Here is a 118,609-nt window from a genome sequence, read left to right as displayed (position 1 = left end):
TCACCAGTTCTGTTGCCCTTGTTTGGACTATTTTCATAGAATTATAGAGTCATTAAAGTTAAAAAAAGACCTCCAAGGTTATCAAGTCCGACCTTTGACTGAATACCACCATAGCCACTAAACTACATTACATTGTGTCAACAGTCAGGGGAATTCCACAGAGAAACTTTGTAGGTGTCATAATACATTCTGTTTTGTGGTGAAGAACAATAACACATGGCAACAAAGACCAGCCCTTGGTCTTTATCTAGCTACATTTTTAATTTTTCATATATTTGCATGCAAGCTTGCAGAAAATATGCATGGATTTATCTGCTCGTTTATCTAAATTCCAATCAAATACTACTGCTACACTTCATTAAAAACAAGGCACTTGGAAATGCACTGTTTACAAATCGGAAATAACATAAATAAACCAGACTGAATAAGGGCTAGACCTTTAGACAAAGAGAAAGCTCTCATGGGAATTAAATTCCTGATGAGAAACTCTGGAGACTATGGGTTTTTTTCAAAGTATTTTTTTGGATCTCTGGGATTAAACTATTCTGACCCTAAAATTCACTTTCCATTTCTTTACTTTCATGTTTACGCTTACATTTATTTTGTAGTAATGCAATGGATATGCTACATTGCCATGTATTAAAACTTCTGTCTTCAAAGACCTTGGTACTTAATAGATCACACTGTGCTTTGAGTTGGAAGGCATATTGGGGCATTTCTAAACATGACAGTCTCACACTTAGTCTGGAGATGTCATGTTTCAATCCTGAGTGGTACAGATGAGTATAGCCTAAACATCTCTGCAGAACTGGGCTGTAAATTACTCTGGTGTAAAGCAGAAAATAATTTAGTTTTCTGTTTCCTAATTTCTCATTAATGAGATAGAACTGGATGTGGCACCTGTGCAGAGACCTTTTTTACTGCCTCACTTCTTGTAATCATGATATTATGAATCACCTTTCATTAACCTACAGATATATTCACAGACTCTAATGGGAACTATGCTATGTACCATCATCATCATCATTATTATTATCATCATCAGGTTTTTATTGTGCCTGGTTGATGATTTGGGAATGCTTTCATGTGGAAATAATGATGTTACCTTTTTTAACAAGGTATTGTCTCAGGAACAATGAGAAAACATTTGCAGTCTTTCAGGACATAAAGGGAGCTTACAAGAAAGATGAAGAAAGACTTTTAAGCAAGTCTTGTAGTGACAGGACAAGAGGCAATGACTTAGAAGTGAGAGAGAGTGGATTTACATTGTATATAAGGAAGACATTTTTTATGTTGAGGGCAGTGAGGTACTGAAACAGGTTGCTCAAAGAAGCTGTGGATGCCCTATCCCTGAAAATGTTCAAGGCCAGGTTGAACAGAGCTTTGAGCAACCTGGTCTAGTGCAAAGTGTCCCTGCCCATGGCAGGAGGTTTGGAACTAGATGATCTTTAATGGTCATTTCAGCTCAAACCATTCTATATGTCTAAGAATCTGCTGCCCTTATTCAACTGCTTAGACAAATGAATGTGAAAGAATTCTGCAGCCAGATAAGTACACTTATTCTACAGATTTAGAAGAAGCAGCATCTGCATTTCAATGTATTAGAGGAAGGATTTTAACAATTTGGATGTTAGATGCCAGGAAAAATATGATTTTTTGTGTCACTAGGAGTGACACTGAAACAGAGCTTTCCCAGTGGGTGAATGAAATTTACATAAAGGAATTGATGTGTGAAAAGAAGGAAACCATTCTAATGTAAAACCAAACCAAACCAACCAAACAAAAAAACCCAAACCAAAGCAACAGACAAAAAAGCACTATATGCATTGGACTCAAACTCCTTAAGTTCTTTTTTCTTGCTGCCCCTCTGGATTACTTATAAATTATATAAAACCTTTTTTTCTGCTGGAAGAAGGGGAATCCTTAGAACAACGTGTAGTACAAGGTTTTATACTTATTCCTTCAGACTTTAGAGTGGCCCCATGTAACAGAAAAGACTGGTACATATCCCTATCTTTTAAACATGGAAATATTTAAGTATACTTCTAGGAAAATACTAACTTTTTTTTCTTTTTTCAGATAAAATTTCCTTGCTTTTCTATGAAATCATTAAATTTCTGTCTGGCAGTGTGGCAATAACCATTTCATCTCTGTAGATCATGATGGAAGTACCAAAAAATTGCAGAAAATTGAATGTCTGAAGATCTACTGGAGAAAATATCTAAAAATCTCTGGCAACAAGTAAAAGAAAGAAGCTGAAAAATTCACCTAGCTAATGTATTTTTTACTCTGTTCTTGGTTGATTCTAGTAAAATTTTGCTGTCTTTTGACTAGCTGCTGACATAACTTGTTTCTTCTTCCAGTTAGTGGAGGTCATGATAGTTGTTCTATCACCCTCAGCTTTAAAGACTGGGTAATTGCAAAGAGATTTAATACCAAACTTAAGATCAGCTGTGGGTTTATGTGCTGGTAGCTGTTTCATATTGTATTTCTAAAAAATGTGTATAAGTGGAATGCTTGTGAGAGTAACTGCAGATTAGTGGGTTTATCCATCCTTGAGGTACGTCTTCAAAGACAGTTTCTTGTCAGGGAACAGAAATTACTTACAGCAAAATTTTCTTTCCTATTTTCTTGTTAGTCAAAGTCAGTAATGCAGTATTTTTATATATGTAAGCTGTCCTTAACCAACAGTGCACAATATTCTGTAGGAAGTGTGTAGACCGTTATGTTACTCTACAAAATTAGAACAGTGAACTTTTCAATAGTAAGAATTCCCAATAGTTTTAATATGTGAAACTTTTTTTTCTTTTTTTTCTTTTTTTCCTCAGTCTTTGAATCTGAAGGTTGAAGTCAGCCTCCAGAGTGACTCGTGGATTTGCTGTTTTGGGTTCTTTTCCTTATCTGAAAGGAATTTTTATGAGTGTCACCTGTTCTGCCTGTACTCTCTTTGCAGGTGTATGTTTACTTTTATAACACAATCAGTTAAATCTTGTAAGGTGAACTGAAATCATTTAAGATCTGAAGAGAAAACCAAAGTAAATTAAAAAGTCCAGAATAAGGGTGACAATGACAACCTTGAATCAATAAGCATCAAACCTGGACTGAGCTAGCTAAGGCATAAAACCTGTTTACCTCCCGGAATCTTGTTCCTGGCCTGCAGAGCTCCTCCTTCCTCCTACAGAGCTGGGTAAGGAGCTCCTGACAGCTTATCTCCTGTACAAACATAAGGAGATTTAGGTTCTCAGAAGCAGAGTTCCCCAAGACCTGCTGTCTGAGCTCAGGACTGCCTACAGTAGTTTGTCCTAAGAGGAGCCTCAAATCCTCCATAGATGCCAAACTTGTGTGTACAGTTTGGCATCTACGGATACCTATACTTCCCAGACACTACTGAGTGCGTCATTATCACAGAACTACGTGATAGATGATGTGGGAAGGGACATCTGGAAATCCTCCAGTCCAATCCCAAAGTAACTTTCTCTGTGTCAGATAACTGAGTATTCAGGGAGAAGCTTTGTACTTGCTCAGATATGTGGTTTCAAGACAGTGACAAGATGAAGATTTATGAAATCGGGGAAGTGAAGACCTGCTCTTTTCCTGGTGTGCCCTTCTAGGTCCTGTCAGCCAGCACATTTGGGAGACATGGACTTGATTTTCTTCTCTATCTGAAGAGTCTTAAATCCATGTTTTCCAAAAGTGTTCTCATTAAAGTATGCTGAGGGAGGAAAGCAAATTATTTCTCTCTTCTTTTTATGCTGATCTTTGCATAGAGTTGAACATTTGGGTGAGTATTTTCATGATACGTTTAATTTCCCTTAATTTTCATTCCATTAAAATTTGGGTCCACCTGACTTTCAGTTCCTGCTTCCAAAACCTATTTTCATTTCTTTTATTCAAATTATTGTTTAATACTACCAGTTCTGTTTTACCTCCAAAATTACTGAAGAGAAATTATTTTTAAGGGAATTTATGTGGGACAAGCAGTGTAAGAGTTAAAAAATCACTAAGTGCTATTTGCAAAAGTGATTTAAGGAGAATAAGCACAGGGTCACCAAGATGGCTATCTCAATTTATGTGGTTATCTGTCCCTTTAACAGCCAACACTCTCAGATCCTCCACAATCAATACCCTTGGAGATGTCTAAAAACTGTAACCACTAACATTTTAAAATTCTTATCAACCTAACTTTATTTTGAACTGTGTTCCTTATTAATAATGCTGAAATGCTTGGCACCAACTTCACACCTGCTTGCCATTGGCATTTTTGTGTGAGATGATCTCCAGCTCGACTTTCTTGCTGATAGGCATTTCCAAAACATGCCAAATATACTAGGCAATACAAGCCCAGGAATTTCTGAATATGCTGAGTCTCTTAGGAGGGTTCTTACTGCTCAGGCAAGAAGGGCTTTCTCAAACAAATTGTCAGTGACATTCCCGTAAGTAGGGAACACTGGGAGAAGAAAGATTTGAGCTCCCTCCTTTATGTAGCAAAGATCTCACTCTAGTGTTGTGAGCAGTCACAGGCAGAAGGACCCCTGGCCTTCAGCCTCTCAGGAGAAAGCCCAAATACCTAAGCTAGAGGTTTTCTTTCCCTCTGGGTGACCCTTTCACTACAAGCTGGGACCAAATATTTGCATTGTCAACAGATGAATGACATTTTTGCTCTCTTGTTTTTCAATTAAGAGAGGAGGAGATGGAACAAAGGAGAGAAATAAAAGCTGGTGAAAAATTCTGAATATGTCATCTCAAAAATAAGCTCATTCCTACCATGTTGGCTTTTATGAAATTGTCCTGCATCCAGCATATGCAGCTGACTGTCTTGGCTGGGTGGGATAAGATCAGCATTGCTTTATTATTAAGAAAACCCTAAACAAACAGGTAATTTACAAGTAAATTCAATTTTGGAATGGCAAAAAACATTTTATGTCTACATCAGAAAATTCAAATCCCCTTGATTTTTCACATCAAAATTGTATTGACTTGAAATTTCATCTAAATATATTCAAATACCAGAGAAAAACTAAGTGAAACAAACATACCTGAAGTAAAAAAAAATATAGGTATTAGTTCAAATGTAGGCCCTTTCACAACTATGTTTTAATTTCTTATATCCTTTTTCTAGGATAAACAGCAGAGGTGCACTGAACTTGCACAACATGGACTATTGACTGAAACCCTTTTCGTAAAACAAATTGCTGTCAGACTGCCCAGGATGTCCTTGACAGTCCAGGGAGGAGGTTGAAGGCACTGCCATGCCCCAGCATCTCAGTTTTCCACCAGAAGTGATCCAACAAGGTTATTTGCATCAGGGGAAATTCAACTTTCAAGGAACATCAGGAGGCACATTACAACATTGTGACCTGATAAAGAAAAACAGGATTTGTCCTTCCCATCCTGCAGCTCAGCTGACATCCTCTAGAGGACAAACCCAATGAACTTGAAAATTGAGTTAGTTTGTTTCTCAGGAATTAATGTGAACTGTTGGCTTCTATCCAAATTCCATTTCACTGTTGATGTATTTTTAATTTTTATCTTTGTTTATTTTTTATAACATACCACGAATCAAACAAATGGATATTTGTCTTCCCATTCTTTAATTTTCATATTTAATATATAGGTCCCAATAAATAGAAGAATTTTTTAAAGGTACTTGAAATTAAGTAATGAAATACCTGCTTCTTTTGGTTCTTTCCCCACTGTTTAAACTTCCTTAAAAGAAATTTAGTAAATCAGAATCACTGGGTTTAACGCTATGGTTCTATTGATCAAGAAAGGTGGCAATCTTAACCAATATTTAATCTTCTTAATGCAAATGATGGGATTTTATTTGAATGTTGCTGACTTCTTCAAAAAGGACAATTTCCATTGTGTCAGGGTAAGTCCTGTCTCAGTGGGGGGGAGTTACCCTACTCCTCTGAATAACGGTGAGAATATCCAAATTATTCCTTTCTTCCCTTAGCTATTGTGCATGCCTGGCAGAGGATTTTGCTATCTGTTCTATGTTGGTTTGGAAACAGCACAATTAACACCAGTTTAAAATAGAAAGTAATGAAAAATGTCTTTCTCCTTTAACAGTATCTGACTGAATGGGCTTCAGAGAAAAGATATTCCTGTTGGAACCTAAGCTATTATCTTCTCCATGAGAAACAACAGCTAGCACAAAGAAGTTCAGCCAAAATGTTGGTCTTTGTTTCATGTACAGTGTAGTCTCTCTTTGCTGGACCAAGCAACTGAGAGCTGCAAAAATTCTTTCTGCACAAAAGCCGTAACCTGTCCAGGTCTAGAGGCTGCAAAGACAGGAGGAGCAGGTGGTCCATTTACAGGTGTCCCCTGCTGTGAGGGTACACTCTGTTGGTCTCATACTGAAGTCCCCCAGCTTCTCTTGTACATTTTGAATTGTGGGTCCTTTCAACACTTTGACAAAAATTTATTAGGCATAAATTTACAGGAAGCCACCTGAAGAATTAGTGCTGAGGTCTTGACAGGGCCATCCTCCAAACCCCACCAATTCTGGTGCTTCTCAAATTCCAAGTGGAAGAAGTAACCATTTTGGCATGGCAACAGGTAACTTTGGGGCTCACAGTGATACTAAGAGGACCTCTTTGTCTCCCACAAGATCCTCCAGAGTCTCTTACTGTTCCCCTGTGGCTCTCACAGTGGCTTTGGGATTGTTAGGTGCTGTTTACTGTCTTTGCACAGTCCACTAGAGGCAGCTTTCAGGAGATGATGGTACTTCAAGAAATTCCCCTGACTCTTATGCTTGAATCTACCTGCCAGGAAATACTCCTATGCTGACAAATGTGAAAGTCTAGCGTTATGTCCATGATATGCCACTAAATTTGAAACAAGGAACACTTTGTACTATACAGTTATTTCTATTGCATTTAAGTGCCAAAGAAAAAGGATATTTGCAAACAGTTGAAGTAAATTCTGTAATACTAGGTTAGGCTGAGGTATCTCAGTAAGACTGCTGTGTACTTCTCATCACTAGTAGTAATTATGAGATATAGGTCTTGAAAACAAACAAAACCAATAAACCCACTTTCTTTTGAAAATACGCTGTGACATAAAATCTGTTTAGTTGACTTGAAAGTACACCTCTTTTTATGGTGTTTTTATAAATAACATGAAATTATGCACCAATTATATGTGATGTTTATTTTGTCAACTTCCACTTTCCGAAATGACCAAGTAAGGATTTTTTATTTGTAGGTAAAATCCTCTTCTATAGAAATCAATAGGTTTTTAAAGACTGGCCAGAGTAAAGTTCCTTTTCTGCTTCTAATCATAAATTGAAGTTTCAAATGATCGGTACTGTATTTCAATTGAGTCCTTATTACAACACTTAGTGTTAAACCCTTAGAAGTTACATTTTATACTAATATTTCTCATGACTTGCTTAAGGAAATGTCTAGCTCCAGTCTTATGCTTTAGTTACATCTAAATATACACAAGTTTTATATACAGAATTACATACAAGGTAAAGGAAACACTAGAGTGTGTGGAACCAGGTTTCAGGGTGCATTGCATGGCTGGCAAGGAATGAGTACATGAATATTTGCAGGCCAGCATCTGACTACAGTTAATGCTGTTATAAGTCAAGAGGAAAACCTTTGGAATAGTTGGAATTTTTGTGAGTCAGTGCAGAAGCTGAATAAACTGGTATCAACATCTGCCCATAAATATATGTGGTCAGATACATTAAAGAAAAGACAGGATGATGTTTACTACTTGCACTGACCCAGCAGTGAGAATGTCACATGGAACGAAAGAAGGCAGATGAAAGAAACACAAGCTGTTATATTATAATAAAGAAGACAAATGTTTACTTAACTAGGGATTAACATTTGCACTTGCAAGTATTTTGTCTGTTGCATTTGCATTTACAAGAAATATCTTGGTTTAAATGGATACTCCTACTACAAAGAGACTATTGAGAAAACAAGCAAAATATAATAATTTGAATAATTCATATGGTATGCATTATGCTTATCAGAAAGAATACATAACAGATATCCCATTTCTTATTTTGTTTGCCAGTAAATAAACTTTGGTTCAAATTTTCTATGTAAAACCTAGATTTTATACAATCACAGACAATAAGTATTATGACTGAACCTGTTCTTTTGGGAGTGTTTTGACATACTGCCAAAAGAAGCAAAATCTGAAAAAGCCATCGTAAGAAAACAGAGAAATAAACCAATGTTGGAAACAGAGCAGGGTTATTGTCAGATCTGTGTCCCTGACATGAATTGGTATTGTTTACTAGTATAAGTTGTGTTTCTGTCCTAAGGATTTGATGTTTAAGGTTCGGGTTTACAAAAGCTGAGAGTCCAGCTTCTGCTTCTCTTTTCCCCCAGTTCCTTTCTGGCACAGTATCTGATTCCTGTGAATCTGATGGGAGCAGTGGCGGTGAGAACAGCCACTTCCCATTCCTCCCACAGCACGGGAGCTGCTGTTTGTGTGCTGGTGTCCTCAGTCAGCAGGGGAAGAAAGCAAAAACTAGGACTAATGTTATTGTTTCCCACTGTTCTGTGTTTATCTCATTAACCAGCAGCAGACTTGGCCTGGTTCATAAATACAGAACCTGATCCAAAGCCCACTGAAGTCCTGAGGACATGTGCCTCAGAACCATGAATATTAACTTATCCAAACAATTTTTATACAAAGATTTTAAAACATATAGAAAAGGGTTGAGAGAAAAGCAGTCTTTTGGTAGTTTGGGGCTGGGATTTTTGAACCAGAGTCTGATATAAAGGACACTGTGACAAGGGGTCTTTTATATTTTAGCATTCTTCAGACCAGACTCTTAAAACATTGTCACAGCAGCATCGCTATTACCATATTACATAATTGCTTCTTTGCACCCTGCACTCAGTTGTAAGGTATTCAAAACAAGCCAAAATTTATACCAAAATATTTGCCACATGTTTCAGATAAGATATCATAAACTTTGAACACAGCATAAGAGATTTAATGTCCAGCATTTCCTTTTAAACTCATTTATGTTTCTCCTTCCCTCTTCACTCTCACACCCCTGCACCCTCACGTTTTATGTGGCAGCACTGCTTTAGTACCTTCAATAAAATAGCCTTGGCCAGTGAGGCAAATACAAGCACCTTAGAGGTGTGACCAACTTTTGAGTGCAGCCTTTGTCCTTCACTGCTCTTTACAGATGACACAGAAGCCCGTGTTGGTGCTGCAGCTTGATTGACTCAAAGCTGGGAGTGAGTGAGGAAAACAGAAACATGGCATTTGTTATCTTTTTGATCCCCTGCTTTGTGATCAGCACCGACATCGCTTTCTCCTGCCAGAATGCTGACGATTTCGTGGGTGCCAGTGCTCCGGGGGACATCATTATTGGAGGTTTGTTTGCAGTTCATAGCGAAATGCTGCATCCAGAAGAAGATCCCATCAAGCCAGTGATTCAGAATTGTGCTGGGTGAGTAATCACACATATGGCAAAGAAGAGAGTGCTGACATTGGGCATGTAGCTCTTCTATTAAGGTCAACAAGTTCTGGTTCTCTTGCTTTGCTTACTCTTAAAAAATTCTTTGGACATCAGATACATTTCATGTAAATTAATACAAAGTATGGCAAAGTTACAATTAAAAATAGTGTGGCTGACTGAGGAAGGGAATGAGCATTTTATCCTATTTCAATCTTCACAGATAATCAAATAGCCTTGGAGGTTTCTGCTATCATCTGATTACCATGGAAATGCTAATTTGCTATAGGTCTGAAGGACTCTGCTGAGCAGCTATTCATTATTTGTTATGAAACTGAACCTACATGATTTGAACACAGGCTAACTATTCCATTTTACCTAAGCCTATTACAGTGCGGATACTGCAACACGTGTATCAGACAAGGAGGCCCGTGGAAAAGAAATATATATGGACTGATTCTTGATAGATGTTTCAGAGAGATGTTTATTTCTCCAGCCACATGGCCGGGATCTGCTGAGGAACTGCCACAATCATGGGACCCGAGGGTCCTTGCCCACACAGGGGAACACAAACCAACCAATGGGGAACGAGGCTGACCAGGGGCTAGGGAAATCCTGTGCCTCCCACCCAGGGCCACTCTCCCAGGACCACATGGTGGGGGGGAAGGGACCCTGACCTTTCACCCGTTTATTTTTAACAAAAAGAGATTTAAAACTTAACATTGAAAACAATTGGATAAACATGAGATAACAAGGAAAGTTTCAAAACAAAACAAGCCACCCTCCTGAGTCTTTAAATGTCCAAACAGATTCTCTGGAACATCTTAAGGCTGACAGAAGGGAGACAGGACTCTCCGGACATGCTTTGTGGGGAAACTGAGGCAGGAGAGGGTTTCTTCCATTTGTATCTGTTGCAACTCTAAACACCAATAGTTAATTTCTTCCCTCCTCCTCTTCATCCCCCACTCAGCATTGGAAAGGGATTTCTGGGGAAACAATTGGCAAAGGCATGGTTTTGTGAGGGAGACCATGGGTGAAAAAACAGATTGGGAATACACTGGGGGTAATAGGATATAGGATAAAAAGGAAAGTGGGATTAGGAAAGGGAGACTGTAGGGGGCTTATAATGGAGATATTGTCTAACATGACTACGATTTTTAGCATATATACTGCCTTTTACAGGAACACCATCAGGCCCAGTGACCTCTGCGATGCTTGTAACCCTTTTCTACCTTGCACAATTTTGAATTCCACCACCTTTCCATCTCCCAAGCTTGGGATGCATTTTTCAGGGTTATTCTTTTTAATTGCAGTTCTATGAACGAATATGTCTTCTTGGTTGTCATATCTTGTTATAAAACCATAAGTTTGTTTAACATTATACCATTTTACTATTCCTAAAACCTTAGCTATGGTGATTTTTTCCTTTTTCCGAGTGGCTGCTGTTTTCTGTCTCGTTGTGTTTTTGCTTTCTCTTTCACTTTCGCTTGCTCCCATGTTGGAGCTGCCAGGGTTGTCAGTGCTGCTGGGGCCGCCGGGGCTGCTCGTGCCTGTGTGCTCTTCCCGGGGTCACATTCGGGGCCATACGGGCTGGGCTGGGCTGTGCCGCACCGCTCAGCTCCCTGAGTGCTGCCGCCTCTGCTCTCAGCTGTGCTGCCGCTGCCTGGCGCTGCACCCACGTCTCAGCCAGACCCCTGAGCAGCGGCCCCCCACGCCCTGCTCCAGCGCGCATTTTGGTTCGGCACGGCTCCGCTCCACTGCCACTGCCGCCACCCGTGCACCGCCCCTCTCGGTCGGGCGTTCACGGGGCTCGCTCCACCACGCGCTGCACAGGGCCGGGCGGGCACCGCTCCCACCGCGCCTCGCTCCGCTGCCAACACTGCAGCTCGCGTCACTCCGCCCGCGCGTGGGAACTGCCTCGCTGCTGCTCACAGAGGGCTCGATGCGTGTGGCCTGGGTCACACAGTCCCTGAAGCAGTTTTAACTTCGCAAGGACACAGCTGACATTGTTCAACAGTCTTGGTAATTAAATAATATTCACAAAAATATTCTTCCATCGGCATATATTTTGACTCAGAAATGAACTGTGTCCAAACGGTCTTCCAAAAGCCGTTGGTAAGAATCAGATCCCAAGAAACGTAGAAAAAGCTCTTAAACAACCATGAAAGGAAATGTTTCAGTTCCTTTTGAGCTTGAATTAAGCTAAAATTTACAAATCGTTGTTCAAGAATCTTTTCAAGTTTAAGATAAATGTCCATATGCAGCTCTGAGAGCCAAGAGTCTTTCCTCGGTTCCTCCATAGTTTAGAGATGGAACAGCAAAACAAAAACAAGAAGAGAAATCCAGAGTTTACTCTCAAATCAGTTGCTGTCTTTAGGGATCAGGGATCGTTCTGCCCACAGTTCTCTACCATTTGTTACAGTGGGGAAACTGCAACTTAAGCCCATACTGAAGTCTGCCTCCCATCTCTCAGGCAGCTCAGCTATAGTCTATGATAGTACCGTGCTAATGACACTGTAGTTCTTTTTCAAATTATTATTACACTTGGAATTATAATTGTGGCTTTATGTTATAGGATAGCCTACATATAAACACCTCATCTTGCATGCATTCTGTGCATCAGAATATTTATTCTGTTGGCTCCAAATCCTACTGTGCTTGAAACATCCATTTTTCTGGAATGCATAAAAAGGAAACCTGGTGAAGAATTTAATTTTGAGCACATAATAAACCTTTCCTAAGACCAGGAATTCCAAACATGCATTTTTAAAAATTGAAATACTTGTCCGAATCCACAAATTTTATTTGAATTTTACAACTTGATCCCACATCTGAATCTAATAATCAGCTAGGCATGCAGGTATCCATCTGGATTTATATCAAAATGTTAATTAAGTTGATAATTTTGTCTATCTCCCATTATTTTTCTATGGAGACATAAATTATCTTAGGTCTATCTGAAATTTAATTTAGTCCACAAGATTTTTAATCTTTAGAGAAGCTTGCCTGAGAGGACAGTTGGTTACATTGCAGACATTTCATGCTAGCACAGTTCTGATTAATCATCTGTTATAACAATCACTGGAGATGAGGGGAAATAGCTGGGCTAACTTTATCAGGTCTGAAGAGTATTTTAGAAACACCAATGCAACCACTGGAGACCTGGATCTCTGAAATATTTTCTTCTATTCTGAAATACTTAGTACTTCCTTTTCTTTGCTTCATGCTTTTAGTGAAAGTAAATACATTTTTTTAAAAGATTTTGCTTCACCCTTGCTTCCAACAAAGTTTTTCTAAAAAATACCGCCTATGTTTCCTGACAGCTTTGAAATTCAAGTTTTTCTTCAGACGCTTGCAATGATACACGCTATTGAAACCATCAACAACTCAACACTGTTATCCGGAGTTACTCTGGGCTATGAAATCTATGACACATGTGCAGAAGTTACAAAGGCCATGGCATCTGCTCTGAGATTTCTGTCTAAATTCAATTCTTCTGAGGATGCTGTGGAGTTCAAGTGTAACTACTCAGACTACATCCCGAGAGTCAAGGCAGTCACTGGAGCCAGCTACTCGGAGGTGTCGATGGCAGTGTCAAGGCTGTTGGCTTTGCAATTAATCCCACAGGTAGGTCTGAGGGAATTATTTTATTTTGGACAGAGGTTCAGATTTACCATGCTTAGAATAAAGGTTCTGATCACAGGAATTGCAAAAGCCACCTATTTACTACGGGCAGGATTTGGTTTAGCCTAAGGACAGCAGGACAGGTGAGCTTCAGCTCCAAGTGGAGGGCTTGATTCACTTGCCCAAACAAAGGCAGTAAGGGATATTTTATATACCTGAGGCACATTTATCCAAGTGCTCTTTCAGAGTGATGCTGGGCTCTTGTCAGCCTGGCAGTGCCTTTTGTCAGTCCTGGTTACTCCAATGTACCTCAGATGACATTCAAGGACTTTATTCAGGCAGCGAAATTACAGCTGCTGTGTCCAGTCTGCCTGGTGGAGAATATGAAAATACTCAAGCTAAAAAAAAAAAAGAGACCAGGTCAGATCTGGCCAGAAATTCAGAAATTCTCTCCTGCCCAAGAGAAATTAAATGTTGGAGTCAGTTAAAACTCTGGAAAGGGAAGTGAGGAAGATTGCTCTAAACCAAAGATTTACTCCTAATAGTCTTCAAACAATTGTAGACGTGAAAGAATACAACAGTTTAGATCCACATTGGTCCTTCCCAAAACATCCTTCTCTATTTCTGACCTCTCTAGGACTAGTACAGTCCCACACTTGTGCTTAGGCCCTTGCTTACGTTCCTACTTTCACCTTTGTAAAAGAGTTGGGGTCAAGGCAAGGACTAACAAGGAACAAGCAGATCCACTTCCACACACCATCTTGTCTTGCACTTTGGTTTTGACAATAGGTATAAATTAACCAAATACATGGAAAAGACATAAAATTTGAACTAAATATAACTGCTAACTGAATCTTCTCCTCTGCAATGGTAGGAAGTAATTCCGACCTCCAACGCCACCCCAGGAGCTGTAGTAAGTATGAAAACTAAAATGCTACACTTGAACATAATCAAAAGGCAAGTGACTAAAAAAATCTGCATTAGGTAATAGATGGAAAATGGGACCCAATAGATTTTTCTTACCAATAGCATCTGCAATGTTCTGACACAGTAAGATTTTGGTATCCTCTCCAGACAGGTGACTCTCATTTCAGAAAACTTAAATTTATTTTTTAAGAAATGTCAACGATATAGGGGAAAAAAGTTCCAAAAAAAAAAAAAAAAAAAAAGGATTAAAACTGGAGAGATTTAAATATCAAAGTTCTACTATTTTTTTTAGCTACATTCACAAGAAAAATATAATAAATCTTTTGTATAAAAGAATTATATCATTCTGTATTATTGTTTACTGTTCGTTTTTCTGTGAGGTTCTCCCAACAGATTTAATGATCCTTTTGAAATATAATAATTAAGTCTTGGAAAGAAAAAAAAAAAAATATATATATATATGGATGAACCATACTAACACACTCAGTGATAGGAAAATAGTGCAAAATGTAAGAGCACTAGCAATTTGAATAGAGACTCAAAAAATAGCCAATGTTTTAAATATTGCTTTGAAAAGCATGCTGATGGTATTTGCACAGACTAAACCAAAATCTTTATACCATCATTACTGTCATATCCATTTTGAAAAGTTTTGTTCTCGACCTTCACTGAATTATGCAGAAGAGAGTGAAAGAAAAGGTGTGACTGGTACTGGGCAAGAGTCTGCATCCCAAGAGCAGGGAGAAAGAACCTGCCCCCTTTGGCTGCAGCTTGTTGATGCTCACTTGCAGGAGGAGGGAGCCCAGGTCAGATGGGAAGAAAGAACAATCATGGCAGTTTTGGATCTCTTGGCATCCTTTGGAGGACACCACATCTGTAACTGAATTGTTCACTCTTCCTAGGTCAGTCCTGCATCATCAGCTGAAATCCTCAGTGACAAAATCAGGTTTCCTTCTTTCTTCAGGACTATCCCTAGTGATTTTCATCAGACAAGAGCAATGACCCGCTTGATCTATGAATCTGGGTGGAACTGGATTGGAGTAATAGCCACTGATGATGACAATGGCCGGTTTGCTCTGGAGAGCTTTGGGGTCCAGGCCATGGCAAACAACGTTTGCATAGCTTTTAAAGAGATGCTGCCAGCCTACCTCTCTGACAGCACCTTTCACACCAAAGTTGATCATGCAATTGAGAAGATTGTCAAGGAAACAAGAGTAAATGTTATTGTTGTCTTTATGAGACAGTTCCATGTGCTTAAACTATTCAAAAAGGCAATTGAGAGGAATGTTAAAAAAGTCTGGATTGCAAGTGATAACTGGTCAGCTGCTTTCAAGATCAGTACTATTCCCAATATCAGACAGCTGGGAACCGTTGTGGGATTTGGATTTAAAAGTGGAGACATCTCCTCATTCCAAGAGTTTCTGAGAAACCTTCATGAAAAGCCCACTGAAAACAACAAGTTTTTACATGAATATATTATGCTTTTGTCAGTTTGTGCATACCTGGAATATCATGATTTTCAAACGTGCATTGCAAACCAGTCCCAGGATGATCTACTGGAAAATGCTGGCAGTAAACCTCAGATCTGGAGAGATGATTTTTTGAATGCTAACATTGAACAGGGATTTATCCATAGTACTATACTTGCAGTATATGCTATAGCCCATGCCATTAAAGGGCGATGCAAAGACAGAGACTGCAAGGATCCCTCTGCCTTCACTCCCTGGGAGGTATGATGCTAATTCCTTCAGGTCTCATTCTCTCTGCCTAACTTTCATCTCATTTTAGCTCCCATATTCCTGGAGATAAAAGCTTGGTCCTTTTAATAAATGACTTTTTACCAGCTATTTGACTACTAGTGGTTGGTCGCATTGCTGTAAACCACTGTGATACACATAATGAGTGCTCTTGAGAGATGGGGATACTGCAGGATAGGAGCATTCATCAAAGTTTCAGTTTTCCTCTCTCTCTTTTTCTGACCATTGTATCTGTTTTGTCTTAATTCAAGTATTTTCCTCTATAATGAGTCTCTACTTGAAAATGAAAATGCAATACATTGTTCCTCTGTGTGATCTTGACTTATATGTAAAGACATAATCTTTAAGATGGGTGAGGTACTCGTTATCACACTCTACTGGGTGGGAAGAGACGACGAAAAATCAGACAAGTAAACCTGACCTGACCTTTTACCCAAGAACCTGCTCAGGACTATTCACTTTTACACACTTTTACTCAGAGGATTAAACAAATGTTCATTTAAAAGTCAAACAACCTCTGAAGCACCCTGATTTGCACTGACCTCTTATCGTAGGTCAGGGCAGGTCAAACCAAGATACAGGATTTGAAAAAAAACCAACCAACCAATAACCCAGTCACAATCAGACTCTTACATGAATTAGTAAACACTAATGGGACAAATTCAGGACTGCTTTATAGGAATGCAGCTTTGTGGAGCTACATTTACATCATTACTGAACTAAATCCCATACAATCCAAATTAAAACTCCTTTTATGTTCTTAAGCACTCATGAAGAGAACTGAAAGAGATAATTAATTTCCCTGTGATGTTTTCATAACATGTTTCTTCTACATGAAAATTCAACCCTCTAGGAAGTGAGATATATATGTACAGAAAAACCTCAAGATCCAAATAATCTGTATCACACATGTCCGTATACAGGGAAACAATAGAATGATTGGTGTTACAGACTTTGCAAAAATAATAAACAGTTACACCAAAATGTTGCTAAATATTGGCCCCTTCTGTCTGAAGCTCAAGATGTATTCAAAAAGCTCTGGTGTTCTCATATTGTTAGAAGAATTGGAAAAGTGGAGAAGAGAAAAATTAAATGAATAGTCTGAGTATATACAATTAAAAAATCCTGTTCAGTTCCACACAACTATGCAGCATCCAAATCAAATTGGTTAGAAACACACTGGTTCTTCATAAGTTATATAAACACTGAAAAAATTACATTATATATGAAAAAATGGCATATTATATATACCAGATGTGTTACATGAATTTGACAAAGCCTATTGAGGTAGTATACCTGTCAGCACATTTGTTAAATGCTGTGAATATCACAAATGGACTCATGTAACAGCATGCTTTTCAAATGCAGTTGAACTCAGCCTTTCACCAAACATCGACTTTTTTTCTTGTCGGTTAACTACTGTTGCTAAAAATCACTAGGCCTACAAAATAATAAAGCTTTTGCTTCAATTAAGAACCATGGTAGTTAATGGGAGTCCTCCTATGATCTCCCCATGAACTGGGAGTGGGTGATATGTGCCTTAACCCATCCTTTTCTAGATTCACACAGATCTTTTTGATCTGTCTGTTTGGAATGAGGGAAGCAGAAATTTTTCCCCTGTTGAACAGAAGGAATTGCAATATGAAGCTGGGCAGTTGCCTTACCAAAGCATCCTTGGTTTGGTATTTCCTGTGACCTGTCGAATACGGCCTTCCTGTTCATTGCCATTGTGCCATTGATCTCCCCATCTGAACAAATTGGCATATGTTGCTCATTGATTATTAAAAGTTCTGAGTCTCACCTTGCCATACACAATTTCAGTCAGAGTCACAGTTGGGAACAGTGCTAGATACTCCCAGATGTGCTGGGGGAATTCACTCTGGAAGCAAATGTTGCCCAGATTGACTCTGCTGACAGTAAAGTAACAACAGGAGCACCACCCAACCCTGTTCTTTACAAGAAGGGGTGTGCCAAAAGACTCTTAGTTTTTGCAAGCAAAAATATTTTCTCTCCAAACATCATACCAAAATTTTCAAGGCTGGAAAAAAATACTATGAATATGATTTTATGAAATTATAATTTTTTTAATAATAGATTTTTAAGGCCAACAGAATTGTCTGTATAATGTAATTCTGTAAACAAAATGAATTTGAATTTTAATATTTCCCTTAGTCCTAAAAGCATTTCTTTTAAATTCGGTATTATCATAAATATGTTAAACTACTCAGTTCGTCACTATGTTATCATTCCTTACGTTTATGTGCAGCTCCTAGAAGAACTTAAAAAAGTTGTAGTCATTGATGATGATAAGGAAGTAAAGTTTGACCCCAATGGAGATATGAGCACCAGTTATGATGTCCTTCTTTGGAAAGAAATTGATGGCCATGTGGAAATCACCACTATGGCAGAATATGATGCAGAGAAAGGTGGCTTTATCTTTGAGGATGAAGAGAAAAAAAAAGATTTTCTGGCTTTAAAGGTAACTTTTAATTTGTTGACATAGCATGTGAAATTCATTCCATATGATTTCTCCTTCCTGCAGGACTTGTGACTGAAGCATGTGTCAGCTAGAAATCTCTTGTGTGGTTTCATGTTCTCCTCTAAGAGCAAAAACTCCTGTCTGAGTTTATTCAACCCCTTTTATGCACCCCAAGATGCATGTTAGCCTGTGAGCAGGCTCAGTGATTTAAAATTTATTTATTTAGCCAGAATGCCCCTAGAAGGTTATGTCTGTCCTAAGGATGCTATTCCAGAATCTTACAAAGGGATTTTAAAATAAAAAATTATATTGTATAAAAAGCCCTCACTTATATACCACCTCCTTTTTTTTTTTTTTACATGAAGATTCATGTGTATTGACTTTATTGTTTGAAAAAAAAAAGAAAGTTTTGTTGTTTATTTGCTCCTGTTAAAGCTGGGGTCAGCAACATGAGTAGATAGTGCGACCTGGAGCCCCAGCACAGGTGTAGACAGGACTAGTGGGTGGCCCTGGCCAGTTCCAGCTGGACAATCTGTCCTCTGTGCATGGGTGAAGGTCTGAGTTCATGGTGCAGCTCTGTGCTGCAAGGCATTCCCCACTCATGGGACAGGGAGAGGCTGCTTACTAGGTGGACGTGAGGTGCACAGAATTCTAGTCTCCCCCTGTGAACTCAACTGAAGACAGAAGGAAATCTCAAACCTTGTCCCTCTATGGCACAAAGAAATGTCTCCACCTCCTTGTTAGCACCATCTTGGAAAAAGAGGAGATTGCAGTGTGCTTCAGGACAGATCGTTTGACAAAAAATTGTCTTTGGAAGGAGGACCTGAGGTGAGACCTCAAGAGAAGGCCCCGATCACACAGACAGGAGTGGAGCTTCATGACTCAGGGATAAGCTGGCAAGGGTCAGGAATGTCAGTGCTGCAGTACAGAGCACCCTCCAAAGTGTCTCCCTCAGGCCAAGGCATCCTTCCTGGGCTCAGAGTGGCTGAGCAGGGTTTCAGGATCTCTTTTGTGAAGCAGTTCTCTCAAATTCCCCATCACATGCTTCTGTGTGTTCTTTGAAAATCGTCCTCTGCAGTCTAAATACAGGTTCAAAGCTGAATGAAAGACTTTGATCTAGATTTTAAAGGCACCTACAAATCCAGTGACTGGCACTCAGGTCCCAAAAATAAAATTATGAGGTAAATAATGCCCCATTCTAATACTCCTTGACTGTGTGGAGGAAATACAAGAAATATGGACCTTAGAATGTCTCTTTTTCAACATCATTTTCAGATTTCCTTAAAATATGTATGATATAAAAAAAAAAATACAAATTGCAAAAATTCTGGAGGTTTATATTAATGTTCCTTTGTAATTAGCTGTGCCTGAGATGATGATCCTTTTTTTTTTTTCTCCCTCTGCACACTGCAGAAGGTTCAGTCAACATGCTCCCAGCACTGCAGGCCAGGCCAGGTGAAAAAGGTTACAGAAAGTCCACACACATGCTGCTATGAGTGTATTTACTGCCCAGAAAACCATTACAGCAACCAAACAGGTAAAGAATTGTGATCCAAATAGAGGTTCATTTATACATCAATGCAATTGTTTTGCTTGGATATAATTTGCCTTGACAACCTTGGGTTAAATTTTGGAATAATTTAAATATTTAAATATGCTCAGTTTCCCATAAAACTTGGTATAAATGCTTCTTAAAAGGCCAAATTTAAAGCAGTTAGATTGTCCAGCCAACCAGCATTACCCTTTGCCAGGATGGAAATTCTGGCTGATTTATCGCTGAGATTGATTCTCATTTAATAGAGCCTTTCCTCCCTGTCTTTCCATAGTATACCCAGTCCAGTAAGGAGCAATTTCTTGACTTTGAGGGTGGTGAGGCACTGGGACAGGTTGCCCAGAGAAGTTGTTGTGGATGCCCTGTTCTTAGAAGTGTTCAAGGCCAGGTTGGATGGAGCTTTGAGCAACCTGGTGTAGAGGAACGTGTCTCTGCCCCTGGCAGGCGAGTTGGAACTAGATGATCTTTGAAAGCCCCTCCCAACCCAAACCATTATACAAGCCTATGAACCTATGAAGTTCAAGGGTTATGTATTTTGCTTAGCAGCACGTTTTGTGTCTTACCACAGAGTACTGTGTATTTTGATATAACTGTACAGTAATATTTTCTAGTATCAAATCTGATGTATACTTTACTGCTGGTTCATTTATATATATTCATATATATATATTCATTCATATATATTCAATATATATTCATTTTATATTTAAGCAAAAATTTTTAAGGGGAAAATTATATATGGAGGAGAGAGATGGAATTGAGAAAATTAAGGTAGCATGTACTTTTAATATCCTAAGAGCAGAAAGAAAGTAAATTTTATCTTCTCAATCAATTAATTGTGATATTTCTCCATATCAGAGGATAAGAATTGCAAAGCAAAAGTACCTTTCAAATCATAATCTAAAGCAATGTCTGTTCTTGCTGTTGTATTTTAAAAGCTATCTGTAAAGAGAATGTTAGGATGTTTTCTTCTTAAAATAGACAAAAGAAAGAAAAGTAGTTCAAATTTTTGAAAGAGAATTGTTTACTCTCGAGTCATTGTGCAGGTTTCAATTAAAGTTTGCCTGTCCAGAGCTCCAGCCAGCTCACCTTTCACTGGTCAATGATGAGCAAGACAGTTTTAGAACCCTGGTCATTTTGCCTCCTTGCCCCTGGCTGCAGGCAAGGCTCGCTCCCAGCTGGCAGGGAGCTCCAGGCACTTGTCCTTTGCTCGTTGTGCCACTGCCACCGCAGCCACCGCAGCCCTGCAGCTCCTCCGCCTGGACAGCGACAGCAGGAGTCAGAAGCAGTCAGACCCATCTTTTCTCTTTAGCATCCCTTCCCACATTGCTCCTGTATCTCAAATCCCTACAATCCACTTTGCAGTTTCTTAACTTTGGGTTTCTAAGATATCTTCCCTTTTTTTTCTGCTTCCAGATATGGATTACTGCTACCGATGTAACAACAAAACCTACTGGGCTCCCGTCAACAGCACCACATGCTACAGAAAGACAATCTATTTCCTTGCCTGGACTGATTGGTTTGCCATCTTCCTCCTCCTCCTCTCTGCTTTCGGGGTTGTGGTGGTTTTGTCAATTTGTATAATATTTACCAAAAACTTAGACACACCAGTTGTAAAGGCATCTGGTGGTCTGATTGTCTGCTATATTATTCTCTTCAGCCACTTCTTAATTTTTTTAAGCACTGTCTTCTTCATAGATGTACCTACAGATTTCAAATGTAAAACTAGGCAAGCACTCTTTGGCATAAGTTTTACGCTCTGCATTTCATGTATTTTAATAAAGTCACTAAAAATTTTACTAGCTTTCAGCTTTGATCCCAAGCTTCAAAATTTCCTGAAATGCATGTATAAACCTATTCCCGCTGTGGTCACCTGCACTGGAATTCAAGTTATCATTTGCACCTTCTGGCTAATATTTAGGACACCCTTTGTAAATCAAAATTTCTCAATCCCAAAAGCAATAATTCTGGAATGCAATGAAGGGTCTATTGTAGCTTTTGGGATTATGTTGGGCTACATTGCTGCCTTAGCCTTTATATGCTTCATATTTGCTTTTAAAGGTAGGAAGTTGCCAGAGAATTACAATGAAGCTAAATTCATCACTTTTGGCATGCTAATTTACTTTATAGCATGGATTGTATTTATCCCTGTCTATGCAACTACATTTGGCAAATACTTGCCAGCAGTGGAAATCATTGTTGTTTTAATATCTAATTATGGAATCCTCTGCTGCACTTTTCTTCCAAAATGCTATATCATCATTTACAAGCAAGAAACAAACACAAAATCTGCATTTCTCAAAATGGTTTACACTTACTCTTCTAAGAGTGCAGGCAGTGTTGCTGTTAGTCAGGCTTCTTTAGATTCAAAATCATCCAGCCTCCGAGCTACTGTCACAGACTCATGTAAAACTGAGAATGACTCTGTGAATGGAAACTGCCATTTCCAAGTGCCTGGGCAGCCACTAATAAAAGGCAAAGTTCTTCCTAAAAATGCTGCAAGGACTATGATCAGGAAAAGAGTCTCCAGTATATGACTGGCCAGTGTTAAAGTACTGGAAGTTAAAAAGCCATTTTAGGGAGCCATTTCTCTTTCAGATCTCTTTCCTTCTGGTATCCTCAAGGAGGGCAGGCCATGTGAAACACCTTTTCCTGTACTTAGACAGTTATCCATTACCAGATCTGAAAGGCTTTCCTGAGTCAGAGAGTCCATCCCTTGCTCCTGCAAGCTCCCTAATGTGCAGTCCCTTTCAACAGCTCCCTTCCTTCCCCATCCGGCCCACACAGGCTTGTGGGAACCTATTCTGCAACCTCCCTTCCTCAAGTGAGGCAGAAGCAACACAAAATTATTTCTCACAGTCATGTAAGTGGGACCACATGAGTTTACCCACTTCTTTTGCCTCTTTGATGCCCAGTTATTTACGGAGCTCTTCTTCTCATCTGGCCTCATTTTATGGATCAAAGAGAACCTTGTCCCAGCCTTTGTTTGCTAAGATAAACAAGTCCAGTCCTTTAGTCTCCACTTTTAAGATAGGCTTTCCATTTTCCTGAACTTCCAAAAGTAACTCTTTTCATTTGGTATCAGCGAGTCTCTTTTTTTCCTCCCCCAAATTGCACACCTTATTCCAGATGAGTGCTGTAGTAACATTTAAGGTTCCTTGTGTTTATCAGCATGGTAATGAACTAGAGACAGATCTATAAAAAACTTAGAGAATTATTCTGGAGCTCTGTAGCTATACATATGTTCATCTGCCTCTTTTCCCCATACTCAGAAGAAACACACTGATTCCACTCATGCACCTTTTCTGATGCAAGAGGAAAGTGAGCCCCAGGTGTCCTCTTATTTGAGAGTGTAAAGTCAATGTGTAATGTCAAAACTTAGAATCACTAACTGATTCCTCTCATTAGCATAAATGATGTAATGACCAGTATCAGCACGACTGCATCCTAGAAAATTCAAGGGGTTTGATACATGCTTAAAAATTCTGTTTTTCAATAAGAATATGACAATGCATCATTACAGTATACAGAAATAGCACAAGGATGACCTGGCATGATCTGCACTGAATGACTCTGCTCTGTAGAGAGTGTGTGCTCCATGAGCACAGTTGCGCTGTGCCTTCTGTATGAGAGGCAAAGGGCACATTCAGAGAAGGAGGAATGGTAGTGGTACTACGGAGCTTTCTCAGACAGACCTCAGGCAGCAGAGCTACATTGTCAATACAGGAACAGGAAAATACTTTTCCATATTCCTAAAGCCCAGAACATAGAAACTTTGCTATTTTAAGTTCTGCGCCATATTACTGTAAAATAATACTAAAATCCTGGATATTGTGTATCTATGAAGATATTTTAAAGTCATTTGGAAGGCAAGAGTGCAATTCACATACAGATTTGTGTAATTACATATATTCTGATGCTAATTGGAGGAATGAAGGGTTATGTGTATATGTTTATATGTTGAATGCTGTTTATATGTTGAATGGTGTTTATACGTCCATTGTTGCAAATACTTTTTTGCATATGAGGTTATGTATTATAAGGGTAAAATGCCTGCAATTTGACTGCCAGTGCAGCAAGAAGTCTTCCCCTAAAAGAGAGAAGCAAAACTTACATTGCATGACTGTCAGCAATCAGCTAGTTAGAAAAGTTAATTTGACTGGAATGTTGTACCTGTATTTGTTGTTTTCAAAAGTGTTGAGTGTAGCACACCTTGAAGCTACACAGAAGGGAATGATTAAAGCCATATTGTTATTTAAAATTGAGTTTGCTTACTTAATTTCCTTACCTCTCCCCATGAGCTTCTGTTAGACCTTGAACAACAGCGATACATGCACCTGTAAAGTGTTTCTACTGTAGAGCTCAGCCTGCTTCTTAGAAACATCCTTTAGATTGAAAGCTGTGTGTGCTGGGGGATTTATCCTGCAGGACACTGAGGAGAGTGTCTTGATGAACAGGGCCTGGTGACAGCAGTGAAGGTCTCTACCGAGGTATCTCTGAGGAAAGACATCACATATGGCAGAATTTCAAAGGAGTCCTACATGCTACATCTAATTCTCCAGCTACTCAGGTCTTCTGTGCAAAGCACAGTCAACAGTGGCGCAGAGAGGATGTAACAGGTTTGTGAGCCTGACTTGGCAGCAAAAAAGAGACATTATACCAAGATGCATTACATGTTTTTCAATGCCTTGTCTGCAAGAAGCAAGTGATCATATGTGAGTAGAACACAAAGGGATTGTGCTACCCTATACAAAGGATATGAAAAACCTTAAAATAGGAGTTCATTATGCTAAAGGAGTATTTGTGCACATTCCCCTGCCCAGTGCAGTAAGTATTCCAGCAATGTAACTACTCCTCTTACTAGACACGAGGACATTAAATGAGCCTGAAACAGATTTTCATCCCCAGAGCACAGAAAAGGAATCACCTTCCAGAGCCATTGCAAAGTCTTTTCCTGGTTCTCCTAGAGCCATGGCCCATAGGTCAGGCTATGTGAGGCCAAAGGGACCAGCTCTTTTTTTCTGGCTCAGAGCACACTCTGCTTGCTTACTTTGGAAAGATCCTGAAACCACTTCCCAAAACACTAACATCCCACAGGCATGTTTTCCATCTCTGAGAGCAGTAGAGAGAACAAATGTCTCAAAATACAGCGCTGTTCACAGAGAAATCAAATGTGAAAATGCTGTTTGTTGAGGTCAGCAGGAGGCTGCTCTGGATGTAAACATTATTATCCTTGTCAGGGCTTATGTCATTCATTACTATTAATGCTAAATGATGCATTCTGAAGATACTATCCTACAATGTACAGTATCTTCAGAGACAATGAAGACTATGAAGGCCACCAAGTGTTTGAAGTCCTCCAGGGCATAATTCCCTCAAGATTTCAGTAGCTCTGGCTGTGTAGATGCCTTCCAGCTGCCCACAATCTTTAGAGCAGTTCTTTGGCAAGTGCTGGAAACTACGTGAGCTCCAAGCTACCTCCCAGCAGCTCTGCTGATGACCATTGGAACTACAGCGACTCTGAATGTGTGGGTGACCATCATGAGTGGCAACTAACAGCAGTGTCTGGGATGCTGCTCATAATGTATGACGTTGAGCCCAGCCCAGATGTGCTGACTCTGTTTTCAGGGACAAGGAGCCCTGCTTGACATGATGCCACTGTCTTGGAGCAAAGGGAAAGTATCATCCCCTAGGTCATTTCTGTTGATATGTCTTCATCTCCTTGACAACATTCTGAAAGAGGGCACAGGTGCTTAAGGAGAGTGTGTGTGTGTGTGTGTGTGTGTGTGTGTGTGTGTGTGTGTGCAAAGAGATGCATCTCTTCCCTTTTGTTATATGCTCTGCTCCTGAAAAAGATAGCCAGTGGTTTTGGCTACAAACAATTCCAAACCCCTCTTTAGTGCTGTCACACTGAGCACAGGACTTAAGCTGTTGCCAGACAGCAGACAGTGATCCATCCCTGGGGAGCAGGACTTCCTCTGTTCATCTGCAGCCATTCTGGCTTTGGCTGATGCATGTAAAATCTTCCACTACTTGGTGCATCAGACACAGTTCTGTTGAGACAGTCTTACAATGTCACGAACATCATGCTGACACAGGCTGTTACTTAGTAAATGTCTACTCTGTGCAGACTTCTCTGAATATTTTTTTAGGGGATTTTTTTGTTTAGTTTTGTTTTTTAAATAAAGTCTTACTCTATGCAGGATTTGAAAGGGAAAAAAAAAGTTGTTCAGTTGAAGTAGATAGTGTACCATGAGAATCAATATGTTTGAGCCTTCTGAAAGCAGTAAAATGATAGAAACACAAATGTGGGCAGGTCTGTGTCACAGAACTTATACTCTACATAGATCCATAGAATGGTTTGGGTTGGAAGGGACCTTAAAGATCACCTAATTGCCATGGGCAGAAACACCTTCCACTAGACCAGGTTGCTCAAAGCCCCATTCAGCCTTCCAGGGATCAGCCATCCACAGCTTCTCTGAGCAATCTGTGCCAGTGTCTCACCAACCTCACAGGAAAGAATTTCTTCCTAATCTAAACCCACCCTGATTCAGTTAAAAGCCATTACTCCTTGTAATAGGGGTATAGGAATCACTACATGCCCTTGTAAAAAGCCCTTCTCCATCTTTCTTGTGGGCCCGCTTTAGGCACTGGAAGGTGCTGTAAGGTCTCCCTGGAACCTTCTCTCCTTCAGGCTGAACAACCCCAGCTCTCTGTTCGTCTTCACGGAAGAGGTGCTCCTGGCCTCTGGTCGTTTTTGTGGCCCTCCTCAGGACTCACTTCAGCAGCTGCACGTCCTAACATGAAGCTGAACTACCGCGTCTGTTTCTTTAACCGAGTTTTGTCTTGGACGCTGACCTTTCCACACTAGAGTTGCAATCCGTGACCGCGGTAGGTGAGCAGGATGCCTCCTCCGGAGGACCGATCCCCGCCGGGTGTCGGCAGCCGTCCCGCCTCGTCTCGCCTCTCCTCCGGGCGCGGCTGGAAGGGTTCGCGGGCGGGATGGGATGGGGTGGGGTGGGGTGGGGCGGGGCGGGGCCGGGCCCGGGCCGGGGCCGGGGCCGGGGCCGCTCCCGCTGCGGCAGAGGGTCCGGCCGAGGCAGAGAGGCCGGCCGGAGCAGACGGTCCTGCCGCTCCTCGCCATCCTCGCCATGCTGTCGACGCGCCTCCGCCCGGGGCGGCTGCTGTCCGCCACGCCGCTCCGCCCGCCCGCACCGCGGGGAGCCGCGGCCGGCGGGGATCCCGCCCGGAGCCCGGGCACCACCCGCGGTAAGGGGCTGCCCGCCGCGGCGGGGGGAAGCGGAGCGGCCGGGACCGGCCCCGCGGCAGCGTCCCGGGGCTGACGGGGAGATGCGCGAGCGGGCGGCTCGGGACCGGGCGGAACCGGGCTGGGCTGCCCGGTGGGGAGGCCCGCCGGTGGCACCGCAGCTCGGGTGGTCCCGAGCTTCTCCTGCTGGCTTGGGTACCCACACCCGCGGGCGGCGGGGAGGTCGAACCAGACCCGCAGGAACACTCGCTGCATGCGGGGATGTTCCAGAGATTGCGCGGAGGTGACTGCGTAGCCGAGACCTGAAGGTCTGATCCCTAAATTACTCTTCCAAATACCTGGATGGGCAGGGTTTTTCCCTTCCACCCGTTACTACCAGTTGTAGTTCTCTCGTAGGGCACGGTTTACAAAGTGGGTTTTTTTCCTACTCTTTAAGCTGAGCAGGCTCACAAGGTGGTTGCAAGTTACAAACCTTCGAAGTTTGACAAAAAAATCCTCCTCTGGACTGGACGTTTCAAGACAGAAGAAGAGATTCCTCTGAGGATCCCGTAAGTGCGCTGGCCTTGTCCAAGGGTAACATGGAGCTGAAGGGAAAGCAGTGGTGTGATCCCGATCCTGTGGAAAAATTAAAGCTTTTCCACAGAGTTTAAAACAGTCAGTTTTACAACACTGAGACTTGGAAAAAAATTGGAGGGCAAGAGAATTTCCTGTCCTGGTTAGAGGTTAAGATGAGAAAATGTTCCTTGCTGGAGTCCCTAGAGCCTGGGATTAAGAACTGGCTCCATTTGAATAGACAGCCTTGGTTACATTTATGTACTGGCTTGTTTGTTTTGCTTATTCCTAACGTGCAATCAGAGAAGGATGCTATTGGTAAACAATATTTTCTGTTTATAGCTTGCATAAACTATTCTAAGGGAGCTGTCACTGAATGATTACATACAAAAAATTATTTTTTATTATAGAATTTGAGGAAAAATAGGGAAGGAGGTAATGACAGGAGCATCCCTCATCAAGGAAAACTGAGTACTTGACATAGCCTCAGTCTCCCATTCTTGCTGATGCACTGGTCTAGATGATCTTTGAAGGTCCATTCCCTCCAAAACCACATGGATTTTACAGTTCTCTGACTTGCTGAAAATTAGCAACCCCTAAGGGAGTCAGTCACTAAATACCTGAAACCCCTCTAATGCTTAAGGCTCCCTTTTCTTACGATGTTAGATAGCATGTTAGACATCTCTCCAGGACACTACTTTTTATCATAACAGTATGTCCCTGCCTTGGGTGACACGTTGAGAATAAGCAGTGTGCAGAGCTGTGTAAAGCAACAGGTACATCCTCTGCCTGTTTTTGTTGGTTCCTGACAGTTTCACTGGAGTTTGCTGAGCTGGACAGTGGCTTTCTGGACAGTCTAACCTCTCTTGCGCTTAGTTTCACCATCTTCCTCTAGATGAAGGTTCAGATGTCTCAGAAGCTGTAAACGCTATTCAAGTCGTTGGGAGTTGTTTATAAAGACACATTGCATTTGCCAGTCATACACATGCACAAAAATCACTCCTTTCTGGCCTGGCAAGTGCGTGTCACCACTTCGTGCTTTCTGGATGAGCAAAGTATTTTTAGAACTCTAAGACCATAAATAGTAATATACTAGAAGTAGTTAATTGTGAGATATTGAAGCTGAACTGTGGCACTGTTTTAATTCATGTTAAAAAAAGAATTGCAAGGTGGTGTTACCTGTGAACACAATCTAACCACTGAAGATTGTACTATGAAACAAATCTACAGTCTTTATTCAAGGTTGTTGTGGTTTGTTTTTTAAAAAAACCTCAGCTGTTGCTGACTTCAGCAGAGGTTTACCTGGAGTCTTGATTAAGGATTGAATAGCAAAGCCCCTAATATGCAATTAGAGAAGAACGCTGTGAGGTCTGTTTTCCTTAAAGCAGATGCAGAAAGCAGGGAGAAAGTGAAAATCTGCCTCAGAGGAGTTTCAATTAGTGTGCTGTGAAATATAATTAGGCTAATACATCAGACTAATAACATTTATGGTTTTGCTTTTGTTGCCACAAATGGATTATTGGATTAATGATCCTACGTGCCAGTCTGATGTACAGTTTGTTTTGAAGATGATTTTTATCACTGTACAAACCAGAAACAGGTCCTTAGAACTGCAGGCATTGTTAGTCAGCTCAAGAAACACAGCGTGCACAACGTGCTCCAGTGTGTGCTGGCAAGGAAGGGATGGCACAGCACTGCCACTCATGGGACCTGTCCTCTTCCACCACACTGAACCTTACAGAGAAGCACTGCAGCCCTCAGCCTTGGTGCAGGCTTTCACGGGCACCGTAAAATCCCCAGCTCTGCCCCATCCCACCACGCTACTCTAAAGTAAAGCTAAAGGTGCTTTGGAGGAAAGAGAGCATTACACCATCTTTACTTAGAACACAACATCAATTCCTTATGCAACTATTCTTTTTACACGTATAGTTGTGGGTTTATACATACGTATAAAACAGGTACTTATATCTCACAAATATATATTTATCTATATATATATATAAAGCATTCCCATGATGAATTATGAAAGGAAAATGGTGCACAGCCAATACTATTATGAACATCTTAAAAACTGTACTCCCAAGTATAATGTCTGACTTGGAAAAAGACTTAGCTGAACGTTTTGGGACAATTTGCACGATTTCCTGTACTGCTGGTTCTCAGGGCCACGCCGCCAGCTCGGAAGAGAGGAGGGTGGAAATGGGAGCTGTACCAAGGCAGATTGCCGGGCTGTAAAACGCCTCCTCTGCACCAACTACTGCCAAACAGAGGGCAGTTTGCACTACTTTCGCCTTTGATGACCAGCAAAAATAATCCTGTAGATTGTTCTTGTTTATTTGTGCGTTCCTGAAATAGTGAGGTGGCTGATATCAGCTGCCCACTTTCTGTCGGGCTGCTGCTTTAATAAAGAACTAAAACCTCTAACTCATAGCAGTACAAACTCTGCTTTAATCAAGAATCCAAGGATGTAAAGACCTTAGCCTACAGAACACCACCTGAACAGGTTAGATATAGCAGTAACTGATTTCTAAAGTTAACTTTGAATAAAGGGAACTTGCTTTTACTTCATCCATCTGACACCACGTATACATCTCCATCTGTTTTAAATAGATAACCCCCCTTAATTTTCACTACATTTAAAGTATGATTTCTGGTCTATTTACCCCAAGCACTGAAATGCAAACATTTATTGCCTGAACAATTTTTCTTTTTCCAGCTTAAAAAAAACCCCAAACAGTCTAAATCCATTAAATGTTGCTTTTCCAAGAGAAATGGATTAGCATCAGAAAATGGCTGATACATAACGAACCACAGCAAGCTGAAGATGCTTGTTTCAGAAGCTAATTCTATATTTATTTTTAAACTGTGATGTTATGTCTGCAGTGCTTTGAAGAGATACTTTGCCGTTTTGTAGTGACTCAATTCAACCACTTTAATTGCAGGCCAGAGATGCTAGACAAGGCAAGAAACAAAGCTCGAGTGAAAGCCTGTTACATCATGATTGGTCTCTCAATTGTTGCCTGTTTTGCGGTGATTGCTTCAGCTAAGAAGGTGAGTACGACCTTTTTAAAGTAGCACACTTTAAAATGATGGGCTTCTGTGAAAAGCACACAAACCTAAACCAAGAGCAGGAGCTTACAACTGCTTGAGTTTTAGCTAACCTAGTCTCTGCCACCCCCCCAGCAGATAAGTGGTTGTTGCCCATTCCCAAGGTTGGGTAGCTTTCCCCAGGCGCATCCTTACTCCTATGCTGTTACTTCCTCAGGCTGCTGCACGTCACGAGTCCTTAACAAGCCTGAACTTGGCAAAGAAGGCCAAGTGGCGGAAGGAGGCTGCACTGGCTGCGGAGGCTGCGCTGGCCGCGGAGACGAAGACAAAGTAACTTCCTCTGAAATGCTGAATGTCCTCGGAAGAGCAAAATGAACAGCTGCTGAGAGCAATTAGTGAGTTTCACCCCTAAATGGACAACTGAAGTATGCACACTCTGGAGCCAATATGGGCAGCTACAGCAACACAAAAAAAAAGGGAGGGTCTCTTTCATTAGGGAGATATTTAGGGTACTTGTTGCATGTAATTAAAATTACTTAGAATGTTTTGCATATGATTAAAAGCATTTAGTTTTAAAGGAGATGAGGTAGTTTCCTAAGAATATCAGGTATCAGATAACCACAAAACATTTAAACCCAAGAAATTTTCTGTCTGGTGACAGTGCAGTTTTTCAGTGCACAAATCTGCCAGTTTGAATCCATTAGCATCAATGCTGTATTCAAAATGGCACTTGCATTTTTTAGTTTTAAGAAGCAACACTTATTGAATCACTACATAAATACAATAAACATCTGTAAAATAGGTTTTATTGGTTTCTGTATGGTATTTGGAGATTTAACATTCCATAATATTGCATACTACTTATATGTGTTCTGTTACAGTAAAGGGCCTTTGGCCTGGATTTAAAGGTGCACTATTACTGTCTGAAGTTAATACAGGTAATTTAGCTTCCACACATTATATGAAGACATTGCGCCAGAAGTAACTGAAATTTCTCATTCCAGATTTCAGTGAAATCTTGAGGTCACAATTAAGTCCACATATCAATTTGCAGACCTATTACAAAAATTCTCAGTTGTACAATTTAATAAATTTAAACCAACTGAGAATTAACCACGGAAGAAAGACAATAGTGCATCTTTACTATTTTTTTAAAGACAGGCCCAACAATAAATAGTTTCCAGTTGCAAACTTGTTCTACAGCTAACATTTCTGTGCCAACATTATTACTATATTCTGATTGCTGCTAGCAACAGTGTATAAAGCAAATACTAGAAAATTAAAAAGCTGTATTGAACCAGTCCTCAGACAAAAGTGCAATGACAAAAGAATTAGATATGATTCAGTGTAACAAGAGTAGGGAACTAATAAAAAAAATTTTATGCTCTGCATAGTTGCATAGATTAGCTAGTTAGTATTCACATTTAAGCAGAACAAATGGTACCCTTTTAATTAAACCCAAACTCCTGTATTTTTAAACAGACTTTGTAACTGATGGGACATTTCAGATTGCATATAAAATGCCAAACTCAAAAGAGAAATTAGTATCACAGTTTTATTTTGTTTTTCTCTCCATACTGGTTTCATCTGTTTAGGTAACATCATCATAATCATGCCCCTACTTGCAAATGAGTACACCAGAGCTGACCTTATGTCATAATCTCTTGTTTTATTTTGTTAATTAATGTGCTTTTAACAAAGTATGATATAAACCCAGTGATAAAATAGGAGAGGCCATCCTGTATGTATATCCTTTAAAGAATCTTCAATTTTTAACAACTTAAGGGTAAACCAAATGTTGAGTTTAAATAAGGATTTTCATTATCCCAAGTCCATCAATTTTAGTTCCCTTTCAAACTGTTCCATTCAAACGTATCAGAGGCATGAAACAGTTTGTCTAAATGCGTAAAGTGCAGTCACTAACCGTCCACACAGATAGAATAATATATCCACACAACTGAAGACATTCTTTCAAAACAAATGTAATACTTTAATGTCCCCTCTTTTCTTCATTTTCAAGTCTTTCAATTAAGATTTTCATAGTTCAGATTTGGTTTAAATAAGAGAGGCTTATAAACGTAGTTTTACAGGGTTCTCCAAATAAAAAGCAGGCACAGCTGGTTGTTATCAAAACAAGGTTGTTAGAAACAAAGGAATACCCTGTTACCTGAATAATTTTCTTACACTAGAACACTGAAATTCAGCATTTGCTAGTAATCTTGGTAGATTTCCATGATTGTTACCCTGTTCTTTGATAGATGGGGAGTGGGGGGACCATGGGAAAGAATGAAGGTTGGTGTATGAAAACCTAAAACTATGAGAGTAAAAAGGGCATAAGTACAATCACCTAACATTATATGAAAATTTGGCAGCTGTACTCAATATTATCACACTATTCAAAACTGTTGTATGCTGTACAAATCTAGGTTTAAAGTGTCATTTGCTAAAATATCTCATTGTTCAGAGTTCATAAAGTAACAGCACTCCTATATACACTTCTTACACTTCTATCTTCCACTAAAAAGACTTCAAAGGGAGGTTGCTTCCCTCCCAGTTACATCTTAGTCAAAACTGACCATTAATTTTAGAAAATCCACTTCAAGTCCCACATTCAATTACAATATAGAATATATTGCTGTAACATCAAAGTGAAACATCTTAGAATCTTAACTTGCATGTAAAAAAAATTCTAAATATAAAATGGTACTGTAAATGATACCACCTTTAACCTGTATTTTTCAGTGCATTAAAATATTTTTTAGTGACAAGCACAGTGCCGTGGGTAAGTGATTTGAAGTTTAAATTGCAGCTTTTTATGAAGCATGAAATGCTCTCATATGTCACAGATTTCACTTAACCCAGGAGTTTGATGTTAATACATTAATTACAGGTAATAAAAAATAGCAATACTTCAGAGTTAACCCAAAGTATTAATTTCTCCAAATGAGATATACTACTAATACACCAGAAACACTACTTATATGCAAGTCAAAGCAGAGCATACATTTTTCCATACTCAAAATTGTTAACGTAAATATTAGAATTCTATTTCTTTTAGTGTTTAACAGCAAACACTGTATATTGTAGAGCCTAAATATTTAGATGACAATAACTTCTAGTTAGTTTTGGTGTCCACATACTTAATGCTATTTACAGTACAACAACCTTTTCCTTCAACTGGAGTGATTCACTATTCATTCTTCACTGCAGTATTTCTATTGTCTTACCAAAAGCAAACCGAATTCATTAACCTAAGGAACAATTCAAGTGGCAGTAGCATACTTGATCAAAAATACCTACTGTCTAAACTTTTAAGAAGCTATTGTACTAAAAGGCAAACATTGCAACGTTTCTCAAACTAAAGTGGTGTTACCACATCGTGACAGAAGACAGCTGTAAAACATCAGCTTGGTGATTTGTGTGCGTCACCCTTCTGTCATTCCTAATTGCAGCCTTCTTGTGGTAACTGCAGTGGCTGCTTCCGCTGCAAAGTACTGCAGTTGTGGCTGACTTGTAATGCCATTTAGCAGCTTTCATTACAGAGCCAACATCAAATGACCAGCAAGGTCTCTGCTGATTCCAATTTGAAAACCTCTGAAATAGTCATCTTCCCACATAATTAAGAAAGAACTTTTTCATATATTCAATATCATATTAGGTAATTAGCATTATATATGTATATCTATTATGTCTTTAAATACATTTTATAAATAAATTCCAACAGTGTGTTGTAAAGTAAGTAATGCATAAAAGTTTCACAATTTAAATAAATATTTTTCACATTCCAATTCAGCTTCTTACAAGCTCATCTTTATTTCATGCCTTAGTTCTGAAGCAATGTTTCTGCTTCAATACAAGAGGTAGATTTGATAGAGACTGGGCAAGTCAAGCCTACTGCCAAAAATTCAACTGTCAGTAACTGTATTGCTGATATGAAGTTTGAGACTACATGAAAAATTCAGAACTACTACCTAAAATCCTACCAAGTCTTACCTAAACTCTTGTTAAATCACATTTAATGCTTTTAGACATGATTACTCACAGCTGTTTTCTGTACATAAGAGATAATGAAGAACACAAATACAAAACAGAGAACAGTTGTCTCTAACACAATATATAAAAGTGCATGAGCTGCTTCTTCATCTATTTCTGCAAAACATATTCAGCTTTTCCTCTAACTTTGGCCACAAAGAAAAGACCTCTGAGAAAAAAAAACCCCAAACCGTGTAAGTGTTTAAATTTTACGCTTATATTCACTTCAGTAGTTTAGAGCTGGAACCCCTCCATTGGAGCCTCCTGCTGTTGAAACACAAACTGCTGCTGACTTTCATCCACCTGAGGTGCAATACTAGAGTCCTCTTCTTCAACACCAAAATAATGTTCTATGAGTTCAAAAGCCTTTTGGTAGATCTCCTGGTTTTCATGCCTCTGAAGAAATTCAATTTTATCAAGTCCTAAATTAAAAACAGAACATTTTTAAAAATCTAGTTGCTTAAATGAATGATGAATTCAAATGGCAACAGCTTATATTATAGCAGTACTTCTTAAGACAAAAAGATGCTATCCCAAGTCACCTCAATTAATTTCATATCACTGGTTCTTAACTTCCTAACCCATGTATTTCTAGTCTTCATTTTCTGCTGTCCAAACTCATTTTAAAACTATGCTAGAAGCATTTCAATTAAACTAATATCCCAATTTCTTTTCTTCTACTCTTCAGTCTTCCCCAACTCTAAATTCTATCTTCACTCACGAAGTTGTCACTGGGCACAGTCTGGTATCTTTTTTCAAATTTAATTGTAATATTTAAAGATACTACCTTTTGGAAAGCTTACCATTTTGCAAGTAGAAGACATAACCTCTGCTCTGTTGGCTGAATTAAGTGCTAGGCAGTCAGCCAGGTTGATACAAAACTCCTGTTTAGCTTTTTAAGATAATGTAGTTTTCACTTAAGTTGGATTAGAAAGAGCTCAAATGAACCGTTCTGGTGACTGCAGAGGCCAAAGCAATAAGGGTGATATAATCAGCTGTTTTCCTTACTTGAACTTATATTCTACAACTTCAGCACCCTATGCTTAATGCTAAAGGAAAAAAGAGAACCTAGAGAGTCAATACTTAAAATTATGAATGGACCAAAAATCTGCAACACAATAAATTCCATTAAGGTCTTCAGTACTTATTTCTCTTATGCATTTAATTGCTCAGTTCTTCAAGCATGCATTTGATTAAAGAAATTGAGCTCTGTAACAAGGAATTTAGATGTAAAGAATGCTTTACAGAAAGTTAGTACCATCTAATCAGATATAATGTGGTCAATTAGAACTGTTACTAGCAGTTTCTGAAATACAAATGTCTGCCAATTTTGGTTTGTCAGAGCTACAAAAAAGCCAACTCTCCATAAAGATTGCCAGTTTCATTATAAGCCAATTGTAACACTAATTTTGTCAAATCAAAAGCATCCAGTCATGATATTCCACAAATTAGTTTTTATAGTATGCTTTTACATAGTGGTTTAATTCAAGAACTTTTATAAAAAGCTAAACAAAATACTTGCAAAAGTAAAAACTTATTTAGTTTTATGATCTGAAGTTAATTTTGCTGTTACTGATATTTACTATATTAAAAAGTGATCCAACTTTGGGATCAATTTAAAAACCCCTGATCTTACATCCCTGTTGGTAATGAAACTGTACCAGACAGGACTATGTATTACATAAAGTATTAAAAATTTATTTAGGAATGGCTGATAAACTTATGCAAAGCATGGTCCCAGTAGACTGGGACACCTGTGTTAAACCCTTCTGAGAATGTTTCTCTAGAGGGACATTTCATAAACTGACCGCAGACAAACACCCAGACATTTTCTGTATTTAACCACTTTTCCCTACGTGTTACCTTACTTGTGATACTTTATGTCTACTTATGCTTGGAGTAATTCTTGTATTAAAACTTACCTGCAAATTTCAAAATGACTCACAATGGTTTTGTTTTTACAGCCTAGAATAAGGAAGTTCAGGTAGTTTTACAAGAAGCGTTTCCTTACCATACGCTTCCTCTATGAGGGCACAATAAGGATTAATGCCGATTCCATTTTGCTTTGACTCTTGCTCTCCAAGACGTAGAATATTTTCAAGTCCATTTAAAGCCACCTGGACTATTTTTGAATCCATCACAGTCAGGAGGTCACAAAGAGGCTTGGTACAACCTAGTGCTACCAAATACCTTTATAACATAAAAAAAAAAAAAAAAAACAGAGGAAGGGGAAAAGAACTGATAATCCAGCACATTTATTCTGACATACCCGTCTACTGCTACTGATACTTATTTTTGCTAAAAAAAGTGGCTGAAACAACAAAAATTTCTAAAACATGCAACAATACAAAGAGAAACTTAGCCCAAAATGAAAAAAATATTAAACTTATCCTAATAAAAAAAGTTAATATGTATATTCCTAATTAGAGTGTGAAATCTGTAGTCTTTTTAACTTCTTTCACCTACGATCTTCAGGTGGGTTTAACTGAATATAAGAGAAAAAAATTTTAGCAGGAAGTTATTTTCTCAGGCAGTCGAAATTTTCTAGTGGTAAAAATATCAATAAGCACATTAGATACTTGTAAGAACACTGGGTACTGCTCTGTGCTAACACAATCCACACTAGCAGTCCATGCTAAGTATTAGCATCACCTACTATAAAGAGAAGGATGTAACTGTAAATACAAAGACAAAAATACTGGGATTCTGAGTATCCCATTCCTTTTCCCAATTTTGAAAAAAATTGTGTATGAACTTTTTCAAGTTATAACCTGTGTCCTTGCTTCTAGTATGTAAGTAAAATGAAGACAACAACGTTTGCCTAAATATAGTTTAATTCAGTGGTTTAAAACTATCCCTGCAGTTAGGCAGTAATACCTTGAGGACATTAGGAGGACTAAAACTTCATGACACCAATAATATAACTATTTTTGATGAGAAGCCATTGTTGTGGTATAATATGCACATCTACTATTTGAAGATCCTGAATTAAAATTTTCTTTTAAAATTCTAGATTTTAAAATGTTACATTATATAAGCAATTAAAATAGAATTTAAATTTTAAAAACCAAGACACTTTCCTCTGTTATCCCTGTTATCTCTCTGATAACTTAGTAGTTGTAAGAAAACCAGGATTAGTTACATTATAAATAAGAATGTACTTGCAACAGATCTCCCAAATTTGCTGGGAAAGTTATCACATATCTTTCAGTTCTGGCTTCCAAATAATACAGTAATTTATAAATCAAATTATCAGCTACTGATTCAAAGTGATCATTACTCTGACAGTATTCAGAGAAACCAAAGAGTATTTTATTCTAGAAATTCAGGAAGTCCTATCTTTGCAGCATATAAATAGCTACTGACAGTAAAAGTTTAATCAAACTCAGTTCTGAGCAAGGAGTTGAGATATCTGCTTTAAAATAATACTTATAGTGAGTTTAAAATACATGAAGAAACCACTAAAGTCCCTGAAGTCTGTCCACAAATATACAACTACACTGCACAAGTTATCTAAACAACCCCCCCCCAAAGTTTTCCATTTTCAAACACTGAAACTACTGTTCATCAACTGTTCCAATTGTATTTGACTATGTAATATCAGCTCTGGAAGATAAGCTTGTGACAGCTTTAGGTGCAACACCACTGAAACAAAGCAGTATTGATTAATTTATTAAGATTTTTCTGAATTTCTACATCTAGTCTCTGTACAGAGTTTCAAGGAATTGAGGCTATGTTTAGGATTTTGTTGCTATGACTGTCAAGATTCAAATGCAGAAATCCAAATGCCCTATGTAAGATCCTTAGGCAGAGAAAATAGTAACATACACAAGCTTACCTAATCTGTTCAGGGGTTCCTCCTGATGTTGCATTAGTGATGGCCCATGCTGCCTCTTTTCTGGTGCGAAATTCAGCTTTTTGAAGAATTTCAATCAATATTGGAAAAATATTTGCATCTATAACAGCCTAAGAGATGAAATTGTAACATTTTACAACAATTAATAAAGATTTCAGAGCACTAGTAGCCTTAACCACAAGAATTAGTGATGCCTGCTGATATCAAAGCAAAGAATATTTTGTTTAGATGGTGCCATACAAACTAGAAATGCTAAACTAAAATTCAGAACTATTCCAACATTGCAGTGTAGCAGCCACCAGAATACCTGGGGGTTTTTACTTCTCTGTTTCTTGTGGGCAGAGCACAGCTTACTGGATTGGCCCATTTAAAAATCATACAACACATCAGGAGTGTTTGAACTGAAGATCAAGCCATTTTGTTGAGGTCTGAAGTCTCCATCAAGAGACTATGTCTGTAATTAGAGACTATGACATGTTTTAAATCACATCAGGAAGTAACATTTTCATCTCTGATTGAAGTAGAAGGGGGAAAAAAATCATTTTGGAGTATGTATTCTGATTCAGAATTCTCATTTTTATGGATCAGAACCTTTTTTCAGGTAGCTCCAGACACCTGGAACAATAGTCAGGATGCAGTAATTTCCAGAAGAATACAACTCAGGGTTGATGACATCATGCCGGTTTTTTATCCAAGCGAATGTTCAGCATTTTCAAACTGGTTCACTTTTCACTGGACAAATTTGTAGTACAAATTGTGACAGCTATTTCTATTCAAAATAGTATCTCAAAGTTTAGAAGAATACATTTAGGTTAAATAAAATTATAGACAGTCAGGACTAAAACAAATAATACAGTGTCAATACAGTATCTGTTTACATCTCCTTGTGAAGGAAAATCAAGTGAAGTAGCAAAATGAAAACAAAATCAACCAAGTAACAAATTCCCAGGCTTTACCTGAATTTGAGCTCTGTTTCCTGCAGTTATATTAGAAACAGTCCAGCATGCTTCTTTTCTGATAGATTCCTTGGGACTACTAAGCAAGTGCAAGAGACACGGTAATGCAGAGCAGTTTAGAATCACCTAAAATAATTTAAAAATTGAAAACTGGGTTGTACTATATATATATATATATATATATATATACATCCTTGTGCAATATACATATATATAAAAAAATACAGAAGCATTTTACAGAGGACTTCAAAAGATTTTGCAACACATTTATATTATACAAAATGTCATATCCTGCAAAATTAAAGTGTCCAATGCTGTAGTGTGTGACCAGACAATCCAGCAATTTGAAAGAATCTGCCTTCAATTAAGTTCAGACCAAAAGACTGAAAACAGCGGAACTAAGTAAGGCTGCTTAAGGCTAAAATATGAGTAAGTCAAAATAACTGACAAGTGGACATCTAATTTGTACAGTTATTTGTTAACTTTTTAAGAGAAAAGGTTTTCCATTTACTTCCTTAGCAAAATCCTCTCTTCTAGAGCTCATAAATTATGCAATTAACATTTTTCCTTATGTTCTCTTTACACTACTGCTGTCAGCCTTTTAGACAGAATTCTTTTTAAAGTAGGACCTGTCCTGCTGTTTCCTGCATTGCTTCAAAATCAATTCCATTGCCTAAAATTAATAAAATAGATCTTTAGAATAAATTACATCAGTAAGACTATCACATACAAATTCACAGTAAAATCAAGTATAAGTTGAGCTTAGAAGTGAGAACCTTGACTGCCTTTAAGACTGAAAAAAGGGGAACCATAATAAATAATTGAATTTTTTTCCCCTGTAAGGAGGGGGAAAAAAAAACCAAACAAAAAAGACAAGCAACAGTCAAAGTACCATACAGAAACGAAGCAATCCACTACACACAATGCTGTAAAAAACCAAAAGTTCATTCTTGCATTAACTTAATGCTTAAAATAGAAGCCTAAACTATCAAATCAACAACAGAGATTTCTAGAAAGCCTCTTTCAGCAATGTACACAGATACCTGTACTGGCCATGTATTTTGTCAAAGTTTTTACAAAATTCTGTCTTGCCAAATAATTTTCTTAAATCAACTAGTCTTACCTGTGTTTGGACATCATCCCCAGTAACAATATTTCCAACTGCTCTTAATGCAGGGGATACCACCTTGTAATCATTATGCCTGGAGACAAATATTATATTGCTTGATATTACCAAGTGTTAAAAGATTAATTTTGCATTTTCAGCAAACGGTTTACTTCCAGTGCTAAATATTTAGTTACCAAAAACACTGTATTACTTACTGCACTCTCCCCCTGTTTAGCCAAATTTGACTACTGCAACCCTACAACAGAATTGCTGATTCAAAGACTGAGCACCTCTATGGGAAAACACAACTTAGAGCAATCTGTCCAGCAGATCCATTTCGCCCAGCTCAAGTATTATTAAATATGATACTAGAATGTGTGTCATTCAACAGTCACAAAAACAGAGGGGGTGTTATGAGGTGTATACTAAAGCTTAGTAGTTTTAGTAAGTAAAATTCCCCCTTTTTTGAGTCTGTAATCCTAGAAGCCAGCGCATGAAATCCATATTAAGCTGCCTGATGTGCCGGGGAAGGAAATTACTCAGTTGTCCTAGAGCTTCTATGGAAAAGAAAGCAATCTTACCCTCTCCTGACAGCTATAAAAATGAGCTTTTCACAGGGAAGCATGCAAAGCTGTCCATGCTGGGAACTACTGTCCCTGACCTACTCTGCAGTTCCATGTGAACACAGGCATTTAGTCTCCCTTTCCAGGAAAATAATGAGCCATAACCCAAATATATTGCAACAGTTCAAAAGTGGCTCTAGCCTGCCTCTGCACTTCGCTGAGTCCAAGAACTGCCTGTATAGCAATTATATGTCCTACAAAGGAAAGTACAACAGTGAAATTAAAAAAAAAAAAAATTAATTTACAATTCAAGATTGGTCTTCGCCCTTCTGTTCCTTTATGTATATGAAATCCTGCATTAAATTTTAAAGAATAAAAAGGAATACTTTGGAGAAAACTTTTTTCACTGTCAATGTCAGGAATAATTCCAGGAGCTGAGCAACCTAGCAAGCAGCTTAAAAGATTTCAGACTGAATTCACGTTCATCAGTTTTCACAAAAATAAATTAAGACTTCACATGAGAAAACACAGCTCAATTTTAACATTAACAGTACTATAAGACACTTATTTGGTGAAAAGAAGACTTACATAAGCAGCTCTACCAATCTTCGACACACTCCAGAATCAATAACAGCTTGAATTTTATCATTGGGACCATCTGAAAGGTAAGAGAGGGCCCAGCAAGCATCTGCTAATACATCCGGGTCACTGCTAAACAACAGTCTTGATAAAACATTTAAGCAAGGAGCAACCTAGGTTAAAGAAAAATATTGCATAAAATTAGGTGTTCTAAAATTAGGTGTACTTTCCAAGTTTCAGAGAATACTCTGCAATGGCTTAAATGTGCAAAACTATTTACTGCTCAAGTACACAAGGTCATTAATGAATGAGGACCCAGGTGGAAAACTTTCTGATTAAACCAGATATCCAATTCAAACCAGCAAATTGGATAAATTCTGATTCACAGCATATTTATTGAGAGATACTCTATTAAGTAGGTAATTGTTCAGCTTAAATAAAAAACATCTGCTTTTACAGGTAACCAGATGATCAGGAATTACTGATGCTTTTCTTAATCATTCAGGGAACAGAATCTCTAAGTATTAAAGGGGATTTTTTATTGCTGGCTTTGTAGGAGTACTGGCAGTTATTTGTAATAACCAACTCAGAGTAACTCACAGAGCACCCAACATTCACTGAACCGGTGAAACAAGCAAAGTCTCATTTCAGGTCTCACTGCTGCTGTACCCTCTGGCCTTAATCTCCGTAACTTCCACACAGAGCCAAATGAACTAGACCAACTTGACACAATTTGGAACCTGACAGGTTTCTGCTGTATAGCCTGGGAATGTCATATTCTTTGTAGAACTTATTTCTTTACCTTACATGGGTTATGCAAATTCAGCCTCTGTTATGTGTCCAACTGCTGCTGTTGCAAAGGGCAAAAAGCAGAGGACCTATTCTTATTAGCAGCTGCCTATAGGGCATCCTTTTCCTGTGAGGTTTTGTATTCAAGCAGCAACAAATCTTGTTTTTTCACTACCAGAACAAAACACTAGTAAAGGATATAGCTTAGGCAGAGTCATTGTGAGGTGATCAATTAACTGACATCAGAAATCCCCCCTTTTTGTTAATATTTCTTCAATAAGTAGCAGTAACAGTAATTACTAACTCATGCAGTAAACTCTCTCCAGACTAACTTTAGTTAGTTTAACTTTAGTTAAACTTTAGTCGTTTAACCTCAGTCTCTTCTACCAGAATATCCAATGTCCAGCGCTCTTAAAGTCATTGACCGTACCAGAAATTAATTTCATACTGAAAACAAGAAGCTAAAACTCCTACTAGTCTCTAGTCTTTATAGCCACATACTAGAGAGAAGAAGAAAAAAAAAGGGGAGAGCATATAGGCTTTCTCTGTCATCATAGTCTGATCTAACTGCATCTGACAGAGCAGGAAACTCAGAATTTTATTCATGCAGCATGCACTCACAATAATAGAACAAAAAAAAATTTGAGGAAGCTTCAACTATAACTCACATTCTCTACTACAGTTCTGGAGAAAACACAGCCCCACATAGTTTAGTGCTGAATGTATAATTTGTCCATCACTTCACACCAGTGTATGACTATTTGCATCAGACTACAGTCTCAAGTTTTTAAGTGATGTGATTTTACTGCTGATAGGTGCCAAAGTAGATGATTCACAGATACAACAGATGGGCAAGACTGTGTGATGACATTAAAAACATAAAATCTATGTCTATATCCAGATTCAAAGAATCTGTTTGTTATAAAATATTACAAACGTTAAGTATGCTTTAGCTTTCTGATTTCTCAAAATTACTACTTTACTATACCTTACTGAAGTCTGGAGGTGGGTTCTTTCCTCTACAAAGATTGGAGAGAGCCCAAACTGCATTTCTAGTTGTTGTAAGACGATTCGAATTTGTTAACAATCTGTGAGAGACAACAATAACAAAAAGAAAGTAATTTCTTATTAAAATTAAGTAACTTTATGTCTGTTGTTACCAACAGAACATCAAATCAAGAAGAGAAATTCTATTATTGGTCACTAGTTTAAATTTATTTCTCTTCATAGCTTATATGCTGCAACTATTTTCTTAAAATCAACTGAATCTAAGCAGATTATTTTGCATGGATGTCTCATTCCCAAATAATGTACATGCATAAAAGTAAGCAATTGCTTATTTGAAAAATCATTCAACTAAACTTTTCTGATCATCTTTAGAAGGGGCTAGGAGATGCAACCCTCCTTTGAATGAACTTTGATGTTTTCATTCAGAGAATGCAACTAATAATAATAAAAATAGTTCCATAAAAAAGTTAAAACTTTGAAGTCCTTACAAAAAAATTAATGCATTCCTTCTGCTTTTGCCAAACAGAACATAAAAGATTCAACACCTGAAAAATCAGGTTCACTTTCAGATACATACCAAAATGTCTAAAATGTTAATTCTTTAAACCCTCGGTGAAGATAATCTGCTATTCTAAGCTATTTTACAAATGTTTTAAGTCATTTTATTACTTCAAGAGGTAATAAACTGAACAACATTTGTGTTGCACAGATTTTTCCCTGTGGTGAAGATACTATGGGAAGCACATAGTAAATGCTGGAATGATATTCCTAGTGAAATCTTCTAGTGGAACACAGCTCATGTGACAACTACTCTGTCAACTCATGTCAACAAGCAAATGGATAAACAGAAGACTAGAGCTTGGAGCTACTGGACAAAGGTGGAAAAAACAGCCTGTTGTGCAGGCAGATGGAATCATATAAATAAAAGTGGGAATTAAACCATTTCTCCTACCCTATACATTCAGAAATCTGGCAACACAGAATTTGCACAATACAGAAATCTCATACCTGTGAAATAACACTTCTCTCCTTTTGCAAACATCGAAAAGCTTCCATCATGGACTAATTAATTAAAGATATGCATGAAGCTCGTGTAATCCAAAATATTAAATTGCTTCTTATTATATCATTATGATTCTCAATTTAGAAAAAAACTTATATTCTTCTCAAGTAAATTCTAAGTTGAAGTTTTCATTTATCTATACATGTGCAATATATTATAGTATTAGTTTACTATACTTACTCCAAGAGAGGTGGCAATATTCCACAGTTCAAAACAAAGTCTCTGCATTCTGCATTATCACCAGCAATGTTCCCAAGAGCCCACACTGCCTTAAAAAGAAAATCATCCAAGTGAATTTATACATGCTTGCAAATCAACTTTCACAGATAATCTATATTTTTTACAGCAAATGTTACAGAATAGAAAAAGAAATCCATGATGGAAAAAATACCGTGACAGTAAATTTTTATCTTCCTGAAGGCAGATCAACTAGCTAGTAGGCAAACAGGGCTCAAAGCCTCTCTAAACAGCCCCCAAAAAAGACATTCATTACCGAATTTTAAGTAGTTATAAAGCCCCTCAAGAAGATAGTTACCTGCTCCTGTACATCTTCATGTTCTGAACTAAGCAACTTAATAAAAATGGGAACAGCTCCAGTTTCAATTACAACTTTGGTGTGTAAGAAAGTTCCAGACGCTATGTTTGTCAAAGCCCAAGCTGCTTCAAACTGTTGAGGAACACAAAGACAAAACCATGTTAAACAACTCAGCAGTAAAACTTAAAATCGTGACATGAAGTTTGACATAAGAGTTTCAGAGGTTAATTTTCCAACTTTTTTTCCTTTCCACTGAAATGCAATTACTACTGTAGTACTCTATATAATAAAATACCTCGTGTTGACAAAATCTCTATTTAGTAAGAACGTTCAGTAACTACATTATTTTTAGGTTTTGGCTTACAGGACTAAGAAAGATTTCAAATCACTATTAACTAGTACAAATACCCTTTGTTTACCCAATATTAAGTTAATTCTTCTAGTACAAATGTCCACAAGGACTAACTGCTATTCCCATGGGGGAGCAGACAGAACTAGTTACTCCTATCATTAATTAGATATTTCTCAAAAATTTTCTAAAAGGGTTTCAAACAAGCCTTTCAGTTTCCCACAATTTTTTTTCCTAAGATTTCAGCTGAAAAGTACTACAATATATTCAACATTAACGACACAGATTCTGCTCACACATCATTGCTGATGATCTTAATATACCACTCTGTTCATCCTCTTGGAACACCTTCTGCTTTCAACACCCAAGTTTTTGTCCAGATGAATACATGACCCTAAAGACTACTATGAAATTCACAAAGCTAAGCCACATTTTTAGCAGCAATAATGAAAACATATGGCTTCAGTGGTGACAAATAATTATATTTGGTTACTAAAAACCCCCACCAAACAAAACAACATGTGCCTTCCAAAGCTCTTTTGGAAGGTTTCTAATCCCATTCCAAACCCCCAATCAGTACCAGCCAAACTCACTTGCAGAGTGTAATTTTCACTCCTCTCTAGAAATTTCACAAATCTCTGTACTACTCCTGGTTTTTGAATGACTTCATCTATAGGTGGATTAGGCTCTAGGGAATAAAAACAAACATATCCGTGTAAAAAGACCAAATAAATTACTTTTTCAGTATGACAAAAACCATGAATATGATTTGTAGGTCTTATCATAATTTCATTCAATCATTTCCAAAAGAAGGCGTTACAAACTTTTCACTTGAGAAGACTGCAGGATCTTTATGACGAGATACAATTTAGTAAATACCCTATTACATATAACAACAGTAACACATACTAGTATCCATTGGCACCTTAGTAGCACATCACAAAACACTGTTCCTTCAAACAATAACTCAGGTTGGTGGAAGAGCAGTTATGACTGGATATTATTTTAAAAAGACCAAGCACACCTTTACCTATCATGCTATACACATACCAGCACCAACTTAAGATTGGATGTTCTACAGCTCCAACAGAAACAAGTTACAACTCTTCTTTGCCAGCCATGTAATTTTTTCCACTTGAGAACAGAATGGGAATGAGAAGCTGAATCACTGCAATAATTACTCTAAGTATGTTAACGTGCAGTTAGTTACTGCCCTGGACACCTCAATCAAAACATCCTTGTTTTTTACTTTGTCTGAAAGGCTTAACATTGAAATAATGAAGATTTCTGTATTTAGCCATTAGTTCAGAAGGGATTTGGCACAGTTTCTTTATAAACAGAACTACAAGTTTCTGCAAGCTCTATTTTAAAATAAAACGTAACTAAAGGTTAACTGACTCTAAGTATAATTCATAATAACATAGAAGGAAGCAAATAGAAAAACCAGGCAATGTTTACCTACCTTTAGAGAGCAATTTTCTGAATTTCTGAGTTGCTGTGAGTTGTTGATCAGGATCATCCGAAAAAATCATCTGTACCATATCTACCGTAATAACTTCTTCCTAAAAATGAAAGGAGGATTTCTTATGTGTAGTACTATGCACACTAATAGGTAACATTCTAAACACACTCTAAAGTACTTACCTCTGGAATAGGTACAGTAGAGCTGACGTCAGGATCCTGAATTGGGCTTTCTACCATAGATTCTTCATTTCCCGGAAGAGAAACATTTCGGCGTTTAAACAGCTGAACAAAGGGGAAATGTTTGGGAGACGTTAGAATTTACCAAAGCATGGGTACTGATGGCATACACTTGAAGAAATGCTTTCACCAATACCAGTCAAAGAACTTTAACTACTCACCTTCCTATTCACCCATGCAAGGTGAATTCTACACAAAAGTTTAGAAAACATAAAGGAGAACAACACTATCATGTATATTGATAAACTGTAAAGCAACACTTCAGATAGACATTTATAACTAAATTCTTACTAGTTATAAAGATCCATAATTTCTTCCACATGAAAAAGAAGCTACAGATCTTTTTGCTTTTAGTCTTTTATCCCTTATAATTAGCATTCATTTTAAGCAAGGAATGGTATTCTACAAGTTACTTTCCCCTTTCTTAGTTTATAGGCTAAAGTCACCAACACATAGGCAGTGTTTGTGCTTCAGCACATTGCATTCCTCCCTTCTACAGAAGACTACTAAGCAGCACCTGTATTTTATACCCAGCTGAAAAAAGATTAAACCAGAAACATAATTTTCATATAGAAGAGACAGAAATTGTGTAGCTTCAAGGTGAACTTTCAAACTATGTAATATTAAACATTCTCTATGTCCAAAAATTGCTTTACAATTGGCTGCACACACTGCCTATGCTCAGAATACATACCAGCACTGTAGTATTTAATAAACTATGTTCAATGAGTGCCTCTTCATTTTCTGGCATACAAGCAAAACATTCACATTGCCCTGTTTCCTTCTAGAAACCTGTGGGGTATGCCCAGCCTCTGCCCTGGAGGGAGGCCTGCTGAGATAAGGAGAGTGCCTAACCTCCCAGCAGAACTCCCCTGGAAAGGCAACCACTTTTCAGTTATGGTAAGAAGAAGACAGACCCAGAATCCTCTTGGAGACCCTATGCAGATCCTTTGTAACCCAGTGGCCTTTACCCTCTGACACCCACTCCCTGTATCCCTATAAGATCTAGCCCTCTGCCTCTGTGAGAGCAGAGAGAGCTCGTCCTTGGCCTCCCCTTCGCGGGGTGCAGACTAATAAAGCTGCCCCATGCGGAACTGCTATACGAGTCTCCTCGTCTCTCTCCTCCTGGTCTGGCCTGGAGATTGCCCCGCAGAGCAAGAGCTGAAATCACGAGCTGAGAAGCACTAAAGAGCTGACAGCCTCTCTGCACAGGCACTCTGGCTATGGCTGAGGGAAGACACCGGGCCCCGGGAAGACGGTTCCTCACAGGACCATCTCTCTGGACTGGTCACAGCTTCCTGGGTCTGAGCTACAGACCCCACACCAGCCACCTCAGAAACCAAATCTAAATTTTTATCTTTATTCCAGTTCTACACTTACAACTACTGTAACCAACAATTCTAAGAATATTACATTTGTACCTTTGGAAAGAAATTATAGACTCTTGGTCCATTGACTAAGATTTCAGCTGTAAGCATAATAATGAAACCACCTACTAAATCCTGGCTATTTTGCCCCTCTAGATCTCTACAGACCTACGTTTCTGCTGTTGTACATGTCCAAAACGGCAGAACAACTCCATGTTTACATCCAGCTCTATTTCAACAGGAACCTAAACCAAGGCATTCTCTCCCTTGTTCTTATGGATTGGGCATAATTCTGGACACAAAAAACCTACAGAATCCTGAATGCAGATGAGGCTTAATTCCATTTAAATCCACAAAAGAAGAAGAAATAACATTCCACTTTTGGAAGACCAGCCATTCTTTCTAGCACTCAACAAGGACCCAGAAGCTCTTGGTTGAAAAGAATAAACTTGTTTGGTCTATCTACCAGTTACAGTTTCTTCTGGAGCACAAGCAGTCTCATCTCCCTGCATAAATTCCTCCTCCCCAGTTCAGGAAGAGCTGAAAAACACCAGTCCAACAAATTAAGATCAAGCAGAGCGTAACATTGCTACAACAGCCAGCATGGGAGAGGAAACACCCATTATTTTCATAATTTATCTAGGGAGCATTTACTACAAATTATGTAAACAAAACTTTCAGCAGGAACTGCAATGCACTTACCCATTTACAGATAAGTGCTCCAGTACCATACCACTTCTGACTCTTACCCCTCTGGCCCAAATAATTGAAATTCTTTTTCCGTGCACCACTTTCCCAGTAGCAGGGTAAGCGTTCCCACCTCAGAGCAGACTGTAGATCAGAGCCTGGGACACTCTAGGTTGTGGGAGACAAACTCATCCACTTTAGACCAACCACAAAACCAAACTACATGCCTTACCTTCCGGGCAAGAAACTACTAAACATTTTGCCAACTGGAACTATGACAAACAAATTATACAATATTCCATGTATTCTGATCACTAAAAATTCAATGAGAACAACTGCAAATGTTTATGTAATAGTTCAGGGACACTAACTGGTAGCTACTTTATTAAGTTAGTGTAGAAAAGCTCTTGGGCAATTTGAAGCATGGTATCAAAGATGAAAATAATCCTCTCCCTTCATACAGAAAATCTCTGATCCCAGCTCTAGCAGAGAATGCAAGGTTTCAAATTCTTACTGGAAATGTGAGTGTTCTTTCAGTCTAGTCTCACATGTTTAAACTTAGACTATGAATTAAAGTTAAAAGTCATGGCTCTCTCCTCTGTAGGCCCTAGTAACTTAAAAGGGCTTCTGTTCATTTTTTTATGATCCTATTGAGACATGCCTGATGCTTCCCACACTTGCAAAGAAAACAGACATCCAACCTGGCACTCCTGGACTCTACTCCAGAAGGTAAGTCTGCTCAGGTCCTTTCAGGCCCCTGAATATAGCTCCACAAGCACTGAGCAGTGAACAGCTCACCAAGATGCTTACCTGCTCCTCTCTTTTCTGTTTCCGAAGCTGGATTCCTTCCTCCTCTCTTCTCCTGCGCATTTCTTGGGGATTAAGCGCATTATTCTTGTAGCTTTTCATTCTGAAGTTATCTTTACCCGGGCTTGCCATGTTGTCTATTGAAAAAATACAAAATTACTCCAAAAGACCAAACCTGCCATCTCTTGTATTATGAAAATATCTACAGCAGCCGCTATATATTCCTGCATCTATTTGCAATACCCAGTTCACCAACAAAAATCTTTAACGCAGAAATCACAGAAAACCTGTGCCTAGATAGGCATTTCCAAACTGCAGATTGAACTACAGTTCATCTCAAGGATCAGATACATCATTAAAGCACATAAGCTACTGTAAAAAGAAACCATGCATCTTACAAGCAAACTGAAAAACAAAAAGCAAAGATATTACATTGTTAAATTTTGATTCTGTCAGGAAGCAAACAAATTTTCTTCCTCCTCTCATAAAGATGACATTAAATGTATTATAAATAAGGACAAACCCGAGAAGAAAACCTGTCACAGTGACACACCACATCACCACAAAAACCTGCAGTAATTACTGCTTCATTTAATACCTTATGGCATTGTTTATTTACTTTCACTATCTCACAAACATAACAGAACCTAAGAGCTATGCTTTTCCTTCTAAACTGTGTGCAGGAAAATAATTTAAGGGTCAGTAGCACCCAGACAGGCATACTCTTTTTCATTTTAAACTAACAAAATTATTGTCTCGCTCCAACTACCAGTTCTTTTAATGGACTTACAAGTTTAGAATCTGACTGTCACTTCAGGTATTTCAGTTGTGGGAAGATAAAAGTGATAGTTCATGATTCTGTCACCAGAATGATCAAGCTGAGTGGAAAAGGTTGTTAATAGCGTGGTGCCTTTTTTTAAAGCTAGAACTGAAGCCTTCATCTGAGAAACAACTGTCAAAAACACGATTCAAAACTCTACACAAACTAGCACTTGTCTGGAATTCTTCTATAACGAGAAAACATGTAAACTACAGCTCCGGAGCTGTAGATCTGGGGTTTTTGTTTGTTTTGTTGGTTTTTTTTTTTTAATCAGCAGTACCAAGGACCACTAAGCATCAAGATGACTCCCCAAGGACTCAGCAGCCTGCTTCACAAGAACCTGAGTAAACTACTGACATCTCTGCATAACAACGCTAAGTGTGCCACTGTCTAAGGCAAATTTATAACAACAGTCATGTAACTTTATTTTCCCAACAATGCTACTGGCTTACCTAGTCCTAGAACACCATCCCTTTCTTAATCGTTCATGCCTTGCTAATTTAGTTGTGCCAATGAAACTGTCAGGCCAAGAAATGAACAAGAGAAATGCACATTTAAAGTAACCCAGCCACCAGCTCTGTGAAGAGTTACAGAAGGTCACCTGGAAGGAAGGTCTAAAACTGTTTTTAAAAAGAAAAGCTTAGAAATTTATAGCTTCATTCCCTCCGCAAGGCTTTTGATATAGACACCGTAAGGGCAAGAAGACTGGAAGTCCCTGGTTTCACACCTTCTGCATCTAGATCCAAGCAAGCCTGCCCTTCTGTCCTACAAAACTACACCCGTTTTAACATCAAAGCCCTCCACCCATCATATCCTGCACTGCGCCCACTTGTTGTGCATAGTCTAAGACCTATTACACTAGTTTGTTTTTTTTTTCCTCCTTGTCTACACGAGGTTCCCTAAACACGGCGCCTCGCGGTACCTCCGCCCCCTCCCCGCCCGGCCGGACAATGCCCACAGGCTTCGCACCGGCCCAGCCCGCAAGGACTGACCAGTCCGAGACCGCCAGGACTGACTGACCTCTCAGCCCGAGAGGCCGGACAGCCACCCACCCACCTTGCCCGGCTACACACAGCGAGGAGCGACGCTCTTCACATACGTCCCCAGCAGAAGCGGTGGAAAGCTCCCTCCATCAGCAGCAGGGCAGGGAAGGCGGAGGAGGGCAGAGCCCTCTTGCCGGAGGAAGCGAACACTCCGCCCCAGCCCCCACCGAGCTGCCGTGCGGGCAATGCCCCGCCGGAGCCAGGGGCAGACCGGCCTGCGCCGGGGAGCCCGACTGCACCGGGCACCCCGCCCCACAAGCGGTGCAGCCTCTGCTGCCCCAACCCGCCGGCTCTCATCGCTTTTCCCTCCTTACCCATCGCGGCGGACATGCCCGGCGCCCGGCGCCGTCCAAGCCCGAGATCCCCGCTCCGAAGCGCTCCGCACTGGCGGCAGACACCGATGCAAGATGGCGGACGCCGCCCCGCCGCGCGCCGCACTGGCCGGGGGGCGGGGCCCGCCGTTCCCAGCAGGCTCTGCGCGGCACGCACCCGCCGCGGCCCGGGGAACGGCGCTTCCCAGCGGGAAGTGCGCGCGGGGGGCGGGGCGCGAGGCGCGCTGGGCGGGAAGGGAGCGCGGGGAAGGGAGCTCGGTGCCCGCGGTGCCCGCGGCGCCCCGATGGTGCTGTGTGACGTGTGCGGGCAGGCGCTGCCCTCCGAGGCGGCGGCCAGGCGGCACCTGCGTCGCCCGTCCCTGTGCCGCCGCCAGCCCCGCTGCCCGCTCTGCCCCGCCACCGCCGCGGGCTGCGACGAGCTCCGCCGGCACATCGAGATGGCCCACCCGGAGCCGGGCCCGCCGGGCTCTCGCCGCCCCGAGGCACCGCCCGAGTGCCCGTTCTGCGGGGAGGCGGCGGGACGGGAGCTGGAGGAGCACGTCAGGGCGCGGCACGGGCACCTGCTGGGCGCCCCGGGCGGAGGTGAGCGGCGGCGGGAGGCGGGGGGGATGCCGCCGCGGGCATCGGGGGTGGCTACGGAGAACCGGCCGGCGATAAAGTTGGAGCAAAGGAAGTAGTTATGTATTTAGATACTGTATTTTATTTTAGGCGTGAATCAGAATTTTATTTTGACTAACTGGCCGAAGTTACTGGCCGTAGTTATTTCAGGAACTTAAATGTGGCATCTCTGCTAGTGAGTAATACGCCTGGAAGACTAGCGTTTGTGATGTAGCAAGCTATGCATACGGACTAAAACGATAATTAGGATGCAAAATGTGCCAGTGCAATCAACCGCACCGCATAATCTGTGATTAAAATGTTCTTATTAGCAAATCCACAACGCACCCATCCCATCCCGAGGTCGTTGCATTGAACACTTTACTTCCATGGGTGCAAATAATATAGAGGTTGAATAATTTACTTGCCTGCAAGCCAGTTTCTACTTTAAAAGCAGTTGTTTTAAGAGTGTTTTGATTTTTTATGTATTTAGCATATTTCAGAAAACTAGCATGTTTGCAGCGTTACCTTAAATGCCGCTGGTGAATTTAGATGATTATACCACGAAGTTTTTTTCCAACCAGCCATAAACATTGAGCTGGGACAAATGCCTTCCAGAAACTGCTAACACAGGATATCAATTCTTGTGTTTTGTGAACCGAGGAAGATGCAGATAAAATCTAGGGACTCAAGAGGAGAGCAGTAAAGATGGAGTCGGGCACTTGCCTGTGGTTCCCAGTGACAGGACAACAAGCAGCAGGCACAAATCAAAACTCGAGGAGTGCCATTTAAATGCAAGAGCACTTCTTTTTCCTGTGAGAATGGTCAAACACTAGAATATGTTCTCTGGGGAGTTTGTGGAGAGTCTATACTTGGAACTGTAAAAAAAAAAAAAAATGACTGGGAAAAGTTGTGTGTAACTTACTCTATTTAATTTGGCCATTCTACCAGGGACTGGATGATCTCTAAAAATCCTTTTGAACTTTACCTATACTATGTGGTACCCTCAATAATAATACTAAAACTGCAGAAAGAGTGTTATTTGAGGAAATGCAGGAAGACCAGCAAAATAAGAATGGCAGCACTTTTTTTTCTTTCAGCCCACCAACTGCTCTGTTATTACGTGAATGTTAAATTTTTGTAAGCAAATGTTCTTCTGTTAGCAGAACTGTCTTTTTATTTATGGTTTGGTATTTCAGTCTAAGCATTTCTTGATACATACATTACCATAGCAAATTGTGATCTGTAAGCTAAATGGGGAAAAACTTAATTGAAAGAAGGAAAATATGTCTTAAAATTTTTGCTTTTTTAGATACAAATTCTTAAGTGGTTAGGAGAGTAACAGCTGTGTAGAATTTGCTGCCTTTAACTGGGGAATTTCAATGGCAACACAAACTTCATTACTGTGTATATGTCTTAGGGTGTATATCAATCAGGGGATGATTCTCACAAAAACCACAGGAATTGCATTAATCAAGAAACTGCATTTCTTTTTCAGACACAGGAAATGGTGAACAGCTATATGAATGTCCTATGTGTAGTCTTACCTGTACAAACATTCAGATTCTTGAAGAACACGTGGATTTACACTTAGAGGAACATAGCTTTTTAGAAGGTACATGAAAGGATACAGGCTTGATAATAATACTTGAAAGCTTTTGCAAATATTTGCAGGTTGTAGTATAGAATCTCACACAAAATTTAAAATAGATATTTCTGTATTTAAAAGGAACTGGACCCGTGTATAGTGAGGTTAACACAGTTAGGTCGTATCACTTGCCCAAGTGCTCAACTTAATTACTGTGCTAAAAGAAATCTTTGTCTATGTGTGGTTGTTAAGTAAATGAACTGCATGTTAGCCAAAAGAAAAACTTAGAGCAAAAAATGTTTAAAAGACAGCAGCATTACATATTTGTTTTTCTAGCTCTATAGAAGGTTTACATAGATGGAGTTTACAATGGCATGTTCCACTGTGATGAGTTGACAATTGATAGCTTATGAAACCTTAATTTTTTTTCTCAATCCTTTTCTGCAAATAATTTGCTGATTCGTTAGTCATAGCGTTAAAGTAAAAAATCAAAATTGATTTTATTTTATAATATAGCTAACAGAATCCTAGCAATTCCCTATTCAGTTTTCTGATTGTGAATTTTTGTCACTTCCTTTTGAGACTGCTGGCAATGGTCCTAGAAGCTAACAAGTGTGGTAGTAAAGGAACTGTGACTTCTTGCTAACAGTGAAGTGAAACACTGTAAACAAAAGCTGTCTTCTCAGTGCTAGAGGTACATGCAGTATTTGCTCCAGTAGCTGCATAAACTTTGTCCAAGTCAAGAGTCTGAGTCTTGGTAGAGTGAATGCAGTCAGTCCTGTTCAGTGTTCATTGCTAATAGCTCAAAATAACGTGGGGTGCATCTCCTGAAATTAATGCCCAGTCGTGTTTACATATGTCTGCTTAGAAAGGAATCTTGAAAAATTAAACAAATGATCCCTCAAAGCGTTACTAAGCTCCTGACCAAGTCCCCTCACTTTGGAATGTTACTCTGGGGTAGGCGGAAACATTAGAGATCTAGAACTGGCTCAGCGACTCCAAACTGAAGAAGATGAACGGCAGAGATCAGAAGAAGAGAAGCGAGAGAGGGAAGAATTTAAAAAGCTGCAGGTACGCTATTGTTTCTAAATGGTAAACTTGCAAACAGTTGTGCCTTTAGAAGCTGAGTATCTTGGAATTGTAATGTCCTGGAATGGCCTTACCAAATCAGACCTGTGCAAGTCACATAGTCTGTGTTGAGGTAATGGTGCAGGGGTGGGTTGGAAGCAAATTCAGTCTCATGGCAATGTTGATCCTGGCAGAGGTACTGGACATGACAGCCTTGAGCTACTTGGCTTTACTGTTTTGAGTGGTGCTGGTTCAGGATGGGGCTGGCTGCTCCCTGTGCTTGGTGTTCTGCTCTCCCAGCACACCTGCTGCCTGTGCACCACCCAGCTCTAGAGCTCTGCCTTGCAATGCAGCCTGGGGCATATTCCCTGCTAGAATGGCTGTCCTCTACCGGAATACCATCAGCTGCTCCCAGTCCTGCTTCCCTCTGTCTCCCATCTCACAGCCCTGGTAACTCACTTCCCACTCTCACTACCTCCTTGCCAGACTGCCTCTGTGCCAGTGGCTCTGCCAAAGAGGGAGGAGAGAGATGTACCTGCTCTTCCGGGTGTGGCTTTCCTAGTCCCACATTCATATTCAGGAATGAAGCTTGGTCTTCAGCTCTAAAATAATTGTAATTCTGAAGTTTTTATGTCTCACCATCTTTAAAAGGTACTGATAGTGATTTTGAGAAACTGCATGCACAAAAGACGAATTTTAAAAATGTGATTTAAATCATGCACGTTCCATCCCTAACAGAGACAGTATGGTTTGGATAATTCTGGTGGCTTCAAGCAGCAATTTCTGAGGAATATGGAAAGAGAAGTTGATAGAGGAAGGATGCAGCCCTTTGAATATCATAAGAGAAAAGCTGACATGATGGAAAGTTTGGCTTCTGGTATAGATGATGGGAAAACAAAGACCTCAGGTAAAGATGGTGAAATTATACAACTAAAACTGTACTTTCTAGACCTAGATTGTAGTGACCAAACCAGTCTTTAACAAAACACATAAATCATTGTTTAGTATTGGTTGTGTCCTAGCTCTAAACCTTATTTTCTGGCTCAATCTATATTGTAATAGTCCTAAACTAATAAGGAAATTAAGGCTTGGTATATTTTGATCTGTATTCTAACCTGAAGGCTGGTTTTTTGTTGGTATTTTTTTTAATGTAACCTTGGAACCAAGTTGTCTGGTTAAGGGCACAAGTGCAGTATGTATCAGAAGATGCAAATGTCTTATTACAAGCTGGTTGCCCTTGACTCTATGCTTGTTTACTGATTAGCACTCATTGGTTCCTAATCCAGTGTAGCTGTTCAAATTTACAGCAGCTTTTTGTCTTGTGTTTCTGTTAATTGTTAAACTGTGTAAGCTGGTTGCAAGTAAGCACAATGTTCATCTGATTACAAAGTCCAAGAGAGGACTTCAAGGAGTGGACATCTACTTGATGCATCTTCTTTTAAATGTTTTATGGTTGGTGCAAAAACACAGGGCAGGTGGATTTCTGTGTTCCTTTCAAAAAGCTCCCTTGTCTTTACTTTCCAAGACAGTTCAAAGGTCTTTTAGCCTACTGCTAGTGGTTCTGGCTTACAAAATATCCACTTGGTTCTTGACAGGTAAAATAAAATTTCTTCTGTCAAATGGATTGCATGGAAATAACTCAAAGTTTTCATTCTTGGTAATGATTTAGATTTCAGAAAGGTTCTTAGAAAATAATTTGTGGTGACTATGGAATAATTCTCTTCACAACAACATGGCAATAAAGGGGCTTTGAGGATTTACATATATGAATTGGAGAGAGCATTCCCAAGCATATTCTTTCATGTAACAAAGGAGAGCTTGGAATATCCTGCAGGAGGATTATTTTAAAATATTTACAGTAATTCTCAAATTCAATTTTCAGTAATTTACAGTTCAATTCTCAAGAAGTGCAATTCTTTTTTTCCCCCTCCCCCTTAGTTTCTCCAAGAAAAATAATATGGGGGAAATAAAAAATTTACATAGTATGCATAAGTATTGCCATGTTTTTAAGGAGTTGTTGTACTGGAGGTTGCAGGGGCGTAGGAACGCTTTATTGGTGACGTACTTTTTCTGTATCATTATAATAGTTCCTGTGACTATCACAGTTTATAATTTAGTCCAAGCTGTTTAATTTAAAATAATCGTTGTATAGCAATAGTTAAAAAATAGATTTAGTTTTGAAAGCTTCATAGTACATAAATTCATCAAAGTAAAGACCACTGAAATGAAATAGGTTCAGTTCTGTGACTTGGGTTCTAAATGTAGCATAGGGTCACATAGAAGTTTTAAAATAAATTGTATTAATCTATATCTGTTCCAAGTTGGGGAGGGACTCTTCTGGTGGATTCTATAGTTCATTTTACAGATAAACCTTTTATTTTGTCTTCCTTTAGGAGTAATTGAAGCATTGTGCAAGTACTATCAGAATGAGACCAAAGATGTGAGACACGTGTGGCTGTCAGCAGGAGTAGATCACTTCCACTCATCTTTGGGTGACAGAGGCTGGGGTTGTGGTTATAGGAATTTCCAAATGCTCCTTTCCTCACTGTTGCAAAACAGCTTCTACAACGACTGCCTGAGAGGTATTAAACAAAATGTTTGTTCCACGTACCTTGGATGACAACCTGCTGACTGATATTTTGCCTTTTCATTTACACAGCAAGTCTTACAAGGTCAATGGTACCTATTAAATGGTTGTTACACCACTGGAACTTAATGTGAAAGAGTCAGAGGTGAATACTGGCAAGACATGATACGGTTAAAGTTTTACCTTTGGTCTTTTTGGTGCATCTTTGTAACATCAACTGCCTTTTATAAAAGAAACTGAATATTTTTAGTTAATACACTATTTCAATCCCTGTAACAACAATTCAAAAGCTTTTCTGTTCCAGGTACTACGCTAATTCCTAGTATACCAAAGATTCAGTCCATGATTGAAGATGCCTGGAGAGAAGGTTTTGATCCTCATGGGGCATCTCACTTCAACAACAGATTACATGGTTCCAAAGCATGGATAGGAGCATGTGAAATTTATTCACTGTTAACCAGTCTCAGGATAAAGTAAATATTGCTTCTTGTTGTTGTTGTTATTCTCAACAGCTGATTTAACTGCTGTACCTTTAAAGTTTAGAATTCCCAACTGTGTGATGACAAAGCCACCTTAGTGACTAAATTTAACTAATATATAAACAGATCTGATTTAATGCAGCATGAAGCTGTGTAACTACTTGTAGGTACATACAACTACTTACAGGACATACGTATACTGAGTAACTGTTTAGATCATTGAGACTTGATGCTGAATTATGCCACATATGTGTAAATTAAAGCATTGATTAAAAACTTGATTTCTCTAAAAGTTTCTTCTCAAGAAGAATCTGAATTTCAGCTGTTTTCTATGGCTTTTAACTGGATTCTCTAGTGTACATGTATCACATACAAAAACATGCGACATTAATTTTTGCAAGTTTCACAAGTTCTTGTTAGATTGAATAGAATAGTATTTACTTTGTTATGTAATAAATTTTCCAGTTGGGGACAGTACACGTTATGTTGCTTTGTAATTATGTGTCCCCTCCTCCTGTATTAAAAAGTAAAAAAGTAGTAGGGACCACTTGGTGCAGGAGGAAGGGACCCAGAGGTGAAAAAATTGATTTAACAAGCAACCTGCTTGAAATTATATTGTTGTTTTCATTCTCAATGTTTTGCAGGTGCCAAATCATTGACTTTCACAAACCCACTGGCTCTATGGGTACACACCCTCGTTTGTTCGAGTGGATTTTGCATTACTATTCTACAGATAATGAAGGTGGTGCAAAGGTGGTGTGTACTTCCAAGCCACCTATCTACTTGCAACATCAAGGTCAGTGTCACAATATGCTGGTTTCTTAGTATTCTCTATCCCTCTTTATACGTACTGCAGTTCAGAGCACCATTTTTTAGTTCTTCATTGAATTGAAGGCATGACTTTATTTCCTGTAATTTTCCTATTTAGTAAGAGCAACATTAAAGTTTGTGTTTTTGTTGGATGGAAGAGCTGAATGTGATTGGGATCTCAGCTTTTTGACATGTACTCTTATAACTATCTTCTTAAAATTTGAGTAATGCCTTCCTTGATCTGAAAATCAGTCGTATGTTATAAGGAAGTAAATGGGATTTATGTGTTTTTAAAGTACTGAAACTTTGTTTTGGTATTAGGTCATAGTCGTACAGTTGTTGGAATAGAAGAGAAGAAGAACAAAAGCTTATGTTTGCTACTGTTTGACCCGGGATGTTCTTCCCAAGAAATGCAGAAACTGCTGAAACAAAACAGTGATGGAACTGGTCTCAAACTACTTCGGAAATTTGTGGGTAGCCTAAAAGAAAAGCAATACCAGATAGTGGCTGTAGATGGGGTGCTCTCTTTGGAAGAGAAAGCTGTAAGTATCTCAGAGAACAGTTTGTGTTTGTGAAAATTTAAGACCATCTGCATCTCTTCTTTGAATGCATATGCATATATGGTTGCATGGTGGATTTTTTGCATCTCTTCACTTTCCTTGTTCTCTTTCTCTCCTGCTTTCTGCTTATATAATCCCAGGATATCAAAACCAAAAACATTTTGCATATAAATGGATGCCACCTTGATACAACAGACAAAGATTCTAAGTCTTGTATGAAGCTTTCAGCTGTTTGCAGGTGTAAATTAGGCTTTTTTAAACTTTTCATTTTTTTACAAGGTATTCTCCTAAATAACTGACTGTGAGCATGTATGTTATTTACAAACACTCATAGTGCAAAATTACGTTCAGAGGTTTGAGCTGTTGAAATTTTTATAAACCTTATCCATGTGTTTGACTTGGGCATTTTACCTTTTTTAAGACCTTAGAAGTTTTCAGCTGAGTGCCAGATACGGTTTTTGTTTCTGAAGCTTTTTTCTTTCCTACACTAACAAATTGATTCTGAGGACCCATGTTCCAATTCTGTGGTGTCTTATCAGCACTGTTCAGCATGTTCAAGCTTCAGGACACACTTTTATTTAGACTATGAAATAACTGGCAACTGAATCACTAGCTCAGCTATATTTAATGTGTATGTTGAAATGAGGTATTGTATGAAGTGTTTTCTGGTCCTGAACATGTCAGAAATATCAGTGAAACATGGGCATCCTCTCCTCCTACTGGAAAAAGCCTTAAAATTCAGGAGTCAGTGTTGTTTGGGATTTCACGGGGGTGGGTGGTGTTCAATTTTTTTTTGTTTGCCACTTTATTTTTTTTCTTTTCAAAGATTTGATTTATACTTAAAAATACCAGTTGTTTAGTGTTGTCTTGGAAGCTCCCATTTAATTAAGATGAAATGTAACCCCTTATACTCGTTAAGATTGCTAAACTACTAATTTGGAAGAAGCTCTTTAAAGTGCTGGTTTCGTTAATTAAAGTACTTTTCCTCTCTCCCCACCTGTTTTTAGGCTCGCTGCCATGCTTCTCAGGTCTTAACATCAGAGAAGATACCTTAAAGGATACCTTTGTAACCTGCTTTTGGAACTTGCTGGGTGCAAAACATTAAACTGCTGGACTGTGGACCCTAACTCAACAATTTTTAGACTTACTTAAACTATGTCCCCAGAAATGCTTGGGAGCTCTGAGGAAGGACAACACTGGAGGAAACCTGTAGTTTTTGTGTTCAGTCAAAACTCTGGCATCCTGATACAACTGTAACTCTGAAGTATTGTGTTCCTTGTCTTACTAGAAAATGTGTTATTTTCTTAGTTGCTTAAATTAGCAACACCTACTGTCTTGTAGCAAGTTATGCACTGTTGTCAGTGAGCAGTGGATAAAGATACTGTGGAGCTACTTAATTGGAGTTCCTGGTCATGGTTTACCTCTGTGAGTGTGTTTGTGCTGCCACTGTGACCAGTCTTCTGTTTCTTCACAATTCAGTGTGTTCCACCAGGGATTAGTTTACTAGTGAACTTCTTGTCAGTTAGCTGGCTTCTCTAGATGTATCACTTTTAAACATGAACACGTGTGCTTAGGAGGTGGATCAGTGTTGGCATTGGCTAAGAGCTCTAAGAAAGCGGTGTCCAGAATAGAGTGTGTGTGCTTTAGGTGGTGTGCAAGACAATCCTTTGGGGTAGAGGAAGAAAATACTCCTTTTGTACCATGAATGAATAAAATTAATATATTTTTTAAAAGTGTTTATTCCATCTTCATCCTTTTTAAAAAATTTCTACTTTTTGTATGTTTTATAATGTATATCCCAAAAGGACATTCGGACTGCCTTTTGACTAGTGGCTCTGTTGTGCAGGGCTAATGCCATTTAAGAGACTGGAGCTGTCTGCTGAAATAAGTATCTTGGGCGTTTGAGGCACTTTACTGTACCTAGAACATGCTGCTCTAGTTGAATATAAGAGCCCTGCCCCTCCAGGAGGGTAGCTGGAGGCTGGGAGGGATGGTGGAGAGTGTTGCAGGTAGCACAGGCTGTCTTTGCTTTAGCAGCTGTATCATGCCAGAGCATCCAGTTATTGTAACTGGAGCTTAGATACATCCCTTTCATTTAGACTCTTCTATGCTGACACCTAAATACAAGTGTAAGAGCCTTACCAGTAACCTGTTTCTCTCATGTTTAATGTGCTCTGGCAATAAGAACTTGTCGTTTCTGGAAGTAGTGAAGCACATGGACATGTAAAGATATTACAACCCATAAATCACTGATTTATTTTTTTTTTGAAGTATGCATGAAATTAAATAGTTATGCAAATACATTCAGCAGGTATGTAGAAGCCTTTGAGCTGTGAAAGGTTTAAATACTTTAGGACACTAGAGCGGCTCAGACTGGGGTCAGAGTTCCTGGGAATTGGGGGACTATCAGCTCCCTTATTAGCCCTGGTCTGTAATGCATGTGAAATAGATGGAAGGAAAGAAAAGATGATATGCCAATAATGCAATCATAATTTGGATGTAAAATCCCAGGCTTTGCAGCATGCTTGAAATTTTACCCACAGCATCTTCATGTGGTAGGCACCATCCTCTGAATTTTAACAGAGCTCAGGCACCAACTATTCAAAACAGCCAGCATGTTCAAAACTAAATTCACTCTGGTCATGGTGCAGCGTTGCAACTCACTCTTGCCTCCCTCCGTGCCTTACAGTGCATGCATTGGACTGAGGCAGTTAAGAACAATACACCAGGAAGATTGTCAGCACCAGGATTTTAAATTACTGTAATTCTGTAAAAGTTTATGAATGGGATTTTATTCAATTATTAAGAATTAGTTTTCAGTCTAATCCAAAGTACATATGCAAATTTAAATACCCTACCTAAATTTTTTCCACCAAAAAAACCCTTCTCTCTGTTCACTTCAGCAAAGTAACACACACATAGAGCCAAGCTTACTTTCAGTCAAATTCCCTTTTATTTCACAGATGTTAACTGCTAACAAAGCTAAAACAAATCTGCAGTTCAGATTGAATCACTAAAACTTCTTCCAAATACCTGGAGGAACAGACTTTATGCAATTTTTTGTCACTTCAACCCTTATTATTTCCTCTGCTTTGAACTATAACAGCAAAAACACATTTTCATGTTTTAACTTGTTTTACATAATTTTAACATTTTTTAAGCCTTCTCTGCATGAAAACCAATAAATGTTAGTGTGAAAACAGACTAGAAAATTTCATTATTCTAGCAATAAAATTCATGAGAAACTTTCTTTTGTATGTAGATGACTTATCAGTGATCCGCTTGGAAAATTTTCTGCTTACCACATTTGCACAGACTACACAGCATTCTTGGATTCAGTCCAAATTTAAAGAGATCCAATTCACTCGTTTTATGAAAAAGCGCCAGTTTTAAACATAGCTAGAAATGGAAAGCAGCCTTAGGAATTAAATGGGGTTTTATGCAGCTAAGACATACCAGAAATAAATAAAGTTCAGTGCTGAAGAGCATTTTAAAGTATCCTAGCAATTACACAGGCAGCTGGATGTAGTAACTATGAAGCTTTCAATCCAACTCTATCTTTGGAAAAGACACTGTTTAATATCACATTAGCTCGTTACGTTTTTAATGTATTTGGTAACTGCTGGAGCACAGATCCTGCTTATTGCTTTGAAACATACAACATTAGCATTGAGACCTAGATGCTTATCTAGAGTTCTTAGTAGCCAAAATTAAAAAGATCAAAGGGAGGACAGTAGGAACAAAGGCACATGGTTAATTTATAAAAGTATTTACAGGGTACTTGAACGCTTATTTCTATCTACTAGAAATTCATTCATCTTGAATTAAAAAAAAAGAAAAAAAACAGGTTAAAGGAGTTCATCCTAAACAGATATTCTCAAGCAGCATGAGCAGAGAAACTTACACACCATTAACTTATTTCAGTAATTAAACTTCTCATTTTGAATATGGAATTTTCAAATACTAAAATTAATAAATGTGTTATTCCTCTAAGCAATGTGACACTTTAGTGCAACCCTCTTCAAAGACTGAAGCTGGCACAGTTAAGGCAGTCTACTAACAGTGTTTAAAATTCAGCACACAGTGTTTAATCATTGAGGTGCCTGTCTCTATTTGGAAAGCTGTCTCTTGACACCATCATCCTTCCAGCGCTGCAGTTTCAAACACAGCATGTTTAAACATCGCAGTTCTTGCAGTGTTTGGGCTTTTTGGAGGTGGTAAGGGAGGAGTCTAACATCTGTTAGCTCCAGAAGCAACTCTGCAGGATGGGTAACATCCCCAAGTTGATGTGTAGCTTTACTGCATTCTGTGCTAACCTTCACAGGCTGCCAACAAGATGCTTCCAAAACTACACCAGTTACATTCAAACCTATAAAGCACTCTATAAACCCTGGTGCTGTAATGTGCACTCCACTCATAGTGTTTCCACACAGTCTGCTGCCAAAAGCAAACTGATCTTCCTAGGATGGGTTTTGATTTTTCGTAGAAGTTCATTGATGCAGACATTCAAAAAAACCCAAACCCTCGCTGAACGAATCAACCGAACTTCAAGAGGACTTAACACTGGTATTTTTCCCCTACTGACTTGAACTTGCCATTTTGAAAATATTATTCATGACTATGGCAAAATATTTTACTCTAATTGTATAGAAATGGTTTCCATTAAACTTTAATAAGGCTATCCAACAAAGGTGACTAGTGCTGTCTATCTACAGCTGATAAATTGGGGCACCAGAACTGACCTGAATTATTAAAAAATTCCACAGGAGGAAGAAACAAAAATAAGTAACTGCATAGTATGTGATCCCTTTTATTCACCAAAGCTGCCCATGTTTATCCCAGGTGGAAGACAGCAGAACAGCTGCTCAGCATTCAGATGCAGGTGTGTTTAGTGCTTGCTGTAACATCTTTCCATCTTGCATGTTGCCGCATCTCTTCAAAGGACAATTACAGAAGTGGCAAGGAAAAAAATGAGAGAAAATAGAAAAGTGTTTGCAGACAGATCAACATTTCTCAAATTTTTCATTTGAAATATTAAAGTAAATTTATTTATAGTGAAAGTCATCAGAAGACCATTCTCCTGGATTTAAAATATTTTGGTTTTTTCTTTGGAAAAAAAAATTAAGAAAAAAGAAAAACAATACACATTACTAAAACCACAGATGCTGTGGCTTTCCTGCCTGCCCCTCTCTCCTTATGTATGTCCATACTGATGACAGAATCAGTTCAAGTAAGTCTAATCACTATCTAAATTAACAGGGTTGTAGTCAGGGTCATCCTCTTCATCCTCCAATTCTAAATCATCCATTTCTTGGAATAAAGATTCATCAACCTCCACATTGTTTCCAGCTGTAAGGAACAGAAAGATACTTTATTTTCATGCAACAAGGAAAACAGTAACAACAACAAAACACACAAGACTTTTTCATACTAGTTCTTCAATGTAGGTGGTTGCTAACTTACTTGGTTTTTTATATATCAGATATGGAAAAGTAAATGCCACATTTTATCTTTTCACAGCTAAAATGAAGTTTTTTTTTCCCTTGCATCAAAACCTAATCAAGAGAAATGTTGTGCAGGAATTCACCGGGAACACAAAATTAACATTGACATTTACCAGAAGCAGAGATCCTTTCTCCCCAGGACAGTCGAAGTAGGAGCTCAGGACCTCACAGCTGGAATAATTACTGCTATCCCAGTGAGATAAATGCACAGAGTTCATAAAAAATCCCTTACACGCCATATGCTGACATACACACATTTGATTTCAGATTTTAATTTTACAAGCAAGATGAAGCTTTGCCTTCTTTCTCATTTTCTTCTGAAAGATGCTGCTGACCCAAGGATAAAACTTGAGGACTCCTACTATTTTATTTTTATTTATCAACAGTGACATCTTCTGGCCACCAAATAAAGGTTCTACGATTTCACTGGATTTCAAACCACCTTTACAAGATAACGCCATTATCCTCTGAAAAACAGTAGTACATGCTACTGTAATATCAAAATAATGTTAGTAACCTGCTGCATCTATGATAGAATGCAGCCAGCAATAAGAATGGGAGTTTTTGTTCACCAGTAGCAACAGGATTACAAATTAATGTATTAATCCTGAATCATTTGGGCACAGAGCCCAGGTAGACATCTGTTCCTCCCTTGAGGCAGGCAAATGTACCATCAACAAACCATCTTCACTTTAGGTATTTTGGAGGAAGACAAGATTAAATTATTCCCTGTAAAAGAAACTAAACTTCCCCATTACTACCATTTCAAGTTCATACTCACTGACATTCATAAACTTTTTTTAAAATTGTTACTTGCAGAGAAGAATCTTGACTCTCTTTCACCTGTATTTTGTGCTACCATCATGCGGCTGCATTAAAGAACTCTCTTACCTCAAAACTCAGATATTTTAAACTAGGGTACTAAAAAGCAGTACAGCAAATTAAATAGGTATATTACTGTAAGTAGTTTTATATGCTTTATCTACAACTGGTTTTCCAAGTTTAACATTTTTCTGGCACAGGCTTACAAAATTTCCATCTGGCACCAGGTCAGTATTTTAGGTAAGGTAACAGGAACATATGCACAAACCGGGAAGAAGAACTGGGTTGCACAGAAGCAAATAGCATTTATTTTGACCTGCAAGATGTTTACTATTGGTGTTGAGGTTCAGAGAGAAGGTGACAGAACTTTAAGACCTGTGCTTGAAATCTGGGGTGAGAAGGCTGGCTATTAGAAAAAAAAGAAAAAAACAAAAATCAGGGTTGTGTTGGGGTTTTTTGTTTTGTTTTTGCTTTTCTTTTTTTGGTTTTGCTTCCAGTCCATTCATTTGAATAGAAGCAATGGAAATAAGATCAACTCAACCACAAGGCTGCTAATAAATACACTTTATCATCTTGAAAAGGTTTTGTTTTTGAGAAAAGTTAAAATCACTTCTGGTCACTCTGCAAAACAGTACTTCTTAGAAAGTTCTTCCAATGTAAAAGTGATTCTGATGTAAGATGTTAAGTCAGAAAATTTTGCTTAGGAATTTTGACCTATTTTAAGCCACTGCCTTTCATTTGTGGAATAAAATAAAAATTTACCTTCCTCCAAGAACTGGATGTCAGAGGTGTCAAGGTTGTGATCCATTTCAAACAGCTGTTTACCTAGAAATAAAATAAAAAATAATACATAAGCAAGTACAGTTCTGAAACAATGATCAACCTAAGGCAACAAGAGTCAGCACATGTATTTTAGTCTTCTCAAATTAACCAATTCTAGCAGTCTTTTTTTTTTTTTTTAACTGCTCATTTCTGTAAGCTCCCCATTCTGGTTTTTTTTTTTTTTAAATTCAGCCAGGATTCATCCAAGCCAACAAGTTTCCTCCTCTTACATGTGAAATGGGTCACTGTAATGTTATTAAGACTTTAACAATGGGGGGGTCAGAAAAATTTACACCCCACAGCCTGTATTCAGTCCTTATTGCTTTAGTCTTCATCTTGCATTCCACAAGAAATCCTCTGTGGGAACTGGGAAAAGAATTAGCTCCTTCACATTTTCCATATATTGTCCCATTCAAAAAGCAACTTGGATCTACACGCAAATCACCAGCTCCTACACACACACACAGAGAGCAGTGAAGGCAACATCACGGAAGACAAAGTGAAGCCTTTCTGACTGGGAGGGACAGGAAGAAAAGCTCAAGACTCTTTCCACATAAATCACCTGTCTTCCATCTACATTTGCATTGCTTATGTAAGCGTCCACAAACAAGACTGGTTGGAGTCCAAGGTAATCCTGGAATTACACTAATAACATCCAAGAATAAGCCTGGTTTTGGTTTTGGAAAGGGAAGCTTCTATAGACTACATCTGTATAGAGGAAAACAGACACCACATACTAACAATACTTTAAAGAACAGAAAAACCAGAAGCCTGATTTCTGTTACCTTATCATTGCAGATTCCCAAATGCATGCCCTTCAGAGAGGAATGAAGCATGTCCCCTGTCCTGTACAGCTTTTTATGAAACTTAATGCCATTAAAATTTCCATCTCTGCTAAATTTCATCAAAACTAGCCAGAAGTGAGGAGAAAACAGAACAGTGATGCACCATGACCACACTGGTTATGTTTTTTCCAGGTAATCAAGTTAAAAAGTAGATCCAGCATCACAGGAGAACCAATTCAAAGCTAAGCCATGCAGACTATGGAGCAGGATGCCAAGACCTATCATCTGTGTAAAAATTACTCGTCATTATCGTCTGGTACCACTGCAGACACTTCATGACCAGTGTTAAAACATACCACTTAGCTTATTTTTGCCTGCCTGTTCTTCTTCTTTCATCTTTTTCCGTTTTATTTCTAGGAGCTCTGCATCAAACTTGGCTTTCCAATTAAGGAAATTCTCAATGGTAACAGGAGTGCCATGAAAACGTTGCTGAAAGAACAGAAAACAAGGCTGCAAACACAACTTGCAAAGCTACAGGTGAAGATGAGCATTCTCTTAATTATTTAAATTACAACAGTCCAGAAGCACTGCTTGCTGTGAAGTATGCTGAGAAATTAATCCTAATCCTGAGAATATACAAAGAACACATTCTTAAGGTTTTTGCCATGGGACTCTCCCTTCAGGAAACTATTCTGAGGTGTAAACTCTCATGGAAGAACCCTGCGTACTCCTTTTGGACCCAAAGTGCAGTAGTTCACAGCTCCCCACTAATACAGGTTTTATCAATAAGTAGGCAGCACTTCTTATCAACCCTTAAGTGCAATCTACACTGAAATACTGCCCATTAAAATACATTAACCCTTTTACCTTGTTGAAACATGAAAAAAAGGATTATTTTTTCTCAGATTTTTTTTGCCATTTTCAGAAATACAGAACCTTCCAAGTCCCATCACCCTCCAGCTACTTCTCAGGAAGTGAGTGAAGACTCATTAGTTGGCCTTATCACAGCACAATCTACAAATGGTAAAACTATTCTACAGGAGGGCAGACCAGTCTTGAAGACTGGTCTCACTGCTTCCACCCTATCCACTCAGTCTACCAAGGAACATAGTCTTCCTCAAACCATGGAGGCCGTGTGCAGCATGACATATTCCAGCCTTTTTTGCTCCCCATTCCTTTCTGCCAACAAAAAACTGTCTACAGCAAATCTGATTTTGTGTGGGAAAAATCCCTGCCTTAGGATGTAATGCTAGAGGGGACTGTGAACATGCAGTTAGACTCTAAAAAGACTGCTTTAGAAAAAAGGAAAAAAATAACTTAAATGCATTAAACAATCTTCTTAAGTTTCAATTATATAATCTTTGGCATAGCTGTTCCTTTCCCACTGCAGCTACGAACTGCTACTTCATCAAGCCAACGCATTTTAAAGAAGCGGAGAGTCTTTTCTAGTTGAAAACATTATTTTACATACTTTCTCTTCTTCTTCTGCCTCTCTTTCTTTCTGTTTCTTCTCCTCTTCTCTTCGTGTTTTTATTTGATCCACTATTTCATTTAATTTCTCCTGTACTGCTGAGACTAGAGTGAAGATCATTACCATTCCTAAATTTTCTTCTGCCTACAACACAAAGAAGGCAACTTTAAACAAAAGAACTTCAAACCTTCAGCAACCAAATGCATAAATACGTTTAGAAAGCAGGATATTGTGCAAATGCAGAGGCACAGCTGACACACTGCACCAGTCACAAAAGCTCACTGTAAAATTCAAATTCAGCTGGCCAGTTAATCCAGTTAGTTATTCCCAAGTGGGTGTGCAGCAAAACACAAAGATGAACGTCTGTGTTCAGGTTATCAGCACATTACAGACATCTTCTGAAAGGCTTTCTCATGAATAAAACAAAACCTCCAGTAGAAACACAACTCTAAAATTTGAATATCATAAATCCTAAGAGACAAGTCACTCAGAACCTTTCTTCTCCTGAAGTAGTTTATTCCTTAATAATATTACATGCTCCTTTTAAGTGAGTTTCCCAGGAAAACCAAAAAAACATCAGCTGATGGAAGGAAGGTTATATGAAGCAAACTGAAAATGAAAAAATGCCCACTGAACATATTATGGCAATTTCAAGGCAGTGAGGACTTGTCAGGAATTCCTGAAACCAAAGAAGTGCTTCCTTCTTTCCTTCACAATGCACTCTCATTGATGCCAAAGGCTGATGAGATCCACCCCACCCCCCAAACAGTTATGTTATTAAAAAGAATCAATGTGACATTTTTTAATATTTCCAAACAAAACTGATGTGGCTTATTTTCATAAATATATATGAAATATATATACAGTGAAACAAATTCACCTTAAGCTAGAAGTGGAAAAGAGGGGAAGCCCTAGTGCACTTCCATTTCATTATTCTATGTTACTGCATACACTGAATTAGCCCTATATCTTACCTCATTAACATAATCTACCACACTAATGTCATTCACCAAACTCAAACCTCAAAGTCAGTCCCTATGGTACGGAACAGGTTTCAGGTCAGTAGCAGACACCTCAGAGAACAACTGATTTGAGAGAGAAATTCCAGCCAAAGCGCAAAGTGGTATCAAGCTGTACGAAGATATTCCATTTTCCTTACCTGCTGCTCTAGCAGTTTTATTATGTTCATGACATCATTATCGTCAAGATTCTCCTGTGAGACAATTTCATACAGTGGAGTTTCATCAGGGTATTTTTCTCTATAGGTAAATTTAAGGGTTGTTTGGACAGCTACAAGATAAAAAACCACATATTCTTATGGTGATAACTGTATAACTTTAATTGTGTATTTTTCTACTGCATCAACAGCCTAAAGATATAAAGAATATAAAATATTCTTGCCTTTAAGGAACAGTCTTCTTACACAGATGTTAAAACAATATGAACAGATTTAAACATAACCCAAGAGTTCAAAGAAATTAAGACGATGAAGTTTACACTTGCACAAGCTATTAAAACCTACTCATGTCTGAAAGGTCTTTAGTAAGATTGAAAAACCTTCTGCTGTATGACGGGTACTACAGCAGTAATCTCTCTCCCTCATATTCTACTCAAAGCTGGAAAACAGGAAAGAGTCCTAACAACAGAACTGGAGAAAATCTCAGCATATTAACACTTCAAATTTCTGTGCACCTCGGTGGAGTATCAACCTCTGTGTTGGGTTCCAGGGCTCCACACTGTGGACACAGACACTATGTCCAGTAGAAGTTATTAAGGAGAGAACTGCCTAAGAAAAATGCATTCAATCTGAAGCTGCCCAGAGCCAGGGTAACATGGAAACAGGGCAAAAAAGAATCAAGTTCTTTTACACATCCTCCCAGAACACCAGGGAGAAGCTTGTTCCAGACTCACTGTTCTCAGCAGCACAGCAGTCTCTTCAACACAGACACCTGCTCTAAGCAGGACTTACTCCTTTAAAACGAAACAAGACAGTGCCAGTTTATTCCTTCTGTTATAGTATCCAGAATAGCAGCTTTTGAACTTGCTTGGAGCAAGGCTTGCTTACAATGTGCCCACGCAATTGTTGGTACTTAACAAATACACAGGGACTTGGGACCCACAGCCTTCTGCTCTGGAACTGTTCCTTAAGAGCTGCACAATCACAGCACACAGACTCAACTCTCCCACGTGGCTGGCACAGTTGCCAGAAAAAAAATTCCCCCACAACATATCTGTAAGCCACTACAAGGATGATGACAACCCATACTTTTTGAAGCTATGCTACAAAGCCTTTGCGATTCAGCAGAAAGCAGTCCTATAGTGAGAGAGCATAACATTTCTGCAAACTGAACAAGGATCACCCAAATCCTTGAACTGTATTTGCTAAGGAATGTTTGCTGTATCAGGCCCCTACAAGGGTTTAAGTGGAGGCATACATAGCTGTTGCTGTTAGAATTAGGTTTGAACATATACAGAAGTTTCTGAGTAAGACCTGACCAACTTACTTTCATCATTTTCTCCAGCTTCAGATGTCACAGTGATTGTGAAAGTTGTTGGCTTTTCCGACAATACTGTTCAAAGGAAAACAGCAAAAGTTAGGGAGAGAGTCCTTAAATCAGACAATTACTTCTTCACATCACTAAAACTGAACTTCTCAAGGACTGATGAAGAAAATAAGCTCTTGATACAGTATTTAGGGCCTTTTTAACATATTAATATAACACTTTTCAATTAACAGCTATTTTCCATATGATGTGATGCCTGGAGTGCTCGTTGAATGAGACCACCTATCATCAAACAATACCAAAAAGTTTCACTTTTGGAAAAATTTTTGGAACTTTCACTGTTCCAGAAAGTGCAAATCAAATCAAACTACTTCTGGTAGCACAGTGACTGTGTGCAGGAAACTACCAAAGCTAATTTGCTTTACCGCGCTAGATGTGTCTGATGAGCATCCAGTGCACTCTTGACTCTGGACTATTTTTACAGTATGCCTGCACCTATATTTAAGACAGCTTAATGTAAGAAATGTGACTAACCAAGCAATGTACTAGAAAGAAAGTGTGTGATTAGGCAGCTAGAAGACAGACACCAACGCAGCTGTTACAGACAACACAACATAGCAAGAGCAATCACCTGTGTTTCACAGGCTAAAAACCTCACTGCACAATTGTGAGCTGCAGACCATATCCCCATCTAAGGAGTGGTCTGCATTACTGTTATAACCTATGCCCAAATTAGTGTACATGCTCTCCAAATATCAACTGAATTCTGCCTAATTGCTAATGTACTGCTACTTCATTCCTCCCTCTTCTCTTGGACATAAAAACCTTAAATGAGTGAACAATAACTCTGAGTAAGCATCAGAGTAGAGTATGAAAGAATATTACTTCCATATCAGTACCAGATATCCAGCATCCCCCGCTACCAGAGACCATCAATTCATATACCTTTAAGTAATCTTTAACATAAAACTGGAAACCTGAAAAGATTTTCAGGTAGAAGCAATGGGCAATGGTACTTGGCAAATGTCTGTGTGGTGAAGTTACTGCCAAGTAAGATACTGTGGAACTCTAGGCAGGGTAGATACTGTGCAGGGAGGAAACAGAAAATGCCCCGATTTTTCCAGTTAATATTCTTTGGATACCGAATGCCAAAAATCATGTTGGATTCACCGGCATGGTAGATAATCTTGACTATTTGATGGTAAATTAAAAAGCCTGAAAAACTGATGAACCAATGTATCCACAACACCAAAGTTTCAGCAATATAACATGCTGCACCAGGGAATTAAAGCTTGCCTTTTTTCCACCTGCAATGGAATAAGGCAGGTAGTGGCAATACATTTACGGAGGAAACAGCACCTTTAAGCACCCCAAAACGTCCCGTGCCTTATGGTCGCGACAGGCTTGCTCCCAGAAAGGAAAACCGGTCGGCACACAAGCCAGTTCCGCGATTCCCACCTAGGGCCGCATCTTCTGAAAGGCTTCTCTGAAGAGCATCCTTCCAGCACACGGGACCGGCTGCCCACGCCGGGCTGGCTGCCGTGCCACGACGCTAAACGCGGCAGCGCCCTCGCACCGGGCCACAAGCGCCATCAAGCGCTCTGCTCTTCCCGGCCAGGGAAAGCGAACCAGCATCCCGAGCACCCACCCAAGCCGCGCGGCTCCGAACCCCGCGGGGCCGGCGACAGCCCCGGCGCGGCCTCCCGCTCCCCCCCCCGCAGGCCGGCTGCGAGCGCGGCCCCGCACCCGTGAACGAGTCCGGGTAGATGGACTCCAGCGCCTCCAGCTCGTTGCGCTGCTCCTCGCTGTAGTCGGTCATCGTGGCCCGCCGCCCACGGCCATGGGCCGACCGCACCGCGACGCCGCCGCCCCCTCCTCCCGTCACCGCCCGCGCCTGCGTTCTCCCGGCGCCGTCCCGGCCCTTCCTAGCATGCCTCGCGCTCGCGATAGGCGGGGATACCGCCCATGGGCTGCGCTGCGCTGGGCTGGGCTGCGCTGGGCTGGGCTGGGCTGGGCTGGCCTGCACCGGCGGACGGAGGGAGAGAGGGAGGCGGTGCAGCTGCCGGCGCGGGAGCGCGGGCGGGCGTGCGGAGCTGGCTTGCCTCGTCCCCGGTCGTTTTCACAATCGCGGTGCCCGCTGCTCAGTTAATTCCAGCACTCGCTGCCTGGCGCTAAGCTCCGGGCAGGACGGACCGTAGCGATCCTGCTGCCATCCGCTACGCTGCTTCCGCGCTCCTCCCGGGAGCGGCGGCCTTGGCAGAGCTGAGGTTGGCAGTCCCTGTGTTACACAGACTAGTGATGGTATGGTTCACCCTTGGACGTTCTTCCCCTGAAAATTTACAGGCATCAGCAAACGGAAGAGGATTCAAACCCGGTGCTATAGGTATTGCGTACGGGTGCCGTGAAGGCAGCTGAATGCCATTTCTGCCAGAAATTGGAGATTTATTTGATGCAGCTGGTGATTTGCAGCTTGAGGTTAAACAGCACCTGCAAACTCGCCCGGAAGCCTTCACCGTGATTCCAGAAGTCCCGTCACATCGGCGGCATCACCATGATGGATGTGCAGAACAGGAGTCGTCAAGGCTGACGATATTGGGAGCTACCTTGCTTTGGGGGTTACCTGCAAGGGTGAATTTAAGACTGTCGAGGGTTAAACAACAGCAGACCCTGATGGGTACTTGGTACACAGAGTAGTTTTAAGGTGCATCAGGTTCCTGGCCCCATGGCTGGCATTTTTCCCACAGATACGTATTATAAGCCCAGGGTTTCCAGAAAACTTTTACCATGGACATAAAAAGAATAATTTTCAAGTGAGCAAACTGGAATTCTAAGTTGATTCTTAGGTAAGATGACTCATTTTAGCAAGCACGGTTTGACTCTTCAAGTGTACCGACTCATAGATTTGTCTGTAATCACAAATTCATTTGAAAGCTGCGCCTTCACTACCAATCCATTACATGCTTCAAAGAGCAGAGGAGTAAAGGGAAATACACCAAATCACTTAAAATACTACAGCTGTAGTACTATAGATTAATTTATGCTAACAGCGTGATAGTCTCTTAGTCTATTGGCAGGCTGACTTCACAGTGACAGATACAGTTAGTATTTCCACTCAGTATTTTGAATTATATACTATTAAGAAAAATACAGGGCAAATAATAACCAGGACAAAATCAGAAACCATGAAGCTTAATTTAAAAATTAGGTGTACAAGAAATTAAAATAATTTTATGGCTCACTCTTAACTACAAATATTGCATCATTTTATAATAGTACTGTAAAACAATAGAAGAAATTGAAATAATTCACATAGACTAAAGACAGCAGTTTTTTGTCATTTGGATCCAGAAATCAGCATAGGGGTTTTTTATCAAAGCTTTCAGGTACACAAATCAGTTGCATGTGTTCCAGATTACAGTGTTCCCTCTTAAATAAAAAAACACAAATATTTTTTAAAATTAAATCAGAAGTTGTGTTACTACTAGAGGTACTTTTTTTCCTAAGGACTTCACATAAACAGTGCAGTTCCATTACCCTTTATTAGGTTTGCATGGCCAGATTTTGGTAGCAGGGGCACTACAAGGGTGCCTTCTGTAAGAAGCTGCCAGAAGCTTCCCCTGTGTCCTGCAGAGCCAATGCCAGCCAGCTCCAAGACAGACCCACCAGTGGCCAAGACTGAGCACCATCAGCAATGGTGGCAGCACATCTGGGATAATAGATTTAAGAAGAGAGGAAAAGAGCCTGAGCAATAGAAACTGCAGTCAGAGTGAGAATGTGTGAGAGCAACAGCTCTGCAGACACCAAGTTTGGTGAAGGAGGTGCTGCAGGCTCTGGAGCAGAGATTCCCCTGCACCCCGTGGTGCGAGCCATGGAGGTACCTGGTGGAACAGATCCACCTGGAGCCCATGCTGAAGCAGATGGATGGCTGTAGGAGACTGTGACCCCACTGGGGGCCTGTGCTGGAGCAGACTCTTGGCAAGACCTGTGGGCAGAGGAGCCCACACAGAAACAGGTTTGCTGGCAGGACTTGTGGCCCTGCAGGGGACCTACCCTTGAACAGGTGGGTCCTGAAGGGCTGCACCCCATGGAAGGGGCCCACACTGGAGCAGTTCATAAAGAACTACAGCTTCTGGAAAGGACCCACACTGGAGAAGTCGGTGGAGGGCTGTCTCCTGGAAGGAGGTACCCCATGCTGGAGCAGGGGGAGAGTGTGAGGAGCCCTCCCTCCAAGGAGGAAGGGGCAGTAAAGACAATGTGTGATGAACTGACTGCAACCCCCATTCACTCACACAGCCCCTTGTGTCACTGGAGGAGACGAGAGAAAATTTGTGAGTGGAACTAAGCCCAGGAAGGAGAAAGGTGGTGGGGAAAGGTACTTTAAGATTTGGGTTTGGTTCTCATTATCCCACTCTGATTTCATTGGTAATAAAGTAATTTCTCCAAGTGGAGTCTGTTTTGCCCTTGACAGTAATTGCTGAGTGATCTCTCCCTATCCTTCTATTCTCTCTCCCCTATCCAGATGAAGAGAGGAATGACAGAGCAGCTCTGGCTCCTGCATTTTCTAGTTAAATGTACTAAATAATTATATTTTTCCATTTCAAGCACCTGGGGTAATTTATTAGTAGCAGATAGCATCCTATCATGTAGCATATGGCTCTGGAGCCCACATGTATACATGTACATAGCAAGGCAACACAGGAAAGATTAAAAAAATTATGGTATGCATTTCCCTCCACCTTAGAGTTAGAAACATCTGTGTGTTAAGGGATGAGTATATCCCATCATACCAAACTGATTTAACAGAAAAACATCATTAAGCCTTCTTTCACAAAATTCAGTAGATTTTAGTCACAGAAATATTCATGGACCCAGTATATGTATAAATTACAAGTTTACAGAGGCAAAGCAAACTCTTCTGCACAGACTGAGATTTTTCCCACCCTCATTTGCTATTTGTACAGAAGGCAAACACACAAACACCTTAGAGATTTTGAAATACTTCCAGAAAGGAAACTGACCTTGCTATTGCTTTCAGCCAGAATACAATTCAACTCAGCTTGCCATATGTCAAGTGTTTGTTCATGCAGCTGCTATATGTTATACACCTCCACCATGTGCCTCAGTGGGGATTTTAATCTCTTTATCAGAATTGAAAGTTCTCTCATCATTGTATCTAAATTCAGCCTTTGAAGATAAAAATTCCCCACGTGTTTCCTATGTGCTACTGTAGCCCCAGACTTAACCAGTAGTTAGCTCAGTGTAGTTTACTTATATGATACAAAAAAAAGTGGAAGAGGAGAAATAAGTCATTTCTGCTAGCTGTCACTAAGGAAAAGCTGGATAGCTGCCCTTGCTCTATACAGAATGGACCAATTCATAGAATCCAATCAAGGTCTACCTATTAAAGATCCTTTTAACGGAAAGAAAAAAAACCATAAAAAAGCATCTGCAAATAACTTTCTCAGTACATACTTATCCTTTAGCACAACTATTAGAAAGCAGAGAGCTGAAGCTTGAAATAGCCCACCCTAATCTAGGCATAGATCACAATATCCCACAGGAGTCAAAATGCCACCAGTAAAGGCATCTCTAAGCATGTGCTAAAGGGCTACATTAACAAGATGCACTTGCTCACATACTTTCTCTATCAATGTAATACTGTATTAGAAAGTTCCAGAGCAGCTCAGGTCTGATACAGAGCTAGACAGGTTCCTGCTTTCCTGCAAAGTATTGTGGGGGCTTGGATCTTCAGAGCTGTGTTATGATCCCAGCACCTTCATCAATCCTTAGATATTTTCCATTTGCACGCTCCTTGAGTGCCCAGTCATGGAGGAGGCTGTAATCATAGTGTTCCTCATCCACTCGTTTTAGAAAGGCCAGTCCAGAAATGGCTTGCCACTCCCTGAGAGATGGGATACGAATTTCCTTTACATTCTCACTTCCTGGGACAAAGCCAAAGAACTTCTTCACATGCTGCATGGCATAGAGCCTGGAGTGCTGCTCTGTCGCCTCATCAAAGAGCTCCTGCTCATTGTGGACATAGCTGCTCCAGTATCTGAAATGTAGAAAGCTGAGTGGGGAGAAACAGCTTGCCAGGCAGTAGGAAAGGAACACGGTGATGACTACCACAGCAATCAAAAGCCAGCCAGCCACCTTACAGAAAGAAAAAAAAGGAAAATAACTGTTAGAGCTGAAAATACTCAGAGTGGTAACTTCTGAGCACCAAAAAATCTGTAATATGATCTTTACTTGCTTTTCCTAAATAATAGCATTAACAAGGTATAAGCCTGGAAAGTATCTGTCATCACCAAACCCAGTCCATAGTGGAGGCAGCTGTGTGGTATAAAATCACCTGTTCCTGCCAAGTTTAAGGAAGTTCTGGGTTTTGGGTATATTGCTTTCCCAGCTATTATTGTAAGAAGATAAGCCATCTAATTCCTAGACTGTATAAGCTTATAGCCTGTTTAAAACCAATTTTCTCTAAGTAACAACTTAATGCTCCCCCTATTATTTATCCAGTATGCAAAACTTTAGAATTGAGTCTGATCTAAAACCCAAGATTTTACATGGGTTCACATAAAACTCTCACAGCCTGGCCTCTTAGTCACATGTTTCTTCTGCTTTAATGAAGAAACTTTATACCCTCCCTGGCTCTAGAGCTTCCATTTATCTTACTTAATAATACTTTTTAGGATACTACACAAGGAAGAGTACATCTTCTGGTAGCAGGTAACAAATGGGACAAGCAGAAGTAGTGGTTTATATACACCTAAAGTTCAGTTCCACTTGAAATAAAAAGTGGGCTTCAAAACACAGAGAGATTTAGCACTCAAGACAGAGGACACTGATCTTGTTTTATCCTAAGGCTTTGCCTGTTGAATTAGCTCCCTCTCTCATCATCAGGTTCACAGGCAACAGAAGCAACACGAGTTACTCACTTGTGACTGGTATCGGAGGAGGAGAATCACTTCATCTCTCACCCGGGTCAGCTCTGGAGGAACCAGCTGACTGCAGGGAAACATAGCCAGTATCCTTCTGCGTTCACTAGCAGTAACATTGGGAGCAGCTCCATAGTAATACACAGGGACATACTCACTCACAGCACAGATATAATATGAGCCATTTATCAGGGTGACAGCAAGCCATGTGACTGGAGCAACCAGTGCCCTCCCAGTGATGCTGCACAAGACAAAGCACACCAGTTTGCATTTCAGCAACCGGTTTGATGAAGTCACTTTCTCAAAATGAGACCTTTTGCCCATAACCAGCCTCCAAGTCTGGTTGTTCAGGGCATAGCCAACAATCAGAAGGATCAGTGCAGGCACTCCTAGGAAAGCTAGCCCATAGATAAGGTTCTGTCCAACATGACAGGGACAGCTGAATGTGAAGAAAGAGAAGAGTTGCTGCCCACCAATTGTCAAGATTGCAATTATTGCATTGGCGATAACAACCTCCTTGCCCTTTAGAAAAGTTAACCACTTTGGAAGGAAAGTCATTTTAGACCCTATACTTTACCAGATTCTTTTGCTTTAAGTTGACACTAGCTTTTAGTTATATCTAACTAGTGTTAATGGCAGAGCAGAATAAGCACCAACAGCTTGAAAAGCATACCACCAGACACAACCCCCAAAAACCCCCCCTTGCTAGTCTTTCTCCTCCCACTACTTTTCAGTGGCTTCTATGCTAGCTTTAAGTATGCTTGCAGACATCCACTGATGTGTTTTAATTGATTCAGTAATTTATCTCAGCTGTCCTGGAAAATCGAGCTTTTAGGCTGTTGTGAGCTCTGCCAGCTCCTTGCTAATTGTCTGAAATAAACAATAAATTCCCCCTACCTTTTGGATGACATGCAGTGCTATCAAACTGATGGCTAACCTGCCAAGGTTAATTGCCAAGCTGCTGTTTGCTAATCAACAGTAATTAGCAGAAACATGGCATGAGACTAGGAAAAAAAAAAAGAGCCTTCCAGCTATTCTTCATAAAAGATCATCCAAACAAATCCTTGGCAAATTGACTGATTTTTTTAAAAAATGAAGTATTTTAAATGCTTGTGCTCTAAAATAAACTTAGAAAATATTCCGTAAGTTGCACAATGTTTGGAATCCCAGTGCTGTTTGCATTTGATGTCAGTTCTGGGGCAATTCATTCTCCAAACACTGGAGTCTGAGATGTAGTTAGCTGCTGGACCATGAGGATTTTAGCGTTTCACCTCTAGGTGGCAAGAAGCTGGCATGTCTCTTATCCTGATGGTGCTGAACGTTTCCTTTGGAAAGTTGGGTGGGGTCTTTTGTTTGAGGTTTTTTGTTTGGGTTTTTTTTGGTTTGGTTTTTGTTTGGTTTTTTTTGATAATATACATATATATATAATCTGCTAATCACTTCACAAAATGTCAAGCCAGATGGTATTTATTTATATAGTGTGCTTGTGATTACAAGTTTTAAGATTTTCTGCAAGTATAGCCAGTCCCATTCCATGGACAGAGATAGAAAATTTTCAATTAAGCGTTTCCAAAGCTAGCTTCTGGTTATTGGGATATGTGACCTGGACTCTGAGCATCTCTCACAAATCAAGCTTTAAGCAGGGGCCTGAAAAGCTGAAAACATTTCACTCCTGATGAATTTCTCTGGACCACACTTTTTCTATGGCCACACTATCCAGTAGTTCTGTGCATTGCATAACCTAGGCTGATCTGAATATGCAAATACTTGTCTTTAAGTACTGAAAAGTCTGACTGTCTGTCATATAAACATTCTTACCAAGAACAGAAAAAAAAAGTTAGCCAGAAAGTTTTTGGGGAAAATTGTCTTCCCATTACAGATGTCTATCTCCAGCATGTGTGAATTTGGTTGTGTGATATAATAGTGTCCGTCTGCGTAGCCTCTTCTCTCCCCTTGCTGAGAGGGTTGCTAATAATAAGTTTCATCTCAAACAGTGGTTTTAGCACCCATGGTGTCTGCTTGGATGGCAGAGACACTCGCTCAGCTGTTGTACACAGGGGTAGCATGTTATGCATGTCTCGCTGTTCACTAGGCAGGACCCTGTTTCTCCAGTGCACTTTTAGGGTGGACATCTGCATGTCTCGTCCCCAGCCACCATCTGAGAAAGAGGTCTTTGCTGGTAACTGGCTCTCAAACAATGTGACACTGTTCCACAAAATTAAAAGCAGTAGAGAAACATGAAACATCCAGCAGCACTTTGTCGCAGCTTTTCTGGAACTTGTTGTTAAGTTCTTAGTTGTTTGGACAGAGTAATAGCACAATGAAATCCCAGATCTGTCTGAATATTGCCATTTTATACCTTCATTTTATTTCAGTATCACAGGATTTTCAATAATTTTTTTCAGTACTAGTGACATTATATTTTGAAAAAAAAAAAAAGTGAAATAAACCTATCAGGCTATTACAAAATTATTTTATAAGAGTCTTCCATTATGCCTCAGTTCATTTTAAAATCTGTGATTGATTCCTTCTGAGATTTCTTTGGGAACCTGTGTCTTATTTTGTTTATAAGGGAGGAAGGCTTTCCCAAGCATCACTTGTTTACTCAAGAAACACATTAGATGTGAAACTGGTGTCCAACACTGAAATATTAATAGTCAGCCTGAGGCTGTTGAATGAGGCAATTTTTACAATCAATACAACAACTTTGTACTTATGCATTTTCACTTCTTTGGCATTTGCTTTCATGCTCTGCCGTAAATGATCCTGCTGGGTCATCCTATTATGGGACAAATTACAGGGTTGGATCCAATTAAGAGCTTGGGTGGCACATCAAACCTTTAAGTACTTGCCTTTGCAGAGGAACCCAGGTCCTGAGATAGACATTTAGGCTCTTTATTGAATTCCCAGGAAGAGTGAGGACTGGATGCAATCCAAAATACCACTACCTGAGGTGGCAGCCGGCTGGCCTGTGAGGCAAAAAGATGCTTATAGCTGACATCTGAGGCAAATAGGATGCATGAACAAACCTTAGTCATGGTTTTGCTTTTCATATTGCAGAGCTCTGTAAGCTTGAACTCACTGCCAGTAACCTCACTTATGAGAAAAAGAGATTTTATTTTTTTTTAAGGAATGCAAATCATTTGTCATTTCTTTTAAAACATGGTTATTGGAAGACATATTTCACCTTCCCATACACAGCAAACAGTTTTATTCTCCGGTTTGCTTTTTATTGAAATAAAGCAACCATGGCAGAATGGAGAGATTGGTTTCAGCTCTCTTCTCCACCTGATCTAGTAAAAACTCACTCACTCATCTCTTTCTTCCAAAAGCTGTTATTATTAGTGATGTGATGTGACTATGCTGCAAAGAATCTGTGTTCTCCAGCTTTCCTGCCATAGTTCTACCAGTTGTGCTTAGTTTCCCCACTGAGAGGATTTTGATATTTTTTGGATCAGAAAAAGACCAGGATTTTGTTATTTAATGCCCAGGGAAAGGTAAGGACAAAGAGGGAAGTGATCTTCTGTTTTCCATCTGAAGTTTGGAGGATGAGACTGAATCCTGGTCTCTCTGGTCCTGCACACGTGTTTTCATCACTCAACAGTCAAAAGGCCAATATTCTGTGGCTCTTCTAACTGCATTTTGAGTTCTAGTTTGCATGGATGTCAAGCCTACCTGTGCATGTTGGAAAGCATGCTATGAAAGGACCTTCATGCCAGATTTCCTGTGGGAGCAGAGGGGAGCACTGCCTGTGTCCTGTGATCTGCCAGATCACCAGTTGCATTCAGGTTGCAAAGTCATTTTCATGGTCACTTTGGCCTGGTTAGGGGAGAAGTTCCTCTCCCTGTAATCAGAACAAGCACTGATGAAAAACATAATAAGCTTTGTGTTAATGGATGAACAGAAACCTGTTAATGATTTTTTTTAAAACTTACATATTTCACTTCAGAATTCAGCTGTGCTTTATAGGCAAATTTATGAGATTTCAGGTCCCTGCAGAGAGCAGAAAGGAGGCACTCAAATCTCAAAAAACCCTCTTGAGAAACATAACCTAACCAAGGAAGTTTCAGCAGGTCAAACTGAGAGTGCTTCCCAGGCAGGGCACTACAGCAAAGTGACAGCAATTGCATTGCTTTATTTGGAAGCATGGTCAAAGAGCAGCCACCCTATGAGAAAGCTGTGTTCAAGTTCTCTTTTGAGCTTGAAGCCCTCAACACCTACCTTCTTGTGATTTGAAAGAATTCAATTTTCTGTTAGAGAAAATTTAATGCAAGGCCTATCCATCTGGAAAAAGGAGAGCAAACAAAAGCTTGACCCTGTATTTTACTAATTTGGACACTCACCTTTTGTGGTTAATGCATTCTTGTTTTGGCTCAAAGAACTTTTTCACTTTTTTTTTAGGCTTTCTAATTAGTCAATATCTAATTTATTATTTACTTCTATATTACACTCTGCTCTGGGATATTCATGTTTGTGAGAATCGTTAGGCTACCAAAGAAATCATGTACTTACCTCTACAGGTATCAGTTTTCCCATAATAGCCAGTCCACTGCAAGAGACAGGGTGTTGGTGCACACTTTTGTTTGTGCTTTTGAGCTTTGGGATATATTTTGTGGAGTTTTTATTGGTGTTATGGGAATGAAGAGAACTGGTGTAGTCTAATGCTCAAGCAGTGTGTCAGACTGACCTTCTTGGGGCTAAAGACTAAATTTCTCTCCTGAAAAACATGACAGAAAGGGAGGTGTGGGGTGATGCTAACTTTCTCACTATTCCAATTGCCTTGGATTACTTCTAAGAAGTATATGTTCAGGATTAAAACAGGTGCCAGATATGTGCCCACCTCTATTCTTTTCGCAGGGCTTCAAGACAGCCCACCAAGGACTTGTTTCCTTCACTGGAGCCATTGAACTCCCAGTTTATTTGGACACATCACGTCAGCTTCATTTTCTCAATCATGTGCAAACCTTTCAAAATGTAGTCCATTCTACTCAATGCATAGCAATATATGTATGAATTTACTCGTGTACACGTGGGCACATATGTATTTTTCAAAGGATGTTGATGTGTCCTTACTATGCATTGCTCTGTCTGGTGTGCAGGGTTCCTTCATGATTATGGTATTAATAATGCAGGCTGAAGTAATTCATCCACGTATTCTGAACCGGATAAATAAAATTGTGCTCATTTATGGGTAGCCTTAAGTGCTTTGCGATGGGTTCACTGGAGTTAAATTACACTAATGATAATCTTTTACAGTTTGGTTTTTTTTTAAATGTAATGCAGTACACTTTCTTGTGGAATATGGGATTACTCTTGCAATGTGAGGCATGTTTGGTGCTTGTCTCCAGTTGGAGACAATCAGAGAAACAAACCTATCTCAGACTCAATTTAGAAATGCAATTAACTATCTAGAGAATTGTCATGCCTGGCTTTTAAAATTTGTTTAAATTTAGATATGGAAAGTACCTACAAGAGTTTAACTTACAAAATGGAACAAGACTTTACAGGGCCAGAAGAGCACCTGCAAAAAAAAAAAAAAAAAAAAAAAGGAAGAGGTATTGCATTGTAAAATTGTCAATACCAGTTCATTCTGTGTAAAATAAAAGCTGTTAGGATGACTAAGCTTTGCACAGAAAAAGCTGAAAATCCTTTTATCTGTCCCATTTTTCCTTGTTGAATTGTGTCATAACTTTACCATTTTTTAAAGTAAATTAATCTTCCTAATCCTAAGTTAATCACATCTGAATGCTTTCTGGGTATCTGCAGTAGTAAATATCTGTAATTTTACTCTAGCACTGGATCTATTAGTTAAAGGAAATTTAATAACAGCATGTCGTTCAGAGGAGACCATATATTTTTACTTGCTTTCCTGAGAGGACTCAGTGGAAATGTATATGAAGGTAAGTCCTATAAGGACTGATAACTACCTAATTAATTTCTAAATTCATCAGTGACCATAGTCAAAACTCATTGCAAATCTAAGCTACCACATAGGCCAAATTTACCACAGGGGAAAACAGACGAACTAAGCCTGGATGTTCATAGGAGGATATTAAGAAATAGGGGCTATAACAGGTTAAGAATGATAGAATACCCCCAGGAACATTGTTAATGAAAGTGCCATTTGCACAAGCTGGCAGCTGTAGCAGGTACAGAGTTTATTCCTCTGGAAGGCTGAGTTCTCTCGATCTGTCCTGGCAGCTTTACACAAACGTGGTGGTAGCAGTGCCTTAAAAGCCACACTTACCCTGCTCGGACAGATGTTAACTCACCAGACTACAGCAGTCGGACTGGCAGAAGACTACAGCTTTTTTAGATTGAAAACAATCAATTTTTAATTACCTTGTGCAGCAGTATCTTGCAATTATGTTGTTATTCTTCAGAGAGGATGTTTTTGTTAGCTCTCCAAACACCAAAGTCTGATACAAACAACAGAATAATTTTGCTGTCCCTAAAAACTTAATACCTGTGAATCTCTTGGGGCTGTTCTATTTGACTTCCCATGTCTGTTAGCTGTGTATTTGATTACAAAACATTCCTATGGACAGAGTGGTTATTTATGTTGTGGACAGTGGCAGATCTGTTGCCAGTCAAATTCCTCCCAAAGGGTTTGGTGCACGCAGAGAATAGGAGGAGCATCAGCAGCATTACAGACTGCAGCAAACACATCTCATGCAAAAGACAGAAGAGCAGAGAGGAGAAAACTTAAGAGAAGAGAAAGAGGAAATACAGTGATTGAGAGAAAACTGTGCTGCTTGAGGAAGAAAAGATATAAACTGACAATCAAAATACGTCAGGAGTTACACAAGCAACATGTCTCGGTCACCAGGAAGAAAGCAGGAGAACCACAAAATAGTAAGATATTTTTGTAATGTGTTATTAAAATTGTGCATGGAGTAAGAATAACCTATTATTTAATTGATGCATTTTATACACTCCTATTTCTGAACAATCTGAAAGTATTGAAAAGATGGGATAAGATTGGTGGTACAAGAGCAGAGCTGCTGGCAGCATTTATAGCTACTATTCCTAATGCTGGGATTCTCTACAAGCTTGGGAAAGAGGGGCACAAAGTTTCTGAGGCTGAAATCTGTTCAGAAGCAGAGGTCTAAGTGCTTCAAGTGTTTATGGTCTAAGATATAAATGCATGGTAAGTTTATGGACCTCTGTGGTTAGATAGTCATTCAATGAAACACAGGAAGAAGGAGATCTCTGTTCTATGCTTGAATGGTTCGATTCCACACAAACTTTTCTTCAGGAATTTAGACCCCTAGGTCTTTCTGTATGGTGAATGGTGATTTTTGACAGGAACTGGGCAGTGGAAAAATTCCAGAAGGCTTTAAGACAATGTTGTATCAATTTCTGAAAAGAGGAGAGAAGTCTCCACTGAAAAAGAAATGGAAGAGTGTAATATAATTACAGTTAATGTACCTAAGTTTATGGTCGAAAAGTCTTCCAGTGGATTGCAAGTGTGGCTGATAAATACGATTATATTGATATTATGCTTAAGTTTTTCTAAGGTAATTTTCTTACTACAACAGAGACTTTTTGCTGAACAATAATAATAATACAGGACCTGTATGACATCAATTTACTCCATTGAAAACTTGTTAATGAGAATTTGGCCAAGAGTACCATGTTACTTTAAGCACGAGTTACCACCAAAATGAGTTTGTAAAATGGTTCTGCTTAAGATTTTGAACAGTGACTTGTTGAAACAGCAACACTGATCAAACTTCTGATGCAAAGGAACAGGAAGAAATCTTTCCACCAAGCTGTTCTTACTTTGCTAGTGTGATTAGTTCTATTGTTTTCATTAGTATTCACTATTATTTTTCTACAGGCTAGAGACAAAAAGCAGCTCTGATCTGACCACATGCCACAGGGCTGTAGCACTTCCTTTAATTAATTCGTGTCCAAGAAGTTTAGTAAGAGTCAGCCTAATCTCTTGCCTAAAAGCCAGCTGCTACTCCTGCTAAATACAGACAGTTCTGCAGTGCATGGACGTGATCTGGCAGGGCAGAGAGAGAAGGAAACTTCCCTCCAGACTGTTGCACAGCTGAAGACCTCACACTAGTGCCTGTGACAGGATCAGTGCAGAGATATACCTTTGGCATCTTCAGTTGCTCTCCATGTTCCTTGGGCAAGGGGCTGTAATCCTCACCCATCCCCTTCATCTTGTTGTTCTTCTTTACACTTGTGCTGAATTATAGTATTTTTTCATTATTCTGAGCTGAATTTTTGTCTACTTTTTACTTTTTTGGAGGAAGCAGCTAATGATTTGAATCAGATCAACCCTACCTTTGTGAACTGTTGTTCCTACTGCAAAAGGATTAAAAGCTCATTGCCTCTATTACTCTTCCTGCCGCTGTGTGTCATTATTCTTGGATGGCACTAGACAGCATTTGTCAATCCAGCCAACATACACTCATAAGATGCAAGAATGCACCTGATGATGGTAACTCTGAGTATACCAAGAAATGGTATTTTTGGTAAGCAAATCCCTTACATACTCAAGTGAGGATCAATATAGAGTCTGTCCCACTAGAAATCTTGATTTCAGTGATTATGCATGCATGGACAAAAGTTTCTTTATTAGTGTAAATGTTATTTTGCTTGCTTTTAATACAGCAGCAGCTCAAAACCATGGAAAAGTTGGATTCTAGTTTGCTTCGTTTTCAATTTTCGTATTTTCTGACAGAGCAGAGAACTTTTTGTACTCACATATGGGGCTTTGGTAGCCCAGCTGTGCAAGGACTATGAAAAAGATGAAGATGTCAACGCTTGTTTAGATAGAATGTAAGTATTGCTTCAAATGTTTGGTTTTATCCATAGTGCTATTTGTTTACATATATATATTACCTTTCAGCTTTTTTTTTTGTTATCTTACAAGTTCCAGCATTTTGTCTATGGTTACAGAGAAGACAGGGGAAAGTTTCAATGTTCGGTCAACAGAAATAGCACTAATTTGTGAATTAAGATCAACAATTAGCTTTTTAATTCTCTGAGGAAAAGTGTCAGGATTGTTTCTATGGCTTACATTTGTTCCTTGCTGATTCTTTAGTTATGCTAGTTATTAATATAATCTTCTGAAATTCATATCCTGTATCCCTCAGTGGGGTAGGGGCAAATGGGCCTCTCACATTTAAAAGATCATACAGCAGGGGGTGAGATAGCACAAAAGGTCAACAAGGATGGATTTTCACATGGATAATGTCTTTGGAAAATGAAGATCCTATGTTTACAAACCCTGTCATCCTGATATTCACTACCATAAAAATAATTACATCATGGAAAATCAGCAAGAAACAGCTTTTGAGCTGGTTAACAAGAAGATATAGTAAGGTCTTTGGCAGAACAGTAAGGCTTATGCTTGTGGGCAAAGTGGACATATAAAATGGATTTACAACAACCACAGTGGACAGAATACCTGACCACTTTACTAGTAACCTGAAAGTTTGCAAACTGGCTGTAGTCCAATAACTATCCGTCAGAGTAAATGAAAAAAAAAAAAAAATCATTGTTGGAAAAAAGAAAAGCAATTTATTCACAAACTTATAAGGGATAACATCCCTCAGATTTTTTTTTTTATATTCATCTCTCATTCAGCCCTGGTGAAAATCATATATTTAAAAAATGCACAAAGTTTTTTAATGATGCCATGGTAGAAATTACTAGAGAGCAGTTTTGGAATATGTGGAGGCAGATTTTGCTCCTTATGTTTTCATTATTGCAGTTGTTTCTATAAAATCTTCTTTTTTGAGGAAGACTTGATAATATAATGACAGGTTTCATTAAAACAATATGTTCTTTACTTCTGTGATTAAGAAAACAGCCCAGCTTCAGAAAAAAACCTCACAGCTCAGCAGCTGTGTGACAGCTGGAGACAGTGTACTTCTCTCTCTCTGTGTACATGTATAGTCTGTAGTGAGAAGGGTGTTCTTCACTGTACACTTGCCAAGTAGCTGCTTACCCATCTGTTATTAATTTGACTTTGCAAATCTAAGGCATAAAGGTTGAAAAGTATCTTAAGTAGTCTTGTATGTCACTAGTGCGAACCTTGCTCAATGCTGGTTACACCTTTGCCAATGTTATTGCTATTGATACTTAGGCAATAGATAAATACCTAATTGTTTCTAGGCACGTGACATACTGCAGTTTTAGTCTTCACGCTGCCAAACCCACTTTTTGGTTTTGTCATCACATTAGACATCAGATCTAATGTTGCCTTTCCTTGTTTCCTCCTTAGGGGATACAGCATTGGCATAAGGCTGATTGATGACTTTTTGGCTCGTTCAGCTGTGAAAAAGTGCCGCAGTTACTCTGAAACCGCAGACATGATTGCACAGGTAAATGAGGTTTGCATTTTCTAAAGTGTCATCAGATTCAGTGGTTTTAGCTTAGAATCATATATTCCCTTCCTTTTTCTCTTCCTAGGAGCATAAGTCTTGACCATCTCATACAGATCTTAAAATTTGATATTTTTACTTCTGCCATTTGTCTCCTCTCATCATCTCCATAATTCTCTTAGAGATCTTTTAACTTTAAAATCATAATATTAAGAATAAGCTGCAGGATTTTCTGCAAAAAGAAAAACCTCAGTGATAGCAAAGAAGAACTGTAAGAAAAGAAATTGAGAGGAACATTTTCCCGACTACCCACAAACCTAATAATAAAATCAAAAAGATAAAATCAGAGCTTATACTTTCATCTGCTTTAGTGGAAATTTCCCTTTAATTCAGTAGCTGTTCACACTTCTGTCAGACAAGAAAGACACAGGTTTCTAAAGATGTACTTTTGCCCCCATTGGCAAGTTAGAATTCCAGGGAATTTCAAAGAGAAATTTAAATAAGAATGATATATAATAAAGTTCATCCTGGTAAGCAGCTGAGCTGGGGTAGAGGATCCATTGGAGACAGTGAGGACAACTGAATGAAACTGGTGAGACAAGCAGCATTTAAATCACTGTTTTAAAATACACTGCCTCATTAAAAAATTAAAACAGGCTGAAAAAATCACATTTTTGTTCACTTTTACATTCTTCTTCCGGTGGTATTGGTACTTTATTTTCACATATATGTCAGATATCTGGTTTTCTGGATCTTATTCCTCATAGTTCCCTTCCTTACAAGTGCATTATTAGAGTTGAACCATCATTCTTAAGTACAGGGTATTCAACAGCAAAGTACAGTGAGAAATTAACAATGGAAAAAGACACTATTTCTCTGCAGGTTGTACTTCAAAAGACACTTATTAAGAGAAGTAAAAAATTGCTTGGAAAGATTGGAACAAACTTGAAAGCACACAGTGTCCCTTCAAAAGACTATTTTTAGCAAACTGAAAGAGGAGTTCTGTAGTAGGAGTATAACATTTCTGAGGCAAAACGCGATATGGACAGCATTTTCACTTTTCTTTGGCAAAACAATTATAAATTAATCTTTGAGCACATTTGTCTGAGACACATACCAACAAAACATGGAAAGTGACCCAGTAAGTAACTGTAAATACTCTACTAAAGTTTTTAGTTCAGAATCATGAAGCTGTTTACATCATCTCCTTAACACTTCAGCATGATTGCTCCCAGCTAGGAGAAAGTGCTTAAATACTTAACTGCACTAAGTCTTCACAGGTATAAATCTGTTTGAGGATGAGTAAAACCAGTTCAAAGTTAAAGTAATTAAGACAGTTAAGCAATTCATGTAGTTAAGAGCCAAACCTGCTGTTAACATAGCTGTTATCCTGCAGTCCTTTGGAAAACAAAGTGTGTAAGGCTGTGGGTGTTCCCTGTGGAAATGGAAAGAGATGAAGCAAAAGAAAAAAAACATAATATGAGGACTACAAAGCCAGCTTCCCAGATCAAGAAATAAATACTGGAGAAAAGGTGCACCTAAGGCAGTGACTGGGAGCTTAAAACTTCCACCACTGGTTCAGACTGCAAAGCCTGGGCTTACTGCTACCTTATACAGGATTGGAGAAGGGCCAACAGGTTTTGATGAGGAGCCAAAGAGAGCCCTTCTACACTGAGTTCCCATGGTGTTCACTGACTTCTTGTGTTGGTCCTGTGACTTGGCATGGTTATAGTTGGGATTGAATTAAAAAAGAGATTAAACAGGACATGTAAAAGTAGGCTTTCTGGCAAATCAAGGAATGATACTAAGAACAAAGCCCAGCTGAAGAAGTAATGTCCAAGATGGGATTCGGAATTTAGATCTGAGTATAACTGAGAATTACTTTGGAAATGAGGGTGATAATTTTCCTCTATAATACTGTAAAAACAAAAGTTTAATTCAATTCCTCCTCATAGGACCTTGATATAATTGATCTGATCAAATGAGTTGCAAAAAACAGCTTCTGGTTTTAGATCTAATCTGTACACTACCTTCTCTAGCACCAGGAGATGTCTGTGTGTGCCAGAGCTGGAAGCAGCCAGACCACACCCTCTGGTCCACAGCGAGCTGGTGCTGGCTGGGAGGCTCCACTGCTGGATTAAACAGTGCTGTGCCTAAGGGTGGATCTGTTCCTGAAAAGCAATGGCTGCAGAGATGGGCTTTCTTTTAGACCCTCAGTACCCTGTGAATGCAGGAAATAAACATCTCTGGAGCTTTTTGAAGAGACCTCCCTGGGGATAACAAGGGATGGGGTAATCCAACCATGTCACCCCCTAGTCCAGAGCTGTGGGACAAGAGAAGTGATGCCCCTTGTCATGGAAGGTGCTGCCACACAAGGTCCCTGTATATTGACATATGGCCAGTTTGAAGGTCTGGCAGAAGCTGGCAGAATTCATGAAGCTGGTAAATGCTGGTTTTCAGATCTCAGCAGGGAGAGGGAAACGCATAAGCAGGTGGCTGTGCTGAGTAATATAGTCTACAGTGGTAGAGAGTTAACAGAACATTGAAGTGCTGCACTGTGAAGAGTAAAGAAAAGTTCAGAAGAGAAGTTTGGAATTGGCAACAGATGGCAAGACCTTTAATGCATCTTCCTCTTTGCAAACACTGACTGGAAAAATACTAAGAATGAAAAGTATGCTAGCAGAAATATTATTTTGGCTGCTTTTCTCCTTTTAAGGAGATTAATCCTGGTCCTTCATTAATCTTGCTATTATGCCATCTGAAATCATGGTTTTAATTTTTTTAACAGTTTGTATTTACTTTCTTGGCATCATGACTTATGCAATAAAATGTTTGGTAGTGAAAAGTCCCAAGTAGTATGGAGAGGGACTGATAAGTGAGTGGCTTCCCAAATATTTCAGTAATTCTAGACTGTGTTTAAGCACCATCAAAATGTTAATGATTTTTATTCTTGCTGCTTGAGAGAGATTGAATGCTGGTTGAGACTTTGAAAAAGGGCCGTGATACATTTTTAATTCTGACTGCATAGATCTCATTTTCTCATTAAGCAATACAGAATGTCATAGAGCTGCAAGTAACATTTTCAAAAGTGAGATTTTGCTTTATATGGGCATCATTTTGGTGGCAAGCCTCTGTAAGTGTCTAAACAGATATTCTTTTTTCTTCCATAGCTTCATAGAAATATGAGACAGATTTATGGGATGCAGCTTCTAAACCACCTCATTCATTTTACTTTCCAGTCTTTTGGAGTCACAAAGACTGAAAAGACCTTTGTTTTATCCTCTGAGAAGCTGTAATTGGTAGTTTTAAAGTAGTTGCTGTCCAGTTATAGCCTGGTTTAAAAAAAATTATGTTTTTATATTCATTGAATTGCTTATCGATGCATTTAAATTATTGTTCCTGCCAAGACATTTTCACAATTTTCACTTTACAGCTTTGCAATTTGGCCTTAATTTGGTGCTGCATTGTAAACCAGCTACTTCTTTTGCATAGTTTCCGTGCAAGTTCTCTTTTACATAGGAAATTTTAACAATAGAATTTGGACAGATTCATCATACCATAATGCAAAATACAGCTGAAACTAAATTTAAAGCATATGAGGGCTTAGCATGGTTAAAAAGCCTTTATTGTTATAACAAAGACTTTGAGTTTGATGGAGCAGCAGATGTGTAGTGGAAGAAGAGTTAAGAGAATTTTAATGAGTAAACTGAGGGGCAGAGCACAGAACATTGAACAGACATTTCCTGTTTTCCTGTGTTCTCATATTTTGATGGGTATCAGAATTCATGCAAAATGTAATTTTCCAGTAGAAAGTGTTGATCTTGCTGTTTGGTTTTATTTGTTGTTTTTTTTTCCTCTCTCTCCCCAGTTTGTTTTGGACAGTGTTGACAACAGTCTGTCTCTTTCTGAGCTGCCACGGTAGCTGCTGAATTTGGGGACAATGTTGATAGAGAGCAGCTTTTTCAATAGGCCCTTGAAGGACAAAGTTAAATTTGCCAAACCCACATTCCACTTGAAAACATAGGGTCAAACTGGCTGTTACTGCAGTCTGTTTTTATAGAAGTATTCTAGGACACACATGGAAATTCCATTAAGTCACAGGTGTTTTGGTGAGATAAATGAGTCACACAGCCCTGGGAATGAGGATCAGTGAAAGATGGGCTCCTATCAGGCACACATTGCAGCACAAAACGTTCAGCAGCTGCCCTTGGGTGTGGAGACACTCTCAACATGAGTTACCTGCAAACATGAAGCAGGGAAGGAAGAGGAGAGGGGAATTCACCTTGGATTTGCCCCTCCACAATAAAGCAGAAGATAGGGCTGGGAAGTGCTGCCATTTCAGATGGCCTGGCCTACTCAGGTGCAGAGCCCTAAGTTTTCTTCTGAGGGAAAAGAGGATGCCAGAAGCTCTAAGTGGGATCACTCTGTCCTCCCACCCTTTCCTCTACTAGCTATGCTTTTGCCTCTATGTCCCAGCTATTATATTGCACTGGAGGCCTTATCTTTACATCTACCTGCTTGTTTTCCGTATTTCTTTGATCAACTCATTAACCTACTTGCTGTCGTCCCCAATGCATCCCTACTTGCTTTGATTTTCCGAGCAAGAAGGTGGAAACACAGTTTTGGAAAGGGAAGTTTGGCCCAGGGAGGAGGTGAAATGGGGCTGGACAGAAAATGTTGGGGCAGCTCTCATAAGGAAAGATAAAACCAGACAAATAGGAAGGGTCATATAGCCTGGAAGTAGGTAGATGCTATAGCAGGAGAGGATCCTGGGGAGAAAATGGTTGGTGTATGTGCCAGGCACAGTGTCAGACACATCTGCTGTTGTGACTTTCATTTTGGCAGTGTTGCATCTGTGCTTTCAGCTGCAGCACGTGCATTTAGGCGTATAATGTTGTAAGTGTGCTGCTAAGTGGTCATCTGGGATGAAAGAACTTTGAAACATTGTCTCAAAGGTCTTGAAAACGTAGAGAGTTCTAAGCAGAGAATTGAATTAGCGCTTGGATTTTATTTCATCAAGAGTAATGGCCTGTATATGCATATAGATGCTTTAACCTGCTGAAGAAGCACAATGAGTATGAGAAGACCTGGGCAGAATACCCTAGTTTGTTGAGAAGAGCATGATTCAAGCACAGCAGAAGTACGATTCTTTGCAGACTCGGTGAGACTGGCAGTAAAATGCTGCACAAAAGCCTGCCCAGCCACCCCAGGGAAAGTAACTTTTTTCTCCTTTAATACAGTGTTTTCGAATACTCTGAACGCCCTGAGAGCCACGTGATGAATTCCAAGTGCGTGAGGTAAAGCATACGGCTCTGGGGTGAAATGCATTTGTCAGAGGCACTGACTGTGCAGTTGCCTCACCTGCTGGTTCTTCTAGCTCTAGACACTAAGTTTTCCTAGGATATTCAAAAAAACCGAAAAGTCAGTCTTCTGCAAAAATATTTTCTTGTCTTAAAAAGTGGAATTTCCTTCCAGGCCCTCTGTTGTATTCTGGCTGCAGGCCCAGTACAAACATATTACATAGCACTACAGGCTGCACCCAGAGCCTGAAAGCCGCTCAAAACTAGAACTTTATAGCCATACAAAGAGAACATCTAGAGTGGGAGAAGATAATAGGGAGATGTTCTACAGAGGCAAAACATCCAAAGACAGAGAAGCCTTGAGGGATCACTGGTGCCTCAATACAAAGCTGTACCTGCAATTGCCCTGGAAATGACCTGGACAGAAAACCTTTACTTTTTGTGGGCTGTCAGAAAGCCACACACATCTTCTGTTATTATATTCACAAACTTTAAATGACTTAATGTATTGATAGTCTCTTGACTTACATATGACGAGCACACTATAGCACATTTTACATAGCATATTGTTAAAACCCTCTTGTAGAAGTCATTAATCATTTCTTTGTGCTGTCAGCTCTTGATGCAGAGCCAGTGACCTGAACCTTGGGTGCCATGAAGTACTGAGCCTTTTCACTCATGTAGGGAAATAATTTCATTCCGTCCTATTGGAGCAAGTATCTAACTGGGAGGGAACATGATGAAGAAGAAAGAGGCCACTGTGAAAAAATATAGAGATGGGACCATCTAGAAGTATGCCATATTAACAAGATGTAAAAAAGCTGAAAATATACTTGATCTATGGTATTTCCCTTCTGTCAGCAAGGTCCAGCATTGTCTCTCTTTCCTCATTGATTCCTTTCTGGCCTTCTTCAACTAGCCTGTGAATCATGCTGTAATGCTGTTTGCTGCTGCTGAAAGAGTAGAGCTGGGAAGCATCTTCCCATGCCTGGAAAGCTGGCAGGGAAATGGGTTCTGGTTCCTTGTTTTCAAAAAAGCACTTCAGGTTTCTCTCACTCAGCTTTGTGGCATACAGCTGGAAAATCTGCTCCAGTTGCTCCTTCTCCGTCCCCTCATACACTCTCCAGAACATCAGCTGAAGGTGGCTGACTTTTGACTGGCAGCTGGCACAACAAGTAGTTAGCAGGGAGAGGAGAGCTGTGGTAACTATCACACACCAGCCTAAAATCTGGGAAGGCAAAAGAAATCAGTTTCAGGTTAAAAAGACCCAAGTGAAAATGCTACTTAAATCACAAATGTCTGACAGAGTGACCACACTTCGTTTGCATTCGGTGCTGGCATTGACCTTAATGGGACATCCATATGGGGACTGAAGGGAAGAAAAAGTCCATCAGCATAGAGGCTTCCCGGTAGTGCTCCTTTTGGTGTCTCTTTGGTAAAGGGTAAAATGTTTTATATTGCCTGAAAGCATTACATAAAACTACCCAACAAGAATTACTTATTTTGAATCATGAGGAACTATAAAACCAAAAAGGGCAAGTAACTTTTGTCCTAGATCAACCAATTTTTTAAACTGTGACCACTATTAGATGTGTTGTTTTCTGACTTCTTTTTAATCTAAAAAAACCTCCAGCACAACAACTACATTAATTAACTAAGAGGAATATAGAAGATGGTCTTAAATTTTAAGTGTTCCCCAATTCTTTTGCCTGATGATTCACCAAAATCTGTGCTATTCTTCTGAACCTTTGTTTACTTTGATGAATCAATCCTTTGCTGTGAAAAGCAATCTTTATGTCAAAACTGGCTTAAAATTTGCTTTTTTGTCCAATCTTGTTAGAGTGCTAGGAAGGGAGGGCATGACAAGGAAGAAATAGCTTGTGCATTAGTAGGTCTTGGTAGCACTGGAATAGAACCTGATTCATCTACACACTGATTACAAATAGTTGCTGTATCTTCAGAGAATTTTGGTTTTGCTGAAATACACTTTTCCAGCATCACTCAACTGCTTTCTGTAGCAGCTTCAGATTTTGACAAAATTCTGTCAAGAACATTTTAAAATAAAGACCTGCTTCCAGAATGTCTTCCTCAGCAAGGGGAGAGGGTGGAAAAATGTGCTTGAAATTGTTATTGTAGGATGTTCTCCCCTAAGGAGAGCAGAAGTGTGAACATATTTTTTTCCTGCCTGTGCCACTGGCCTAGCCAATAGTTTTACTCCTCTACTTCATTGCAATGTGTAAAAAAAAAAAAAAAAAAAAAGTAATGTTTATTTTCAAACAGTGGGAGAAGTTCCAGTGTGGGACAAATATTCTAGGGTTCAGAGGCTTGTATGAACTGGAACTGATTTCCCATGCTGTAATGGAGATGATATGGAGAGCTCCAGCCTTTCTTGTGTGAACTCTTGCACTGATGTTAAAAAAAATAACCACCAGTAAAAATCTGTATTTAGCTGATGGAATATAGAAACTTTCCTCAGGAAAGTCTGTGAAAGAGAGAAGCTTGACAAACAACTATTCTTAGGAACTATTTTTCTCTTGGAAGAATAGTTAGAGCTTTCTTCTATTTTTCCCAATCACTTTGTACTGACTGATGATTTATATGGGTATTTGAGAAATTGCTCTTTTTAGCAATTTTTCACTTTCTTGCAGTTTGGAAAATGAACTCATATGTTCTCATGTTGAAACTAAATCACTAGTTTTTTACTATTTCTTATACATACAACTCAAAGTCTGAAGCACTGTTTGTTGTTTCCTTCTAAAACTAACAAATAAATTGCTTTGTCTGCAGTGCAGGCTTTGTCCTATTTGCATGAGGACTTGAAAATAAAACCAGCTCTTGGAGAGGAAATTGTTCCAGATGGAAACAATTCCTGAAAAAACTTGCTGGCTCCACAGAGTGTTTTCCCTTTTCTGTAGCCTTTTTAAATTTTATTCTCTCCACCGTTTTGATTTTTTGTCCCTGAATATATTTGCATTACAATGCAGAGAGCAAAACTGTATTGCACAAATGTTGTAAAATGTAATAAGATCTCAGCTTTGCATGATCTGCTTGCTTTATTGTTTCTCACTTCCTCCAAGCAGGACAAAAACATGCTCACATTTGGCATCATGAAAATGAGGAACACAAACAGAAACACATTATGTAAGCAGTCAAAAATATTTCACGAATCTTATTTTCCAGTATTTTTCTGCTGTTAGTGACCTAAGATTTCTGTACAGTTATCACAGTGGTTTAAAATAGGAGACTGTAGCATGAATTTTTTAATAGGACAGACCCCTTTAATGGGGTGACATCTGTTAATTCAGCCTCCTAAACAATCCAGTTGGGCTTTTTGTTCCTCTTCAGCAATCCATTGAGGAAGAAAGCTTTGGGTTTTCTGGTCTTATTGACCCTGCCCTGGAAATATGGAACAGCTCAAACTGAACCAAAAGATGGATTGATTGTATTTTGCAAGGCTGCCAAAACATTGTTTACATGAAGCCAACAGTTTTAACATAACATCTGTCACCAGGATCTTCCACAGATAAATCACAGCAGCAGTACAATCTGGATAGTGCTCTTTGTTTATAAGATTTCTTACCTGGGACTGTGCTTGAAGTGTTCGTTTCAGTTCGTCACTCTCTGAAAAGGGCATGGAGCTTTTGTCACAGGCTACCTTGTGTAGCTCTTCAAAGCACTTTTCCGATTTGCTCTGGCAGACTGCGTGTAAATAGGCAGGATTTTTCAAGCCACTCATGGCACATTCGTAAAAAGTCCCGTTGAGCAAAGCCACAGAAAGCCACATCACTGGAGCTACCAGAGCATTTAAAGTGATTTGTCCAAAGACGTAAAAGAAATGGCAGACATTTCCTCTGGGGAATATTTTCCTGGGATTCACCCAGCAGCCTGTAAAGAGCTTCCAGGTCTTGGTGTTCAAGAAGTATCCAATAACTAGCAAAACAAGAGCTGGCGAGAAGAGAAATACCAAACCGTACCTGAAGTTTTCATTGCTGCAAGGGCATCTGAAAGCAACAAGAGAAAACACACGTTCACCTCCCATTGTCAGCAGCGCCATAAAACTGTACCCTATAGCGGTTTTCCTGTTCATAAAGAACTTCAGGATTGTTTGGAAAGCATCCATGTCTGATACTCACTGAAGAGGTGAAAATCAAGACAGTTTCCGTTCGTTCGCAGCGGCGCGCAGCAGGGCAGAGCTCTGCCGAGGAGCGCAGCCCGCAGCTCCCCGCTGCCCACGCCCTGCCGAGATAACGCCGTGATGTCACCGCCGGGAAGGGCGCTCGCAGGGACCGCGCCGCTGGCAGCGCACACGCTGCACATTTACGGTGGCATTCACCGGCAGTGGAAAGAGAGCAAGCAGTGCTCTCTGAAACCAGTTTGCAGTCCTGGCGTTGTTGTTCTTAGTGGGCTGTTTGTTTTTTTAGTGACTGCAGATGTGGAGATCAGAGGAAAAAAAACCACGCACTTGGCCAGTTGCAGGAGATCTTGAGCTGTGATTATAGAAGTTGCTGGCAAGGTAGTGGATGACCTGATACAGATGCTAATGATCCCAAGGGAGTATGACATGACTGAAAGCAGTCTGCAAGCAGACGAGTGATAGCAGTAAAACCACTTTGTGTGGGGTTGTAAATGTAGGAACATCAAAGAAGAACAGCTCTCTGCTGTGTTTTCCTGGGGCATCACATAGTTTTAGATTTGCATCGCTGGCTCAAGCTGATCACAGAAGAGACAAATGTACCTTGATTTCTAACCTGTCTGGCTCTCCCCCCTTTTTTGCCAAAATTGGTCTAAGGGATGCTGCTTCCTAAAGTTTCACCTCTGGTTTGCGCACAACACATTCAAGCAGCAGAGTTTCGTTCTTTTGCAGGTTGCTTTCAAGATGTACCTTGGGGTCACCCCTAGTGTGAGCTGCAGTAGTGCCACAGGGAATGAATTCTCCTTAATTCTGGACAAAAACCCACTAGTGGACTTTGTGGAGGAGCTGCCAGCAGAACGAGCATCACTTTGCTATTGTAACCTCCTCTGTGGGGTGATTCGAGGTGCCTTGGAAATGGTGAGGAAGTGCACATCTCTTTTCTCCATTCTTTGTTAATTCCCAGAAGCACATGAAAACAAAATCACTTGTTGAGATAAATGTAGGAAATACAGTATTGTTTAACCTCTCAGGTTAAATGTCTGTATCTAGACAAAAGAGGACAAGGCTGATCCCGGATCCTGAGGTAGAGAAGCACATAGACACTTCCACACTGTCGCTGCCTGGCTATTCAGTCTGTTCAGTGGCTGATTTGGGTGCAAAAGCCAGATGGGATCCGGAAGCCAGGTAACACTTAAAGTGGAAGGACAGAGGGACATGTTGGGTTCCTCCACTGTTCCTGGAGCCTATCACACTTCCCTGCACAGCTGTAGCCAGTCATAGTCATCCCTGATTCTTTCCACATCCATCAAGATAAATAATATTCTCAAGTTACTGTGGTACCTGCTGAAAGAGAGAACAAAGTGTGGATAAGTATAATGTTAAAACCAAAGCATCAGAAGTGTATCAGATGGCAACCCAAATTTTGTTCTTAAATTTAAGGTTTTTACAAACAAATAAATAAAGGGCATAATTTGAAAATTTCTGACCTGTAGAGCTTCTTTGGGGAGATTACTTTTGGCCTGCTTTATGTTTCTGTCAATATCCAATTTGACATATATCTTATATTTCAAATAAAAAAAACTCAACCAGTGTTATGTATATACATCAGTCTCAGAATTATAGTATCTGATACAAGACTAATTTTAAAAAGTATTTTGTCATAAGTCTTAGTACATGACTAGGAAATTCTGTGATCACTAAATTATCAAGTATGCAATTTAAGGTCTCAGAAGAAAGCAAAGCACTGGGATGAAGGGTAATGTATTATACAAATTCCAGTGTCTATAAACTTCCTTTGTATTAGCTTAGTTGGAAAAGCTATCTGTTTCCTATGAAACCTGAGAAAGGGGGTCCTCTTGTGGTGAGAGAGAAAAAGCTCATTTAACCAGAGGAGGGTGGAAAACTGGGCATTTCTTTGCTTAACTGATCAGTCCTGATTCTTTCTAGGTTCACTTAGCAGCAGAAGTTACCTTCCTCCAGGACAGGCTGAAGGGAGATGCTGTGACAGAAATAGGAATTACATTTTTAAGGAAGCCTGAAGACAGAAAGCACAGAAGGAACAAATGAAAGAAGTATTGGGAGAAAGCCTTGCTGAGGAGTACTTTGTGCCTTTTGTTTCAGAAGAAGACATGCAGGGTAAAAATGGCTTTGCTGAGCCAGCTGCACCAGTCACCTGGTTGAAAGGTGAAGAGAGCTGGGCAGCAAAGAGGAGGGGCAAGGCAGGGGGGAGCAGTGTTAATTGTCATGACACAGATACCAGTAAAAAAGATCTAAATGATCTGCCCTTCCTTCTCACATACCCATGCTCTTGAGCTTAATGGCAGTTTTATCTCAGTATTTAGTGTGTGCTAAATATTCATTTGTATATCAACTGTTTTCAGATAAAGATGACGACTTTTCCCCATTTTGTTTGTCAGTAATGTTTCAAAGCATGGCTGCTAGAGGCACTTTATTTCCTTGGCTGTGTGTGGTTAGCTATGAAAAATTCATCTGCTGTGGTTGCTGTATGCAGTGTCTTGCTGACAGGTGCATGTTTTGATGTGTAATGCTTTGCCATTCATTGTCCTCCACACCAGACCTCCGGCTGTCTTTGAAACCAGAGAGGGATGGGTCTTCACTGGTGGCAGGAGCTGGTTGTGTTCCTTCCAGCTCTTCAGGTGCCACATGCAGTTTTGCTGGCACTCCTGCTCAGTCCTGTGCACGCACCAGGCTGCAGCACTCCGACAACCGCAGCAACGCTTGTGTCACTCCAAGCTATGGAGCCATATCGGTCTTCTCTCCAAGAGCAATGATCTTGTGACCAAACTGAACAGAGCATGATGCATGTTATGTGTAGCCACTGTGGATCTGTACCTGCCCAAGGAAACTTGAATAAAAATTCTGAGATTGCCACACAATTGATTTGGTGGTCATGTTGTCTGCTCTTACCTGGACTTCACCACGAGCTGTTGAACATCTTCCTCTTGGCAGTGGACTTGTTACGACAACATGACTGGGAAGTAGAGGAGGAGCAGCCTCACAGAGACCCAAGCTATAGGATAGGTTTAAAGTTCTTAGGTGTAATGCAAGATGTCTGGATATTTTGTCTGTTGGACAAAACCCCAGGTCCTAGCACAGCACCCTACCCACAAAGCCAGCTTACCCTCTTCTCACCAAAATGCTTGTTTTAAACTGAAATACCAACAACTAAGTTCAGTGTAGCCCCGAGTTAACTCTGATTATATCACTGTGATTTGTACCTTCTTCTCCTATTTTTCCCTCAGTCTGTCTACATCTTAATCATGCCAAGTGGGGGCATCTCTTACCTTGGTGACACCAGGGTTCATTCTCACCAGATCTGTACAGTCCTCATGATAATCTCTCTCCCTTTGTTTGTCTTAATAGTGTAGTACAGTGGTGGCATAGTGTAATGGAGCTTTAAGTGAACAATTTTGTAGGGAACAAAACCTAATGTATTTGTTACCCAGCCTTGGTCTCAGCCCAACTGCTGTTACCTGCTACCAGTAAGATGTGGCAACATGTACACCAGTAACAAGTTTCCCTGCCTTTTTAATTTTTTTAAAAAAAATTTTTAATTAGAGATGAAAGGTATTGTGGAATTTGTCTGATTTCACTGCCTGTGCAAGAGCCCTCAGTGGGGTTTTTGCTGGTTATGACCAGCTGGTTGAGATGGACATGTGGCTGACCACAATAAAGGTTCTTTATTGGCAATGGCCATTTTTACTTTTTCCAGCAACACTAGCCAAATATTCTCTTTTTAAATTATTATTATCTTGAAAGTGAATAACCTATACTGCCCTTGTTTGCTTACAGAATTACAGAACTGCTAGGGTTGGAAGGGACCTCTGAAGGTCATCTAGTCCAACCCACCTGCCAAGGCAGGATCACCTAGAGGATTTGGATTGTCTCCAGGGAGGGAGACTCCATGACCTCCCTGGGCAGCCTGTGCCAATGCTCTGCCACTCTCAGCATAAAGAACTTCTTCTCATGTTGAGGTGAAACTTCTTAGATTGTGGCCATTGCTCCTCCTCCTGTGGCTGGTCACCACTGAAAAGAGTCTGGCACCCTCCTCTTGGCACCCACCTTCGAGATGTATTAATGAGATCCTCTCTCAGTCCTCTCTTCTCTAGACTAAAAGGCCCAGCTCCCACAGTCTCCCCTCATAAGAGAGATGCTCCAGACCCATAATCATCTCTGTGGCCCTTCTGCTGGGCCCTCTCCAGTAGCTCTTTGTCTTTCTTGTACTGAGGAGCCCAGAACTGGACATGGCACTCCAGATGTGGCCTCACCAGGGCTGAGTAGAGGGGGAGGGTCACCTCCCTTGACCTGCTGGCCACACTCTTCCCAATGCACCACAGGACACCACTGGCTCTCCTGGCTGCAAGAGCGCTGCTGGCTCATAGTCAACTTATCACCCACCAAGACACCCAGGTCCTTATCTACAGAGATGCTCTCTAAGAGGTCAGCCCCCAGCGTGCACTGTTACCGCATAATCATCAAGTTTCTTGGAAGGAAAAGAGCACTGAGCAAGTCACTATGATGAAAATTTTTTTAAATTCTTTTCTACATGCAGAATTAAATTTTGTTTTGCCTTTATGTGTGTGTTGTTTTTGCATGGCCTGGTTTTTAGTAGTGGGGGGGCACAGAGGTTGCTTCTGTGAGGAGGTGCTGGAAGCTTCTACCATGTCCAGCAGAGCCAATGGCTGATGGCTCTGAAGATGGACATGCTGCTGGCCAAAACTGGGCCAATTAGAGAGTATGCTAATGCCTCTGTGATAACATATTTAAGAAGAAAATCAAAACAAAGTGGGGCATGCACAGTTTTTTCTAGCCAGAGAAGAGGAGGAGGTGAGAACATGTGAGGGAAAACAACACGGCGACACCAAGGGCAGTGGAGAAGGAGGGGGTGGAGGTGCTCCAGGCACCGGAGCTGAGGTTCCTCTGCAGGCCGTGGTACAGACCATGGTGCAGCAGGTTGTCCCCCTACAGCCCATGGGGATCCACGGGGGATGCAGAGATCCACCCGCAGCCCATGGAGGAGGTGCCCATGCCGGAGAGGGTGGATACTTGGAGGAGGCTGTGATCCAGTGGGAGAGCCGGTGGAGAGAGAGGGCCCTTGCTCCCAGGCGGGAGCAGCCTGTCCTTGGAGCACTGCAGCCCGTGGAAAGAGAGAGCCACGGTGCAGCAGTTTTGGGAGGGCTGTGTGCCCGTGGGAGGGGCTCATGCTGCAGCGGATTTGGGTGGACTCCTGCTCGAGAGAGTGGAGCCATGTTGGAAAATTCACGGAGAACTGTCTTCTGTGGGAGGGTCCCAGGGTCTCATGGGGGAAGGACTCCTCTCCCTGAGCAGTGGAAAAAGAACTCGGGTGACAAACTCACCAAACTCCCATGCCCTGTCTCCCTGTGCTGTTGGTGGGAAGGAGGGAGGGACTGGAGGAAGAAAAGGTGTTTTAAGGGGGTATTTTACTTCTCATTATCCTCCTCTGATTTTGTTGGTAATAAATTCATTTTCACCATCTAAGTCAAGCCTGTTTTGCCCTTGGAGTGTTTTCTCCCAGTCCTTATCATAACTTATGAACCCTTCATTTAAATACTTATGTCCTCTGCCCAGCTGTGGCAGAGGAGGGTGAGTGAGCGGCTGTCGTGGGTGCCTGGTGTTTGGCCAGTGTCAAACCATGACCATGTGTTATATTTTCAGTTTATAGTGAGAAAGAAGCTTCCAAGTTTGTTATAGTCATCCAGTTAAAACAGGCTCTTCCCTTCTTTCTTCCTTGCAAAATGAATGTAATAAATAACTTCTTGGGATTCCTCTCTGTCTGTCTGAGTATTTTCCAAATTTATTGTGTAGAAAGAGAGGATTTCTGCAAGTAGTAAAAGGACAGCCCGGACCAAACAATCTGACTCATGTCTCTAAAATGCTCTCTTAAAACAAAAGCTTTTCAGAAGAAAAGTGAACTTTATTAAATATTTTTCACTCAAAACTTGTATCTTTATTTCTTATAATTAGATGTTCTTTGATAAGAATATTACTACTTGCTAATATGGATTGCAGATTTTTAATGTCCTTAAATATATAAATGTACTTTTAATGTTTGCTAATATATAAGCTTCACCTACACTGCCATATTATGCATAAGCCTAACCCCTCAAGAAAAGCTAAATACTTTGATCTACAGCTTGCCCTAGGCTTCACTGAAAGCTTCATTGTAAAGAGAAAGCTAATAAACTAAGCTAAATTTCTGTTCAAGTCTTCCATTCCTTTTTGTCTCTTTGATAAGGTTTGGTATTGTCACTCCATCTGCCAGGCACTTTTAAGGTGTTTGGTAATAATTTGACACAGTACGTGCTGACATCTTTGTGGATGCTGATTATTTTATACGTGACACCTCTTAATGGACAACAACATAAGAAAACTCCCATTTAAATGTACTTAAGCAAAAACATTAAAATACATTTAAAAGCAAATCTACTGAGGGTTACAGCTATCAGCTTTCACCTTCAATTTGCATAGATTTCAGCAAGAGCAGAGAATAAGCCTCTTCTTATATCAGCAAGGTTAAAAGACTGCCAGCATTGCAAAAGATTTGTTTCATTACAACCCTGAATCACCTGCCTGGGCTTCATCCACAAGGGGTAAAACAGTGCGATCCTAATCTTCCTCCATGGATTCGGCACTCTGGCCCCCCTTTTTGCTCGTGTACTTGTGTATCATGTCGTAATACACCTCTTGTGAATCAAATGTACACAGCAATGAAATCTTCCGCCATTCTTCCTTGCTGGGAGTTGGAAATGGTGCTGGGTCAGTGGTTGTAAAAAAGCAATTTGTATTTCTTTCTGCCAGCTTCGTTGCATGCTCTTTGGCTTTGATCTCAAAGACTTCCCGTTCTTCTTTTGAGTAAATTTTCTGGAACTCGTGCTGAAGATAGCTGACCGAGGAGCAACAGCGCCTGACACATTTTGAGATCAGTGCCACAGTCATGATGCTGGCTATCAGGAACCATCCTATCAGCTTGGAATAAAGATGGATATGTTAATGGTGGTTTTGTATGGTCCTGTGTGGGAACATAACATTGAAGAAATAAGAAAACTGTAAGCAAAGACACCCTGGAGTGGCTATAACTGTCTGCTTGCTGCCAAAGAGGGGATCCCATGCACACAATTCAGCCAGACATACAGAGCTTCTGCACCCCTGAGCTGATCTTGTCAGATTAAGGATGAATACCCAAAAAAGAGAAGATGGACAGAAGTCACTTACTCATTTATATCCAGCTTTCTTAACTTTTAAGGCAAGATACTGACCATCAGTTTCTGTGGTTGTAGTCACATTTATGGTACAGAGGGTGCAGAATCATCCTGTCTGCCTCATGCTGTGAATCAGAGCTCCTGCTGGCTGTGTTCCTGTGGAACGTAGCTACTCCCCCTGATGTCTGAGCCTGCTAAAACAGCCAGTTTCGACAAGAGAGAGGAAAAGTTGTATCCTGTATATTTTGTAGGCAGGACACAGATTTGACTGTTGAATATGGGAATTAATTCTTGTTTTGCACCTAATTTTAACATCCTTAGACAAGTCTCAGAGGTCCCATCAAAACCAAGTGTCCTAGTAGATGCTGGTCCCTCCTCTACCCAGGGGTATTTAGCTGGAAGCTCCAGGCAGAGATCCTGCAACATGCTTTTTTACCTCAGAATTACTTTTTCTTTAAATGAAAAAGTATTGAGTGCAAAAAGAAAAGGACTTTGTGTTCTTTTTGATTCTTAATTTTGTTGAAAGTAGATTGGATATTAAAAATACTGGTCAGTAATAAAGCCCTCTTACACTTTTTCTATTTTAGTTTGACTGAATGTTTCTTTTAGATTCCACTGCAGTGTCAGTAACAGTCAGTCTTCCTTGATTTTGCTCCTTTCTTACCCTGTCTGAATTCAATGGTATAGAGTTTGCCCCTTTCCAGCATTTTTCTTGGAGAAGCAGCATGCTAAGTATTTAACAAATATAAACACTTTTTTGTTTTAATAAGGGTTTGTACTAAACAGGAACTTACAAAAATCCAAGTAATTATAAACTCTTATGAGACTTAACTCCCTTAACCAGCCCATAGTATTTTCCTTAGAAAAAGTTGCAAAACCTGATTTTCCTACTGGAGTTAAGATTCACACAAATGTAGAAACAAAACTGAAGTGCTGCCAAAATTTGGAGGTCTCATTTCACTCCAAACAAGAAAAAATCCACACGAGTGTTACTGTTTTGATCATGCAGTGCAGTTTGCCTTCAGCACAAGAAAGTTTAAGAAGACAGATATATATTTTAACTATTCTGCTGGAATACAAGTGTGAAATTATTAAGAGGTTCAAGCATTGAGATTTACAGTCAAACAGGTTGTTCTAACTTGTTTCTCTTTCCAGATGTCTCCTTGCAACAGCTCTGTTGCAAGGAGACATCAGCTTCCTCTCTGTTAGTGATCTCAGCTTCCCCTCAACTAATGCTTATTTACAGAAGTTTGGGGTATTTAGAGGCATAAAAGTGGAGAAGAACTCACACCATGTCTAAGTTAATTGAGAAGAAAACTTGCTGTGGAAAATCCTGTTCTCTAGGCTGGTTGTCTGCCCAGCTTGGAATGAGGTTTTGTAAATGACAGTGCCGAGCCATTACCATGCAAACATGCAAAACCAGAAAGTAGCATAAAAATACACCTATTGCTTCTCTGTTACTGCTTTTTTGCCAATGAATTTTTGCTAGCCGAGTGCTTTTGGTACATGATATTATATAACATGAGAGAAGGACTGGTTACAACCCCTGGCAGGCACCACTACACATTGAGCAGCCAGGGTTGAAGCCCATATTGTGAGAAGAGCAGCAAGGCTTTACTTGGGACTGTGCCTGAAGGCTGAGCTCATCACCTGATATCTGTGCTGATAATTCTGCATCACAGGGTATTTTGAACAGCTTCTCTTGGCAGTCAGGGCCTTTATCTTTACAGAAGAGACGCTGTGTCAGGCTGCTCCCACTGGCTGCACACTCGTAGGAGTTGGCTCCGAGCAGGGCGACCGCTATCCACGCGAGAGGGGCCACCAAGGCTCTGGCTGTCACTTGGCACCAGCACCTGGCAGAAATGGGCACAGGACTCCGAGGTGCTGCTTTCCTTCTCCTGAGAGCAGCCGCCTGTCAACTGGTGCCATATCCTGGTGTTCACCATGTAACCGAGCAGCAAGAGGATGAAGGCAGGCACAAAGAGGAAGAAAGAGCCATACACCATGTTCCCAGAGTTGCAGGGACACTTGAACACCACAGATGAAAAGATGTGCTCGGTGGCTGCCGTCAGCAGGGACACAGCACTGTAGCCCAGAATGGTCTGGTGGCGGATGCAGAAATCCAGTATTTCACGTAACCTATCCATTTTCTGCCTCCCCTTACTTTGAGAAGAGCAAAATCTTGGTCAGAAAAGGAAAAAAGAGAGATAAGTGTCCTGCAGTTTGCATGGCTTAGAGAGGCTTGCAGAGCTTTCAGTTTCTATTTGTGGTGGTGATGCCATGAGGCATAGAAATAGCCCTTCGTAGAGGAAGTAAAAGAGCCTGTGACTACTGCACAGTCAAGCAGAGACCACACCAGAAAACCACTCCAGTTATCAACAGGAAAACAACGAGGAGAGTTGTTTCTATAAAAATAGTCTGCGTTTGTCCACACATGCATTGTAACTAGCAATGGCTTAAATCTCATCATCTTTTTAGTGAGGCTTTTCGGTGAGGCAGATTCAAAGTGTGACTAAAATGTGAGAAAACCACCCAGAATTCTATACAGATTTTTATCCTGCCTTATTTTTAGCAATACAATATGGCTTCTCCTCTTACGGAAGAAAATTCAACTATAATCATGTCAATTTTCCAAGATAATCAATCAATCTGTCTTTTTAAAGTAGTTATATTGGAAATTATATAAGCCTTAAATTTTTTTAGTTTAAAGTAACATTTAGTCATGGATTTGTTTGCCAAGGGGAAGGGCAGCTAGACTTTGTTGTTTGTTTAATCTTTAAACCACTGAGGCTTTGGGTCTTGCAGGGCAAGGCCTGTGTCTTAGTTTAAAAGACAGGTGTCTGCTAAGGAAGGCAGGAGTCTCCCTTGGAATGGCAGATGCAACCCCCCTCCCTCCGAGTTATTATAATTTTGAAATCAAGGGTCTTTTAGGCAAAGATGTAGGAAACAGGAGTAACAGTTCTTTACTATTATATATCTATATGTGTATAACCAGTCAAACAAACACCAATAATGTAGGTTTCGGGGGTTCTGGGGTCCTGTCGGGACGGCCGGACGTAGACGGTGACGGATGGAGACGAGAGATCTCTATAGGCAGGTCTCGGGACACAGCCGGTTTATTGTAAAAGGCGTGGGTATTGGGGCACTGCTCAGAGCTGGTAGACTCAGCTCTGAGCAGGCCCAAGAGAGCAAGAGAGTGAACGGGTGAGAGAGAGAGAGAGAGAGAGTAGGAGCAAGAGTAGAAGTGGAAGAGAGGAATGAATAGAAGAGAGAATGAATAGAAGTGAGAATGAGAATGAGAATGTCTGAAGTCCTGGTTACAATACAATAAATCATCTTCTGCACTGAATATTCTAATTGTCACTAACCAATCTAATACAAGATACAAATCCTATAGCATTTACATACAGCCTATAAGAGTTCTTATATTACCATAGAGTGTTACATCTTAACTTCTAAAAACTACTCTTTGGACCCCTTCTGCTGAGCTAGTAGGGTCTGCTCTGACCCTTGGACCTGTTTGCAAGCAGAGGGTATTGTTCCATCAAGAGGGGATTACTTCAGTCGGCCATACCATTGTTTTCTAGTTGTTCAGTAACTAAGACCTGGTATTTCAAAAGTGGCTTTCATTTCGATGTTGCCTGTAGTTTTCATATTCCCAAAATCTTTTGTCAGGCAATCATATTTCCAAGGCTTTCCTGTTTCATCTTCCCCAACATCTTCCCCTTTTCGATGGACAATTAAGATATTAGACATAGTCCTACTCATCATTTTTTGCACACACTGAAGTATACAAGGTACTGCTACTAAAACTATAATTATTACTACTAGAATAATCAAGCCTATTTTACAGAGTTCCCTTAGCCAGGGTGCAAAGCTCCAACCATCAAACAAACTGTCTAGCCAAGATGAGTTATCTGTTGTAATTTGGTTAGCTAGGTCCCTTAGGTTTTGTAACTGTTTGTGAATGGAAACAGAATGATCGGATAAGTTCATACAGCATAATCCTTCAAAATCTTCACAGCCATGCCCATGTGCTAATAAAAGATAATCAATGGCAGCTCTATTTTGTAAAGTGGCATGTCTGACTGCCTCTTCATCGGTTAACAAATCACTGATCATAGTAGAGGTGGCATTTACCTCCTTGCTGAGCCAACACCCCAACTTGTTTAACCTTTTTAGTGCAATTGAGGAACTTAACTGAGGAAAAAAAATGCTCGCAACAATTGATTTTTCAGAGTTCCAAGGATGAAAGTCACTATCACAGTCGCTCTCATACTGATGTCCCCAGGAAGATCTAATTTTTTCTGTTTTTCTTTTTGATTACTTCTTTGACACTGGGAGCAATAATTGTAAGTTGTCCCAGAGCACAAGGGCCACCATCTATTTTTGAAGGTATACCTTGCCAGGCTCTGTCTCCACAGATGAGCCAAATTCCTCTAGGGAATCGAATAGGAAGTTTGTTAAAACGATCTGCATGAGGTTCGTCATATATAAGAAGCTTAGCTTGGTTGCACCAAGAAGTTACATTGCTATAAGCTGGGTGATATGGGGTAACATTTAAATGAGGACCGTTTTCTCCTAGAAAGTGAAAGAAATAGTAGGTATCCATAGTTAACGAGCCTAGGATTTCTAGCTCTTGAAGGTCAGATTTATCAATTTTAGAGTTATCAATATAAGTTTGGTGTTTATGGCTGGTAGTTGGAGAAATGTGATCATCGTATGGCCAGTACTTATCAAGAGTAACATTATCAAAACCTTCTGGTAAAGGTATTCCAACTAAACAGGTTGAAAAAGGTTTGTCAGGGCTTGTGTCAGATAGACAGATGGTATCGGAGCCTGCAGATTTGGCTAAAGCAACCCAGACATTTGTCTTTGGTTGATTTACAGGTAAAGCTTCACTATAAAAACTAAAACATAAGAATAAAAGCAACATGCACGCGCGCAGATGAGAAAGCTCCATTATTTTCTTGAGCTGTTTTTGGCAGATCGCTTTCTTCTGGTGATTCTGCGTACTTCAGGTTTGGGTGCTTGCTTCCTGGCTTCCACTTGCAGGGTCACTGGCTGGTGTGGAGGCGTCGGCAGGTTTTGATGTGTGGTATGGCTTCACGTTTTTTGCTGGAACCCACTTGAGCTCTCCACCTGTGGAAACACATGCAAACTCCTTCCCCCATGTTATAAGATTGTATGGTCCTTCTATTTTTCCTGATTCTAGATTCTTGATTAAAACTAGGGGGTGCTCTTTCAGTTTTGCTTTTTTGTTGTTTAAGAAATGTCTGAAGATGGGGGGATCAGGCTCTTCTGCAGAGCTATTCAAAAAATTATAAACATACAAAGCCTTATTCAACCTCCTTTGAGGTGTATCCTGGGCTTCTCCCCCTTTCTGTTGATCTAAAATGCGTTTTAGAGTTTGATGTGTTCTTTCTATTATTCCTTGACTCGTGGGGGAGTAGGGAATGCCAAATGTATGGCGGACACCCCAGTCATTTAAGAATGCAGCTAATTCTTGTGAAACATACGAAGGACCGTTATCAGTTTTAATTTCTTGTGGGATACCCAAATAGGAAAAAGCTTGTGAAAAATGATGGCAAACATGCTTAGCTGTCTCTCCTGTATGCACAGAAGCGAAGACTGCATTTGAGAATGTATCAACAGAGACATGGATATTTTTAAGTTTTCCAAAAGAGGGGTACTTAGTGACATCTGTTTGCCATTTCTGTAAGCTCTCCAACCCCCGTGGGCTGGTGGCTCCTGAGGAGGGGATAGGTTGAACAAGCTGGCAGTTTGGGCATGCTCGTACAATATTTTGAGCTTGCTCTAGGGTAATATGAAAATCTCGTTTGATTGCCTGTGCATTTTGGTGAAAGAACACATGACTTAATTTGGCTTGTTCAATAGTGTTAGGCAAGGTAGTTGTAGCAAACACCGAGGTAGGATTTTCGATGTCTGCTGCAACTTCTCCATCAGATGCTGCTGATGCCAATGCATCAGCTCGTGCGTTTCCTTCTGCCATAAATCCTGGAAGACCAGAATGAGCTCTAATGTGGCAAACGAAATAAGGGTTAGTTCTGTGTGATAAAATTTGGTAGAGACAGGTGAGCCAAAGACATAATTTGTCGTTGTTCACATCCTTTAAAACTGATCCTTCAATCCTCTTAATAATACCAGCAACATATGCTGAGTCAGTGATTAGGTTGAAAGGTTCTGGAAAGAGCTGAAAAGCTCTTACAACAGCTGCCAATTCAACAATTTGAGGAGAACCTTCAACTTTTTGAACATCTTGCTTCCAGACTTTAGTATCTTTATTTTGCCATGTGACCACAGAGTTGTGTGTTCGCCCTGACCCATCAGTGAAGATAGTGACCGCATTTAGAGGCTCTTCACTGATTAGGGGTTTTTCTTTGTAGCACAATTTAGCTTTGATTAATCCGTGTGCTGGGTAATGAATAGAGCAAACGCCTGGAAAATCGAGCAAGGCATACATCAAGTCTTCTGATTTTTGCATTGCCCAATCGAAATAAGATTTAATCATGGGCAAATAAATAATTGCAAATTCACAACCTGCTATTGAAAGAAGCCTTGCTCTGCCTTTGATGATGATTTGAGACATCATTTCTAAAGGTGTGAGGATTGTCTTTGGCGACCTGTAAGGGAGAAAAACCCATTCAATTATCAACAGTGGTTCTATTTGAGAGGAATCCCATTGAAAAATGAGGCCGTACAGTCTCAACTTTTCTCCTAAAACTGCAAGGAAAAAGGGTTTGTTAGGAATACAGCGATGTGCCTGCCTGTTCTGCAGAGCGTCAGTAATTTTTTCCAGGGCCTTGCAAGCTTCAGGAGTGAGAGATTTAGGGGATTTAATGTCACTGTCTCCTCTCAATAAATCAAAGAGTGGAGCAAGTTCATCATTAGTGATTCCTAGCACAGGCCTGACCCAATTGATTTCTCCTAAGAGCCGATGCAAGTCCTGCAAGGTATGAACATCAGTTCGAATTTGTATTTTTTGAGGTGTAATAGACTGTTCTGTTAGTTTCCATCCTAGATATTTCCAGGGAGCAGTCTCTTGTATTTTTGATTCGGAGATCACCAGTCCAGCCTTTCTGATTTCAGCAACAACACTGTTACGAGTTTCTTCCATTTGTTTTTGTGTTGACGCTGCGATGAGCAAATCATCCATGTAGTGGAGAATAACTGATTGCGGGAATTGCTCACGGACTGGGGACAAAGCACGGGCTACAAAATGTTGGCAAAGAGTCGGTGAGTTCTTCATGCCTTGAGGCAAGACTAGCCAATGATACCTTTGAAGCGGCTCTTGCAGGTTTGTACTTGGAACGGAAAAGGCAAAACGAGGAGCATCGTCTGGATGCAGTGGGATGTTGAAGAAACAGTCTTTTAGATCGATAATTACAAGCGGCCAATTTCTTGGGATCATGGAAAGGCTGGGCAGGCCAGGTTGGAGAGGGCCCATGTCTTCAATTACTGCATTGATTTTTCTGAGATCATGTAACAATCGCCACGTGTCAGAAGTTTTCTTATGGATTACAAACACAGGTGAGTTCCAGGGACTGTTAGTGGGTTTAATGTGGCCTTTTTGCAGTTGTTCAGCCACTAGTTTTTTGAGGGCACTCAGCTTATGATCTGGCAGGGACCACTGGTCGACCCAGAGAGGGGTGTCAGTTTTCCAGGTCAGTTTTAAAGTACTGAGTGCTTTAGTGGCCCCTATGAAAAATCCAGTTCAATTTTGGCTCCCCATTCAGAGAGCAAATCTCTTCCCCACACTGTGATGGGTTTCTGCACTACATAGGGACGGATCAATGCCTTTTTCCCTTGTGGTCCTGTAATACTGATGACAGATTCGCTCCGCAGGCATGGAGTGACACCTCCAATGCCTGTGAGAGCGCCTGGGGGGGTTATTAATTTCCAATCTGTCGGCCAATGATAATAAGAGATAACAGAAACATCTGCCCCCGTATCAATCATCCCCTTGATGTTAACTTGAATCCCACCATTTGACAATTCACAAGTTAGCATTGGTCGTTGTTGACTTATGTGTTGAACCCATAGAACCTCAGGACTTTCAGGAGCAACTGAGAAACGGCGCGGTGGTATTTGTTCCGCAGTTCCCATGGGCAGAGTGGGTTTGTCCCATTTTTTAGACCAGTATGATACTCACTTAGGTGATGTCGCAGGAGCAGCGTCCTTACTCAGATGTCTGTCGTGCGGGGCTGGCCAGGCACTCCACTCGGCAGTCAGGATGCTGCTTTTCGGTCCTTTCCCAGAGCTCCGGTTTCAGGCGTCGCTTGGCAACGGCTTTCCGTGCTCAGGACCTCACGGGTGGGTCCGCACTGAGCTCCAGCGCGGGCGGTGCTGAGCACTACTCGCCTGTGCTCGGGGCGTGCGGCAGATTTCCCTCCGCAGAGCTCCGGTCAGTACTGCTTAGCAGCGTGTCCATGCTCGAGGGGTGATACGGCAGACCTCCTCAAAGAGCTCCAGGGGGCCGCTGCGCAGCAGTGGCGGCCCGTGCTCGAGGACTGCCAGGCAATTGCCTCCAAAAGCTCCAGGTAATCCCCGTGCTCGAAGGCTGCCTCAGCAGAATTACAGAGCTCCAGCTATTACAATGCGCAGCATCGGTATGCCGTGCTCACGACAAGTTCTAGGTGGCTATAACTGGTCTTTTAGTTACCGTCCATGGAGAAAAGTCCTACAGATGGAGAAAGCTGAACCGGGCGTTCAATCACGTTGTGCGCCAGGCTGCAGGTGCTGGGTGTGGGTTCGGCAATCACGTTGGGCGCCAGACTGTAGGTTTCGGGGGTTCTGGGGTCCTGTCAGGACGGCCGGACGTAGACGGTGACGGATGGAGACGAGAGATCTCTATAGGCAGGTCTTGGGACACAGCCGGTTTATTGTAAAAGGCGTGGGTATTGGGGCACTGCTCAGAGCTGGTAGACTCAGCTCTGAGCAGGCCCAAGAGAGCAAGAGAGTGAACGGGTGAGAGAGAGAGAGAGTAGGAGCAAGAGTAGAAGTGGAAGAGAGGAATGAATAGAAGAGAGAATGAATAGAAGTGAGAATGAGAATGAGAATGTCTGAAGTCCTGGTTACAATACAATAAATCATCTTCTGCACTGAATATTCTAATTGTCACTAACCAATCTAATACAAGATACAAATCCTATAGCATTTACATACAGCCTATAAGAGTTCTTATATTACCATAGAGTGTTACATCTTAACTTCTAAAAACTACTCTTTGGACCCCTTCTGCTGAGCTAGTAGGGTCTGCTCTGACCCTTGGACCTGTTTGCAAGCAGAGGGTATTGTTCCATCAAGAGGGGATTACTTCAGTGGCCATACCATTGTTTTCTAGTTGTTCAGTAACTAAGACCTGGTATTTCAAAAGTGGCTTTCATTTCGATGTTGCCTGTAGTTTTCATATTCCCAAAATCTTTTGTCAGGCAATCATATTTCCAAGGCTTTCCTGTTTCATCTTCCCCAACAAATAACTATGGCAGTAACAGCAAACAATCACAAACCCAGTGCCAGCCTTCTCGGCTGTCGGGCCCTTTCCCCTCGGGTGCAGTTCCGCTCGCAGCCGGCAGGGGCGCTGGCGGCTCCCGGTGAGCAGGGCAGGTGCGATGGTTCCCCCGCGGCTGCAGGGGGCGCTCCGGAGCGAGCTCGGGGAGCACGCGGCACCGGTGCCCTGGGATCCCGGGGAGGGATGGAACAAAAAAACTTCACAAACCCCTGGGCAGCCGATCCCGGTGTCCGGCTGGACCCTCGGGAACAGCAGGCTGGAACAGCAGGCTGGAATGGCAGGGACGAGCACAAATCCCGGATGGCAGATGCGATGTATCCAAACGGGGAACCCCCCGGAGGTCTGGGCAGGCAGAGCGAGCAGGGCTACAACGTAGCGAAGGCTCGAAGCAAGGGTGGGGCAGGGCAGCCACAGCCCGGCTCCAAGCGGGGCAGGGAAGGTGGGCTTGGGATCCCGGGGTTTCTCCAGCAGAAGGAAAAAGCAGCCGAAGAAAGCAGACTCCTTTCTGTCCTAACGCCAGAGACCAAACTGCCCCCACACACTCAGGTGAAAACAAAAGAGTAGCCAGCTCTTTTGTTTTCCTTAAGCACCCAGTAATTTGTTCCCCTGGCAACATGTATGGGCAAAATTCCTTTAACAGAAGAAAAGCCAGGAGAGCTCCTAAAACCCCAACAGCCTGATAAGCTCTAATAAAAAAAAATTGGTGTTTTGGAGGTCTGGGATTTTAAAATTCACAGTTCCCAGTTCAGCTTTTGGGCAGCTGAGAGGATGGCATAGAGGCTCCAGAGCAGGCAGCACTGGTTCAGGTGGCTGCCAGGCTTGCACCAGTTGTGCTGTGCTCAGTACTGAGCTGCTGCTGCTGCAGAGGAAAAGGTGCTGCTAAATGAAATGCTTGCCTTGGCCTGGAGAAGACTTTGTTATTATGCAGCAGTGTACTACAATGACATAGCAAGCAAAAAAGGATGTAAAACCAGAAAGAATGGATCAGGCTGAAGGTTAGTCTGGCCACATCTCAGCTACAGCCAATAGCTGAGTGGGAAGAACAGGGACAAGGAAAGGAAGCTTGGCAATGCACTCACACCCTGTGTGATTTCAGGGATTTCCTTGTATCTAACACCTGTTGTTTTAACCCATGCAGACTTACTGACACCCAAAATATTGTATAGCAAGTCTGCTTAACCTTCATTCGAACCTGACACCATCCCATTTGATGCCCCCAAGATCTGGAAGGGAAAGAGAAAAAAAGGATAGATCCTTGGTGTCTCCATCAGCTCATGGTCTTGTACACCTTCACCATAGCCCCCTCTTTCCCAGGCTGGGGAGCCCCTAATATAGTCATTCCTCATCTGATATTGCATACTTTTGTTATCCATGTTGCCACCTGAACTGTTCTTTAGGATTCAGGTATCCTTTTTCACATGAGAGGAAATAGGAAGTATACCAGATTTCCAGTGCCTTGAAGATGCAACTGAATCACAGTTTGCTACAAAGGCACACTGACATTTGGTTTCTATTTCCTTGAAATAATTTCCAGAATTTTAATTTTGTTTTGATCATCCATGAATCAATATTTTAGCAAGATATGCTTTATAATAAAAAAACCCCTTCAGTCCTTGAGGGATAACCTCAGCAAGCTCAGAGTCCATCAGTGTATATATGAAGGTAGGATTTGGTTTCAGTTTGAACACCACTTCTTCTATACTGAATTAGACCTGCCATTTTGCTTTTTGGTTGGCAGCCTAAGAAAGTATCTCTCCAGTTCTTTAAAGCAGTGGTTCATTTTTAAATATCAAGAATAACTTTGCATTATTGACAAATACTGTTACCATGATTTTTACTTAGAGGCAGCTAGAGACAGAAGTTAGCAAACCTTGAAACCAGAATTCACCATGCTGGAAAAAGTCCTAGCAGATGCCTCATCCCTGGAAGTGTTCCAGGACAGGTTGGATGAGGTTTTAAGCAACTTTGTCTTGTGGAAATTGTCCCTGCCTATAGGAGGGGGGGTGGAACTGGATGATCTTCAAGGACCCTTCCAGCCAAACTTTTTGATGATTCTATGATTCTTTGTCAGCATGGCAGAAAAAACAGATGCAAGGTAAAATTGCTGCAAGGGCACCTCCTTACAAAGACCGGGACATGGGCTGCCTCCAGCAACCACTGGTTACACAAAAGAGCCAAAGGACCAGAGGCAGCTCTCTGGAACAGATTACGACCACACAGGGAAAGCATAGAGCCAAGAAACCCTGCTGCTTCTGCTTCTGAGCCTAATTTTACCAGTGCTTTATTTATCTGTAATAAAATACGATTTCAGGAACAAGCTTCCTGCAAAAAAAGGAGGGGAGCTCTGCATGAAAAAGGATTAACCCTCCTCCAAGAAAACACGTTTCCAGTAAATATTCACAGAGAGCTGTGGGTGAGGGAAGAGAGACCACCCTAGTTGAGCAGTGGGGAGCAGCTGTGCTGAGAGCTAAGTGGGGTGCAGGAGTGTCCAGGGTGAGCCCAGCCAGTGGCAGCTTTGGGAGCTGGGGAGCGGCCCAAGGGGGCTCCTGGGTGCAAGGAGCTGTGGGGCTGGGGAGATACAGAACCCCCATTCACTCAGAGCTCTCTTCTCCCAGGGCAGCTTTTTTTTGCCCTCTAAATTAACACTTGTCTGGCCACAACAGCTGCAAAGCATTATATGGAAAGTATTCAGAAAACCAGTTTTCTGTTAAAGGACCCAGAATTCCAATTAAATGGTTGTTTTTACACTGATTTGCATTAAATTTCATGTCTTCCAAGGGGGATGGGAACAGTGTGAGAATTTAAAAGATGGACATTTTTAGAACAAAAGGTTATTTTTTTCATTTGAAACATCTTTCTGTTTTGAAATATTCTTTGTTAAAATGAAGGGCTCAGCTGAAAACAAGTGGACTTGTTTAATATTTTATTTTCTCCTTGCCATTTTAACTTCTATCCTTTCATTTGCAGATGAACAATTCTCAAACATTTTCTAGGTTGAAAAAGCTGTACCCTGAACTAATTCTGTGGTTCAATGAAGTGCATAAGACTGGTTACAAATACAGCAGGTACAAGTGTGTGTATGGGCACTGAAGGGCTTTACCAGTACATATTGTGCAGATATTGTTTTAGTTATGTTAGTAAGTCCTTACAATAGGTTCTTTTAAAATATTTTTTCTTGCTGGAACATTTTCTACTGGTTCAGAATAGCAAATGACTGGTTTTGGTTTCCTACAAGTCATTCTCCTTCTAGCTGTTACATCCAAGGCCCATCCTG

At 40.3% G+C, this 118,609-nt stretch overlaps 9 protein-coding genes across 9 annotated transcripts; 4 read left to right on the top strand and 5 right to left on the bottom strand.

Annotated features, from left to right (window-relative positions):
* The first annotated feature begins 9,031 nt into the window (after nt 1–9,031).
* On the top strand, nt 9,032–24,068 carry GPRC6A (G protein-coupled receptor class C group 6 member A). Its single transcript, XM_048298346.1, has 6 exons — nt 9,032–9,439; nt 12,769–13,072; nt 14,899–15,726; nt 18,020–18,232; nt 19,646–19,769; nt 21,201–24,068. The coding sequence occupies exons 1-6, from the start codon at nt 9,246–9,248 to the stop codon at nt 22,319–22,321; spliced, it is 2,784 nt and encodes a 927-aa protein (XP_048154303.1). The 5' UTR covers nt 9,032–9,245; the 3' UTR covers nt 22,322–24,068.
* Nucleotides 24,069–26,845: 2,777 nt separating this feature from the next.
* FAM162B (family with sequence similarity 162 member B) lies at nt 26,846–31,455 on the top strand. Its single transcript, XM_048297336.1, has 4 exons — nt 26,846–27,053; nt 27,488–27,599; nt 30,546–30,654; nt 30,869–31,455. The coding sequence occupies exons 1-4, from the start codon at nt 26,936–26,938 to the stop codon at nt 30,983–30,985; spliced, it is 456 nt and encodes a 151-aa protein (XP_048153293.1). The 5' UTR covers nt 26,846–26,935; the 3' UTR covers nt 30,986–31,455.
* On the bottom strand, nt 31,442–52,354 carry KPNA5 (karyopherin subunit alpha 5). Its single transcript, XM_048297331.1, has 14 exons — nt 52,229–52,354; nt 50,055–50,188; nt 47,134–47,235; nt 46,952–47,051; nt 46,083–46,177; nt 45,141–45,272; nt 44,786–44,874; nt 43,523–43,622; nt 41,755–41,918; nt 40,619–40,697; nt 39,496–39,621; nt 38,522–38,649; nt 36,695–36,873; nt 31,442–35,105 (listed from the first exon to the last, which is right to left on the bottom strand). The coding sequence occupies exons 1-14, from the start codon at nt 52,242–52,244 to the stop codon at nt 34,918–34,920; spliced, it is 1,632 nt and encodes a 543-aa protein (XP_048153288.1). The 5' UTR covers nt 52,245–52,354; the 3' UTR covers nt 31,442–34,917.
* Nucleotides 52,355–52,467: 113 nt separating this feature from the next.
* Nucleotides 52,468–61,673, top strand: ZUP1 (zinc finger containing ubiquitin peptidase 1). Its single transcript, XM_048297332.1, has 9 exons — nt 52,468–52,828; nt 54,342–54,458; nt 55,393–55,502; nt 56,238–56,406; nt 57,893–58,081; nt 58,391–58,559; nt 59,210–59,361; nt 59,697–59,917; nt 60,943–61,673. The coding sequence occupies exons 1-9, from the start codon at nt 52,531–52,533 to the stop codon at nt 60,988–60,990; spliced, it is 1,473 nt and encodes a 490-aa protein (XP_048153289.1). The 5' UTR covers nt 52,468–52,530; the 3' UTR covers nt 60,991–61,673.
* Nucleotides 61,674–62,865: 1,192 nt separating this feature from the next.
* On the bottom strand, nt 62,866–73,750 carry RWDD1 (RWD domain containing 1). Its single transcript, XM_048297337.1, has 7 exons — nt 73,590–73,750; nt 71,844–71,909; nt 70,499–70,629; nt 69,340–69,483; nt 68,225–68,357; nt 67,024–67,086; nt 62,866–65,284 (listed from the first exon to the last, which is right to left on the bottom strand). Exons 1-7 carry the CDS (start codon nt 73,660–73,662, stop codon nt 65,172–65,174), a joined length of 723 nt encoding a protein of 240 aa, XP_048153294.1. The 5' UTR covers nt 73,663–73,750; the 3' UTR covers nt 62,866–65,171.
* A 710-nt stretch (nt 73,751–74,460) lies between these two features.
* CALHM4 (calcium homeostasis modulator family member 4) lies at nt 74,461–85,433 on the bottom strand. Its single transcript, XM_048297333.1, has 3 exons — nt 82,457–85,433; nt 78,782–81,750; nt 74,461–77,996 (listed from the first exon to the last, which is right to left on the bottom strand). The coding sequence occupies exons 2-3, from the start codon at nt 79,337–79,339 to the stop codon at nt 77,592–77,594; spliced, it is 963 nt and encodes a 320-aa protein (XP_048153290.1). The 5' UTR covers nt 79,340–81,750; nt 82,457–85,433; the 3' UTR covers nt 74,461–77,591.
* Nucleotides 85,434–85,547: 114 nt separating this feature from the next.
* TRAPPC3L (trafficking protein particle complex subunit 3L) lies at nt 85,548–101,463 on the top strand. The gene is made up of 5 exons (XM_048297335.1): nt 85,548–85,636; nt 87,483–87,580; nt 89,031–89,130; nt 99,295–99,480; nt 100,510–101,463. The coding sequence occupies exons 1-5, from the start codon at nt 85,595–85,597 to the stop codon at nt 100,627–100,629; spliced, it is 546 nt and encodes a 181-aa protein (XP_048153292.1). The 5' UTR covers nt 85,548–85,594; the 3' UTR covers nt 100,630–101,463.
* On the bottom strand, nt 89,484–98,557 carry LOC125322930 (calcium homeostasis modulator protein 5-like). The gene is made up of 2 exons (XM_048297334.1): nt 98,011–98,557; nt 89,484–95,658 (listed from the first exon to the last, which is right to left on the bottom strand). Exons 1-2 carry the CDS (start codon nt 98,548–98,550, stop codon nt 95,269–95,271), a joined length of 930 nt encoding a protein of 309 aa, XP_048153291.1. The 5' UTR covers nt 98,551–98,557; the 3' UTR covers nt 89,484–95,268.
* A 3,196-nt stretch (nt 101,464–104,659) lies between the features above and the next one.
* On the bottom strand, nt 104,660–108,071 carry LOC125322411 (calcium homeostasis modulator protein 6-like). The gene is given in 3 exon segments (XM_048296082.1): nt 104,660–105,570; nt 107,422–107,643; nt 107,645–108,071. Coding segments are annotated over 3 exon segments (888 nt in total). The 5' UTR covers nt 107,951–108,071; the 3' UTR covers nt 104,660–105,210.
* Nucleotides 108,072–118,609: the final 10,538 nt, after the last annotated feature.

This window comes from Corvus hawaiiensis, chromosome 3, assembly GCF_020740725.1.
Source record: "Corvus hawaiiensis isolate bCorHaw1 chromosome 3, bCorHaw1.pri.cur, whole genome shotgun sequence".
NCBI classification, from domain to species: domain Eukaryota; kingdom Metazoa; phylum Chordata; class Aves; order Passeriformes; family Corvidae; genus Corvus; species Corvus hawaiiensis.
Note: the sequence above shows the minus strand (reverse complement) of the source record. Positions and strands in the feature narration are given on the sequence as shown.

Bases quoted from the DNA above. Each gene is read 5' to 3' on its own strand.
- TRAPPC3L (XM_048297335.1), top strand. From the start codon at position 85,595: ATGTCTCGGTCACCAGGAAGAAAGCAGGAGAACCACAAAATA. The intron at 87,581-89,030 runs GTAAGTATTGCT...TTTCCTCCTTAG, and splicing joins AACGCTTGTTTAGATAGAAT to GGGATACAGCATTGGCATAA. The intron at 99,481-100,509 runs GTGAGGAAGTGC...GATTCTTTCTAG, and splicing joins TTCGAGGTGCCTTGGAAATG to GTTCACTTAGCAGCAGAAGT.
- GPRC6A (XM_048298346.1), top strand. From the start codon at position 9,246: ATGGCATTTGTTATCTTTTTGATCCCCTGCTTTGTGATCAGCACCGAC. The intron at 9,440-12,768 runs GTGAGTAATCAC...GTTTCCTGACAG, and splicing joins GTGATTCAGAATTGTGCTGG to CTTTGAAATTCAAGTTTTTC. The intron at 13,073-14,898 runs GTAGGTCTGAGG...CACTCTTCCTAG, and splicing joins CTTTGCAATTAATCCCACAG to GTCAGTCCTGCATCATCAGC.
- LOC125322930 (XM_048297334.1), bottom strand. From the start codon at position 98,550: ATGGATGCTTTCCAAACAATCCTGAAGTTCTTTATGAACAGGAAAACC. The intron at 95,659-98,010 runs GTAAGAAATCTT...TTGCCTTCCCAG, and splicing joins CACTTCAAGCACAGTCCCAG to ATTTTAGGCTGGTGTGTGAT.
- FAM162B (XM_048297336.1), top strand. From the start codon at position 26,936: ATGCTGTCGACGCGCCTCCGCCCGGGGCGGCTGCTGTCCGCCACGCCG. The intron at 27,600-30,545 runs GTAAGTGCGCTG...CTTTAATTGCAG, and splicing joins GAGATTCCTCTGAGGATCCC to GCCAGAGATGCTAGACAAGG. The intron at 30,655-30,868 runs GTGAGTACGACC...TTACTTCCTCAG, and splicing joins TGATTGCTTCAGCTAAGAAG to GCTGCTGCACGTCACGAGTC.
- CALHM4 (XM_048297333.1), bottom strand. From the start codon at position 79,339: ATGACTTTCCTTCCAAAGTGGTTAACTTTTCTAAAGGGCAAGGAGGTT. The intron at 77,997-78,781 runs GTGAGTAACTCG...TCTTTCTGTAAG, and splicing joins TCCTCCGATACCAGTCACAA to GTGGCTGGCTGGCTTTTGAT.
- ZUP1 (XM_048297332.1), top strand. From the start codon at position 52,531: ATGGTGCTGTGTGACGTGTGCGGGCAGGCGCTGCCCTCCGAGGCGGCG. The intron at 54,459-55,392 runs GTACATGAAAGG...ACTCTGGGGTAG, and splicing joins GGAACATAGCTTTTTAGAAG to GCGGAAACATTAGAGATCTA. The intron at 56,407-57,892 runs GTAAAGATGGTG...GTCTTCCTTTAG, and splicing joins TGGGAAAACAAAGACCTCAG to GAGTAATTGAAGCATTGTGC.
- KPNA5 (XM_048297331.1), bottom strand. The intron at 44,875-45,140 runs GTAACTATCTTC...TTTCTTTTTAAG, and splicing joins ATGAAGATGTACAGGAGCAG to GCAGTGTGGGCTCTTGGGAA. The intron at 39,622-40,618 runs GTAAGACTAGTT...AAATTATTTTAG, and splicing joins GGGATGATGTCCAAACACAG to GTGATTCTAAACTGCTCTGC.
- RWDD1 (XM_048297337.1), bottom strand. From the start codon at position 73,662: ATGACCGACTACAGCGAGGAGCAGCGCAACGAGCTGGAGGCGCTGGAG. The intron at 68,358-69,339 runs GTATGTAAAATA...CTGTTCTTTCAG, and splicing joins AGGCAGAAGAAGAAGAGAAA to CAACGTTTTCATGGCACTCC. The intron at 67,087-68,224 runs GTATGTTTTAAC...TTTTATTTCTAG, and splicing joins AGGCAAAAATAAGCTAAGTG to GTAAACAGCTGTTTGAAATG.